Source organism: Anopheles aquasalis, chromosome 3, assembly GCF_943734665.1.
Source record: "Anopheles aquasalis chromosome 3, idAnoAquaMG_Q_19, whole genome shotgun sequence".
NCBI lineage: Eukaryota > Metazoa > Arthropoda > Insecta > Diptera > Culicidae > Anopheles > Anopheles aquasalis.
In genome coordinates this window covers 32235453-32379631 of record NC_064878.1, presented here as the reverse complement: position 1 = coordinate 32379631, position 144179 = coordinate 32235453, and the positions used below count along the sequence as shown (strand labels likewise).

The 144179-nt window shown below is 47.7% G+C and overlaps 3 protein-coding genes across 3 annotated transcripts; all 3 read right to left on the bottom strand.

The window, feature by feature from the left end:
- Positions 1-78674: 78674 nt before the first annotated feature.
- LOC126576581 (uncharacterized) lies at positions 78675-93289 on the bottom strand. Its single transcript, XM_050237889.1, has 7 exons — positions 92551-93289; positions 90981-92466; positions 89932-90853; positions 89267-89833; positions 83946-84236; positions 79884-80404; positions 78675-78678 (listed from the first exon to the last, which is right to left on the bottom strand). Exons 1-7 carry the CDS (start codon positions 93287-93289, stop codon positions 78675-78677), a joined length of 4530 nt encoding a protein of 1509 aa, XP_050093846.1.
- Positions 93290-105147: 11858 nt separating this feature from the next.
- Positions 105148-106149, bottom strand: LOC126576981 (uncharacterized). Its single transcript, XM_050238324.1, has one exon. The coding sequence runs from the start codon at positions 105599-105601 to the stop codon at positions 105266-105268; it is 336 nt and encodes a 111-aa protein (XP_050094281.1). The 5' UTR covers positions 105602-106149; the 3' UTR covers positions 105148-105265.
- Positions 106150-110641: 4492 nt separating this feature from the next.
- On the bottom strand, positions 110642-112573 carry LOC126576580 (uncharacterized). The gene is made up of 3 exons (XM_050237888.1): positions 112027-112573; positions 111778-111959; positions 110642-110716 (listed from the first exon to the last, which is right to left on the bottom strand). Exons 1-3 carry the CDS (start codon positions 112571-112573, stop codon positions 110642-110644), a joined length of 804 nt encoding a protein of 267 aa, XP_050093845.1.
- Positions 112574-144179: the final 31606 nt, after the last annotated feature.

The window sequence follows — 144179 nt, the reverse complement described above, 5'->3', positions numbered from 1 at the left end:
CATGCATTACGCAGATAAAACGGTACGGTTTGCTGAAAGAAATTTTCTCTCTCCACTCTGTTTTGGCTTCCGGATGGAGCGTAAATATTGCAGATAGTGGTTGCGTCTTCGATTCGCTCGCACATTACGCGAGAATCTAGACTGCGTTCTACGTGATCGAATTTAATGTTTTCTCTTAGTGCAATGGCCGTTCCTTTCTTCGCTTCATTGATATTATAGATGATATTGTAACCAGGAAGCGTTAAGTTGTTGTCACTGACTTCTTGCAGACATACTATGTCTGCATTGATTTTTCGTGTGAAAGTGTACAGTGCAGCTAATTTGGTAGGGCTGTGCACAGTATTGATGTTTATTGTGGTTAAAGTGCAAAGTGTTCTATCCATGATGTTAATTAGATTATTCTTTGATTATACAGGGTGTTCCATTTTTAAATTCCGAAAGTAAATTGAAATTAAACACACTTAGAATTCGAATTTCGATGGAACTGTTTTATCAAATTTAAGATTGGTTTATGCCATTTTTGTGAAATACAACTTCATTCAAATGCCCATGTAGGGCTTCCACGCACACCTTGTTCCGGAACAGGTGATTTTCGATGACTTTTTGGCACATATGGGGCGGTATCTCGACCATAACTTCACAAAAGTTATCTTTCAAATGTTCAAAAGTTTGCGGAGAGTCGGCATAGACACGGTCTTTCACATAACCCCACAAAAAAAGACTAACGGGTTCAAATCGCAAGATCTGGACGGCCAATTGGCATCACCAAAACGCGAAATTATGCGTCTCTTAAATTTCGTTCACAATATGGCCATGTTCGGCCGTGTTGGGTGGCATGTGGCGCCGTCCTGCTTAAACCATATCCTCAATCCTCCTTAATCTCAGGCAAAAAAATCTGTTAACATGCGGCCATAGTGCTCATCATTCACAATTACCGTCTCGCCGTCGTCATTTTCAAATAAATACGGCCCGATGAGTACGACGCACGTTACGATGATGTACAGGTCTCAAAATACCCGCTACGGATCAAGATTGTTCGAATTTACGCACTACATTATCAATTGTGTGTCCATGACGACCAAAATCCGTCCGTAATGCTCAAAAAATATTTGCCGATTTTTCATCATTTTTATAGTATAATTTAACAAAATTAACACGTTGTGCGATGCTAACACGATCCATATTGTAAAATGGCAGACATTCAACTAACGATATGACGTTTTGGTTAACAGCTATGGCAAACGGTTGTCAGCGCAGGGCTCAATACTTTCGGAAGCCCGAAATGGAACATCCTGTACCCCTGTATCCTGTATCCTGTGAAAAGGGGTTTTATGTAAACAATTCTCTAACCTCATGATTACAGAGAAGGCTCTTCGGCACATCTTTGGAGCCCTTAGATACCCAAAGAGCATATCCTTGGACTTTAATGTGGATGGTATGGCACTCTTCAATCGGACCACTTACGAAACTTGGACTATACAAGGAAAGGTATTCGAAGAGCGCAAGCTGAATCCTTTTGTAATCGGGGTTTATTACGGGAAGACGAAGCCGAAAAGTATCGAAGATTTTCTTCGCCCTTTCTCGAATGAGCTCCAGCGTGTGATCACCGAAAACATCATTATAAATGGAGTAAAGTTGACCGTCAACTTTCGATCATTTATTTGCGATACAACTGCTAGAGCGTTCAGAAGAGGTATATTCAAAAAATGAAATGATTTGGAAATATTCTAACATTTAAAATTTACATTTTCTTATCGGTAGCCAACTTGGGCCATGGAGGCAAGCATTCCTGCATCAAATGCAAGGTCAAGGGCTAAGATTGTGGATGTGGGATTAGCTATGCGTTAGGAAAAACAGATCCCCGTACTGATGCAGAATATCGCTCCTTTGCGTGCATAGAACATCATCAGCATCAGTTCATTAACAATGGTGGGAAGAGACGCAAGGTCGTAGTGCGAAGTCCGTTACTCGATGTTGATATAGATTTAGTACAAGATTTCATCGTAGGCGATTCTCTCCATTTGCTGCATCTTGGGCTAATGAAGACGTTTCTGAAAGATAGAGTAACAGGCGGCCACAACATACAGAAATGGGTCAGCAGCACCCTCCAAACCATCAATGAGATGATCTCAAAAATCAGACTGCCATGCGAATTTAACCGACGAACCTTATTTTCATTGAATGACTTATCTCAATGGAATGGGGCACAGTTCGGTTCTTTTTTTAAACTATGTGGGGGTTGCTGTCCTCAAGGAAGTATTGTCACCAGCAGAATACGAACACTTTTTTAACTTGTTTTCTGCAGTAACCATTTGCGAAGCCAAACTTTACGAATGTTTCATAGATGAAGCTGAGCAATTGTTTGACCAATTCATTGAAACGGAATACGCGATGACCGGTAAAATTGCTAGCAATTTGCACAATGTAGGACATATTTCGCATGAAGTGCGAAGATTCGGCCAGCTACACCTTAATTCAACTTACCCGTTTGAAAATAATTTGTACGCAATCAAAGGAACTGTTCGTAGTGGTACAAGACCGTTGCAGCAACTTGCTAATCGTATAGAAGAAAGTAGCCAAGTGTGGGAAGAAGAAACGCAAGACGAAACGGAATATCCAGTCCTTCGCAAACATGATAACGAATCAAAACGTCGTAAAGTTTGCTTCACAACAATCACTTTGCGTGAGGAGTTTACGCTAAAGTCGAAGGATTTTTCTGATTGTTGGCTTATGAGCTCATCCCACAAAATTGTAAAAATGGTGGCCGCTACCAGCGACAGCATATACGGTGTTGAATTGATCAATCAGCACCTGCAACTCGATAGCCATGCGCACTCATCCATTTGACATATATATTGCACAGATGACTGCGAAAATGTAACTCAGGAGAAGGAATATGCATATGATGACATATTTTGTAAACTGGTTCCCATTTTATTACGCTCAACAGTCGTGTTCGTTCCGCTTCATCATACTTTACCACAAAATTGAAGCAAATAAAATCCCATGACATTGCAACAAAAAACATATTCTAACTTTACTTCATTATCACAACAAACTTGGTTTTTATTTCGAACTTGCTTATATACCCGATTTCATACGGGTTCACGGGGTGGTTTCTTTTCATTGGTGCATTTTTCTTATCATATTTCCAGCACGATATCATTTGTACAATCTAACGCGTCTATCAGCTTGAGTTTTATCTTGAGAGCGTGCACGTTGTAGAAGATACAGACCAAAATAAGAAGAGTAAAAATAATTAATTGAAATTGATGATTTATGATCATAAACAGCAGCCAGTCCACGGTTAACTCATAACAAATATCCCATTTTGGCAATGTGCAGGTAATGAATGTTATCTTGGTTAAAACAATAATTTAATGGTCACGCTGGATCCGATATCATGTGTTAAAAATCGGTGCCAATTGAATTCTTGTTGCTAACTGTAAAGCTATGCTCTCCATTTCCAAACTAATTTTTCCCGAGACACTTGGTACTTTCTGCTTTCATCTGGCGGTTTCATCTGGAGTTGAAACATTCTCACGATCGTTCTTTTTTTATTTGAAATAGTGCAAATGGGTGTGACAGAAGAACAGAAAAGAATAACAATAACAAGAAACAAAAAAAGCTAAATATTTAAATAAATTAGGGTTTACGTTTCCGCATGCTGGGTTTCAAAATTGGAATATGACCTCTTGCTTTTGCATTTTTGAGAATGGATTTTAAAAAACAATCTCAATCACACTCAGTAAAGCTGGGATCCGAATGATTGATTAGTTTCAAAAATAATTCCTTAGTTTTCACAAACCTTGCGAACTCTATTTTGTTCTCGCCCAATGTTCTGCATCGTCTACTCCAAGAACATTGGCGAAGGAAACTCCTATGAAACAACTTATCTATCGTTCGAAGGCAAACTGTTCTGCCTTTGCCAATTTTGCAGGCCCTGCCAGATTTGTCGCAAAGGGCATTGAATGCGGCAGTCATAAATGGCAGACTGCCGCAATTCCTCTCCAGTTCCTCCAATTGTTCGAGGCACGTAACCGGTTGGATTTCCACCGATATTTCAGATGGCTCCTGTGGTTCTAGATTGTTGATCTGCTCTGCTAAGCAATCGATTTTATCTTCTAAATTTCTCAAGCGGAAAAACACCGCCTTCACGATTCTTCCTTGATCCATAGTATCTACAAAATGAAATATGAAATGCAAATAAATGCTTCTAAATATTATAATGCCAACATAACGGCAATCATTCATACCCGAGATGTAGTCCAGCTGGTTCGAGGCCTAGCAAAGTAACGGCGATGCGCTGAGTAACAGAACAATTTCCAAAGTTTCAAGATTCATACACATACTTAATACTTACAGAAATCCGATCCGGGGACGCACGAACACAGGCTCACGAAAATTAACAATGGACGCAGAAACACAGACAGAAACCGGTCGGTTGTGATGAAGAAAGCAGCAGGTGCCAAGGCAGGTGGAAAACCGGTGTGCGGCAAGGGCCAAAAGCCCCTGCAGCAGCACCGGCTGTTATATATTATTTTTTTTGTGTTATACCGGCTGTTATACAGCTGTTATATTATAGCTTTTTTGTGCGATGAAATGAAGTGACATTTTGCAAGATGTAATGCCCGTACCCGCGAGACCGTACTTACCCCTGGGGATGACCAATTTCGGAATTTTAGGAGATGTCTTACTCCGGTCGGTGTGATGCTAAGACTAAAGATTTTTATTTTTCACAACTTTCTGGTGACCGACGCGACTTGACGCAGCAAGCCGCGTCAGCGTTTCTCGCGTGGTCGGTGGTCGCACGGGACTCGGATTCCATCCGAGTCCGCTGCGAGCGCATTCTTTCGAGTCGCGTAAACAACAACAACATTCGCGACCAACAGCGCTCGACTCTACAATGTTGCGCGTAACCAATGTTTGCGCTTGAACCGAGCGCTGTAAACAAATCGTCGTTGCGATTCCACCACAAAGAAAATAAAAACACCCAATTCTGTTTCAAGTAGGGGAAGGCTTTAACTCTAACAAATCAAGGCTTTAAGTCTCGCGCACTAAGCTGTATCTTGAACAACTTTCTTGAGTTAAAGCTTAGAAGAAAAAAGCAAAAAAAACTCAAAAAAAGAGGGGAAGTGCCAGCTGGGTTGTGGGGTTGTCGGGTATTTATTGCCAAGCGTATTGGTATGCGTGTTCGTATGTTAGATTCCCCACTGTTTTATAATTTGCGACCGGTAAGGCAAAGGCGACACTTGAGGAAGTTTGAGAGCGATACTTTATTTAGTCTCGACGACCAACGTCTGGCCTCGTCAAAAGTTTGCGTAGAAAGGGCACGGTCGAGCGCGCGCGAGGTGACAGCTGGCTGACGTCCAGCTCCTCTAACGCCGCTCGACGCGTCAGTTGTGTTACTGCTGTAATATTTTGAATGTTTAAAAAAGACGTTGAACATAAAGCCGGTGTCGGGGTCGCCACATGCTGATTTAAGCGCATTTGTGCTCAGTGTCACTCACTTCTTGGAACTACCCTTGTTCCCATTTCACTTAGCGATTTGCAGTTCCTAACACTCGTAACGGTTTGCGCGTACGCCTGTGGCTGCCCTAGCTTGGCGTCCCTCACTTTTTGAAAACTTACTTTTTCACGCACGCTAGTGACCGCCATAGCTTGGCGTCGCTTAGTTCTTGGAGCTCACTTTTTCGCGCACGCTTGTGGTCGCCCTCGCTTGGTGTCCTTTAGTTCTGGGAAAGTCATTTTTTCACGAACGCTCGTGACCCCTCTGGGCGCATAATCCAACTCAGACTCCTGCTTTGGTAGTCATTTTATTTGCTACTTCGAGCGGTATGTTGTCGTTAATGTATGTCTTTTCTAAATCGAGAGTGAGTTTCTCTATGGCATCCGTGAATTTGACTATTTCGCCAGTTTGCCTTGTTGCGTTTAGTTTAGCCAATATAGTGTCCGGGGACACCGGGACTTTGCACTTTGCACTTTGTGACGAGTAGCTCGAATGCTCTCAAAGCAGCGATTACCCCATCTGTTTTTTTTAACTATACCCATCGTAAGAGGCGATAAGTTCCGGTAATGCCTTCACTATTTCGATTGTGGTAGCCATCCTAGCTCTTCTGTGTAACGCGACACATTTGAGCACTACAGTTGCGATTGTTTTAAATGAGATTGATTTTGGCAAACCTAACTTTGCCATTGGGACGTGTTGGTATTTTTTAAGTGAGAGTGCGAACTGCTCGGTGAGAAGGTAGAAAAGGACGGAAGAGGCGGGAAATCATTTGGTTTAAAGGCTACTTCTCTAGTGGCTATTGGTTTCTGTTTTTGGCTGTTTACTAGTGCTTCCAGCCGCTTAGGACAACGCGAGTAGTTCGCTGGGTGAGTGTCAGAACAGTTGGCACATTTTAGCTTATGAGGCGGCAACACACCATCTTCGCAGGTAGCGGCCACCGGACACTGTGTTGATGTGTGTGAACCAGCGCATTTTACACATTTTGGCAGCCGTTTACAGTTCGTTCCACCGTGGCCGAACAAGAGACAGTGTTTGCACTGCATGGGGCCAGCGGAAGCGGAAAAATATCGCCAGTTAACCACATGCTGGTTTACTGCTGTGATCCTCTTCATGGTCGGCATCGTGACTGACCCTTTTTTAAAATGCACGAGATAGGACGTCTGTTGACGGTCTGATTTCTTGTTGCTCTAAAACTTTTTAAACTCAATCGGCTCAAGGTGTTCATCTTTGAGCGCCGCCTTAACGTCTTCGACGTTCATGTCTATCAACCCTTTAAGTACTATTTTTGTCGTTTTTTCCTCCTCCAATTGGTAAGGGTGGAATGGGACGTTTAACTTTTTCAAGTAGCCAAACACTTTTTTATAGTCGGTCACGTTTATGCATCGAATCACTACACATTTCCGCGTAGCTGTGGTGGTATATTTGACCAAGCCGGCTGCAATAATCTTTTTATGAATATCAAAAACATCGTGACTATCGACAGTGATTGGTGGTGGTGGCCTTGAGTTGGTTGCGTTTTCGTTTGTTTTACTTCTACCTCTCTACAGTCTCGCTGTCGCTGGATCACCGTTGGAGGCTGGATGACGACTGACACGCACTCGACTCCTTTCTCCCTTCCACATCGAAAGTACGCCAATGCCGAATAGGACAGTTCACTGGCATCCACAAATATGTGTAGCTGCAGTCCCTCGTAATCCGATTTGGCCGCCGCCGTGACGTAGCATGGGGGGATTCTTACTCTTTTCGCTGCATCGAGCATTTTTCCCCATCGGATCCATTCTATTACTTCCTTGTCCTTGACCGGTTCGTCCCAATTCACTCCAGATCTCCAAACATTCTGGAGAAGGATTTTCCAATATACCATGTACATGCTCCACAGGCCGAGCGGATCGAAGAACATCATAAGACATTTCAAGATCTGTCGCTTTGTCGGACGGGCATAGCTGTGGACTTCTTCCATGTCGACAGCTAGCGCAATTTCATTAGTACTGGGGAACCACTTCATTCCCAGAACACTCTCTGACGGTCTAACTACCGCTTCCTGTTGACTCTGAGTGATCTTCCCTGTGAGTGCTTTGTTGTTGGAGACCCAATTCCTCAGTTCAAACCCTGCCTGCAAATGTATCTCTCGCATTTGAGAAGAAATGGTCAGCGCCTCTTTTATCGTTTCATAGCTTTCGATAGAATCGTCCACGTAGTGGTTTCTACGGATCCCATCAACTGCTCGGGGATATTCGTTACTGAACTCGGACGCATTTTTCGTCATCACATATCATATGTCCATCACATATGTCGTGACTGCTCCCTGAGGGTCTTCTCTCCACAAAAAAACGTTGTGCCTGCCGATCTTCCTCGCGAACGAGTACCTGGTGGAACATTTCTTTGATGTCCGCGGTAACACCTATTGCGTACTGTCGGAATCGCATCAACACTGCTGGTAAAGACGCCAGCTGATCAGGCCCTTTCAAAAGGCACGTATTTAGCGAAACTCCAGTGACACTCGCAGCTGCATCCCAGATTAACCGCACTTTCTCTGGTTTTTTCGGGTTCGTTACCATCCCAAGTGGCAGGTACCACACTCGTCCTGGTTAGGCCTCACGCATCTCTTTGTCAGTGATCTTATGCGCATATCCTTTTTCCAGATACTGGTCGATTTGCCCTTGAATCTTCAATCGCAGTGAAGGGTCTTTTCGCATCCTTCTCTCTAGGCAATCCATTCGGCGCATCGCAGCCTCGTAGTTGTTGGGCATTTCAATCTTATCCCATTTCCACAGCAATCCCGTCTCAAAGTGTTGCCCTTCTCTTCTTGTGGTTGCTTCCATCAGACTCGGCACGGGATGGCACGGGTATCTTCTGGCGACATAGGTATTTCCGTAGCTCTCAACTCTTCGAGTTCTTAGTGTTGACTCACCATATCGTGTATCTCATCCCAGTTGCACGCGCATTCGTGCTAATTGCTGGACGCGACCGTTCCCATATCGTTACCGCCGTACAAACAACACCCTAGTTGACAACGAGCTGCTGCAGGTTCCCCTCTCTGTCTTAGTTTGTGTTAACGGGGTTGCATCACTTCTAGGTTTCCCACTCCTATCAGGATCGTGGGTACTGCTTTCAGGTACGATTGCAGCGGAATACCTGCTAGATGTACGTACTTCTTGCTCAGTTCATTCGCGGGCTGGTGTGGTTCCCCTAATCTCGTGCAGCAAATGGTGGTGCCGGTATCCGCAATCCTCGATTCCCCACCTACCCTGCAGTTTCTGGGGTCATGCTTACCCAAACAATTCCAGCACAGTCGCTCGGCCCTCACTGACTTGCACCGGTCGTCGATGTTCATCTTCTTAAATTCGTCGTATTCCGTTACCTTGGGTCCTTGTTTTCGGCACACAAAACAGTCACCGCCCCGTGGCGTGTTCACTCCGGTGTGCGTTGCCACCGTTTTCACCTGCCTCTTCTCGTTGGAACACTTTACCGTTGGGTTGCTGTGTCCTGCGTACAGCGTCCCTTTGCTTACTGATCGCGCAACGTCAAACATGAATTCACTGAAGCTTGCCAGGTTTGCTGCCGTTTTCGATCCCGTTAGGTGGTTGCCCCATGACAACCGTACGTGGGCTGGCAGCTTCTCTAGCAATTCCATCAATAAGACCGGGTTTTCGAGATGGCCCTTTTTTCCGGCTGCAATCAAATGATCACTGAAACTGTGCACCGCAAGCGCAAAGTCGCACAGCGTCCCTGGGGTTACCATAGCGACCGAGCTATTGTGTGAAGTGATAATATTGTTGGATAGCTCAGCTATCATCTGATCGATTTGGTCTTTTGAGAATATTGATTCTTGGTTAATGTTACATAATGAAATGTTGTCGTTAATGCCACCCAGTTAGCTTCGGTGTAGTCATAGATTTTCCTTGTCGGTATTTCAGTGTATTTGGTGTTCGTAATAGAGAAAATAACCGGGATGTGGTCCGATGCTAGTTCGGTTGGTCGTCGGGGAAAGGTTACAGACCGTTCGTCAATACGAGATCTATCGTAGGCGGCGAAAAATTTTCGCAGGATGGCCAGTACGGGGACGTATCTGGATAGTGTATTGAAAAGATCCCTCTTTGATTTAATCCAAAGAACCTTTTCCTGTCCAATTGGCGGTTCGGCAGTCCCACATTCTGTGGCTTGCGAATTCGCCGCAAATGAAATAACTGTTATTGGAAGTTGCGACCCTTTTAATATCATTTACAATGTTGTTTCGATCTTTACTTGCTCCAGGATGGTACGCCGATATTACATCTATTGTACCTTTATGAGTGTGTACCTTGATCCCAATCGCCTCTATCGAATGCAGGGGTTGATGTTTCATGATGGAATGACTTATTCCTTTGCGCACCAAAATCGCGACTCCGCCTTTCACACTAAAAGTACGGTCTTTTCTATGTGCTATGTATGTAAGAAAAGGATTCTTTCTCCAATAATCGAACACTTCTCTTTGATGGTTTTCCGGCGACTGACTTTTTATTTCTCACACTTCGACTTCCACCGTTCGTTCCGGGAGTGTTCTCTTCCCGGCCGTCTCTCGCATCTCCGCGCGATCGGATATGCGTGCCCCTTGGTACATTTTTTCTTGGTTCTTACATTCGGTCCTGCTGACCTAATTTCGTCCCGAAATACCTACATTTTGCAATTGCGTGCCTTGTACCATTGACCGAAACATGACCCTCCTCATGTGCATCACGGATGATCTCTCTCTCTCAATGTCGCTTGGAACAACTAGGAGGTTATTTCCACTCAAACCAATTTACAAACCAATCCTCCTTTGATGATGTTACCATACTGTTTTTTTATATCCCTGCTGAGCCCTTATTATGGCTTTCTTAGCTTCTTTCCTTAAGTCGGCCCTATCGCTATCAAATTTTGCCGACGTCTCCATCATATCTGTCACTACAAACGTCACCTTTCGCAAGGAGTTCACTGTCACTGGACCACGAACTGCAACACTTCCCGCCCCAGAATCACGCCGTACTTCATGGTCTCGTGCGGTACGACAAACATCGCCACGTCATGATAAGATACTGTTGCCACGCAAACTTCTGTCACTATTTTTCCTTCTGCCCTTGTGCGTTTGGCGCCGAATCCCGTGAACCACATATTGGAATGCTTTGTTGGTGGTGCCCCATTTGGCGATACCCATTTTTCGATATTAACCCTCGGTTGGGCACCCGGGTACCCGGGTACCCATTTCAAGTTTCAACGAAAAAATGAATGCCTTCCCGTCAATATTTTTTTACGAAACTCCGGATCCCCAGAGAACAACTCATTTCAAGCCGAATTGGCGTTTAAATTGTTTTGATAACTCATATTTAAAGATAATTATGGCCCAATGAAATTAACACCCGCCAGGTGGCACCCGGGTACCCGGGTACCCCATACGTTGGCTATGCACATGGGCTATGTTTATAAACACAAAACAACACTTTTTGTAAAAAAAAACATTTCCACCGGCCCTCTAATTGTTAATTAATTAAAATGTAACATTTGTGTCTTTTGAATTGTTTATTATTGTTGTTTTATTACATAAAGAATTTAAAAAAACATAGAATATAAAGGGAATCAACCAATGGGAATGGTCTGAACTTGTTTATTTACACTGATCGCAAAACGTTCGATCAACACAATGCTCATTGCAAATTGGAAAATTACAAATTGAGCAAGACTTTCTTGTCTTGCGGCGGTGTTTCGATTCCCCACCAAGGCACATATAACAATCACCGGTTACTTTTTTTCGCCCGGTTGAATCAAGCACTTTTGCCGCTGGCTGACACTGAGATAATTCCGAATCAGGTGTTGGAACAGCATTCGTATGTATTGATTTGCCTAACATACTTTCAATCGCCAGCTTTGTTGAAAAGTTCCTCATTATTTGAGGATTTTTCGATCGTGTCTCAATAATAGAACTACACAGTTCTCTGCCCAATTGGCGATAAATTAGGCGTCGTTCGTGCGTTTTGACCACAGCTTTCTTATTGTTTTCGCAATATACTATGTAGGAGGCAAGAGAAACGATGTCTAAGATATTGAAAAAGAACGCTAACGGCCATCTTTGAGTACATCGCTGTGTAGAATACCTGCCGAGCATTTTATCCATTGTGTCTACACCACCTTTCGACCAATTATAAAATTCTATTATTTCAGGTTTTTTGTTAGTGCCATCACTGATCTTTGCTTCCTGGTGCATTGTGGAAAGCATAACAACAGATTTTCCCTTTTTAGGCACGTAACTGCACATTGTAATTTTGTTCTTGAAGGCAAACACGCTAGAAAATGGCTCTCGATTTTTTTGTGCTATCATGGCTGGTGGAATGTATGGCTTGTTTTTTCGCAATGTGCCGACAATGGTTAGGTTCCAGGACACCAAGAACTCTGCTAACGGCATTGACATAAAAAAATTATCGGCGGTAATGTTTCTACCGGATCCCTTGTAAGCTGCTGCCAAGTCCTTAACCACTCTTTCTCCAACGCCTTTCTCTCGGCCTGCTCTTGATTTTCCAGTGTAAATTTGGCCATTTAGAGGATAAGAGTTTAATGCATCACAAATCCACCAAACTTTTATTCCGTACTTTGCCGGCTTTGATGGAATATATTGTGTCATTTTAGTTCTTCCTCGATATGGAAAGAGCTGCTCGTCGATAGTTAAGTATTCGGAAGGCTTGTAATATTTTGCCAAATTGTTATTTACCATTGTCCAAATATCTCGTATCGGAGCAACTTTATCTTCTTTTATTCGCTCGTCCCGAGTATTGGCATCATCAAATCTAATAAACCGTATTATGTTTCGAAAGCGTTTGCTTCCCATTGCTGCACGGTACAGTGGGTATGAGTATGACTGCCACATGTCGTGGACATTGTCGTTGCTTGAATTGTTTGCACCAGATGTTATTAACACTCCTAGGAAGGCATACAATTCATCTATATCAATATTTGTCCACGTAACTGCTTCTTTGTCTTTATTCTGCGAATTATACGCATCATAAGTACGTGCAGCCTTCTTGTTGGTGTGACGAATTATTATATCTGCTATTTCTGGAGTGAAAAATAATTTGAATGTTTCCAAAATAGATAGCAGCTCTGTTTTTTTTGTAGGTCCACTCTTTTGCCGCACAATATTGCGCATTGCCACTTGATGTCCTATTATTGGTGTTTTGTTCCACTTAGTGCCATCCTTGGCAGTCATTTCATTTTCACTTTCATCAATTACATCATCATTTACCTCGTCAAATTCATCTTCATCTTCACTGCCAGAGCCACTGCCGTTTTCATGTTCTAGAAATCGTTTTGAATTGGTTTGAATATGGAAACATTAGACATTATGTATATAAATTAGGATTGAAGATGTTCACGAAAACTATGAAACGAAATTTACCAGAAATGTCACAATCCGATGGTATTTCATTTTGCGGGAAATAGTCATCGTCATCTTCGTTATCCTCAGGCTCAAAATCTTCTGGTTCGATCGAATTTTCAAACTCAACTCTTTGCGAGCGGGTGATTCTAGTAAAACAAATTTCATTTTACATCAGTATCGATCAAAATATATAAGAATGTAAGAACACCACACCTTTTATAGATCGGTAGATCCATATTTTTATCACAACGGAACGGAACAGAATGTGACCACTGTATCAGACGGATTTGCACGACTGACTTTTACTTGACTCTGTGCCAGCCCGAGTCAAGGCCCGAGTGTGAGAATCAAGTAACATGCCATAATTGATTAATTTGTTTAGACTAAAACGATTTTGTTGATGTTTTGACTTAAAGCAGTTTTATTATACGATGTAATTAATCCAAAATAAGCATTTCCTTCTCTATCCGATGTCTACGACCTGCTTGGCAAGACCTAGCGATTGGCTAATTATTGCTTTATTATTGTTTTGACTGGCTGTTATTACCATTAAAAGATGCTAATGCCTTTAAAAAGGTTGTGGCGAATCATTTTTGGCCATAAAATCGACAAATGCCGCGATACAATCACTTAGCTATGCTGTGCACATGAGTGGGGTACCCGGGTACCCGGGTGCCCAACGAAGGGGTAAACGCCGGGTGCCCAACCGAGGGTTAAGTTGAACTCGCTTCCGCTGTCGAAAATGGTGCACGGAGCAACACCATTAATCGCCACTTCTACAGTTGGTTCGCGGTAAGAAGCAATGACACATGCCCGTCCTCCTGGCAATCACGGCAGCGCACATTCTTCGAGCCTCCCGTCACCGTCGTTTTTGGCTCTCTCGTCCGCTCCTGCCTCCTATAGGCTCCTTTGTTTATCTGCTGTGCGAATGGCGGGTTTGCTTTTGCAGTGGTACGAGTTGGTCTCAGGCTGGCGTTTTGATCCAGACACCTTTTATTCACTAATTCTCGCCACAGCGGCGGTGAGTCAGCCGCGGAGTGGAGCGAAGGTGGCCTGGAATGTTGAGGCAGTGATCGTCGGGGACTCCGGTATCGTTGGTCGTCTGTCGTCTTTCTTCTTGGCCACGGGTTGCTGTGGTAACCTTCCTTCTTGGCAGCGGATGCTGTGGTGGCCAGCGGAGGGTCTTCCTTCGGGCAGCGGGAGCTGCGGAGGTCAGCGGAGGGTCTTCCTTCCTTCAGGTCGAGGTTGGAGTCTGGCTGCTATCCGTCCCGGGTGGGAGTCTTCCTTCCTTCAGGGCGAGGTTGTTCCTTGCTGAGCTCCAGTGGCAGACTTCCTTCTGGCAGCGGGTGCTGCGGTGGCCCGCGGTTAGTCCTTGCTGAGCTCCAGTTACAGACTGACTTTCTTCCGCGTTTGATGCTTCTTTTATACTAAAATCTGTCCCATTTGCCCTAAGGCCAGAATGAGACAGATTTGCTGGATGTCCAGGCGTATGGTACTGACTCCCTTCCTCCTGTGTGCCATTTTGCTGGTATAGTGTCGTGTGCAAAATTCAGAAAATTTTGGTGTAGTGCCGTGTGCAAAATTCAGCTCATCCTGATCCTTTGGATGCTGCGCGCCTGGTGATCCTCTATCGGGCTTGTTCTAACGCATTAGGGCCAATAGGTTGTGGTGTAGCTTGTGCGCCTGGTATCTACGCATTACTTCTCGTTGTGTTGGTGTGTGCGAAATGCTTAACGTGCAGTGCCTGATTGAAGGCGTTTTCTATGATTTTCGCCAAGCGTTTTACTTTTACACTGCGGCCTCTTTTGGTGGTCGCTGCACTTTATTCCTTCCTGGTAAGCGTGTTGAGTAAAACACCAAAAAAGCGTTGAAAATTCGTTCGCGCGTCTGATCCGTTTTTCCGTTGCTTGACTTCTCTTTTATTTTCCGCTTCTTCTCTCCATTCGTCCAGTCATCCTCTCTTCCCGTATAAAATCCCCGCTTTAGTACTTAAGTATAATTTCGAAAACATTAAACCCAGAAACCCACCAACACGCGTAAACCTAACAAAGCGCGTTACTGAAATTGCGGCTTCAGTAATTTCTTCCATAAATTCTGCGAATGTCTGGAGGCTACCGGACGCTTTTCCCATGACTCGCCTTGCCCATTGCATGCGGTACTCGGTGGGCAATCGTTCCACTAATTCGCCAATTAGCATCGGGTTCGTCATATGCTTCACCATGCCCGCCGACCGTATGTGCTCACACAGCGACTGGGTCACTTCCCCGAATTGTATGAGACTCTCCAGGTCGTCGGCTCGGGGGGTTGGAGTTTTTCGAACGCGTTCGATCATGACTTCTAGCAGCAACTCGGGCCTTCCGAACCGTCTCTTGAGTGCATTGATGACGCTCGGGACCGATGCCGGGAGAAGAAAATGGTCACGCACAGCTTTCTTCGCTGCGCCCTTTAGACATCGATGCAACCGGATCATATTTTCGCCATGTTGAAAACCGCACGCCTCGGTTGAGAAGTTAAAACTGCTGATAAACGTTGGCCAATCTCCGGGATCACCACTAAACTCCGGTAGACCCTATGGCAGCGCCTGTCGAGCAGCTTTTTGTTCCCTGGTGAGTGTCCACGATGCTGCCACGCCTACGTTCGCGGTTGGCGCATTTTCTCTCGGTTCGTCGACAAGCGGCACTTGGTTTTCTAGATCGGCTCGCATGCGCCGAATCTCTTGCGTGACGTCCCCTTCTTTGTCACCGTTGTCCGTCGCCGATGCGTTACTCTGTGTCACCCAACTGGCCACTCGTCCTATTGCATAGTCTTTTACGGATGCACTTTCACCGTGTTCGGAACACTGTGCTTCCATGAGCCTAAACTTTTCCCGTATAAACTGTTCCTCGAGTTTCAGCCTTTCTAGCTGGATGGCTCTTTCTTCCTCGAGCTTTTGTAACTGCAACGCTGCCCGCCTTTCACGAGCAGACGCTGATGTAGTGGCAGAGCTCGGTCTACCTTGTTCTGGTTGCACTCCGCTTGCTGTGATTTCCGCTACAGCATCCTGCGACGCCACTGCACACGCTCTGTTATCAGCGGAGCTTGCTGAACACTCCGTAGAGTGCGATTTCTTTCCGGAGAATGTTTTAAGAAGCGTATCGTTATAATAGCAATTTATTCTAACTTCTACGCGCTGCTAAAACATTTGTCCTCTTGCCCTCTTGAAATCGCACTGACTCAATTTCCGTTGGCAACGTAATTTTACGAAACGTTTACGCGCCAACCTCTACGCCGGTCGTTAACCTCCTGTGGTGTTTACACTCGACTTCTCCACTCAACCGATTCCAAACCAGCTTAGATCCTATCTAATCTAGATCCTATCAATCTGCGCGATCGATCGAGGATCTGCTCGATCGCTCTGCAGCTGCAGTTGGCAGCGATGGAGGGTACCCTCTTTTTATAAACAACACGCTCTCTGTGCCTCTGTTGGCTCCATCATCCCCAATCACTCACTCACAGATCAAAAACCCGTTGATCACACTTCCTGATGATCCGCACTGTAATGTTCGACCCAATAATACACGTCTTTCTCTGCTGAAGGTCACAAGCGGAATCATTTATGTGAAAGGAATTAATGATTCTTTTCACTTTTAAACCTTTTATTCGCTTCTCGGTTTTTCTTCACTCTGATTACAACGTTCCTCTTCAGCGGTACGTGCGCGACTCTCCCAGATCGCTCGCTCTTCGTTCTCGAGCCGCTCGCGATCGCCGTACTTCGCTCACTCCTCGCTCACTCTTCGCTCTCGCGACCTTCCTCTTTACATACGGCCTTTCCTGACTCGAGATCTGGTCCCCAGATCTCATTCCTTCACTTTCACTCCTGACCTTGTATCGTCCACTGCGATATACTTTCGATACTTCATATGGCCCTAAATATTCACTAGCTAACTTTCTTCCCGCTAGGAATTGTGTTCGACGTATGACCACTAAATCGTCTACCGCGTAAACGTGTGCTGCAACTCGTCTTTTGTCATATTGGTTCTTGTATCTAGCCTGTGCCTTCTCAATAGCCCCTACCGCTAGCTGACGCATGTCGTTCCTCTCCCTATCGAACCCTTGATACAACTCCTCTTCTAACATTTGTTTGAGCTGATCTTCGCTTGTGTTATGCTGTGCGTTAATTGCTCTTTGAACTCTCTCTACTTCCCTGAACCACTTCGTCGGTTCCTCGGCCGGAAGCTTGCTCAACACTGCTAACACAGTTCGATTGATTCTTTCCGCTTGGCCGTTTCCCCTAGGTACGCCCGTAGTACACATCACATGTTCAATACTCCAATGACGCAGATACTCGGCAAATGCGTGGGCGGTAAACGCAGATCCTCGGTCGGAGACGATCCTGGATTTCCGAATATAGCTGTCCATCACTACAGTTTCCGCAGTACTTCCTCCGAGTTCGTTGTTCTTGCAGGGTACAACCATACGAACTTTGAAAAAGCTTCTACCACGGTTAAGATGTAACGATAGTTTTTCGGGGTAGCGTCCATGGGACCCTTTTGGTCAATATGTAACGTCTGCAGCGGCGCGTCTCCCTTGTCCATTGCAGAAAACCTTCGGGACGTCCCAACTTCTTCTTAAACATGGTGCATCTCACGCAATTGTTTATAATTTGCACCACTTTTTGCTCCAAATGCGGTATCCAAAACTTTTGTTGAATGGCATGCATTGTTCCCTCTAACGCAAAATGACCTTCGTTATGTGCACCTTGAATGATTTCCTTTTCCATGCTTCTAGGGATCACAAGCAGTTCATTCCCGTCTTTCAGCTTATAAACTCCGTATTTCGTCTTCATAGTTCACTCCTTTCGATAGAATTTCGATTATTGCTTTCACTGCTTCATCTTTTCGTTGTGCACGCTTTACACACGCGCTGACATTGTCACTGATAAGATACACCGGGCTGGGATATCTACTCAGACAGTCCACGTGTGGCAATCTATTTCCTGGCCTATGTTCCGTTACAAACGAGAAATCCTGCAAGAACATAACCCAAGGCGCCACCTCTCGAGGAACCTCTTTCTTTTGCAGGGTTTGTTTGAACGTCACACAATCTGTTACCAGTTTAAAATGAATGCCCATCAAGTATGGTCAAGTAGTTTTTGCAACAACACTGCTCCAAACCCGTCTTTTGAAGCGTCAGTATGCACTTCTGTTTCAGCTTCGCTGTCGTAGAGTTTCAACACCGGCTCTTGGATTAACGCATTTTTTAGGGCATGGAAAGCGTTAATCTCGCCGTCTTCCATTTTACATTCCACGTCCTTTCGCAATAGATTTGTCAGCGGTTTTGCAATCAACGAATATTGATTGATGAACTTCCTAAAGAATCCCGTCAATCCTAAAAATGCTTGCACCGCCCTGATATTCTTGGGTATGCTAAACTTTTTCATAGCTATTGTCTTTTCATATCCGGGCGAGATGACTCCGTCTCTCACTACATGTCCTAGAAACTATATCGACTTCTGCATGAATTCACATTTCTTCCATTTAATCCATTTCTGTTTTCACCAGCTTCCACAGTTTATTCGTGCTTTTCTCATCTTGGTTTATTGTTTCAAGGGTTTTGTTCCATGCGTCGTTTCTAACTGTTGATAGTTTTTCCTGTATTAGGACAACTAGTCCGTCGAACATGAATTTAGAAAATTTATCTAATCTATTCCTTTGCCATTTTCGTCTGAAACTGTTTTTTTTATTCTGATGAGATTAGTTATGTCGTCCGGCGTTTTGTTGTTGTAGTGGCCAGGAATTATTTTAGGAACTGCTAGCTCTTGGGCTGCTTTGATTGTGTGGCAGATTGTTCTGCCGACGCTTCGGTTTTTGGTGTTAAACTGGTACCGTTTATTCTCGGTATTCTCGGACAAGTAGCGCGATCGAAAAGAGGGCCTGTTCCTCTCACCGCGCCCGTTATAAATGGTTTTTTCGGTGAGTGCCGGCCGCGTGCCGACACCCGTACTACGCATACTATTCGCGGCGCTCAGCCCTGCCCAGGTAGCCGTACATGGGCAGGGTTGAGCCCGGTCGCTACAATTGTTTCTGTTAGGGAGTTTATTAACTCATCGATTTGCTTTGGGTTTTTGATTGATGAGTGGTGCAAAGAGCTCAAGTCAATTTGGTTGTTAACAGATTTTCTAAAAAGCGGCCAGTTTGCCTTCGAGTAATCAAAGATTTTTTGTTGTGGCGCTATGGTCTGGTTCGTGTTTGGTATTACAGTTAGCACTGGCAGGTGAACGGATGATAATTGTGTTGTTGCTATTGGTGTTGATAGAGTATGTAGTGTGTTCGTTAGAATTATATCTATTGTTGATGGTTGTGGTCGGATGGATAGTAAGTGGGAGTTTTAGGGCGACACACGGAAAAGGTACCTCTTGTCATCAAGTCGTAGAGGGTCTTTCCGGCCCAGTTATTGCTTTGACAGTTACATGCTTTGTGCCAAGCATTGAGATCACCACATATAATGAATTTTTGCTTAATCTTTACGAGCTTTTGTATATCGTGAGCAAAACAAGGTTGGTTTTTGTTGCCTCCTGGGTGGTAGATTGATATGACTGTGAGCGGACCATTCAATGTTCGCACTGTAACACCAATTGCTTCTATGGTTTTCAAACCATGCCAGCTAAGTAATTGTATATTTAAGTTCCTTTTGACAATAATGGCCACACCACCTTTAGCGCCGCTTGTCCTATCTAGGCGATGTACACTGTACCCTGGGATGCTAAATTTCATCTCGGGTTTCAGGAACGCTTCAGATATTGAGCAAATATCTACGTTTTCTCTTGACAAAAAATTTGTCAGTTTAAATTTGTGCCGTGAAATTTCATCAGGGCCAAATAAGCCCTCATTGGCGTTTGTGTTTGTGGCTTGTTGGATAGGCCACTGGGCTGCGCCTTGGAACGATCGATGTGCAGTCGTTAGAGTGCTCGGGAATGTATTTTCGTTGAACTGTGGAGGTAGTTGTGCGCGTATCATTTTAGGTTTTGGAATTGGTCGTGGCGGGCATTTGCTGTAATTAGCAGTGTGATTCCCGTTACTATTAGCACACTTTAGTAGCTGCACTGCTATTGGGTTGTGTTCGTTCGGTGCTGGCTGGAGCTGGCTGGATTGGTTGGCTGTTAGTGGGCATTGTGCCGATAGATGATCTTGAGCGCACTTTATACATTTAGCAGCTCGATTGCAGTTATTGGCCCCATGGCCATACAATTGGCATCGTTTGCACTGCATGATGCCGCTCCTATTCACGTATGGGTGCCAGTAAACCCTTTCGTGGTCCAGGCCCGTTATTTGTCTTAGGAAACTGATGTTAGGTTCCCCTTTTGCGAAGTGCAGCAGGTAGAGCGCTTGCTCTTCGTATTTTTTCGTTCTGATGTTCAGTTTAGCTATTTTGCACGGATTTACGTTCTGTGCGTGTAAAATGTCTGCTACTTGTTCTATCGGACGTTCAGATAGTCCACTAAGAACGTATTTGGTTGTTTTTTCTTCTTCCAGTTGGAAGGTATGATATTGGGTGTTGGTTGCGTGTAGCTGCTTCAATATTTGCTTGTGACCTTGAACGTCCGCCGCTCTGATGACGATTCCCGCTTTGGCGTGGTTTAAGGTGTAGTTCACTACACCAGCGTTGATGACTGTTTTGTGCACTAACGCCATCGAATTGCACTGTACCGTTATTGGCGGTGTTATACCTTTTGCCTTTTTCGCTTGGGAAAAGCCCTAGCTGTGACTTGGAACTTTGTCATCGCCGTCGTTAGCTGGAGAGTCGGCTAGTAGTGCGTATTTGTTGGGCGACGCAATGGTATTCGTGAAACTACTTGAAACAGGTTTGTTTATTACCTGCATCGTGGTGGCTCTTTTCCTCTTAGGTTCCATTCTGCCCAGAGTATCTTTTTTCCTTTTTGGTGCCTTTTCTTCCAGGCACCGGGCTAGCTCCTTGCTTGACTCACTCGTATTATTCTGCAGAAACGCTCTCTGATCCTCAATAGGTGTTTATCGCTTGCTGGTTCACAGTCCACTGGCTCGTCTTTTACTGCTTCCATCCATTTGCCCCTCTGTGAATTTCATTTAATATCATCATAGCATTTTGGCACCTCGGCTTTGTTTTCTACAATTGCATCGGGATTGATTGTATTACTATAATTAAGTAATATTTCGTTTGGTGTTAACATTGTCGCATAATGAATAGAGTTGTTATAAAGAGCTACCGATAATTTTATGATAGATTTCGTACCTAAGTTTTTAAATTTGTGTTTGTTGCAATTGAAAATCTCTATTATTGTGGAATGCGCTCTTTCAATTTGTCCATTTGATTCAGATGAAGCAGCATAGGAAATAGATGATCCAAGCTGCTCAAGAAATTTTTGGAATTGAATAGATTTGAATGTTGTTTCATGATCTGTAACAATTAGTTTTGGTATGCCAAATAACAGGGAATATTTAGATAGTGCTCTTTGAACATCGATGAGATTTTTTGTTTTCATGCAAATTAGTTGTAAGTGTTTTGAGAAAGAATCGATTATTGATAGAAAATTGCATTTATCCATTATGAAAATGTCCATATGCACACGTTCCATCGGTTTATCGGTAATAGGCCGAGGAGTGAGTTTAATTTTACAAGGTTTTCGTTCATATTTGTGGGTGTTGCAAATTTCACAGGAATTTATGAGGATAGTGATAATTTCTTGCATTTTGGGGAAATAATATAATTTCTTTAATTGAGCCAGTACTTCTGAAACGCCTCTGTTGGCTCTTTCGTGTTCATTTAGTATCAACTGTTTTTGATGTTCCTCGTTTTGTACATCTTCAACTAATTTAGATGTGAAAACGAAATGGTCATTTTTACTTCTTATTTCATTACAAATATTCTGTATTTTTTTTAATTAATGAATCAGGTGCCAATATTGCTGTTTGTTTGTTATTATGATATGATTCTAAAGCATTTATTATTTCTTGGTTTGTGAATGTTGGTTGTGCTATGATGATTCTACTTTGGTTTCTAAAGTAATTTTCTCTTTTGCTGTCGTGGTGAGAGCGATTTCTCTGAGAACTATCACTTCTCTGATTTGCCGGTTCTTTCCTTTGTAACGATAGCGGCGAGGCCTCTACTTGAAACGAACATTCAGTACGATTTGAATGGTTACCCGGACCTTCTATGACACAATTTTCTACTTGTCCTTGTGTCTGCACTGTTCACGAAACAAAGCCGGACGGCTGCGCCAATTATAGGTCTGATCGTCGAGAGTGGTTGATCTAGACTGATTTATTTAATTCTCTTTTACATCTAATTAACAAATAGATAATCTTAAGAATGATAATCTTAAGTTTACACCTATACTACCCTATCTCCTATAGCTCATAGTATTAAAACAATATATATATATATATATATATATATATATATATATATATATATATATATATATATATATATATATATATATATATATATATATATATATATATATATATATATATATATATATATATATATATATATATATATATATATATATATATATATATATATATAATCTTGTTTCGGACTGAAATCGCCTGAATAAAATTGGTCGTCCGGTTCTATACTTGACACAATTATTTTATTCTAGCCCGATGTTCCACAACGAACGAGGGTTGGGAAAACAACCCCGACGCGATCGGTCGCCGCGTATTTATCAGGTCGCGTTGCACCGACCGACCCGACCGGTCGTGCACCGACCCCGCTGCGACTTGCTGATGCGACCACGGCGCGGTGCTGACGCAGCGAGGGATTGTTGTTCGACTGTTGCATAATTCCTCGGGGGGGTGTGAAAAAGTGTCGTCCTCGGCACTTGCTTGGTTTCGTTAAACTTCCGGGGGGGAGTCGTCGACCTTAGGGTTATTTAACTGCTTTCGTTTGTTTCTTCTTGCCGATTTTTCTCGAATAGTTTTTACGTGGAGGAAGATCAAGAACATTATGATTATTAGCAGTGTTGTGGTTAAAGATGTCCCTCCTACTAGGGTCCATTTCCATGTTTGGTCGGTTTCCTGTTGTAGGGCGACTTTGTTTAAGGTTTCCCGATTTTGGAGGTTTTCCCGATTTGGATTTTTCGATTTTTTCCGACGCGGAGTCATGATTTTGTATGAATTGTTGATGGATTATAAGGTCGTGCAGGGCTCCTTGGAATATTTCTGTTTCGCTTATTTTTACTTTGGATGTGTAGTTATGGCCCATGCATGTTAGGGTGCAGTCTAAAAAAGATATTACGAAGCTACCTCTCAAAGGTCTATTGACGGGGCCGCAATCAGAACGCAATTCCTGGTTTTTCGCGTTGCTGATGCCATGTGAAAATTTAGATCGAAATCTTCGTCGGACTCTGTATCGGTTCTTTCATCGTCTTTATGCTCGTTTTCGGAGTCGTTTTTTGTAGTTGTTTCATGATTGTTTAGCATAGGGCGTTTGTTGATTGTTAGGCGGCTACGTGTAGTGGATGTATCCATTGGTTCAGATTCATCTTTTGGGCTTTCTTTTCTTTGGTATTTATTTGAATTGTAGAATTTCTTCTCAGATTCTCTGGTTTGTGGCAACTGTTTCTTTGCTTTGTTGTTGGGAGTCATTCCATTTGCCATTATTTCTCTTGACTTAAATTTGCAAAGGAAGGCGTAGGCAGTCTCAACATCCTTTGATCCCGCTGCTTGAACATAACCGAAGTAATGTTCATTTAGTCCGGATATGAAGGCAGCCAAGGCGTCCTCCTCGATAAAATCATTGATTGCGTCCCAGTTTTTCCTATACTTTTCGTTCTGTTTTGCCAGTGACTTAATGTTTTGAACTATTTCCTTTGATTTTTCGTAGTATTTGTGTATGCTCATTTTTTCGTGCATTTTAAATTGCCATAATTGGCATTTGTAAGTAGATAGTTCCTGGCGGTCGCCGAGAGAGTTCAAAAGAATTTCTTTCACTACATCAAAATTGTCTGGGTTTCCTGCAACGCAAATTGAGTCGCGGGCTTTGCCCTGGATATAGTTTATCACTGCCGTGACATACATTTTAAATTGCAACGCAGAAACATGAGCCTTGAATGCGTTTAATGTGTCTTCGGCTGTTGCTAACCAGGCGTTGAGTTGTTTTGCGTTTCCGTCAAATGTGGGGATCATTTTGATTGGGTCAGGGATTTTGAATAGGAGTTCGAAATTTACGGTATTTGGGGTAGTTTCTGGGTGAGGTGTAGGGTTGAATTGTGAACTGGGTTCTCCATTGAGGTGTCGATGGATATCCAAAAACATGTCGTCGTGTTTTATTTGTTTTTTAGCAAATTCTTCCATCTGCTCAGTAATTTTTGCGAGGGCTTTCGCTATTTCCTCCATGTCGTCTTTTTCTTCTAGGCAGAGGTTTTCCAATGAAGGCGTGCTTTCTATTGGAATTTGTGCAAAATCGCCTGAATCGGACGACTGAACGCTCTCTTCTGAATCTGATGAGTCACAACTATTGTGTTGTAACACACTGTTCAGCAATTGGCGAGTTTTCTTTAACGCGTTCGGTACTTTTGGTCCTGGCATTAGCCAGTGGGTTTAAGCACACACGTTCTCTTAGAACTCGCGTGGCTTTCGAAAATGTGTCTCTCTCCGAACTACACAATTTCGGCTGGAGTCGAATTTCTCTTAGAACACTTCGTACTCCGAGTGTTTAGTATTACTTCTATTTCGTACGCAAGTCTCTCTCTAAGAACGGACTTAGCTGCGTGCAAAGAGACGGATACTAATCCGAGGTTGTTCTTATTTCACTTTGGGATAGAGCAAAAAAAAACCTCCCCTTGCAATCGTGTTTGTGCGGGGTTCTTGGGTGTTTGGTTCTTCAGTGGCAGTGGTGGGTACACGGTGGAGCCTCAACTTCGGGTTTCTCTACGAGAAGCGTCGGATGCTATCACTTTCCACGGGTATGTGTCTGTGCTTCGCGGACTCACTTCAGCCTAATTTATCAATCCGGCTTTTACACTGGTTTTTGTACGCATAAATTTTCCACTTTTCACTGAACCGCACGGCTGCGCCAATCTTGTTTCGGACTGAAATCGCCTGAATAAAATTGGTCGTCCGGTTCTATACTTGACACAATTATTTTATTCTAGCCCGATGTTCCACAACGAACGAGGGTTGGGAAAACAACCCCGACGCGATCGGTCGCCGCGTATTTATCAGGTCGCGTTGCACCGACCGACCCGACCGGTCGTGCACCGACCCCGCTGCGACTTGCTGATGCGACCACGGCGCGGTGCTGACGCAGCGAGGGATTGTTGTTCGACTGTTGCATAATTCCTCGGGGGGGTGTGAAAAAGTGTCGTCCTCGGCACTTGCTTGGTTTCGTTAAACTTCCGGGGGGGAGTCGTCGACCTTAGGGTTATTTAACTGCTTTCGTTTGTTTCTTCTTGCCGATTTTTCTCGAATAGTTTTTACGTGGAGGAAGATCAAGAACATTATGATTATTAGCAGTGTTGTGGTTAAAGATGTCCCTCCTACTAGGGTCCATTTCCATGTTTGGTCGGTTTCCTGTTGTAGGGCGACTTTGTTTAAGGTTTCCCGATTTTGGAGGTTTTCCCGATTTGGATTTTTCGATTTTTTCCGACGCGGAGTCATGATTTTGTATGAATTGTTGATGGATTATAAGGTCGTGCAGGGCTCCTTGGAATATTTCTGTTTCGCTTATTTTTACTTTGGATGTGTAGTTATGGCCCATGCATGTTAGGGTGCAGTCTAAAAAAGATATTACGAAGCTACCTCTCAAAGGTCTATTGACGGGGCCGCAATCAGAACGCAATTCCTGGTTTTTCGCGTTGCTGATGCCATGTGAAAATTTAGATCGAAATCTTCGTCGGACTCTGTATCGGTTCTTTCATCGTCTTTATGCTCGTTTTCGGAGTCGTTTTTTGTAGTTGTTTCATGATTGTTTAGCATAGGGCGTTTGTTGATTGTTAGGCGGCTACGTGTAGTGGATGTATCCATTGGTTCAGATTCATCTTTTGGGCTTTCTTTTCTTTGGTATTTATTTGAATTGTAGAATTTCTTCTCAGATTCTCTGGTTTGTGGCAACTGTTTCTTTGCTTTGTTGTTGGGAGTCATTCCATTTGCCATTATTTCTCTTGACTTAAATTTGCAAAGGAAGGCGTAGGCAGTCTCAACATCCTTTGATCCCGCTGCTTGAACATAACCGAAGTAATGTTCATTTAGTCCGGATATGAAGGCAGCCAAGGCGTCCTCCTCGATAAAATCATTGATTGCGTCCCAGTTTTTCCTATACTTTTCGTTCTGTTTTGCCAGTGACTTAATGTTTTGAACTATTTCCTTTGATTTTTCGTAGTATTTGTGTATGCTCATTTTTTCGTGCATTTTAAATTGCCATAATTGGCATTTGTAAGTAGATAGTTCCTGGCGGTCGCCGAGAGAGTTCAAAAGAATTTCTTTCACTACATCAAAATTGTCTGGGTTTCCTGCAACGCAAATTGAGTCGCGGGCTTTGCCCTGGATATAGTTTATCACTGCCGTGACATACATTTTAAATTGCAACGCAGAAACATGAGCCTTGAATGCGTTTAATGTGTCTTCGGCTGTTGCTAACCAGGCGTTGAGTTGTTTTGCGTTTCCGTCAAATGTGGGGATCATTTTGATTGGGTCAGGGATTTTGAATAGGAGTTCGAAATTTACGGTATTTGGGGTAGTTTCTGGGTGAGGTGTAGGGTTGAATTGTGAACTGGGTTCTCCATTGAGGTGTCGATGGATATCCAAAAACATGTCGTCGTGTTTTATTTGTTTTTTAGCAAATTCTTCCATCTGCTCAGTAATTTTTGCGAGGGCTTTCGCTATTTCCTCCATGTCGTCTTTTTCTTCTAGGCAGAGGTTTTCCAATGAAGGCGTGCTTTCTATTGGAATTTGTGCAAAATCGCCTGAATCGGACGACTGAACGCTCTCTTCTGAATCTGATGAGTCACAACTATTGTGTTGTAACACACTGTTCAGCAATTGGCGAGTTTTCTTTAACGCGTTCGGTACTTTTGGTCCTGGCATTAGCCAGTGGGTTTAAGCACACACGTTCTCTTAGAACTCGCGTGGCTTTCGAAAATGTGTCTCTCTCCGAACTACACAATTTCGGCTGGAGTCGAATTTCTCTTAGAACACTTCGTACTCCGAGTGTTTAGTATTACTTCTATTTCGTACGCAAGTCTCTCTCTAAGAACGGACTTAGCTGCGTGCAAAGAGACGGATACTAATCCGAGGTTGTTCTTATTTCACTTTGGGATAGAGCAAAAAAAAACCTCCCCTTGCAATCGTGTTTGTGCGGGGTTCTTGGGTGTTTGGTTCTTCAGTGGCAGTGGTGGGTACACGGTGGAGCCTCAACTTCGGGTTTCTCTACGAGAAGCGTCGGATGCTATCACTTTCCACGGGTATGTGTCTGTGCTTCGCGGACTCACTTCAGCCTAATTTATCAATCCGGCTTTTACACTGGTTTTTGTACGCATAAATTTTCCACTTTTCACTGAACCGCACGGCTGCGCCAATCTTGTTTCGGACTGAAATCGCCTGAATAAAATTGGTCGTCCGGTTCTATACTTGACACAATTATTTTATTCTAGCCCGATGTTCCACAACGAACGAGGGTTGGGAAAAGAACCCCGACGCGATCGGTCGCCGCGTATTTATCAGGTCGCGTTGCACCGACCGACCCGACCGGTCGTGCACCGACCCTGCTGCGACTTGCTGATGCGACCACGGCGCGGTGCTGACGCAGCGAGGGATTGTTGTTCGACTGTTGCATAATTATATATATATATATATATATATATATATATATATATATATATATATATATATATATATATATATATATATATATATATATATATATATATATATTTTAAGTAAGGTGTCAAAAAAATCTTCAGAGACGTAGTGTGGGATTCGCTCCCGCGCCTACCCACTAAAAAAATATTCCTTACTATCCATCTTAGCCTTTATCTCCCCCGGGACCACTGGTAAGCGACTACTTCGGGGGAGGGCAGTCCACTGATGCTGCACCTATGATGGCCTAGGTACTCCTAATCTCGCGCCTGATCTGCTCTCCACTTCCTCTGTAGCCTAGCCGTTATCAATGACACGGCGTTGTTGACTGCTCCCCACGTTTCCTCCGACTTACACATCTCCTCAACGATGTTGTCGGCCGTTAAGGTCCCGATCAGGGCCCTTTCCTCCGAGAACCGAGGACACTCCAGTATGGCATGCTCCGCTGTTTGTTCTACCCCCTCTACGCATTCATCGCACCTTGGAGAGGACGCGTGACCGAAACGGTGCAGGTAGTACCTGAAGCAGCCGTGTCCCGAAAGGAATTGCGTTAATGCGAAGTTAACCTCGCCGTGCCGCCTGTTTAGCCATACCGAAAGATTCGGGATGAGCCTGAACGTCCACCGTCCTTTGCTAGCCTCCTCCCACTCACGTTGCCACCTAGCTAAGGACGCCTCTCTCGCCTCCCTCCGGAAACCTCTGGTACCTCTCCGATTGTAACACTCTGCGTCCTCTGCCAGAGTGATGGTGATCGGGATCATCCCAGCGATGGCACAGGCTGCCTCCGTCGATATCGTCCGGTAAGCCGACGTAACCCTTATCGCCATAAGGCGAAAAGTACTGTTGAGCTGGGTGCAGTTGTGCTGCGTTTCGAGGGCCCCGATCCAGGCAGGCGCTCCGTAACGCAGTGTAGAGGTCGCTACGCAGGATAAGATCCGCCGCTTGCTGCTCCTAATCACGCTGTTATTGGACATGAGTCTAGCTAGAGCGCTGATGGTCTTCGCCGCCTTCTCGCACGCATAATCGACGTGTTCGTTGAAGCTGAGGCGAACGTCAATCATCACACCCAGGTACTTCAGGGCCCGCTTGGAGTGGATGGTATGCTTCCCTAGTTTGATGCTCGCCCACTGTACTGGCTTGTGGTTGCTCACCAGTAATAGCTCTGTTTTGTGGTGGGCAACCTCTAGCTTGGCTGCTTTCATCCACCGTTCTATTCGCATAACGGCATTCGTCGCCAGCATTTTTACCTCGTCCACGTCCTCGCCCTTTACCGTGAGCACAATGTCATCCGCGAAACCCACGATTTCGACATCACCGAGGAAGTCGAGCCCGCGGTTGGATTCATATAGGAGGACCCTGTTGCTGAAGTAGCTGCCTATCATTCGGAATAGATAGCCCGGAACTCTCAGTCTGTGTAGAGAATGAGCTATGGCATCCCAGCTCGCGCTGTTAAATGCGTTTTTCACGTCCACCGTGACTACCGCGCAGACTCTTTCGCCCGTTCTACGCTGGGTCGCTGCTTCCTCCGCTCTGCCGATGACTTCACGGATTGCATCCACCGTTGACCTGCCTCTCCGGAATCCGTACTGCTTGCTCGATAGGCCAGGTTCACCCTCTGTGGTTCTGCTAAGCCGGTTCAGGATCACCATTTCCAACAGCTTCCCGGTGACATCCAGCAGGCATATCGGTCGGTAGGCTGATGGGTCTCCGAGCGATTTTCCGGGCTTGGGGAGCAACACTAGCTTCTGAAATGACACAAACGTAGCGAGCGGTCTAAAATGGCGATCTGTCTCGACCAGCAATGCAGAACCTGTGGAGTAAAGGAACTGACACAAAGAAACAACACGCGTCTCTATGGTTCACAAAATACTGGCCTCGATTTATTCAAAAGATCGAGCTTATATACTAAATCCTAGTCCTACTTTGTAGCTTTCACTAATTCTAAACATTCCCCCAACTCCCACTCTCTGTTTCTCCCAATCAGCCGATGCGGTAGAGCTTCCATCTGTTAATTCAACCTTAGAACCTATTGTTTGTCAGGTTCCGGGAAACTTGACAATTCCACCCGACCGTGGAGATATTACCATAAACTCGCGTTCTTCTCTTAACGACGCATGCTTTGATCAGACTCTTAACGACGCATTCTTTCATCGGCGACACATGTGAAATTTCGAACCTAAACTCACTTTCACTGTTTATTCTAATGGAAAGGGTTCTTTTCGGCTGTGGCCGAACTCGTGTGCAGCAGTACTCGCTCGTTGTCACTTTGATATTTCGTAGGCATCGAAATGTCGCGTTCGGATGTTACTTTCTTGTTGAAACCGATATGTCACGATTTATGTTTACAATGTGGTGGACACACCTTGACAAGTCCGATTGAGATGACGGTTTTGGTTCTTGGGCTTCTTGTCGCTTCGGTTGAAGAAAGGGCTGCTCGGGGTCGCTGGTTTGTGATCATTGCGGCTTTCTCTTGATGCTTTTACATGCGATTATTCTAGGATGTACGTTTACGTTTGGCCTGTAAACATCACCGAGAATTGTGTGTAGATAGCGTGTCATAAACTTGGACTGCATTTGAACGATTTCCGTGGAGCGACCGAATATTGGGCTGAGCTGGGGAAGACGGAGAGTGAGGTCGCTTCACTTCTGCCGTTTCCACCTATCCGGGAAGCGGCCATTCGTAAGACAGTCCTGGAACACTTTCGTGAAGGTGAGCGGAAACGACATCACCGCCGCTTTAAGCGCCGCAGCGGGCACTCCATCTGGCCCTGGTGCTTTCTTTCCTTTCAGCTTTTTTGCATTCACTATCAGTTCTTCCGTGGTGACCACCGTATCCTCGTTCGACCCGTTTTCTAAACGCAGAGTGCTAGGCCATGTTGTTGCCCCACTGCTGGGAAATAATTCCTGTACAATTGCTGTGAGTTTTTCCGGTCGCATCGCACTTGTGACCAGCGGCCCTGCCGTCTTCGCCATGATTTTGCGAGTCGCACCTCCCCACAGGTCGGCGTCGGCTTCTCGACATAGTGCCTGGTAGCATTCACGTTTGCTCCGTTTGATTTCCTTCTTGAAAGCCAGTCTTGCCACTCTATAGATATTCCTGCGATCCTCCCTAGCTTGCGCGTTCTTGGCTCTCTGTAGCTGTCTCCAGGCTTTAAGGCAGCTCTTGCGGAGAGTGGCGAGGGTATCGTTCCACCAGTAGGCTTTCTTTCTACAGTTTTTTGGCTCTACCTTCCTTGGCATGGTCGCGTCGCACGCTGCTACCAGAGCCTTCATGAGGTCCGGAGCGTCGCTCGCTTGGGCCATTTCCGTTTTGATGAGTGCATCGACGAAGCGATCTTTGTCGAAAGCGCCAATTTTCCATCTTCTGCCTGTTCGATTCCCGTGAGGCAGGGAATCGCGAATCCTTGGGCCCAGCCTGAACCGAATCGCCTGATGATCACTGTTTGTATAGCCCTCCCAGACTCTCCAGTTCATGCTGGCTACAAGCGACGGGGTGGCAAATGTGACATCAATTATCGACTCTCTTTGTTCCTTCCGAAAGGTACTGACAGAGCCTTCGTTCGCCCGAAGCACGTCCAGCTTGGCAACTGCTTCCAACAGACTGAAGCCTCTTTGGTTGGTCGTTCTGCTACCCCACTCCACGGCCCATGCGTTGAAGTCTCCTCCGATAACGACCGGTTTCCGGCCAAGGAGCTCGTTTGTCATGGCGTCCAGCATCCTGTTGAACTGCTCTAGGGTCCATCGCGGGGGTGCATAGCAGCTTCACATGGAGATTCCGTTTACTTGTGCGATTACATAGCCTTCTTGGGAGCTTAGCACCGACTCAATGGGAAAGTTCCCCATTACCACTATAGCCGCTCCGTTCTCCTTGTCCGTGACCCATTTGCCGTTGGGAGCGGGTGACCCGTACGGCTCTGCAACAAGGGCAACATCGCACCGCTCCTCCGCAGCAGTCTGCCACAGCAGTTGCTGCGCTGCGTAGCAGTGATTGAGGTTTAGTTGAATGATCTCCATCGTTTTCCATGTAGTACGCTCGCCTTTGCCCTCTGAAACGCCTTGCAGTTAGGCCCCCCTGTGCGATGCTCATTGTCGACATCGCAGAGCGAGCACTTGGCGCTTTTCTTGCACTCCCTTTCGAAATGACCATCACCGCCGCATTTCCAACACTCTTTGGACCTGTCCGGGCCCGTACACTCCCTTGCACGGTGGCCCAGGCTTCGGCATTTGTAGCAGCGTTCCAGCTCCTTCGGGGTGTGCTGCTTATATTCCACTGCGCACACTGACCAGCCGATCTTTACCTTGCCGAGCCGCACTAGTTTCTCGGCCGCGGCATCCGGGAGGCGGATTGTTGCCGCCTGCGTTCCGCTGGATGCTTTCCACAGCTCTATCTTCATTCTCACATCCCCTAACGCGCCCTGGGTTTGGACCGCCATTCTCACTTCATCGTCCGTGACGGTCGTTTCAAACCCCCAACAGACCACGGGCCTCTCCTTCGTTAGTGCTCTAACCGTCGTCTCGTTCCGTAGGGACGCTTCCACCTGGGATCTGTATGCAGCTGTGTCGACGGCAGGGTCGTTCCTCAACTCGATCAAGACGTCCCCATCGCGAGTCTGCCTGACTTTAACGGCGGCCTCGCCAAGGGCTCCAAGCTGTGGATCTGCCTTAACCTTCCTTACGAGCTCGTCGTAGGGCAGGTTCTTGGTCACCTTTGCCAGTAGGGCGTCACCTCTGCCATCGAGCTTTCGCACCTTTCTTACTTCCTCCGTTTTTTTGGGTCGCACGTTACCCACGGACTTCCTCTTTGAATACTGATACTCCCACTCGCCTTCGTCGTCGTTGCCAGCGATCGACGGTTGGCCACTTTGCTCCACCTCCAGCGTTTCGGGGCTCCTAGCGAGGCTCGCACGGCCCTCCTTGGCCCTCTCGTTTGCCGCCGCGAACGTTTGATCGCCTGGCGACAATCTCCCTCCTTTACTAGTCACCTTTGGCGTTTCCTCAACCGCTGGGCGCGACAGCTGCTCCTCTCTTTCACTGCACTCTGCATCCAGGCAGGATTGTATTCTCACCACCATCTCTTTGATTTTTTTATGTACATTCTTCCTGCCCTTCAGGAAGGTGGTTTCGCTCTGTTGTCCGTAGAGGCGCCCAATTTCACCGGAAAAAACCAAGCACCATAGTGCCCTTCAGGAAGGTGGTTTCGCTCTGTTGTCCGTAGAGGCGCCCAATTTCACCGGAAAAAACCAAGCACCATAGTGCCCTTCAGGAAGGTGGTTTCGCTCTGTTGTCCGTAGAGGCGCCCAATTTCACCGGAAAAAACCAAGCACCATAGTGCTTGGCCTGGCTCATCGGGTCCCTCGATAGCGAGCGCTTTCCTGGGCAAGCGCTGCACGCAGGACGATTCGAAACTCTTGAAAATACACAACTTTGCGACGGAGCGCATGAGAACACTTCCGCACTGTACGGCATCCGACCTCTCACCTCATATATATATATATATATATATATATATATATATATATATATATATATATATATATATATATATATATATATATATATATATATATATATATATATATATATATATATATATATATATATATATATATATATATATATATATATATATATATATATATATATATATTAAGTTATGGAGACGAGTAGCGTCTTGATATAAAAAAAATATTTTGATTTTTTGCATGTTTTCAAAATTCATCTTGTGTAGTTCTTGCATTGTTGGGGCACGCTCTATAAATTTTAGCTCCTGATTAAAAATCGGGGTCAGATACTCAAATTGCTGTATCATTGGTGTATCGGATTGGAATGTGTATTGCCCGATTGAGACGGTGCAATTTTCCATCTCCACTATTGTTGGTGTGGACACTATTCTGTTCCCTCCGCAGGAATCATTTATGCGGGTTGGTTCCTGTGTATCTACCAAGACAATTCCTTTACTGATTTCTTTGACGATACGGTGCTCGGATGGTTCTGTTGTAGGGCATCTGGCTTTTTGGTTCGTTAGTAGCTTGGACACGCATTCATCCGCGACTGGGGACGTGTTGTCGCATATGTAACACTGGCTGCGTTGTTCGTAGAAGGTGTGACGGAATTTTGTGACGTAGCGTGTGTTAGTTTTGATTCTGCTACCGTTGACGGTGATTGGCTCTATTTGTATCAGAGTATAATCGTTTACTTCTATAATTGGAATCTTGATTATTACTACCAAATGGTTGTTTTGAATTGAAACTATTGCCCTGATAATTTCGTAGATTTCCTCTTCGAATTTGATATCAACGTTTTGTTTTTTCACAGCATTCCAAATGTAGTCTACTTCCTGTTTGCTTAGAATGTTCTTATTTACGACGTTTGACTTCGAGAAGGTAACCTGTTCCTCTAGGTCTTGTGATATTTGTAACAGTACGTCTAAGTTAAATATTAAGTTCACTATTTCTAAATTTTTGTTGATCTTTTCATTATTGGAATCGATTTGTTTCCCTATTAGTTGTACGTTTGAGGCCACTTTGCTGATGCTATTTTTAAAAATATCGTTAATTTTGATTTGTTTATCCTCATTGTTAATTATTCGATTATTATAAGTTCCTAAAGTTTCTAAATTCTTATTAATTAGGTCTAGGTCTTCTTGGTCAGGGTTTCCTGCTATTAACTTGATTACTGTTCCTAAAGCATTTATAAGCCCTCTTTTCTGTCTCCTAGGGTACAATCTATTCATTTTTTCGTGTGCTTTCTTAATTTTGAATTGGAGCATTTGGCCCAAATGACTTGTTGTATTTAGCTCTAGTGCTAGATTGCTTATGTAATTGATGTTGTCTGCTATGTCGTCTAGGTCGATTCTGTGTAGTAGTCTGTCGTATCCTATCGTCATTTTTGCCGTGCCTAGTTTCATGGCACCAAAAGTCCGTTTGTCGTTCCTACATTGTGGTAAGTTGTTGTAGCCGCTATGGCAAAGGTTCTGTAACGAGTCGTTAGTTGAGGAGAAAATTAATGTTTGATTCTATTTTTATGGATTTTGATATTATTGGTATCCTGAAATGTGAGGTCTCCATCTTCTTTAACCTTGACGATTCTAAATGGATCCTTGTCCTTTGTTATTCGCTGGTTTACTCTGACGTAAACCTTATCTCCTTCTGTCACTTGTTCCGGTGCCTTCTTTTCCTTGTTTCGTTTTCCTTCTTGCTTTTTGTGTTTATCCATTAAAACCTTGATTGCCGATTGGGTCTTATTGTAATTTTGAAATATTTCTTCCGCGTTAGTCTCGTTCCTGTGATTGAAGATCACCTGTCTCGGTTTATATCCCGTTGCTGAGTGGATCGTATTGTTGTAGATGTCTACTAATATATTAATTCGGTCCATCAATTCTAATTCTTTGTATGGCTTGCTAAGAGTTCTGTATAATTCTATAAGAGTAGAGTGAAATCTTTCAACAATTCCATTCGACTTGCTAGAGCTTGCGTAGTGTATTTCTATTCCTAGATCCTGTAAGAATCCCTCAAAGCTGATGGATTTGAATGATGGTTCTTGATCGCAAATGATTTGTTCGGGTCTTCCGAAGATTTTTATGTGTTCTGTGATAGCTCTTTTTAAATCTACGATGGTTCTTGTTTCAAGGGCTACTACGTTTGCAAATTTAGAGAATGCGTCTACTACCGTAAGCATCTTCATTGCTGTGTGTCTTACTGCGACTGGACGTGTTTTCCTAGTAACTCCGTCTGATTCTCTTACTGTTTGTCCGTCTTGACTAAGTGTATCGTGATTCCTTCGTGACTCACAGCGCCGTCTCTTCGTCGTGCAGTTCTGTCGCATCACCGAGTGTCCGGCCACCGTTTTGTGTTTTGGCTTCCCTGTGGATATCTGGGCTTGATTGCGGAGCGCTTCAGTTTATCGTCGCCATCACCATAGCAACGGCCTTGCGTCGTCACCCACACGCACGGCCTCATATAGTAACGGACACTGTTGTTCAGTACTGTTCAACTATGGCCGATCAACGATCAACGATCTGCGGTGCCTGTGTTCACCCGATCGTCGGAGACGTCATGTATCAGTGTGACGGGTCGTGTGCGAAAGTGTTCCACTATGGCTGTCTTGGTCTCTCCAATACCACCGCCAGAGAGCTGAAAAATCCTGAAACACACCTGCGCTGGTTCTGCGATGGTTGCATCCTGCATCATAATAATGTCGCTGAAGTCGGTCCGGCACTAGCGTCGCTCAAGGACGAGATGCTCTTTGAGATCGATCGACGCTTCAGTGAGGTTGCAGAGCTGAAAGCTTCACTAATGGATGTTTTCGAACAGCGCCTTGCCTCGGCCCTGGAGCTCCACAGAGGCATCGTTCTCGATGCAATCCGCGACCGGCACGGCACTAACACTAACAACGCACCGCAAGGAAGAACCGTCCCAATGAACACATGTGGGCCAGGGTTGGATAGTCAACGTGTCGCATCGCAGGTAGGCGTGACACCTGAAGTCTCGTATGCCGATGTCACCAAGGATCGTGTGTTGCAGATGACCAATCCGGTGCCACGGAACCCTCCGTTTGCAGTCGGGACCGCGCCCAAAGTCTTTTTGAAAACGGTTCCGGAACAGCAGGCGAGATTGTGGCTGTTCTTCTCGCGTCTAACTACTGACACCACGGAGGAGCAGGTTGCAGACATGGTGTCACAATGTCTTGGTATCAACGATGTAGTTGTTAGGAGGATGCTCGCGCGGGACCGAGATGTGTCTCGTCGGTGTCTTTCTTATCCTTCAAGGTCGGCATACCATCGACCTTGAGGATGAAAGCACTCGATCCAGCAACTTGGCCGAACGGCATCAGTTTTCGCGAATTTGTGGGCAGGCCGTTCACTAAGCCCCCGATGCGATTGTCATCACTAGCTACCGAGCTTGCGTTGTCTCCCAACGTTCTGGCTGAAATTCCGACACCTTCCCCGCCCCACTGCTCACTCGCGGCGACACATCACGATAACAACTTGTTTGGTACTCCGAGCCAGCTTCGAAAGAGGCCACGTTCCGACAATGTTTCGCCCCCCAAGGACGACTGACTCGGAGATCGATCGATCGTTACGCTTCACTTCTACTACCAGAACGTTCGCGGTTTGCGTACGAAGATTACCGATCTCCGATTGCAGTTGAGCGCAGCTTGCTACGACGCGATTGTCATCACGGAAACTTGGCTCAACGAGGACATACCCACATCTCTATTCGCGGATAACTCCTGGTCGGTTTACCGATGCGATAGGAGTGCGATCAACAGTACCTGCTCCCGTGGCGGGGGTGTGTTGGTGGCCATCCGCTCCGGTCTGTCCTCGCGCCGAATCAAAACTGGAGTCAACTGCATTGAATGTGTTTGGACCGCGATGGCGATCGGTATCTCTCGAATATTTTTGGGTGCCGTATACATTCCCCCGTATCTGAGTTCCGACACCGACACGCTTAGCGCTCTGAATGAGAACATCTGCATAGTTACTCGCCAAATGAAACGAAACGATAAGCTACTATTAGCCGGGGACCTAAACCAGTCGACCTGCAACTGGCAGACCAACGAAGCGGGGCACTATGAGCCGATCCCCTGCTCATCTGGCCACAACTATTTTATCGACATTCTGCAACAGCACAACCTTCGTCAACTCAACGGATCGAGGAACGCTTCATGCAAATTGCTCGATCTCGTTCTGGCTACCACGGATACGGCGTGCGTTGTTGCCTCTGATGACGACCCTTTTCTTCCTGTTGATCCGCACCACCCACCTCTCAGGATGTCATTAGAAGTTTTTCAGTCAAGTTCTCTGGCCTCTATTGTGCAGGATCCTCCTGACGACGCGCGAATTTTAAACTATAGACGTGCAGATATCACGAGCCTCTGCGAGAACATTAACTTATTTAATGACAACTTTATGACCACCAATGACAAGAACCACGACATTGACAATGCAGTTAAAGAATTCTCTGATTTTATGAATGCCGCATTAATATCGAATGTACCAGAAGCTAAACCCAAAGAGCACCCACCATGGTCAAACGCAAACTTGAAACGTCTTAAAGCATCAAAAAACAAAGCATTTCGATACGTTATGAGATGGCAGGATCGCCGCTCAAAAATTCACTACACGATCATTAACTGCAGATACCGCACTGCCAATAAGCGATTGCATACAGCATACATATACCGACGGCAACGACAACTCTACAGCGATCCTAAGAAATTCTGGTTATTCATAAACGAAAGGCTCAACACTAAGGCCGCAGGAACCGGAGTCCCGAAACTAGTATCGTTTAAAGGTATAACGGCCGGATCACAGCAGGAGTCATGTGACTTATTCGCTCAAAGGTTCCGAGAGAGCTTCGCACCAAAAATGTCCGATTACCGTTCTATTGCAAGTGCAATCTCAAACACTCCCATCGACGTCTGTGACATACGATTCCCAGTTATTAGTGTAGCATCGGTGATAAAAGCGATTCGGCGACTTAAACCATCACTAAACCCGGGCCCAGACGGTATTCCGGCGTACATACTGGTCAAATGCTGTGAAGCCAACGCTCCTATCCTGGTCAAAATATTCAACCTATCTTTCAAATCCAGCACTTATCCGTCAGCTTGGAAGGTTTCCTGGATGATGCCAATTCATAAAAAAGATTCTAAAGCTGATGCCGCCAATTATCGCGGTGTGACATCGCTCTGTGCATGCGCCAAGGTGATCGAGCTTTTCGCATATGATGCACTCGCCCCGGTATTCACAGTCTATCTATCTCAGAATCAACACGGGTTCGTCCCCAAACGATCAACGTCGACCATATTAACAGAGTTGGTCAGCTATTGCTCGCGTAGGCTGGATGCAAGAAGTCAGGTTGACGTAATCTATACCGACTTCAAATCGGCCTTTGACCAAGTACAGCACGATATTTTGTTAGCGAAACTCGCGAGACTGGGCTTCAGCCCCGACTGTTGCCGTTGGTTTCGGAGTTACCTTGTGGATAGGAGCTACCGGGTAAAATTGGGTAATCTCTTATCGACCGCGTTCCCGGGCTCTTCAGGTGTGCACCAGGGAAGCAATCTCGGTCCGTTGCTGTTTGTAATTTACATTAATGACGTAACAACAATCTTGGGTGCATCGCACATCTTACTATATGCGGATGACACCAGGTTATTCACCGAAATCAAAAGCAACGACGACTGTCATTTACTTCAACGTGAGCTACATAACTTTCATGCCTGGTGTTGCAGAAATTGCTTATCTCTCTGCATTGAGAAGTGCAGAGTGATGACGCTAACAAATAGAACAGATCCGATCCAGTTTGCCTACTGCCTTGATAACGAGCCACTGGTAAGAGCCGATTCCGTAAAGGATCTTGGAGTTTGGGTCGATTCAACCCTCACCTTTAAAGCTCATGGCGAATACATTATATCAAATGCCAATAAAACGCTAGGCCTCGTCATTAGAGCGACCAAAGATTTCAACGACCCGATGTGTATCAAGACGGTTTACTGCTCGGTCGTTCGCTCTATTCTTGAAACCTGCAGTGTCGCATGGTCACCTAGCACTCGCCGTCAAACGGACCGAATTGAAGCGCTCCAGCGGAAAATCACAAGGTATGCGGTCCGCCGGCTTCCCTGGGGAGAAGGAGTCCCGCTTCCGCCGTACCATGTGAGATGCCAGCTGCTCGGCTTGGAGTCCTTAGCTACCCGCAGAGTAAATGCCCAGGTGTTGTTCGTTGCTGGCCTCCTGGAAGGTAGAATAGACGCACCTGCCCTACTAGAACAACTGAACGTTATCGCCCCTTCTCGGCCACTGCGCCCTCGCGGTTTTCTGTGCCCAAATATCGTGAAATCTGGAATCGGCATTAGAGACCCGATACGGCTTATGTGTTGCTCATTTAATGTAAATTATCACTGTTACGACTTTTCTCTGTCCGTCGCGACGTTAAAGGAGGCTCTTCGAGTTCGTCCTCGCGTGTAATGTTTATAATTGTAAATTATTATTATGTGCAAGATCTCTTCTCATGTCAAATTGTGCGCTCACAAAGGCCAACGGCCCAGTGGACGCGAGAGGTTACCAATAAACAATAAACAATAAACAATAAACAATCTTTTTCCCTTTTATGAAGAAAATGTCTATGTGGACTTTGCTGAAAGGTCTTTCTGCTGGAGATGTTTTCTGAATTAACTTGGGTGGTTTTCTGTCGTATTTGCTCATCTTACAGGTGTGACAATTATTTATAAAAATTTTGAGCTTTTTATCTATTTCCGGGAAGAAGTAATCCAAAAGGATTTGGGCTTTGTTTTCCTTGATGCCTCTGTGCGCGTACTCGTGGGTTTTGCGTACGATTTCATCTTGTTCCTGGGGTAATCTAATGTCTTCCAGTATAACCTGTGAAATGAATATCATGAAAAGTTTGCTATTAGAAAAATGTTTCTTGTATGTTTCTTGAATCAGTTGTGTGAGTGGTAAGGGACAATATATTGCGTTAATCCCTCTCAGGTTCATTTTCTCTTTAGAGATTCTTACGATGTCCATTTCGGTGTAATTGGGTTTCGAGATTGTGAATCGGTGGTATTTCGGGAAAATTTCCTCGTGCGCTTCCACGTCGATCGGTGACACCTTGAACACCAGTTGTGTTCGGAAACTGTTTATGGGTTTTTCCGTCACCCAGATGTAGTGATCGTCACTCGTGTCCGCCGAGTGTATGGTTGATGCATTACTCTCTTCGTCGTCTGGGATGTTCGAAGGGATTTCCTCTTCTTCCGTTGAATTTTCGGTGAGGTTTATTTCGTCCCTTTGTATCCGCGACAAGGCGTCTGCAACGACGTTCTCCTTTCCGGGTTTGTAGATCGTCTCAAAATCAAACTCGCTCAGGTCTAGTTTCCACCTGATTATTTTTTGGTTTGCGCTGGTCATCGAATAGATCAGGGGTTTGTGATCTGTGACGAGCTTAAATCGTCTTCCATAGAGGTATGGGCGGAAGTGTTTTACTGCCCATACAATTGCGAGAAGCTCTTTCTCGGTCGTGCACAAATTTTCTTCTGATTTATTCAGCGTCCTCGATGCGTAGGCGATTGGACGATCTTTCCCTACTTGGCCTTGAGAGAGTACTGCTCCAATCGCGAAATTGCTTGCGTCTGTGGTGAGGATAAAGTCCTTCGTGAAATCCGTATATGCTAAAATTGGATCCATTGTTAATAGTGCTTTACATTTTTCAAAACATTGAATTATGTTGTCACTGAGTGCGAATTCCGTGTCTTTCCTTAAAAGTTGCGTTAGTGGTTTGATCATTTTTGCAAAGTCTTTTATGAAACGTCTGTAATATCCTATTGTGCCAAGGAATTGTTTTAATTCTTTTTCATTTTTGGGTGGTGGCCAATTTCGTATGACATCTATTTTGTCACTGTTTGGCTTTACTTCTTCTCTTGTTACAGTGTGTCCTAAAAATTGTACTTCATGCCTGAAGAAAAAACATTTGTCCAGTTGAATTTTTAAGTGTGCTAATTTTAGTTTTCCTAAAACTTTTCGTATGTCTTTAACATGTTCGTTCAAAGAGCTTGAAAAAATTATTATGTCGTCCATGTATACTAAGCAACACACTCCTACCAGGTCTCTAAGTACGGCATCCATAACCCTTTGGAAGGTTGCGGGGGCGTTCTTGAGGCTGAAGGGCATTCTCGTAAACTCATATTTGCCTGAGCTTACCGAGAAGGCTGTTTTCTCGATATCCTCTTTGTGCAGTTGGATTTGGTGAAATCCGGATACCAAGTCTATTGTGGAGAAATAAGTTGCTTTACCCAGTTTGTCTAAGATATCTGTGATATCTGGAATTGGGTATCTATCGGATATTGTTTTCTCATTTAATTTTCTGTAGTCGATAACGAGTCGAAATTTTTTCTTGCCTGAAGAGTCCGTTTTCTTTGGCACCACCCAGATGGGTGATGTGTATGGAGAGATTGATTCTTGTATAATTCCATCGTTCAGCATTTTTTTTACTTGTTTTTGTACTTCTTCTTCGAACACTTGTGGGTATTTATAAGATTTAGTGTGGATTGGTATGTTGTCTACTGTCCTAATCTTGTGTTTAATCTGATGGCTGAAAGTCAATTTTTGGTTTTCGAAGTGCAGTATTTCCCTAAATTCCTTGATAATTTTAGTCAGTGCTTGTTTCTCCTCGCTATTGAGTGAGTCGTCTGTGGTTATTGTAATGTCTTTCGTATTTTTAACGGGTTTTTCCGGAGCTGGCTCTTCTATTAAAAAATTGTCATCAATATTTAATTCGGTGAAATTTATCTCCAGTGGGGCTTTACTATGATTTTTAACTGCCACGTATGCTTCGTTATTAGTGCTGTGGTAAAGTCCTGGAAGAATTGAAAAGTTTTCGAAAGGTTTTTCGTCTGCGATTATGAAGTCGCCGTTGTCTGCAGTTTTAATTTTCGCGAATTGAAACTCTTGTTCTGTCAAATTTATTTTGCTACCTCCGGGGAACATTTTTTTAAATTTGATTGTTTTCCTGCCTATTTTGAGGGTGTTTTCCGATATGTTTAGTTTGGCTTTCAGGTTACGAAGGGATTCGTATCCTATGAGCCCGTCGAAAAATTTGTGAAATTTGAAGACGTAAAATGTGATTGGTTTCTTGATTTCGAAAACATCGAAGGTTGCTGATTTGGATACCTCATGTTTGCCGTTGATATTTGATACTTTTGTTTTCTCAATTTCCTTGCAGTTTTCTATGTTGACGTGGTCTGGCGAAATATAATTTTTATTCGCGCCTGTGTCGATTAAAAATTTTAGTTCTCCTTTTGTAGTGTTTATGGTTAAATAGGGTATAAAGTTATTCATTTGATTCTTTTTATTTCGGGAGCCGTATGAAAATTTAGCTCATCCTCATATTCCTCGTCTTCTGAGTCGGGTTGTGAGTCATTTGTTTCTGAGTCGTTTTCCTCGAATTCGGGTTGTTCGGTTTCTTGGTTATTAATTTGCATCTTGCTGACGTGTGTCCGCATTGACGCGTCTTCGTCTAGCTGATTGCCTTTGTGCGGTTTAGTGTTAAATTTCCCTGAGCCTTGTTTGAAGTGTCCCGAGGGTTTAGAGTGTCCCGAGGGTTTAAAATTTCCTTGGGGTGAGTTTGGGTTTTTGCTCGTACTTGTCTGGTTATATTTGTTTGTTGGGGCGTTATTGTTTAATTTCGTTCTGTAGGCTGCGTTGGAGAATTGCATTGTAATATTGTACGCATCTTCCAACGTTTCAGGCCGGCAACTCCTGACATGCATTGAGAGCTTGTCATCTAAACCATCCATGAACCTTGTCAGCGTGATTAGGCTTACCAAACTATTTATCTGCCTGGTTGCACCTTTGTAATCATCGTGGTTGGACGCGGTGGTTTTAATCTGCGTGTCTATTGCTTTTATCTTGTGATAGAATTCCGTCAGGGTTTTCTTTCCTTGTCTAACGTAAAAGAGTGATTGGATGTGCGATGGCAAATCTCTGCGATCGCCATACGACTTATGCAACGCTTCTTTTATATCTTCCCAATCATCTGGGTTCCCTGATGCTATCAGTATTTCTTTGGCCTCGCCTACTATTTTGGCCTTCACTGCTCTAACTATCTGTTTATACGCGGGTTGCCCTCGATATTCATCGAATAGGGCTAGCGTGTTGTCCACATCTTGGATCCACGCTTGCGTTTCTTTTCTGTTGCCTCCGAACGTAGAGAGGTTTTTGATGGGGTCTGGGGTTTTAAATTGAAGAAAGGGGTCGTCCGCTTTCTTTTTTAGATCCCTAATCGTTTCTACCAGTGAGTTCTGGTTTTCCGTTAGCACCTTAATGTGCTCAATTAGCTGTTGTTGCGTCATTTCGTTGGTCATTTCACACAGCGTATTCGTAACTAAGAGTTCGTTTAAACAACTAAACTACGGTGTCACTATCGTGCAAAGTCACTGCAGTGAGGTCAGTACCGCACTTAGGATCACTGTTTTCGTTTTCGGTTAACGTTTCTTCTTTCACGTGGGGTTTATTACTCACGGTTGTTTGTTACTTACGTGAACAGGGTGATGATTGTCTTCCCTGGAGTCATTAGCCTGCTATCGTAGGTTACGCGTCGTGGTTCGTAGTTTTTCCTCGTTCACAGGTGCCGCAAATCGAATGATATTCGCTCGTCGATGGCTGGTGCCGGGTACCTGGGTGTTTAACAGGAACTTAACTCAGTTAAACTCACTTTTCACGCCGCAATCGACTACGCCAGTTATGGAGACGAGTAGCGTCTTGATATGAAAAAAAATTTATTTATTCGACTTTTCGTCTTTTTTTTTTTTTTTTTTTTTAGTTTTACAAACAGAGGGAATACTAAGTCGTACGAACCGACGGAAAGCCCGCGGAACAGTGTGGGGCTACCCACTAAACCTATCTGTTTGGTTCTCCGTTACTACCCGGTTGCGGTATGCCTGTTTCCAGATGACTCGCAATCGGATAGCAGTGCCAAAGCACTCTCACCAGAAAACAAATGATCTTTAACGATCTTCTTTTAAAGGATGCCTATAACCACCCGACATCACCTTGCTCCTAACCTCCCTGCCCTCCCAAACTAGAGTCCATGCCTAGGCACGTGAAAACAGAAGTGTCGGAGAATAACCCTTGCTTCCTTCTTTTCCCGCGGGCCCAAGAGTGGCGTGGGACGCCGATATTGCCCTGGCTTCAGCCCTAGGTGCATCCGCTCCCTTAAGTCCCTCCATTGGTATGCGCGTTGTTGGTCTGAGCCACAACTTGTGTACGTTGGAACTCCCACCATTCCATGCGCAGCTTCGCCATGATTTGGCTAACACAGGCCTTCACTCCTTCGAATGCCACCCTACTGTCGCACATCTTTCCTACTATTGTTTCGGCGGTTATACTCTCTCCTATGGCCGCTATCATATTTTGCCTGGCATCGTCGAACCTGGGGCAGCCAAACAGGACATGCTCTGGCGACTCGTCGACGGACACGCAGGCTACGCACTTGGGTGATGGAGCTCGTCCGAACCTGTGGAGATACTCCCTAAAATAACCGTGCCCCGTGAGGAATTCGGTTAAATAGGCGTTGGTCTCCCCATGGCCACGCGATGTCCAGCGTGCGAGTTTAGGGATCAGACGGAACGTCCAGCGTCCGTTCACGCCGTTCTCCCATTCCCGCTGCCAGCGCTCTATCTCCTTGCGTTTCACCTCCCTGGAAATGCCCACCGTACCGCGGCCCTTGAAGCGCTCGCTGTCCCCCTCAATGAGGATCCTTATAGGGATCATCCCTGCAACCACACACACGGCCGACAAGGGCACGGTGCGCAAGGCTCCCACTACCCTAATCGCTGTAAGCCGGTAGACCGAATTGAGTTTTCGCAGGTTTGCCCCTTTTGGTTTCGACACTGCCGATACTCAGGCAGGGTCCGCGTAGCGCAATACGGAGGTTATCACTCCTGCGAGAAGTCGACGCCTGCTGGTACTGAGGCCGCCAGACCTTCGCATCATGCCCGTCAAGGCGTTTAGCGCCTTCTCCGCTTTACTGGTAGCAACGTCCACGTGGTCCGAGAAGCTAAGCCTTCGGTCGATCATCACTCCGAGGTATTTGATGGCTTCTTGCGACCGAATCACTAGTTCGCCGATCTCGACCGACAACTCTTGAGCGGGGCTCGATCCATCAACCAAGACGACCTCAGTTTTGTGGTGAGCAACTTTCAGGCAAACCCCCCGCAACCACGCTTCCACTTCCTCGATCGCGAGCTCCGCCTTTACTTTCACTTCTTTCAGGCTATGGCCACAGACTGTGAGGACCATATCGTCGACCAAGGTCCCCGTTGGCAACCACTGCCGCAGAGCCCCATCGAACATCGTGTTCCACAGCACTGGGCCGAGAACAGATCCCTGGGGAACGCCAGCCGTCAGTTGCACTGCCTGTGGGCCTGCTTCAGTGTCGTAGAGCAGCACTCTGCTCTCAAAGTAGCTGCCCAGCATCCGGCACAAATAGTCTGGGACTCTCATGCCATGCAGTGCCCGGGCAATTGCTAGCCAGTTAGCATTGTTGAAAGCTTTTTTTACGTCTATGGTGACAACAGCGCAGATATTAGCCCCCCCACGTCCCTGCTTGCGCGATCTTCTCGCAGTTTCAACAACCAACTGTATTGCATCTACTGTGGACTTCCCCCTCCTGAAGCCGAACTGCCTGTCGCACAGGCCATGCGGTCCCTCCGTGAACGGGATCAGCCTGTTCAGGATCAAGCGCTCCAAGAGTTTCCCCATGGAGTAAAGCAGACAGATCGGTCTAAAGGATGAAGCGTCCTTTGGGTTTTTACCAGGTTTTGGCAGCAGCAGAAGCTTCTGCCGTTTCCACCGGTCTGGGAAAACGCAATCGTCTAAGCACTTTTGGAGTGCTTTCCGGAACATTCCAGGATTGGATTGCAGGGCGGCCCTCAACGCGACGTTCGGGATGCCGTCTGGCCCCGGAGCTTTATTCCGAGACAGACGCTGTGCTGCGAGCTGCAGCTCCTCATCCGTTACCGTCTCAACCACCTCGCCCTCGAGCGCACCGTATGGTGTTGCTGGCCACTTAGAGTGTTCGTGAGACGGAAACAGTTCGAACACGATCGACTGCATTCGATACGGGCACGTTTCGTGTGGTGTGTTCCCTCTAAGCCCCCCCATTGCAAGCCTGTACGCACCGCCCCAGGGGTTCGATTCCGCATCCCTGACAAGCTGGTGGAAGTATTCCTTCTGGCTGGCGGTGATTTGGCTCGCTAGTAATGTTTTAGCCTTTTTGTATTCCGCCTCCTGTATCTTTCTTACTTCTCCCCTACTACGCGCGAATCGTCGCCGCCTCTGGCGGCAAGTCCATTTAAGCGCGTCCAACTGTGGAGACCACCAGGGTTCCTGTCGCCTACCTGTCGACTCACCTTTGCGCCTTGGCATGGTTGCGTCGCACGCTTTGATCATGGCGGTCGTCAGCCCATCCACGCTGAGGCACTCTCCATTGTCTTCTCTGCGCAGGGCATCCTCGAACAGGTCCTTGTTAAACCAATCGGTTTTCCACCCCGCCGGCTGCGTTTTGTTGGAGGCTGCAGCTCTTTGGGGCCCTGTTTTCTGCATCCTGTAAGTAAGCGCAAAATGGTCGCTGAAGGTAAATTCATCACTTACCTCCCAGTTCATAGCACTGGCCAGGTCCGAGCTACTGAAGGTGACGTCGATGATGGATTCCCTGTCGTTTTTGCTGAAGGTTCTGGTTTTGCCATGGTTGACTACCACCAGATTTAGCCTCGCGACGGATTCCAACAACGATTGCCCCCGTTTGTTGGTGCTCTTGCTGCCCCATGCAGTAGACCAGGCGTTAAAGTCCCCGGCAACAACCAGTGGACGTTTTGAGCCGACCACCTCCTCCATCTGGTCCAGCATGGTGTCGAACCGGCCTTTGTCCCACCGTGGAGGCGCATAGCAGGAACACACAAACACTCCACCAATTTTGGCTACGACAAACCCCTCATGCTCAGTGTCCGTCACCTCCTGGATGGGGTACTTCCCTCTCACTAGGATCGCAGACAGGTTTCCTGCGTCCCTGATCCAGCACGAGTCGTTCTCCGGAACGCGATGTGGCTCCGACAGTATGGCTACATCATACGGCGATTGTAGCATTGACTGCTGAAGCAGATCCTGCGCCGCTTTGCAGTGATTTAGGTTCAGCTGTATCACTTTCGGGCCATCCTTCTCGCGATACACCGAGAATTTCCGGTAGCATGTCCGTCCTTCCCTGTTGGGCACAGTAAGCAGTGCGGCTGGTTCGTGCACTCCTGCACTCTGTGCCCTTCCTCCCCGCATCTCCTGCAGTTTTTTGAGCGGTCCACTCCTCCGCACCGACTGGAGACATGCCCAAATCCCCAGCAGCGGTAGCACTGGGTTATATTGTCTCGGACTCTCACTGGACAAGTGCTCCAGCCAACACGGATCGATCCCGCCTCCATGATCTTAGCTGCGTCGGTCTCTGCCAGCTGGATCTCCGCCATCACAGACCGGAAGAACCGACGAATCGTAATCACCGGTTTCTCCGACAGCTGGAAATGTGCACTTAAAGCCTCATGTATATCCTCCTCGTTGGTTGTATCGATCAGCCCTCTGCACTCCAGAGTGCAGCGCTGCGTCAGAGCTCTCACTTTGGCACTAGATTGTAGTACCTCTTCTACCGCTTCCTGGAACGAGGAACTCTTGCTCCCTTCCTTGAGCCGGAGAATCATTGCTCCGTTGCTGGTTCGTCCTACGCTTTCTACCTGCTCCCCGAGCGTGGCCAGCCTTGCATCGGCTCGGATGGTTTTGTAGATCTCAGGGTAGCATTTGGCGTCACTTGCCGTTAGGAGCAGTGCGTCTTCCCTGTGCTGGTTGACTTTCAGCAGTGGCTCCTTTCGTTCCTTCTCCTTTGGCGCCACCGGTGTTGGCACTGGGGGCTTTGGCCGTCGCTTGCGCGTCACGACCGTATAGCCTTCATTGTCGGCATCTTCTCCTTCATCTTCCCCTTCATTTGCATTCCTGGGTCCTTCCCTTTTTTCACGCTTGTTGGCCTCGGTCATCTCTTCTGGGGAGCTCCTAGGCCGTTTCTCTGATGGTGTCGGACGAGCTGGGGTCTTCGCGGAGGAAGGCTGTTTCCCCTTGGAGGTCCCTGCCCCTAGCGCCGTTGGCACTGTCTGCGTACCTACGTTCTTTGTCCCGTCCACTTTCTGGACCTCGGGTACCTTGGCCTGCTCGCTCACCTGTGCCAGCGCTGCAGCTAGCGATTCCTTTAGCAACCGCCGCTCTTTTTCGGAGGTCCTGATGTCCTCGAGCAGTTGCACTGCAATTTCACGGACCTCAAGGCTAGGCCCGCTTTTCTTCCCGCTCGCGATTTCGATTATCCGGTCCACTCTTCGCATGGCTTCTTTCAAAATGCCTGCCCCCTCCTGCAGAGCATTCGCCGGAGCTACCGCGTTGGCGGTTCCTGCCTCCACTTGTTCCTCCTTCTCGCTTTCCACACTTTGCGCCTTCGTTGGTGGCGAATGCCCGACGATTTTGCTTCTCGCAAAGATCGCTGCCGCCGCTGGTCTCTCAGCACTCTTCTCGTCACTCATGATTGGAGCACTCACGTTTGTTCACTGGGTAGCCTGTTTGTTTATGCGCCGATAGCACCCACACGCGTGTCGCCGTTATCAACCGACGCTGATAAGGTTGCACACACACCCCGCGAACCGCTGATTGGTCGCGTCCCTCAGAGTTGCACCACACTTTTCCGTAACTTTGGGTAATTTACACTGCACTGCACCGTCTCCGGACGCTACACCAGCTCGGGCGTCTGGCCAGTGCCGCCGGGAGACGATTCGCTATGAGAAACACCAGTTATTCCACACTTTGCTCGAAGCCACCGTAGGGACGATCTGTCACTCGAGCTCACTCACACTCCGAATCCAAAGCTACGTACTGCGCTTTGATCGCGCGAGACGTGCTCTGTAGAGCTACCTTTTCTGTGGGAAGTTGTCCCACGGAGCCTCCGACCATCGTCGAGATGGAGTGAAGCGTCATTTTCGACGACTGCAGCTTCATATGAACCGCGTTCATCAGGTCGTAGAGGATCGGTATCTCTGGAGAGCTGAACTCAAATCCCTCGGTCGTAACTCCAGCGCCAGAGAGAAAACTCCGGTGCTCATTTGAGAGACGGACTGAAGGACTGTAACCCAGACAGTTGACGTTAATGGGTTTGTTCTCGGCTCGCAAACCCTCGGGAAGATCCCACTCTTTGGGATTCGATGTGCTTTGAGGGTGCACTAGGTCCTGTAGTAACCGTTGTGCATATACACCCGGGCAAGGATAAGAGCTGTACGCCCCTAAGTTTTCTTCTATGGGTCCAAAATACCCCGGTATCGTGTACAATACCGCTCCCCCTTGGGGTACAGTGCCGGTACGACTGCTTGGCTTAGCCATTGCAAAGTAAATTTCGCGACCGGCGGGGATCTTCGTGTTTCCTAAGCCGGAGAGAAAGAGGGCGAAGGACTTCGGGACTTTGAAGTCGAATTCCGAGACTTGCGTTATGAAGGTACCTTCTTCAGGAGTGATGTAACCACCTGTCATAGCGTGCAACTTCAGGAAACGTGCGTAGGAGAGTGTGCCGAAGTAGTAGTCATGAGCGCACTTAGGCACTGTCTTCATGTACGAAGAGTTCAGGGCACAAATCTGGTTGTACGTTTCCGTCTGAAGAGCCGGCAGTATCGTCGCTCCGGAGTAGATTTTTTCCTTCGTGGGGGAAGCCTGGAAGTAACTCGAAGGCCCTGGAAAGTAAGCTTTCTCGGCGAGTGGATCGTTCGAAAGCTCAGTTGACGTTTTGGACAAATACTGTCCCTGTGGTACTTTTCCTGGGGGATTCGGGTTCTTTACTGGGTATCTAACGTTAGTTTTGGGGATACCAGGTTTCTTGCCGCCTTTCTTGTCCGACCGGGACCACGAAGCGGTGCTTCGCTTTGGACCTGACGTTTCTCCTTTATCCTCACGTTCAGTCTGCCACTTCTTGAAAAGCTCATACTGACTGTCCATCGTAACGGGTGCGCGCTTGCTGGCGACTTTTGTCTTAGGAAATTCACTTGCGAATGCAAATGAAAACAAATTAGAAATTTGGGATGGGTATGGAGTAGTGTGAGCGTGTTATGGGATGGGATTAAGTAATTGGATTGGGATTAGTAAGAGCACTCATGAGAGACGATCGCTCACGTGGTTCTTTGTGTTGAAGAGAGAATAAAGGTGTATTCGATTAGATAGCAAAGAAATCAGAAGTCTCGTCTGTTAATTTGGAATACAGTCCACAACAGAGCTAACACCGGCCTTCTTGTTTGTTAGCAACGCTTTCGCTGTTCATCATCCTGACTGCTAATCTCTGCGATTTAGTCGATTTTAAAAAAAATCATAAAAAAATGACTGAGCTAGGGCTATAAAAATTTGAGAAAATTCGTTTTTTTGTATGAAAAATCCATAAAAAATGTCCCTGTACAGCTTACAAATAATTTACGAAAAATAATTTTCTTATTTTTTGAATAACTTAAGTAAAGTGAATGAAATATAGTTTACATCCGATTCTCATACCAACAGAAGACACACACAAAGTTTAATGAGAATCGGTTCAGCCGTTTCGGAGGAGTTTCGGTACTAACATTGTGAAAAGTGGTTTTTGAATATTTAAAAAAAGATGACTTTAGTGAAGTGAATGTAGGATAGTTTATATCAATTGCCATTACCAAAAGAAGATACACACCAAGTTTGGTTACAAACGGTACAGCCGTTTCGGAGCAATTGGGACGCAAAGTTTGTGACACGAGATTTTTATATATATAGAAGAAGAAGAAGAAGAAGAAGATATATGGCACTTTTAGCCGTTATGCCCGCTATGGGGCCTTAATTCTTAATTCCTTGTTTCTTCAAAATATACTCCAGCAAATGATCGAATGATTAATTGTTGCTAATGCTAATTGCTGTGTTTCATTTCTCTTTGGAAAGTCGGAGACATAGTTAATTATCTACCATCTGCGAGGCAGACATCGCTCTCTTCCTCCTGGAGCTAGCAAAATCTGCTACAGTCTATTTCGCCTGTATGTTACTGTTTTGCCGCGGCCTCGGATCGGGCTGTTCAAAGGCGTTTATTTTAAGGTAACAGCACAAGAATGAGCAGCAAGACGAAAAACTGAATACAAATATTAACGCCTCCTTGGATCCGCACATCTCTGAAGCTTTCCGACCTAGGATTTATAGCTTCAGGGTTTGGAAACAACTTGAGTTTGGAACAGTTCGGGTCCTCACAAGCACCTCACACTTTTTCGTGTGCTTTCCGTTCGCTGGTTCTACGCTGAATGGTGCTTTGGGTGTGCAGGACCGTCCGTCCTCTAGGCCGCCGGAGAAGTAAAAAAGGTCGATCCCCCTTCGTCTTTTAACCTCTTGTGTTTTGACAGCCCGACTGAGCGCGCCGCTTGCGCTCAGTCAGGGTTGTATCTCGGTCGAGCGGCAGGGTTGTATCTCTCTTGTGGGGTTCGGCGTGAACCACACACTGTCATATCTTATCCTCTCGTTCTAGTTGGTTGGACGCTTATCCTCCTTGTTGATGCTTCTTGGTCGGAATGATTACCCTTCTCCCTCTCTTTCTCTCTTGCCTTGTTAAATAAGGAACACAAAAAACGGACCCTTGTGATGTTAGAACATAACGCGCACGGACGTTCTAAAACCCATGCTCGCTACCATCTGGGCAGTAGTGGCCGAATTTCCATGTCTCTGTGATTTCGGCTTACGGCTTTAAGCGCTTTATTTCCGTTCCGTTAATTCCGTTCGTAGCCGGTTTCGTACCTCTGGCCAAGTAGCCGCACGAATGCGCTTGAAATAACTCGCGGCCGGTCCCTTTAATTTCGATAACACCACTTGAATCAGCTCCTGATTGGATTCGCCTTTCGAGATCTGACCGGCCAGTAAATCCAGCTGATACAGGAACCCTTCGAGCTCCTGGTGCCGACCGGTAAAATCCGGTACCAACCGCATCGCCTTCTCCACGGAGAACGTGTATGCCATGATCGCCGACGGGAATCCCTTCACCTCTGCTTGGAGCTCCTCCAGCAATTCGGGCGGACACGGCTCGTTTGCTATCAGAACCTCGGATAGCGGCAAAAATCTCGTTAATTCCGCCAAAGGAACTCGCGCGGCGGGGCTGGTAGGCTGCGGCGCCGACGGTACGAGACTGGTGCTCGCGGTGTTACTAGATTCTGGGAGGCTTTCGGCTTGACTGCAGCCTGATTTTGACTGCGAGCGTGTGCGAGCTGATTTCCCTTGAATTCGCTATCGATGATCGCCTTATGCGAGGTTTATTCGTTCGTCGTTCGTTCCGTCCCAAAAACTTGTATTGGCTGATGCAACGAACCATTTCTTGCTAACGCATAATGGTTGTGTCGAGGGAGAGTTTGAAGACTTTTGAATCGCACGGTACACGATTCTTGGGTCTTTGGTCGTTGTTCTCTTCCTCGGGCAGCTCATGATGATTTCTCCGCCCTTCGCTCCGTCAGCCCAGCATCATGCCGCGACATCGATCGCGGACCGTCTCAAGAGGCGCCATGGAAGCGACCGGGGCAAAGCCGAGCGGGTGCCACAGGCAGGCCGGGTCGCTTCACTTGCCCGTCGTGATCCGTCTCTACTTCCTCCAACCTTCCTCTCAGCCATGTCCCCGGTGGGGCACTATCTTCCGCTAAGATGAGGATGTCATCCTTCTTCATAGGCTCTATTTTGTTTGTCCACTTGTTCCGTTTGTATTTGGGTAGGGAGGTATTCTTTCTTCCAGCGGTCCCAAAATACTTTGGTGTGGTGCTGCACTAGCTCATACTGTGCCTTGTCCAGTGCCGACGCGAATACCGTTTGTGGCGGTATGTATTTTCCGCTTCTTCCGATTAGGAAGTGGAATGGGGTGAGCGCCTCATCCTCTTCGTTGCCCAGTGGTATGTGTGTGAGCGGTCTGGAGTTAATTAATGCCTCTATCTGTACGAGAGCTGCGCGAAGTGTGCTGGGATAGGGTTTGCGATCTTGCCACTGCTTGCTCATTTGCCTGAGCCCATTCTTCACACTTCGGATTAGTCGTTCCCATGCTCCGCCAAAATGTGGTGCTGACGGTGGGTTGAAGTGCCATTGCAGATCATATTTCCGCGCCGCAGCTTGGCCCATATGTTGATCTATGTCGTTCACCAAACGTTTTAGTTCTTTTTCTGCACCTACGAAGTTAGATCTATTGTCGCTGTATAGATGCGCAATTTTTCCTCGGCGGCATTGCATATTCTTCAGGCACACTTAAAAACTGTGTCCAACTTTTCAGCGAGGTCGATATACACAGCTCGGGTGGACATGCAGGTGAATATCGCACCCCATCGCTTTTCCGTTGATCGCCTGACGATGACTTCGAGCGGCCCAAAGTAGTCTACGCCAGTATGCGTGAACGGTGGCGTGTATGGCATGACCCTGAAGTTTGGTAATGGCGCCATCAGCGGAGCCACGGGTTTGGCGTTGCGCAATATGCATCGCTGGCAGCAATTCTTTACATCTCTTAACACTGCTCGCAAGTTCAGCACCCGAAAGTGTTGGCAGATTTTTCCAATTCCTACGTTGTCGACCTGATGAAATCTTTCGTGATAGTACCGGACTAGTAGTTTGGTTAGCCGATGCTTTTGAGGCAAAATTATCGGTGTTCGTGTTAATGCGCTCGGTGGTAATGCGGCAATGTTTTCTAGCCTCCCTTGCGATCGCATTACCCCATTTTCGTCAAGGAAGGGCGACAATTTCTTTATCGTGCTGGATTGTTGCACGTTCTTTTTAGAGATGAGTAGTTTCATCTCTTCCGGAAAGTCTTCCCACTGTGCCTTCCGATAGAGGTAGTTTTTCGCTTGTTGCACGTCTCGACTGATATTTTCTTCGAGAATGTGCTCTTCTTGGTCACGAACTGTACAAACTTGTTTAGGTACACCAAGTGATCGACTACCTTTCCCCAATCGGAATAGTCGTGTTCGTTCAGAATCGTTCTATTCTCCTGGTGTATCATCACTCTTGCTTCTTTACTGGTCAACTGTGGTACCTTACTCACTGGCCAGCGTGGCTCATCCTCTTTTAAAAACCCTGGTCCGTTGAACCACGGAGAGTCGTCTTCCATTTTCTTGGTGGCGATGTCGGCCGGATTCTTCTTGGTTGGTACCCATCTCCACTGGCTCAAGGTTAAGGTGTCAAGGATTTCGCTAACTCTTAGCGCCACGAACTGATGGTATTTGCGTTCCGCACTGTTTATCCAGGATAACACTGTCTGCGAGTCGCTCCAGTACAATCGTTTTTCTGCACTGATTCTTAATTCCTTTGCTACCGCCTCGTCCAACCGTGCTCCGATCACTGCCGCTTGTAGCTCCAGGCGAGGTATCGATAAAACCGGCGTTGGCGCTACCTTTGCCTTTCCGGACAAAAGTCTCACTGTGTATGTACCTTTGCGGCAGATTCTCAAATACACGCAAGCTGCAAATGCCTCCTCTGAGGGGTCTACGAATGTTATATCACTATCACTTGATTGATTTTCTATGTCTGAACATTCTATGGTTTTTTTACACTTGTAGGGCGCGAAACCTTCATAGGCACCTTGGGGAATGTGAGAGTTCCCTTCGGTAGTGCCAATACCTTAAACCCCCTTCGGTAGTACCTTGCGGCATCCTTCAAAGGAGAGGCTGTGCGTTAAACGTCCCAATCCAAATCTGTCGATGCTCTCACAAATGGGTATCACACTGGTGTTACCCTTAGCTACCCGACTGGTGCATCCGACCCTTGTTTTCTAACACTTTGCCACTCTGCGAATAGCTTCAATTTGCTTGACGCATTTACCCAGCTCAACCAGCTCGGCTGAACTCTGCATGGAGGCGACAAACTCCTTGTAACTCTCCTCCGACTTAGCCTTAACCAGCAGCGCATCAGGCCTGCGCCTCTGCGGCCTCGGCTCGACTGCTTTCGTAGGTATCCGCTCTACGGGTTTCTGGCGTCTTTTTTTCTCTTTACCACCTCAAAACCGTCCTCATCTACCTCAGCTAAGGAACGACTCTCTTCCCCCTTGCGTTCCCGTTTGCTGGGAGCCGCCTCCCCTGGCGAACTCCTCTGCCTTTTCTCGCTCGCTGGTGTTGATTCTGTGGCCTTCGCGTTCCTGTTGTTTTGCACAACAGACGCAAACGACGAGCGTACCACAGCCGATAGAGCGCTGTCAGTTTGGCAGCCCACACTGGTGAAGTTTGAGGCGAGCACAGTTTGGCACTCGACACTCTTTACCTCCCTCTGTTGCTGCCTTTCCACGGCTCGAAGATCCTGGATCAGCTGGATCGCCAACTTGTAAACCTCCAGCTGAACTCCACTCTTCTTATCCCGAACCAGCGCCAGGATGCTGTCGGCTCACTTCATAGCCAACCCTAGCGGGCCAGTGGCAGCCGTAACTACCTCAAGCAGGTTTCGTGTCAGCCCTTCCGGTTTCTGCCCATCCGTCTTCACGCACCGAGCAAATGGGGGAGCTAACGGTGCTTCGTCCTCATTCGTGTCCCGAACGGCGGTGCTAGTAACAACAAGCCTTGCCACCGCTGATTTGCTCGGCGAACCTGCACTCCTGCTGGTTTTTCCACCGACTACAGCTCTAGGAGGAACACCTTTGTCCGCTCCCACCGCTGGTTTCTTCGGGGCCTCCCGCGTTTCAATCGGAGAACGCCCCGTCTTCACGTTCTTCTTAAACGGTTGAGTCTCCGGAGAGGCCCCAGCGTTAATGGCACTCATGACGATTGTTCGCTGGGTAGTATAGCTCACCTTTTGTTTACTGGGTAACTCACCAGCCTGCGACGTGATAAGTGATAGCGGCGATCCCTATTGACGCCCATTATCACTCACACCACTACACCGGTGGCCCGCTTAGCGTCAGTAGCTTAAGCGAACAAATTTACCATCTTGCCGCACTTTTAACTGAATAAAGGCACTGGCACTACACTGTCGATGCATGAAGCAGGCATTTACCAGGGTGATGGCCTGTTTTCCATGCTAGCGGCGTATCCTTTGTTGAGTTTTCGCATAATCAAAGCGGAGCACAAATTTTGCGCGTCCTTTCGCGATGGACCTCACACTCACCTTCTCCACATTCTACGGGTATGTTGGTGGATTTCGCTAAATATGTGGAAAGTTTGGTTCTTTTCCACATTTTCAGAGGCTCTAAATCTTTGCAAAAGAAAAAGTTCACGTGTCGATGAAAACTAGATACATGTTTGAACTTAGTTATATCCGGGGAACGATCAGGCCATCGAGCAAATCAATTTTATGATCCTTCATCCACTGTCTAGTTTCCCTGCTGATGTGGATGGCTGCATTATCCTGTTGAAACAATTTTTTTTCACTGGTTGTTGATCAAGAATGGCACCAAACAGTCTTCCAGAACCTTAGCTACTTAGCGACAAATCTAAGAGGATCTTTCCGGCCCAGTTGGTGGTTAGGCAGTTCCAGGCAGAGTGCTTAGCGTTTAGATCGCCACATATGATAAATTTATGCTTTATCCTTATGAGCATTTGCATATCGTTGGAAAAGCATTGTTGACTCATGTTTCCGCCTGGATGGTACACCGATATGATGGAGAGCGGTCCATTTGGTGTTTGGATTATGATACCTATTGCTTCAATTGTTTTTAGTTTCCAAGAGTTTAATAACTGTACGCTAATGGGTCTTTTGACTAGAATCGCTACCCCTCCTTTAGCGCCGTCTGTTCTGTCCAGTCGGTATATGACGTAACCGGGGATGATGAATTTCATTCCTGGTTTAAGGTAGGCTTCGGAAATTATGCAGATGTCAATGTGCCTGCTTGTTAAGAAATTAGTCAGCTCATATTTGTGCCGAGAAATGCTATTTGCGTTCCATTGCAGGACTTAGACGCAGGTGCGCCTGACCGTAGCCACCAGCTCCTTCAGCTTCTGGTTTTCGCAAAGGGACGCGTACATCGACTTGTACTTGTCCTCATCCTTTGCCTTGACGATCAGCGCATCCGGTTTGGCCCCTGTCGTCATGGTCATCGGCGGAGAAGACTTTGCTTGGCTCCGGACAACTGCTGCCTTGGTTGACTTTGGCACAGCTGCCGCCTTCTTCTTACCGCGTTGTACCAGGATGAAGTCTCCACCCTCTGCTTCCGCGGGCGTTGCACAATCATCCGCCTCCTCCTTTTTCCCGCGCTTGGGGTCTTTCTGCTCTTCCGGTGAGCTGCGCTGGCGTTTTTCCGACCGCGCGCCACGCGCCGGGGTGTTTCCCGTGGGCTCAGTTACGGCTTCCAGTCGCACTGCGGGGGCTGCGGGGGGGACTTCGGTACAGGAGGCTTACCCACTATTGTAGCTCCGGCTACCACCTTCGCGAAGAACCGTTTACCCAGTTCCGCTTGCACCGCCGTCTCCTTGCTCACGACCTTCTCTGTCTGGCAAGCTTCATGTACAGCCTTTACGTTCGCAACGTGCCGACTGTCGAATTCCACTTGCACACACGCCTCCTTGCTCGCCACCTCCTCTGTCTGGCACGCTGCATGTACAGCGTTTCCCAATTTGCTGCCTAACACCGGCCTTCTATCGCCGTTGGCCATTCTTCGGATGGCGACCTGCACAGCCCGAAGCTTCTGCATCATCTCTGACATCCTGTCTCTGACCTCCACACCGACTCCGGATTTCCTGTCCTTCACTAGGTCGATGACCTTATCAGCGAACTAGAAAACGTCCTTCAGCATGTCATCAACGAGCCTCTGCTTCACCGGCGATCTCTCGATCAGCGTGCTTCGTCTAAACACCGGGGCCATCGATGGCGATTTTTCCCCCTCTTCGTTCATTGCCGATCCGATTAATCGTCCTGGCTTATTGGGGAACTCGCCAGGGCACCACACACAATCTCGCAACGTCGAGTTGACACAGGTGTCACTGATAACACTCGCGTAACTCACGCGCGCGCACCACTACGCCGATAGCGATTCGTAAACAAAGCCGTTGGCGTCCTGCCGCGACTTTTTACAAACTTTCACCGTCTTTTTTCCGCCACTTAAGCGCCGCGAAACACAGCCACGGTGACGCGAGCTTCCTCCCACAGTACTTATCCACTCGCCAGCCAATTTTGGCAACAAACCGCACTTTCTACCTAATCACGTTCCGTTTCGCGTCGGGAGCTCGAAGAAGCGCGTCCTTTCGCAAAAAAGGTCTCTCCACCCTTTTACACCGTGTCCATTATATTCTCATACACTTTTTTTTTTAACGATTTCTGTTTGTTCACTGCACCAAGCTCATTTCACTTTTTACGCAGGCTTCCGCTTCCAGATCAGCTAGTCCGGAGATTAGCTGGATGATGTTATCTGATTTTATCCGTTGTTGCGTCGCAAGCAGTTTATTCACCAGCGCGATTTTTCTCTTCGAGGCAGTGCACAAAAGCTCCGCGTGTTCGTTTATAAAGTTGACACGCTCATGCAGCACCTCGCGAAGCTGCGTGTTTCTTTTGTGTTTCAACGAAAAAAATGCACGGCATATCAGTGCGTTCTGGCTTATGCTGTTCACATTTTGTGGACTCCTTTCCGAATCGCGCATGGTACCAACAAATAAAGTTTCTCGATGGCGTTCCTTCGCGTTTGGTTGCGCGAGAGAATCGGCCCGGTGTCCTTGATCGTCCTCGGGTATCTCTCTCTATTCTGGGTGATTTGGAAATGAGTGCCTCCAAGCGGTTTGTGAGCGCTTCCACCTGCCGTTGGAGTTCGCTTATTCTATTCTGCACCGTTCTATTTCCTCCTTCTCGCACTTCACTAATACTGCTAGACGGTGTTTCGAGAATCTTATCCGCTACTTTCGCTTGGTCATCCAAGGTTGCCGACGCCATTGCCGCGATTATTGAACGTGCCGTGCTTGGCAATGCGCGTAGCCAAATATTACTGATAATCGTATCAGAACATTTTTCTCCGCCTACGCGTCTCATCTCTGATAACAGAGTAGACGGTTTATGATCTCCTAGAGCCATGCCCGAAAGCAGGCTCGTCAATCTTTGGTTCTCTGACGGCTGAAATTGATCCAGGACCGCCTTCTTTATGGTGTCGTACTTTTCTTTTACCTCCGTTGAGTTGCACTTGGCGATCGCGCTATAAACGTATTTAGCCTTGCTTCCTAGGCCAACGACCACTGAACTGAATTTGTGTCGGTCGATCGTGGCCGCACTTAACTTTTTGCTACTGTAGTTCATACAAAAAGTAGCTTCTAGACAGATGAACCACGTTTCCACATCATCTGGATCGAAATTGGGCAGCGAGAACTTGCCAATCACTACGTTTTCTTCTTCCATGGTTGGGGTAAAAATTCTCTCCGGCTCCATACTTCCTTTTACGTCGGATGCCGCCGGCTTAACGCTTTCCGTACTCATTTGCTCGCTTTTTCAAAGTCTGTGGCTGCAGAATTCTTCCGTTCTATCTGTTTTTTCTTCCTTCAAGCGGGTTCACTCTTGTTCGGGGTCACCAATTGTGGATCGCAAAGAGGCTGTAGTACGTTTCGTTTGGTGGTCAGAACTCAACTGATTCTTTATTCGGTGATTAGATGTGGTGTTAGTAATGGTAGCAGTGGTATCGTGTTTATTCGGTGATTAGGTGTGGTGTTAGTAATGGTAGTAGGGGTATGGTAATCCGCCACACTTTCTTCGCGGTTCATGGCTACACTATGGACTATGCATTACACCATGAAAAAAAAAAAATGTGCTTTTCCACTATTGCACAATTCGTGCCACTGTCGCAACACTTCCACTCGTTGCGACTGTCACGGTCGCCATGTAACGAACAAAATATATTCATATGCCGACAAACCATATGCCTTGTTTTTCTTTCAGAGTTTGGTTGGTGTCTGGGTGTGGCGAGTCCAAAAGGAGTGTCGCCAGCCAGAGCAACCGCAATCAGGAAGAGACAAGTTCGGTTCTAGTTCCAAAGTCAGAATCTCTCTTTATTGAAAAATCCACCGTTTATATATGGTTTTTGGTTAGTTCTTATTCTTACGGTACAATTGGAGGAAATGAGATAGCTGGAGGGCATTTGGTTAAAAGTACAGTTCTGCATGGTCAGCGCACTTGTTCCTGTTGCATTGCTTCGATGCGCGGTTACCCAAGTCCCGGCATTGCTGCGCTGGGCCATTTTTAATTTGAGACATGTGCTTGTCTCTTGCGCTGCGCGGGTGTGAAGCCGTGGTTTATGGGTCGCGCCAAGGGCTGGCGTGGCTAGGTTCAAGTGGCTGACCATGTTTTGGTTTTCGGTCGTTCCTCTTTATTGGGTGCCAACTGACGTAGGTAAGAATTGTAGGGCAGTTAAGCAACAATGTTTCTCCGTGTCTGGTTCGTGATGAACCTTTTTGGAGGGGAAGAATGAACGATCGGGGAGTGAATATTTGTGGGCGATGAATGTTCGCCACAGTTGGCAGCGTTTGCCATTCGTTTTACGAGCCAACCCCTGCGCCGGTCGTCAACCTCCTGTGGTGTTTACAGTTGTAACTTAACTCAATCGATTCTGCTTGGATCCCTAAATCGGACCCCGTCTAACTGCTTGACAGCGGTGGAAGGTACCCACTGTCTATTGAAACGTCCCTACCTGGGTTTCGGCTGGAATCGTTCATGTGCGAACCGGGAAAGTCCGCCAGCTGCGATGGCTGAGTGGTGGCTGGCGTTTTTACTTACTCTAACAGGCTGTCACCAGGAGAAGATTTTGCCCTGATTATAGAACCGTCCCCGATGGTGGGGAGGCTAATCAGTCGCCCGGAAAATGCCAATTGGTGTCCGGAAGAGCGGTGCCACGAATCGTGCACTCTTCGGATCAAAAGGCTGAGCGGTGGCCAAAGGGAAAAGTGAACTAAAAACGAGGAAGAGCGAAAAGCTGAGCGAAGAAAGGCTGAAACGCTAGCGGACTCAAAAAAAACGAACTCCTGTTTGTTCCACTTCCAAAATACAACTCCAAATCGTTTATTCTAAATTAGCACTACTTATAACCTCCGTCCGCGATCGGGAGGTAATGTAACGACACATCAAGAACAAACCCTTTCCCACGCCTTGGCTATGTACCTACAAGGTACAACGCATTCCGAATTCTTTCCCACACTTTCGTCATTAACCGATCGGCCTAGACTGATGCAATTTTAGCGACACCCCAGAAGACCCTGGTGCACCCCTCCCCCACCCATGAAGTGCACATTGACTGAATCGTCATTGGTTTCTGCCGTCGTTGATTTCTGACGCGGGGCCCCCCAACGATCCGCTCGATCCCACGGGTCGCATATTCGGTGTCCGGTTGCTCCTCCGCGTAATGCTGGCGGCGGGTCGCTGCGTGGTAGATCGAGGTGTGAGCAATGATGTTCCCCGGCATTTATTGCATATGTGCGGCCCCTTAGCCAACTCCATGCCGTCGCGTGTCTTCCTTCTTCTTTCTTCCTTGTGGCAAAAGGGAGTTTACACCGTCCTCTTTCGGTCCGCCATCGGACACCTTTCCGTCATCGTCGGTGTGTCGTTGGGCCCCAAGCAAGCTTCGCACGTGGCCTGGTATTTTGCCGCGGAGTTAGTCATCTCCTCGTCGGTCGTTTGCGGGCAGAGAGAGGGGGGGGGGGGGGGGGTGTCATGTGCATCTTCCTGGTGTAAATAGAAAAGACCAAAAAAACAACGAAAACAAACACAATCGACATCGGCCGCCCAATGTAGCGCGCGAATTTGGGTTAGCGAGGTGGGAGAAGGTGGGTCGTGTCGCTACACTATAAACGACAGTCCTTGCCGTACTCTCTTTTAGCGTCTCACTGGTTCCCGCGCGCACATCTAACACCGCAAGCAGTGCAACTGGCCTATTGTATACTCGGTTGCCTATTCTGACCGCGACACTCCGCGTCTTCCCGTCCCCACTCTGGTGAGTTTTTACCACCCTTCCCATTGACCTGTGGTCCCTTGGCATATAGGGGACCGTTATCACAACCACATCGTCCACCTTCACCTCCCGTTCCTGCCGGCACCACTTAGTTCGCCTGGTAATTTCGGGCAGATAGTCCGTTAACCAGCGTTTCCAGAACATGTTGGCCAGTATTTGTGACGTTATCCAGTTTTGCTGCAAGGCTTCTCCAGTACCGTCCTTCGTGGTTATTGGCTTCGCACCACTCGACGAACCTAGTAAGAAATGATTGGGAGTTAGCGCTGGACCAGAATCATCATCAGTTGGCACATTTGTTAATGGGCGTGAGTTCACTGTGTTCTCCACCTCGATGCATAAGTTACGGAGAACCTCGTCTGATAGCCTTTTCTTTGAAGCCACTACCATGAGGTTCTGTTTCACTGTACGGATGAGCCGCTCCCAACTGCCGCCCATATGTGGTGCCAACGGCGGCTAGAAACGTCATTCGATTGCACCTTCTCCTATCTCCATTATTATAGCGTCTCGATTAACTTCGCCTTCCGCCTGTTGCAGCTCCTGGTGAAATTTGTACCTCGGTCGCTATACATGATCGCGGGTCTACCACGACGGGCAAACATGTTCCGCAACGCCATGACGCAAGAGTTGCTCGACAAGGACGACACAATTTTAAGATGCACGGCTCGGCTGGTTAAACAAGTAGTCACTAACTACTTCGATTGGCCCAAAATAGTCTACGCCAACGTTCGGTAATGGTCGCGAAAACGCCGCTAATTGTGCCTCGGGAAGGTCTGCCGTGATTGGTACTTTGGCCACTGCGCTACTGTTTTTACACTGCTGACAATTTCGACGTACTTTCGCCAGTAGTACGCGAAGACGCGGGATACGGTAGTTCTGCCTTAATTCATTGATAACTGTTTCGTGATTTTGGTGATGATACCGCCGATGGTACTCATCTACCAAGAGGTGGTTCGGCTGCGCTGGTAACATCTCGCGTCCTCGCTGACTAGTCGACAGATTGGGATGGTGTTGGCTGTTGCGACAGCCAACTTGTACCCAACTGTACGGAACGCGAAAGCAGTCCTTTGCGTGCAGTTCTTCTGCGCACGCTACAGTACACGGCGCGCCTCGCGACTGGTGTCCATCGCTTCGTGCCAGATGGGGGCTGCATATCTTAGCGATGACTCCACCACCGAAGACACGAGACGCATCTATGAGCTCTTGGGACCGCTGTGGTTGGGCATAAGGCGTATTATCGCATTACCCACCCGGGTGGCTTTCGCGGCAACTTCCTTCAGGTATGGCAACCAAGACAGGTTATTATTCAAGAGTACTCCCAGGTATTTCATGGTCGCCTTGCTGTGAACTGACCATGGCTCGCGTTTGCCGGTGATCCTCAGCGACCCCTTCGTCCTCTCTGTACGGGCTGACCGGAGTCAAGCTGCGTCTGGCAATCGGCGAGATCGGCGAGATGAGTACTACCGGGTCCTTTGATATTATTGTCTCATCTCGCGAGTCGTCGTTGTCGTCGTTGTCGCTGCCCTCGATTACTTTTGGCGACGATGTCGCCGAAACAGGGACCGAGCCAGTCCGCACTCGCTTTGAACGACGCAACCCATCCATTTGCGATTTTTCCGGTGGAAATTGGCAAAAATCGCGAAATATGGCCCTATTCCCAACCGACAATTAACGATCGTTTTTAATTTGCGATTTTTCCGGTGGAAATTGGCAAAATTCGCGAAATATGGTCCAACCGACAATTAACGGTCATTTTGAATTCAAATTTGAATTGGAATCTGGGTCATTTTTAAACGGGTGTAATGTTGGACTTTTTCACTGGGGCGCTGTCAAACTGTGCGGCGCCCAAGCACGAATGTTTTCCACTTATTTCTCCACTTTTTCGCAACGAATCGGCATAAATTACACATCTACGGAATCGCTGGCGGCAGGAGAACGTGTTGATATGCGTTCCGCCAGGATCCGGACACTTTTAGTTGCCGTTTTTACGCTTTGCCCTTCCCATACATGGCAAAGGTGCAGAACTTCATTCACTGTTTTTGAGCACTTTTTTCCAAGTAAGCAGCACAAATCACATATCTCCGGAATCGCTGGCGGCAGGAGAACGCGTTGATATGCGCTCCGCCAGGATCCGGACACTTCTAGTTGCCGTTTTTACGCTTAGCCCTTCCCATACATGGCAAGGTGCAGAACTTCATTCACTGTTTTTGAGCACTTTTTTCCAAGTAAGCAGCACAAATCACATATCTCCGGAATCGCCGGCGGCAGGAGAACGCGTTGATATGCGCTCCGCCAGGATCCGGACACTTTTAGTTGCCGTTTTTACGCTTTGCCCTTCCCATACATGGCAATGGTGCAGGACTTCATTCACTGTTTTTGAGCACTTTTTTTTAAGTAAGCAGCACAAATCACATATCTCCGGAATCGCTGGCGGCAGGAGAACGCGATGATATGCGCTCCGACAGGATCCGGACACTTTTTGATGTCACTTTTTTGTTTTGCCTTTCCCTGGGGCTACGCCGCCGATGGAGACGCGTGGTGGCCCATGGGCAGATGTAAACAAAACACACCAAAAACTCCGACACACTTTTTCACGTTATTTTGGTTGTCTCCAACTGCACTCCACTATTTTCGGACACTGCATCAGCTCAGGCGCCTGCCGGGCCTATTGGCTTGCAGCCGCTTGACGAGCCCAGCAGGAAGTGGTTAGGGGTTAACGCCGGGGCAGAGTCGTTATCAATAGGTACGTATGTCAGTATCCGACAGTTAACGATGTTTTCTGTTTCTTCGAACGATGTTTTCGTCTTCGATATTCCATCGTGGATTCACCTGTCCGTTTCGGTGGTGTTGGCCAGTTCTCCTCAGGTCCTTGCAGGAAGGGCGTTCTGCCCTTAGTTGCGGAGGCTCGGCCTATTTCGTGGTGTCATCCGCGGGATTCAGCTGGCTGGGAACCCAGCGCTACTCTGCCAAGTGAGTTGTCGCGAGGATTTTACCAATTCGAAACGCAACATATTGGCTGTAGCGTCGACTGTTGGAGTTCAGCCAACGCAATCCGCCGTTGGAGTCGGTCCAGGAGACTCTGTCAGTTACGTCCAGCAACGGTGATTGCTTGATCGGGCGGTCCAGCTTTGCTCCTGACATTGCTGAATTCAGTTCCATCCGAGGTATGGACGTAAACGTCAGAGGTTCGACCTTGGTTTTGCTGGCTAGCATACACCACCATGTCATACCATTCTGTCTCACTAGAATAAAGCACGCGGTCGTTATGCCATCTTCGTTGGCGTCGACGAACGTGTGTAGTGGTTTGGTGGATGATTGTCAATCTATTGCTTTGCTGTACCTGCGAGGCACTTGTAGTTTCTCAACCGTTGGGAGTACGTGCAACCATAAGCTCCATTTGCGGAAGGCATCGTAATAGATTTCATCGTCCCACCCTATTTTCGGGTACGAAAATAATACAGAGGGGGCCTGTTTCGTAGCGCTCGCCCCGGGATTTGGTTAAGCTTTTCAACATGTTAAGGCTTGTTTCGTCGTCCGTAGATAGAAGCTGCGTTGTCGGTTCATCCGATCCAAAACTATCGACTAGGAGATGCTTTTCGAGAAGGCTCTTGAGTTCCCGGTTTCCGGGGATGGGCGTTTACGCCTCTCCTTGTGTTGGAATCCTCTGCTCCTTCCTCCACCTAGACTGGTCATTATTCTGCGGACGGCGCGACTTACTGCCTTCATCGTTTCATCCTTATTACACATTTATGCCACGATGTTGTCGGCGCCAAGACTCGTGAACTTCGCCCTTTCTACTGCAGCCTTCCGGTACGCGGTACAGTATCAACGCCACGTCGCAATTTGCTTCTGCTGTCGTTTACCTCAGCCGCCGCTTCGCAGTGGTTGAGGTTCCCCTCGATGAACTCCATTACTGCTTGGTGTCTGCCCCCTTACAGTTGGCCACTTTGCACCCTGGCCATCACAAGGAAAGCTTATTGTCTCTATTGGCGGCGTAGAGCATGCACGCCGCGCTCGCCGTACAGTCCTTGGCGATATGGCACAGTTATAACAGAGCTTCGATCTGTCCAAGCACTTGCATTCCCGCTATAATGTTTCTGCACTCGAACAAGAAATAACTTCCGTTCGGTCCGTTCGGGTGTAAGTTCTGGTGGCGAATGCGTTTATTTCAATTTCTCGTTCCTTTATGCTATTGAAACGTTCCTACTTGGTGCTTCGGCAGGAACTGTTCATGTGCGGACCGTCACACTGACTTGTCCGCCGGCTGCGATGGCTGAGTGGTGGCGGATTACTTTATTACTTACTTTACTTGCTTGTTTGCTGTCACCAGGAGATGTATCCTGCCCTGATTATGAAAACCTTCCCCGATGATAGGGAGGCTAATCAGTCGCCCTGAGTATGCCAATTGGTGTCCGGAAGAGTAGTGCCACGAGTCGTGTACTCTTCGGATCAAAAGGCGGAGCGGTGGCCGAGGAGCGTTTACCTGAAATGGATAAGGCGAAGTAAAACACGAACTTCACAGGTTAACGTTCAAAATACAACTCAACTCGTTTATTAAAATCTATCCGTATTTATACTCTTAATCCTAGTTCTAAGGGCTGTGGGAACGACACATTCCAACCTTTTTCCCACACTCTCGTTCTGTAAATTTCGGAATTTGACCTGTCTGGGCTGATGCAATTCTTCTGAGACTTTCCGTGGAAAAGCTGATGCAATTCACGGAAAATCTTGGGCAAGCGCGGAATTTTGTTGGCGGTTCTACCGTACTTTATCCGCGGATTCTTAGCGTGGGAGCCTTCCGTTTGGATCGATCCCAAGGGTCGTATGTCATCTCCTAAGGACCAATTCCTTCGTGGCACGTCTGGCTCGATCCGCGAAAAGCGATCCGCGATCCGCGATCGACGCCATTCCTCATAAGATTCCTCATAAGCAATTCCTCGAAGATTCGGTTCTTAGCGTGGGAGCCCAACATTCTGGTCGATCCCACGGGTCGGATGTCACCTTAGCTGTCGCGAAGGCAACGCCATGTTTTTCCATTACATTGTCCGCATGATGCTGGAGGCGGGTCTCTTGGTGTTTACCATCGCGGCGTCATATTTCCATGATGGCGCAGTGTTGGTTGGGCTTCACTCGGGGCAGAACGATCGGCGGCCGCCATCGTTTTCGACTGCTGCTAGCGAGTGCTCCTCTCTTTTCTTCCTTCGTCGGGGAGCCTGCGCTGTCCTCTACTGGCGCTGTGCTAACTTTGCATATGGCCCAGGGGTTTTGCCGATCGCGTGTGGCTGTCATGCAGTCAGTGTTCTCGTCCGCACAGTGGGTTGGTGCCTGCTGCCTTTTTGCCCGGGTTCTTGCAGGCGTTTACCGCGTCTACTTGCAGGGCTCCGGGGATACATCCTCCTAGGTCAATAAATTTAACGAAAAGAAGCGCTCCCTCTTGTAGCGACTACAAGCTTTGGCTCGAGAGGTGGGAGAAGGTGGGTCTGGTCGCTACATTCCCCCCCACTTACAGGTCCTTGTGGATCGTCTTGAAGAGACGATCCTCAAGCTGGTAAGCACTTAAGGCTATTAGGTGGGATTTTCTAAACTATGCATTATAGACACCTTTCTGTGTCTAATCTAAGCTATTCCTAAACTATGGATAAACGCCGCCTTCTGTTAGGGCGTTCTAGCACTATATTTACTGAAGGCTTTTGGCCTAAGTGCCTGATTTGCTATTCCTGGGGCAGGGACTCTGTCCCTTGGATAGGCCTCGGATGGTTTCCTCTTCGTTACAGCGCCTCCAGACGGAGTGTCCAGTGTCTCAAGATTTTGCTCTATTCTCCGTTTTCTACATGAGCAAAGGAATTTTCGATTCATCGTCTGGACGCGCTGTTAGGATCACTTTTCCCTGACTGTTCTCAAGGATAAATCGCACTCGAGGCTCCGCTGGCGCGCAGCTTTTTCGATCTCAGTGGCTTATGTAAGTTTCCTCTTTTCGACCTCCCCTTTCTATGAGCCGGACTAGGCTCATTTGGCTTTAAACTACACTGTACTTGGCAACCTGATCCTACCGAGTGGAGGGCTCCGTGGGAACTGGGGACTAACCTCGCTTGCCTTGATACGAAAATTCACTCTTTCCTCCTTTTCCCGGTGACCCCCCCCTTGATCTCAAGTCTTCCTTCCCCTCCATCGGAATCCGCTCCGACTCTTGTTTCCTTTCAAAAAAATCCCTCCCACTTGGTCTCTCTCTTTCTACCGTTTTCTTTCCTCTAGAGAGATTCCGAAGTTTTTTTTCTTTCTTTCCTGGGGTGGAACCTATTTCTTTCGTTTGATCAATAACGGGACTCTCCGAGGTATATGTGTTTTAATACGGGAAATTTTATTCGGTCATTACTGCCAGTTTACCCAGTTTCCTTCCATTTCCTCTTCAAACTGCCGAGCCTGGTTTTCCAGCCAATTAGCCACGTCCTGCTTATACTGCTCCTCTTCCAGCCATGCATCGAGCTCCCTTTCTTCTTGGAGCCGTGCCCGGCGGATGGTCCACTCGCTGATTGGTTCAGATCGGTCGTCCGGGAGATCCGCGAAGATGGACGCCCAAGTGTTGGGCGTCATCCTCCCGGCCTCCCAGAAAAGAGTGTCCCAGGAGGCCTCGCCCGGGACGTTAAATCGGCGGGCCTGCCGTTCGTCGATCCATGTGATCGCCTGCGAGCTTACTCTGCCGGCGAGAACTGCAACCCGGCGTACCGCTTGCTGGGCGAGGATAATCGCCTTTTCGAAGAGGCTGCGAAGATCCATGTCGTCGGAGGCACTGGTTCGATGGCTGACGCTGGATCGATGGCACTTGCTCTGGCTGGCACTGGTTCGATGGCTGACGCTGGATCGATGGCACTTGCTCTGGCTGGCACTGGTTCGATGGCTGACGCTGGATCGATGGCACTTGCTCTGGCTGGCACTGGTTCGATGGCTGACGCTGGATCGATGGCACTTGCTCTGGCTGGCACTGGTTCGATGGCTGACGTTGGATCGATGGCACTTGTTCTGGCTGGCACTGGTTCGATGGCTGACGTTGGATCGATGGCACTTGCTCTGGCTGACAGTTGATGCTTCGAAGACGTCTCTTCACGGAGTGGGATTTGTTGGACTGATTTGGTTCGGTTTTGTAATAATTTCTCCACCGCCATTAAGAGGCTAATGGAGGTGCACCCGGTAGGGGTGATGGGAGCGGGACCTGGGTGAGGGGAGGTGAGCAAGACTCGCTTGCGTTGTCACTTTGTTTGGGTCGTGGGACCAATCTCCCGATTTCCTTCCCGCGGTGGTCAGATTGCTCCCATCTTGGATCTGTCGGTCACATGCGGACCTGGCTGCAGCACTGGAGCATTCCTTGGTCGGTGCTTCGCATTTTTCGGGGTCGGGTGACGGTCGGCCGGTCCTTGCTGCGGCCGCTTGGGCGGAGGAGTCGTGTTCGCACCACGTTGATCGTCGCGGCTGTACTGCCCGCGCCATGATTGTGGGGTCAGGTTCACCCATAGTCGCTGGTAGCCGGGGTCTCGCCTGTGTTGTGACTGGCGAGTCATTTTCGCCCACTGTTGGGCGTCGCTTTGTTTTTGCAATGTTGCAATTTACATTAGCTCGGCAACGCACCAGCAAAATTAGAATCGCTATACCGGCTACCACTGGGGCGGTGAACCAGGGGTGCTCCAGTGGGGCGTAAATGACATTCCGGAGCAGGGGTCGGGCTTGCTTTAGATCCGCTACATCCACGGCGTGCTGCACTAATATTTCCTGGGTGAGAAAGGGGTCCAGAGTAGTGTTAAGTCGTGGCACCGTTTCCCACGCTATCGCCTTTTCGGCCGCTAATCCGGACACATTCCATTTGGCATATGGTTCGAGCGTCGTCTCGTTCTCGGTGTCTGTTACGAAATATGTCACTGATGTGTGCGGAGTCGTGAGAACTTCGCCTGGATGCAAGGTGTGCATGCCCACTCCATGCAATGTGAGCGATGTCTCGCTACTTTCGTTGGTGACCATTGCATGAGTGCGTTCCGGTGCTACGTAAATCCAAACATTTTTTGTTGGTGCCTTGATCCAGATTGTGCGGCTGGTCCGCACAATTTTTAATGCGCATGACGAGGTGCGATTATGGTAAAACATTTCGGTCAGACACTGGGGTTCATTAGGCAGGTCGATTGGTGGATTGGACATTTCGCAAAGGTGGGCGTTCTTTATGAGCTGGCAAGTTGACAGGTAATTTTCCGGGACCAAGTATCCCATCTCTGTTTTGGGGTCTTTGATGATCAAACTATTGGTCATCACTATCAGGGTGATTGTGTTATTTGATACGGAAGGACTGACGATTGCTTGGTAGGCATACAACGGGTCCCGCTTGACGATTGGCACTCGCAGTGTAATTTGTACCACCAACCCGGGAACTATTTTCCGAGTGGTGGTTATGGCCTGTATTATTTCCGGTGCTATTTCTCCGGTGTTTCGGCTAGGGAATGCTTGGCGCGGGGGCAGGTTCTTTTCATATTCTTCCAGTTGCTTGAGCAATTTATTGGGATTGATGATTTCCAGTATCTCTGTCCCACTTAAATGCTCCTGTAGAAGTACTTTGGTGAACAACTGTTGCTGGTGGTGGATATACCGTATCATCTGAGTCATCCACAGCCCTGCTCCACTCAGATCTTGATCTAACGCGAACATCGTGCGATATTGGTTAGTGAGATTCAATCCGGCTTCTATTTTGGTGCGGATGGTCAAATCTTCTTCTTGCATACGCCGGAGGTTATTGTCCACATGTTCCGTAGCCTTCTTGATTTCCTTATATAATGTCTCTACCACGTTAGTTTGATGTGTGATCACCGTGCTCAATCTTTCTTCGTTGCCCCTTAGATTGTCCATGTTGGTGTCCACCCGATCTCGATCGTCCGAGTCCATGACTCCCAAATAGGCCCATAACCCCCTGGGTTGCCGAGTTGAAAAGAACTGCCGTATGTAGTTTTTATACGTTTCGATTTCCGTTAATTCTATTTGTAAAGTTTGATTCAGCTGTTGGCATCGGTTTGTCTGTGTGTAATGTGCCAGTTTCACACACTGCGTATGGTAGAATTCCGTTGCCGTTTTGAGGTACTGTATCTGTTGTTCCAAGGGTTTGTAGTCCATTGTGGCCGTTAAGGAAACGGTCCCTTGCTGAACCATTACCTGTCCTTGGTCTTGTAGGAACAAGGTTGCAGGTAAGTTTTGGGTCCCTTGTCCTTGGCCCCCATGGATCAAAGCCCTAGGATAATTGAGATGAGGATGAAACATTAGTTGGTAATTAAAAAACAAACGAAATATATGCGGGGGGGGGGTGTACCCCGCCCTATTCATTCCCGCATTATTTATGTTCTAACTCCGTGTGGAAATCTATGTCCGGATCGTATTACCGACGCCTTCGCGCCGCCGTTTGGCGACACCAAAAAGGGGAGGGTGTGGCTTGCATTCACTTGGAGTGACACCGAATATGACCAGGCAGAACCTGCCTTCGGTCAGCAAGGCCCTCTCCCTGTCTCACTCTATCTTGCGGTATCCGTAAGTTGCATGCTAACGTAAACAGACCTTCCCCAACCACAGCCAACTCCCATACGTGGGTGTTATTGAAACCCTCGCTCCTTTCTCGCCATTCCGTAGTGAACTCAGTCACTCCATCGGTTTCTTTCGCCTTCTCTCCTCCGGGGCTGTTGGGGGCTCGTGCTACGGTCCCTTACTCATGGAACCGTTTGGTTCTGTTTACATGTACCTTCTCATGTCGGTTCCCATTCTTAATAACTATCGTCTGCTCACTTGGTACATCTATTACGGTGTACGGGCCTTTCCACATGCTTTGCAGTTTCTGCCCTACCCCCATGGGGTTGGCTTGCACTAAAACCTTGTCTCCCCACATGGGTGCCCATTCCTCGGTTCCGGGGTCGTATTTCTCTTTACACTTTTCTTTCGATCGCCACAAATTGTTCCGGGCGATTTCATGAATGCGCTTGAATATATTCTTCACTTCAATGGCGTACGTATGATAGTTGGCTTCGAGTATCCCCGTTTTATAAACAGAAGAGGGAAGTCTTGGACTGTAACCATATAATAGTTCGTATGGAGTGAATTTCGTAGATGAATTCACTGTGGTATTATATTCATAACAGAAAAATGGGAAAAATTGGTCCCATACATGTGGGTCCCCTAGTACGTAATTTCTTAAGTAGATTTTTAACTCTCTGTTGGCTCTCTCCACCAGATTTGCCTGGGGATGGTAAGCACTAGTGTTAATTTTTTTTATCTTCAAAATCTTACAAATACTTTTCATGAGTTGGCCCATGAAATTGGTGCCTTGGTCCGTAACCAATTCTTCGGGGGCACCGTGCTTGCATATTACATGCTCCACGAACGTTTGTGCAACCGTTGCTGCCTCTTGGTTTGGCATTGCCACTGCTATTACGTACCGGGTGAGGTCGTCTTGGATCATCAACCCGCACCGGTTACCCCTATCGGTTTCTGGGAGCACGACGATATCCATGTAGATCTTCTCGAACGGTTCAGTGGCCGTGCTAGTGATTTTCATAGGAATGCGGTGGTACTTGCCGATTTTATTCTTCTGGCATGATTCGCATTTTCGCACGTAATCCTCAATATCGCGCCTCATATTCTTCCAGTGATAAATCGCAGCGAGTTTCTTTCGCATTCGGTTAACCCCGACATGCCCCCCTAGCGGGGCGTCATGGAATTCCCGTAGCAAGGTGGGTACTTCATGAGGTTGTGCCTCTATTCGTCCGGCCGTTGCATTATAGAGGGCGAACTTGAGGTCGTGTTGCTGCCCCAGGTATTGTATCATTTCGAACATTTCGAATTGCTTTACCCGTCTAAATGACAGAATGGGTATCTCCTGCGTGACGTCCGCTACGTCTACTAATTTGTTCACGCACCGTTGAAATCGTATCAGAAATGTTGCGCTGTTTACGAGGGAGTTGCTTTTACCCTCCATCACAATTCCCATGATTTTGGCTTCGGGAATGTGAAACACATGCTGCGATGTGTAATCCTTCAAACCGTGAGGCGGTACCCAAAGCTTGGAAATTTCTTGTGTGGCCGATTTACTGTTCAGAAACAGGATTCGGTAGCGGGAGGGGTCATCCTCCATCTTTTGGATGAACCTGATTTTTCTAACATCTACTTCCCCATTGGTTCGAGCTAAGCGAAATTGCTCGTGTAGTTCCTTTTCGGAGCTATCATTACCGGGGTCGGACATTAAACCGTGCGGCAAATCCATTATGTCCCTCAGATGTTGATGGGCGTCTGGTGTTTGATCCGGGATGCGAGCAATCGGAGCGGTATCACTCCCAGCCGTATCGGTGGGTGCTTGTAATTTTCGGGTTTGTAACCGGGTGGTTATTCCGACCAGGGGTGCTTCCGAGACCTCCTCGCTACAATCTCCCCATCGATCCGAGTCGGGTATGCGTGATAAAAAATCGGCTACGATGTTTTCGCAGCCTTGCTTATACCGAATGTCGCAATCGACCCCCTGTAATTTCAGCCTCAGGCGGGTTAAGGTGGGGGATGTTTCTTTTAATTTCCAGATGGAAATCAGGGGGCGGTGGTCTGTATACACAATGAACCTTTGCCCAAAAATGTAGTGGCGGAAATGCTTGGCAGCCCAAACAATAGCCAGCAGCTCTTTCTCGATCGTGTGATATCGAGTTTCGGCATCGATTAGGGCCCGACTTGCAAAGGCCACGGGGCGCTTCATGGTGGCCTCGTTTGACAATACGGCTCCGATCGCGTAATTGCTGGCGTCCGTAGTTAATACGAACGTGTCATTGTAATTGGGCCGAACCAACAATGGTTCGCTCACCAGTGCCTCCTTCAGCGCTTCGAACGCTTTTTGGCACTCCGCTGTCCATTGGAATTTCACCCCTTTCTTTAGTAAATCGTTTAAGGGCTTCCTCATATCTGCCACCCCCGGGATGAATTTAGCATAGAAATTCACCGTGCCTAAGACCGATCGCACCTGTCTGACCGTGGTCGGTGGTTTTAAACTCGATATTTTGCACAGGTTTTCCTTAAGGGGCCTAATGCCGTGCTTATCGATGCGGTGGCCTAGATAGTGAATTTCTTCCCTCAACACTTGACACTTCTTCGGTTCGAGGCGCAAGTGGTGCTTTCTCAACCCCTCCAATACCAATCTCAGGTGCGTATTGTGTTCCTCGATGGTTCTTCCGTATACGACAATATCGTCTAAGTAGACTACTGCTCTCACGTTCGGAATTTCATAGAGCACTGTGTTCATGAGTTTTTGAAATGTCGAGGGGCTATTCCTGAGTCCCATCGGCATCCGAGTATATTCGTAGTGACCATAGGGTGTTGAAAATGCGGTTTTAGCCGCATCTTTGGGGTCTATGGGCACCTGCCAAAAACCAGATTTTAAATCTAGGGTGGAGAAATATTTACTGTCTCCTAATGTGTCCAAAATTTCGTCGATATAGGGTATGGGATATACGAATGGTTTGGTGATAGTGTTTAACTCCCGAAAGTCAACCACCATTCGATAGCGTTGGTTTCCCTCAGCGTCTAATTTCTTCGGAATGCATAGTACGGGTGCATTCCACGGGCTCTTGCTGTGTCGGATTACACCCTGCGCGAGCATTTCGTCAATCTGTTCTTTTACTTCCCGTTTCGTTTTCTCGGCAAGCCGATATTGTCTTTTGACGATAGGTGTGTTACTGGTTGTCTCTATCTCGTGCATTGCAGCCTCGGTGTAGGTGAATTCGTCACCTTCGATGAAGAACACATCGTCATATTGAAATAGGATGGTTTGGATTGTCCCCGGCTTCCCCGTGAGTTTCAGCACCTCTACTAATCTTTCCTGACGCTGATCGGGTTCCAACTTCTTTAAGTCCCGATATTCCACCAAGTCTACATCTAAATTGGCATCTAAATCCATTTCGCGGTAATTTTCTTCATCATCTTCTCTTTCATAATATTCTACCGCTTGCTGGTCTTCCTCTCCCCCTGATCCGCTTGATTTGACATGAAACAACACCTTGGGATCGGTGGTCGTAGGTATTAAACCATAATGCAGTGCCAGTCCCTGATATGCCTTATCGGCTTCGTCTCCTTTCTCGTTTTCTCCGGGGCTTGTCTGGGGGGTGGTTTGTTCACTATCTTCCTGCGGGTTGAGCATCATATATCCCTCTTTGTAGCTTATATCCACCGCGTACTGATGGAAAAAATCGGCCCCTAATAATCCTGGCAAGGCGAGTTCCTGCACTAGGTGGAAAATTGTTGGGAAACAAACTCCTCCGATATCTAGTTCGATTCGGCAGGTCCCAAGGGTCTCGATTATTTTTCCGCTGATTCCAGCTAGTCGCGTAATGGCGTTGGCATTGATACCCTTCATACCCATGCTTATAGCTTCTTTCCATCGTAATAGATTTACTGAAGCACCGGTATCAAGCATAAAGATTATGGATCCGGGTTCACCTCGAAGGGTTTTTAATTTTATCCCAACGAGACCCGTTCCGATGCATTCCAATTCCCTTTTAACCGTGCCCCCTGTTTTAACCGTCTCGTTCTCTTCAATGGCACTGCTTATGTTTACGTTCGCTGCGTCCCTGGTTTCGGTTTTCTCTGTTTCCATGGGGCGGCTCAAATCGGCGGGACCGTTGGTTCTCGCTGTGACGCATACTCTCTGTTTACAAACACCGTTTATGTTTATGTCAATAAGATTCAGTGGCTCGGGTTGGCCCTCCTTTGGGGCCAAGACGCCGTTCAGTGGGAGACTTGGTTTATCTTGTTCTTTCTTTTCTTCGGCCTGGGAACCTTGTTCGTCACTACGCTTACAATGGCTCCCTACTTGGTGTTTTTTGGATTCGGATGGTCGTTCGTCTGCCCGGGGCGGGGGGCCTGAGGTGGGTTGTTACCAGACGAGTTGTTCTGGTGACTCTGTTTCCATTGACCGTTTCCCTTATTTTGCGGTTTCTGGTCAACAGGCCCTTCCCCCTGATTCTCCTTTGGTTTGTTAAAGTGCTTCTTGGGTGCATTGTGTTGAGGATTATGATGATTTTTCCCGTAATATTGGTTATTATAACCAGTATTGCCGGATGACTGCTCATATCCCCAGGGTGGGGGGCCAGACCCGTACTGGCTGTAATGTGGCTCGGGTTGCGGTGTGGGTTCCCTATATGCGTAACGCGGATCATGTCCACCCAGCGGTGAAGCATAGCGTGGGTCGAATCCGCCTAGCGGAGCCGGATAACGCGGATCGTACCCGCCTCCCAACATCGGATATCGTGTATCATATCCACCAAAGGGGGCTTGGTATCGGGGATCGTACCCAGGGAACGGTGCCTGGTACCGCACATCCCCTCCGTTGGGAGGGGCATTGTAACCTTGGCCCCATCCTCCCAGCCAGTGATCATGGGTTCTCTCCATTCCTTGACTCCAGTAAATGCCGCCCATTTCCTTGGCGGCGGCGGCCGAACCCCCCTCCGTGATTCGTAAACGCCGAGACACATCTGTAACTCGATCGGCATTGTCGTGGAAGTCTTCGAGTTCTTCCATCAGCGACTCGAGATCCATCGACTTGTGGATGAGTGCCATAGTCTTTAGACCCTCATCCCTCAACCCGGCGACAAAATGGTGCTTCAAATGCCTGAGAGCGTAGGCGTGTTCACCTTCGGGGGCATTCGATGCTATCCACTCGAGCATGGTTCGAGTCCTCTCCTTATATTTTTTTAGAGTCTCGTTAGCTCTTTGAGCCAGGGTCTCGATTCGGTGGAACAAGAATTCCAAGCTATAATGATCGCCGAATTCTTTGGCAAGGAGCGTCTTCATTTCCTCCCAAGTGTTTGCTTTTATGCGGTGGAAATGACTTACCGCATCACCCTTGAGTTTCGCGAGGACGATGTCTAAAAGATCATCCTCATCTACCAGATTGCGCTCTTGCACGCGGTCTACTTGCCGTATGAAAAGCTCCAGCTCCTCCGCCTTGCCTCGGAATTCCGGGATGAGCCCCATGGCTCGTTCTATTGAAAATTCCACCGGTTTGCTCATCTTGAGTCCTCGGAAGGTTCTGTTTAGAGCCAAGCTATCCCTCACGATAATTTTCTTAAATTCACGAAAATACTGTGGGTAATCGGATCCCTCTACCGCTGCGATACAGTTGGTACTTGGCCAAGGTGCGAGTGATAACCGTTGATTAAAGGCTTCCTGCACCTCCTCAATTGATACGGGTTGAATCGATTTTCGCTTCTCGTGTTCTGTGAACGGCGTGCTATGAGTTACTACGATTGCGGGCGCTACGTCGGTATCAATTTGTTCCGCCGCTTCCTCGTTTACGTCGCTTTCTATCGGTTCCGGAACCGGGCTTGTCACCGGGGATATACGGTGAATTGCCGGTGGAAGACCGGATCCCTTATCCCCTCCACTTATGGGTGCTTTCACTGATTCAGCACCTGTGCTTGCCACTGGAGATTTACCGCGGGTTGCCGGTGGATCACCTGATCCTTTCGCCCCCCCACTTACGGGTGCTTTCACTAATTCCGCACTTGGCCCGGCCGCCGGAGATTTACTACGAGTAGAAAGGGAATCCGTCGCTCCCTTATTGGCCACTGTTTTGCTTGCTTTTTGACTCGCACTTGCGGTGGTGGCTTTGGGGGTCGCGGGGAGGATCGCTGGTGAACCGTCGGTGAGTCGGATGTTTTCTAAACTAGCAGTAGCCTCTGGAGGCTTTCCTACGACCTTCTGACTTCGTAGCTCCCGGTCCGACATCTATTTCTCGGTCTCGACAGGCGGACACGATTTGCCTGCCGTTTTCATTGCACGCGAGCACTGTTACCTGACCGTAATGTTGATCACCAATTGGTGTCACACCGTACTTACCAACCGCCGACGACTTACCAAAAGGTTACCACGGCGGCCAGTTTTAACATCCTCAGGGGTGCTTTTAGTCGAAATGAGATTAGTCCGATGATCACGCAGGACACCTGGCTGCGAGGCTCGCTTCGTGCGCTGCACAGTTGAGATGATCCTTGTCTGGTGATGACCCTGAAAGCCTGGTCGCACGACGATCACTCACTCACTTTGCCGTCAGTACGGCTCAGTCACTTCACGATCCTACTTAACTTTACTGCCCTACTTTAACTATATCGCGTTCTATTACCCACCGGGTAATTACTAACGATATGGGATTCTCAATCCCACCGCTGTCACCAGATGAAACGTTCCTACTTGGTGCTTCGGCAGGAACTGTTCATGTGCGGACCGTCACACTGACTTGTCCGCCGGCTGCGATGGCTGAGTGGTGGCGGATTACTTTATTACTTACTTTACTTGCTTGTTTGCTGTCACCAGGAGATGTATCCTGCCCTGATTATGAAAACCTTCCCCGATGATAGGGAGGCTAATCAGTCGCCCTGAGTATGCCAATTGGTGTCCGGAAGAGTAGTGCCACGAGTCGTGTACTCTTCGGATCAAAAGGCGGAGCGGTGGCCGAGGAGCGTTTACCTGAAATGGATAAGGCGAAGTAAAACACGAACTTCACAGGTTAACGTTCAAAATACAACTCAACTCGTTTATTAAAATCTATCCGTATTTATACTCTTAATCCTAGTTCTAAGGGCTGTGGGAACGACACATTCCAACCTTTTTCCCACACTCTCGTTCTGTAAATTTCGGAATTTGACCTGTCTGGGCTGATGCAATTCTTCTGAGACTTTCCGTGGAAAAGCTGATGCAATTCACGGAAAATCTTGGGCAAGCGCGGAATTTTGTTGGCGGTTCTACCGTACTTTATCCGCGGATTCTTAGCGTGGGAGCCTTCCGTTTGGATCGATCCCAAGGGTCGTATGTCATCTCCTAAGGACCAATTCCTTCGTGGCACGTCTGGCTCGATCCGCGAAAAGCGATCCGCGATCCGCGATCGACGCCATTCCTCATAAGATTCCTCATAAGCAATTCCTCGAAGATTCGGTTCTTAGCGTGGGAGCCCAACATTCTGGTCGATCCCACGGGTCGGATGTCACCTTAGCTGTCGCGAAGGCAACGCCATGTTTTTCCATTACATTGTCCGCATGATGCTGGAGGCGGGTCTCTTGGTGTTTACCATCGCGGCGTCATATTTCCATGATGGCGCAGTGTTGGTTGGGCTTCACTCGGGGCAGAACGATCGGCGGCCGCCATCGTTTTCGACTGCTGCTAGCGAGTGCTCCTCTCTTTTCTTCCTTCGTCGGGGAGCCTGCGCTGTCCTCTACTGGCGCTGTGCTAACTTTGCATATGGCCCAGGGGTTTTGCCGATCGCGTGTGGCTGTCATGCAGTCAGTGTTCTCGTCCGCACAGTGGGTTGGTGCCTGCTGCCTTTTTGCCCGGGTTCTTGCAGGCGTTTACCGCGTCTACTTGCAGGGCTCCGGGGATACATCCTCCTAGGTCAATAAATTTAACGAAAAGAAGCGCTCCCTCTTGTAGCGACTACAAGCTTTGGCTCGAGAGGTGGGAGAAGGTGGGTCTGGTCGCTACACTATATCGACGTTCATCATTTTATAAACAACTAATTATCGCGTGTAACCCAGTACGCGCTGACCCGCCGTGCATGCTCGTGCATGCTTGCGCGTTAGCGGGGTCAGTTGCCTTGCTGCTCGCTCGCTAGCCCTAATTAATTCTAATTGCTTCTTGGAATTCGTGAGCGCTTATATTTTGCTCGGGGAATGGTGTACCTGTGCGGAATACGCACGAGCATAACACACAACGTTACGTCTTCTTTCTCTTCGACTCGTAGTAATAGTCGCGTTCGCACCTCCGCCTCTTTTTCGGCTCGCAAACCGCACACATATATCAAGCATTTAATTTGCTCTTCAGACATCCGGCCATGCTGAAACTCCACACATGCCTTGTTTACGCGGCATTCATAGGTTATATAATCTTCACTGGGATTTTTCTCTAGCTGTATCTTGTATCTCTTGCTTAGGAGCGTCTCTTTGTTACTAAATAGGCTCTTTAGGGTCTCTACCGTCTCGTTGAACCTGAGATCTCTAGCATGCTTTGGCATTATGAACGAAACGTAGCGTTCATGCTCCTGTTGACCCAGTTTTCTTAGTAATAGCCTTTCTTTTGCTCCGTCATCCAGCCGCTCTGCGTCTTTGAGGAACAGATCTTCGTAGCGGCTGAACCACGACGCGAACGTTATGTCACTGTCCGCATCGTATCGAAATTCTATCATAGCAGACGTTTCCAGCACCTGTTCCGGATTTATCGGCACATAAAGGGTCTTAGGGATTCATCGTGCCGATTATGCATTAGCAGTGCGAGCAATTGCTGCTGTTGTGCTTGCTGTTGCTGGAGCAATTGAAGCATTTGCAGCATCGTGCTGTCTGTGGAAGATGGCGGGGCTAGCGGCGCGTGGTTCGGCTCTTGACGAAACTGCACACGGGGCGTTCCGATCGGCGTGAGCGTCCTATCCGGCGATCCCGTCGCGGCCTCCGTGAAATTACCTAGGTTCGGTAGCGGATCCATCTTATATCCTCGTCGCCAGTTCTGTAGTTGGGGTTTTAGTTTATTTTACTTTCACAGAGTTCCACAGAGAGTTAGCCCTTTTCATAACCGTTTCGACCCCAGTAGAGAGTGAGACAGAGAGATTGTCAGAACGCCTCTGACATCCGTCAAGTCCCCTGACACCTCCCAGGGTTGTAGTCATTAACGGTCCTCATTAACCTATGGCAATTTGGGAACCGAAGGTTTGGGCAACCTCGTTCTCTGCTCATCTAATAAGTTCACCACTATTGCGATCACTATTTCCGACAATATTTTATTTCCGTTCACCAAGTTCCGGGGTATAAGCGAGACGTTAGCAAGAACCGTAGAAGCGAGGCGTTAGCGCGAAGCCGAGACGTAGGAGAGAGAGCTACCGTGCTCTGCGCGGGCCTTTTTACCGCCGTCCAGGGGGTTGCCTACTCCAGGCGCGCTGCTGCAGGGGCTCCGCTAATTGGCCCGGGGGTCTTTCCATGTATCGCTGTGGAGCCTTGTACAGTGGCTCCCCACAAACCCTTCATAACAGTGGCATTGTTTGTTTTACTACAAACTAAGTCGCCAAGTCACTCGTCCATGTACAGCTTGACTCGTAGTACTCCGCCCGTGATTTCACGCCCCCTCGGCAAGAATCTCTCGGTCCCACCAATCAATCGTTAATGATCGTGTTTAGATGCCGTATTGTGACCCCACGCGTTGGGATATATGTGGGGTGCGAGGGATGATTGATTGTATAACTTCTTCTTTGCGCTTCATCAAAAAGGGCTATACCCATTCGCGGGGGGCGGGGGACCCTTCTATGGTCTTTGAATAGATTGGCAAAGTCCGGTTGTCTCGGCCTTTGCGTTTGTTCCGGCTGCTGGTGTTGGTGCAGCGCAGTGAAACGTTCGCTATCGTAGATGAACGGTCTCGGACGCAGTTGTGCCGGTACCATTGGTGTTGGTCGAGCCTTGCAGCCGGTGTAATTAGCCTTGTGGTGCCCTCCGCAGCTGACGCATTTCAGCTTGTTTGGAGCGAGCTTCTTCTCCGGATTAAGTGATGCCTGTGTTAGTGGGCATTCCTGAGATCTGTGCGTGCCAGCGCACTTCACGCACACCGATGGTAGATAACAGTTGGCGCTGCCGTGTCCGTACTTTTAATTTAATTTGATAAGGTGGTTCCCCACAGTACTCCCCTCTTAGTCGGGACCGCGGATGTGGTCCAGACGATATCGGAGTGAGGGCGTAACGGCGATAACGATCGGGTTCCCGTTGATCCCGATGCTGCTAAACGTTGCAGCGCTGGGTTCTGGAGGCGCCGGCGTGTGTCGGCGTGACCGCTCCAGAAGCGCCGGCTCGATGCGTTATGCTCTAATGCTCTAATTTATTATTGCTACCAGCAGTGTGGTCTATGTTGCCGAATAACTACATAATCTCCTATTCCCTTAATTCATCTACACACGGGCCACGTTGCTCTACACCAGTGGTCTCAAACTCGCGGCCCGCGGGCCGCATGTGGCCCGCCAAACTATTTTGTGCGGCCCGCGGCCACATCCGCGGAATAAATTTTAGATGTTTATGGTCGTTAATTGTATGTCATTGTATGTCAAATTTGTCATTTTTTTTATGCGCATGTTGGAATTAAAGATTTGTCTTACATCTACAATGACAATAACGTTCGAAAAATTGAATAAAGAAAAAATTCTCAACATTTTAACATTCACCACATAAAGGTGCGGCCCGCGGACTCTCGGATTCCTTAAACTGCGGCCCGCTGCTTTGCTGATACTGTGCTCTGCGGCCCGCGTGCCTATATGAGTTTGAGACCCCTGCTCTACACCATATAGTAGGACAGAAGGAAGAAAATCAGTCGTGGCATGAACAGTATTATTTAAGGCATATTCGGCGGAACATAAATGACGATACCAATCGGCCTAATATACAGCGTAAAACACGGTTAACCCGTTCAACTTGTCCATTGGCTTGTGGAGAAGCAGTCGCATTAAGAACATGAATGATGCCGTTATTTTCCAAAAATTCTTTAAAAGCATTAGACGTAAAGCAAGTACCGTGGTCACTAAAAAATCTTCGAGGACGACTATAATATGACATATATACATTCAGCGAATCACAAACGTCGATAGCACCTGTCGAGGTGTCGGGATATAATTTTGTAAATTTCGTGAAACTATCTATGACCACCAGTACATATTTGTTACGCGATCTAATGGATGGTAGAGGTCCTAAATGGTCAATATGCAAGGTGTCAAATGGTACGGATGGTTTTGGGATGCTAAACATGCTTCTGTTGACTTTACGAGCGGGTGCTGAATGCACAAGACACTTCAAACAGTTCCTGATAAAGGTTTCGATGGTATCTCTCATATGGGGAAACCAATAGTGTCGTCGTATTGATTCGTAGGTTCTATCGACTGCTAAATGACCTATTTTCTCATGTATATGCCTGATAATATTGTCCACCATTTCGTGTGGAACGTACAACTGTGGTTGACCAGAAGAAAGACTACGGTACACTAAGCCGTCTTGAAAGATGAAGTTACTAACTTCTTCTTTTTCCAGTCGACACTTCAATTCTTCAATATTGGGATCACGTATCTGCGCCACAGACAATTGGAAATCAAGGTCAGCCTCGCACAAAGCACCAACAGCTTCCGTACGACTTAGAGCATCAACATGTGCCATAACTGGACGATATTGCATTTCATAGTTGTTGAATATAATAAGAGACGTCGCGTCCGATATCAGAATATATTTTATTCGCTTTTAATAGTGAGCAAATAATCGAATACTCGAGCGAATAAAATATATTCTGATATCGGACGCGACGTCTCTTATTATATTAAACAATAAAAATTCGACTACTTTATTCGGCGCGGTAGTTTCGTCTCTCTTCCCGCCGAATCCTCTTTTTTTCGCTCTCTATTCTTCTTCCGTGTCCTACTACTCGACTATCAAAGTTTGTTTGTTTAGTTTGGAGCCGATGGAGGGGTACCCCAATTCGCAACAGTCCCCCCGTACTTCTTCTCGGCTCCAAACTAAACTACGTTTTCTGTCATACTGTTATTCTATCGCTTTCCGCGTGCTGGGCCGAAATTTTCACTACCTGGTGCACGTGTCTTACATCGGTCGCTAGTTGCATGGCTTGCTCTTCAGTATCGACGCTAACATAACGTCGTCTACATAACGTGATTCGGTGATAGCCTTACACGCTTCTGGCAAGGTGTCTTGGAATCTGGCTGCGTTTTTATTCTTAACTGCCTGAGTCAGGTCCTCACCTGGGTCGCCGCTGTCCTCGCAACATGCGTGCACCCCGTATGCCTTCTCTTCTATAGTTGGACCACCGCACACCGTCCACCCTAGCCGCGTTTTCATCGCTACTGGCTCTCCTAGGCGGCCCTCCTTGCACTTCAACGTTAGGCCGAGCTGGATGTGCTTCACGCCGATCAGGATGCGAGGGCTCACGTTCGAGTACGATGCAGCTGGTACTCCTTGCAGGTGTCCGTAGCGAGCTTGTAGTTGTGACAGACTTAATGATTGCTGCGGTAGCTGCAGTGAGTTCACCGTACGGACACCTTTAATATAGTATTCTTTACTCTCGCCGCAACTGCCACTAATATAGATGATGAAAAGCGAATAAAATATATTCTGATATCGGACGCGACGTCTCTTATTATATTCAACAATAGTCATAATTTTCCAAAAACAACGACCATCGCGCTATCTTAGCGGATGAATTACTATTCTTAAGAGTCAAAACTAAAGAATTACAATCGGTGACTATCTTAATGTGAAGACCATGCACATATACAGGGTGTACCATAAAAAAATGAGAAAATCTTTTATTGAAGTTTAAAGCCATTTTTTTATATTTTCTACTGTTTCAAAGTATTTCATTCGCTCTATATTTCTTTGTTTAGCAATTACAAACATAATTACTCAATGTGTCCGCCTGCATTCTCAATTACTTTCTCCAAACGGCAGCGAAATCGAGAACACACCTTGGTAACATAGGTCTCTGACATAGAAGCCCAGGCTTTGATGATAGACGCTTTCAGCGAGTCAACCGATTGATGTGATGATTTACTGGCCTTAGCCTGAACAAATGCCCATATTGAATAGTCCAACGGATTTAAATCAGGACTGCTTGCAGGCCAAATATCTTTCGGCCAAAAATTCATGTTTTCCTTCAACCATGTTTGAGTCCGGTTAGATGTATGGCAGGGGGCGCCATCTTGCTGAAACACAACATTTTGTGGTTCTTCAAAGTTTGCTTTAACCCATGGTAAAACGCGTTTCTTCAAAAGATCAACGTACACATCAGTATTCATTTTAACGCCGGATTTTATGAACACTGGTGGCATTTTCAAACCATTAGAGGTAACTGCCCTAAACATCATTATTCCGGCTGGATGCTTGGAAGTCATCTTGAATTTTATGTTTTCAGGAACATCCTTTGTTTTTAGAGGCGATATGTACCTGTCCGTGCGGGAATTTGCTACTGGATCGATCGTGAAAAGTTTCTCATCAGAGAACACGATCACCGGTTTCTTCTTCTTCAGAATTGACAACAAACGCTTCGATCGCTCATGTCGAAGTTGTTTAATTCTTCCAACTATTAAATGGCGCTTCATTCTAGCTCGAGAACTAGCTTTTAGGTCATATTTGACCAATCGTTGCATAGACGATGCAGATATTTTTGCCTCTTTAGCAAGCTTTCGGATGGATCGCACTGGATTGCGTTTAACTTTAGCTCTCACCGATTTTACTACTTTTTCGGTGCGCGCAGATCGTGGCCGACCACTTCCGGGTTTCCTGAACCTTGGCCCATCAAGTATAGAACGTTTAATCCTAAAAACAGTAGCAAGACCACATCCCAGAACCGCTGCAATTTCTTTGGGAGTTTTTTGGGCGCGAAGCAAACTCGACACTGTCGCCTTTGAGTACATTTTTCCGAACTGACTTCTTTTGCACGACTGTTTTGTTTACACCATTTGACAGATAAGACTCTTACGAACACAACGATACCCCATAATGCCATATTGGTGTTGAAAAAATACTCAAAACAGAGCAATGAAAGCATTCTCATTTTTTTATGGTACACCCTGTAAATGAAAGCGCTTCAGGGCATAAATGACTGCCAATGTTTCAAGCTCATAACTATGCAGTTTTGATTCATCTTTGGAGGCGGTTTTGGAAAAATAAGCGATGGGATGTAGTTTTCCATCATCTTGCCTATGAAGCAAGACAGCACCAAACCCAAAGGAGCTTGCTTCACATTGTAGAACTGTTTCACGCTGTGGGTCGAAAAGCGCCAAAATGGGAGATTCGGTTAACTGATCTCGCAAGGTTGTAAAAGCGGTTAGACAAGAGGTGTCAAAAATGAATGGTTTATCCTTAGCTAGCAGATCTGTGAGAGGCTTAGTGGTACGCGAAAATGAAGGGACAAACCTACGGAAATATGAAAATAGACCTAAACATCGTCGTACCTGTTTCGTATTGGCTGGTATGGGATACTCTCTTATAGCCTTAATGTGTTTGTCGCTAGGCCTCCCTAACGAGTTTGCCTTGTATCCTAGATCTAATCTAAGATCTAAGATAATCTAGCTCTTTATGCGCGATCAAACATTTCCCCATACGAAGTTCTAGCCCATTTTGTCGTATTTTTAGTAATACCGCACGGATGGTAGCTTTATGAGATTCTAGATCCGTAGAAGCGATGATGATATCGTCTAGATATACCACGAGTTTTTCCTCTTCGATAAATTCCCGGAGGATGTTATTGATGAATCTTTGGAATTCCGAAGGGGCGTTTTTAAGTCCAAACGGCATCTTGATGTATTCGTATTGACCATCTGGGGTTACAAAAGAGGTATATTTTACCGAGTCCTCATGCATTTTAACCTGATGAAACCGACTTTTCAGATCAAGGATAGTGAAGATTGATTTGTTACTAAAATGCTCAAGACAGGTTTCAATGAGAGGCATGGGATAATTATCACGTACGGTGATTTTGTTGAGTGGTCTGTAATCAACGCACATTCTTATCCCTCCATTTTTTTCCTTACTAGTACAATAGGGGACGCATAAGGGGAGCTGCTCGGCTGTATCACCCTACTTTCTAGTAACTCCTTATCAATGTCTTTGACTTTGTTCCTCTCGCCATACGATAATTTGCGTGGTTTGCAATAGATAGGAGATTCGTGGGAGACGACTATCTTCATCCGATGTTCAGAAGGAACAATTCGATCGACGGGAAAGTCAAGGTAATTTTCCTTGATAATGGCCAGAATGTTTGATTTTTCCGCGTCGGACAACTCGTTACCTACCGAGAAAAACTCTTCTTTGGTGTCAATATCATTGATAGCACATATTTCTTCAAACGCATTATACTGCGATTCCGGTGGGTTCCGTTCATAGACAAATTGTAATTGTAGTTGAAATTTTCGTAGAAGATCTCGACCAATAACGATTGGTCGGGACATGACAGATTGAGACAATATAAAGAAGCAATGGTCCTGCGTGCGACCACATAATTCGAGTTCACAATTAATTCGCCCTCGGGAGCTTAACAGCGCTCCACCGAGTCCTCGGTAATTAATCCTTTCGGCATCCTTCAGGGCTTCCTTAGGCACGCTAATATAATTAGGTCGCTAATAAAGCTTGTGGGGCGCAGCGCGTGGCCACTACTTTCGGATGCCACTATTCCCACATTTTTTCACTTTGAGATCGGTAAGGCAAAGGCGACAATGCTGTGAGTTGTTGCGTTGTAGGACCTTGCCAGCGGTGCTGAGGACGTTGAAGGTACAGCAGGTGTTGTTGCTGTCTGCAGGAGCAGCTGTTGTTCCTCCGGCGCTGCTTTACCCCGTCGTTGGGTGTCCTGCTGCTCTCGTCGCTGCGGCACGCTACTCAGTAGCACGGTAACTCGGGTCGGTTGAGTCGTCCGTGACCTTCCCCGTCAACTACCGGGCAGCAGTGCTTCGGCATCGCTTCGGTGGACGCTTCTCGATGCCTTCCTTCGGTTGATGATGTTGTTTCTTCGCACCAGCTTCGCGGCGCGGCGATCGATGACTAGATCCGGTGTCCATGGATGATGCCAACTGCGCCGAAGCTCGAGGAATGCGCGGAGTGGCGCCGAATGCCGACTCCGCGAGGAAGACTCGTCCATTATGATTTTGTGCGTCCCTAGGAGGATTGGAACAGCACAGCGTTCGTCGTCGAGGGGCGACCGAGTTTGCCCCATGCGGATGACAGGGCACTCATCCAGCCCAGTATCCGACAACCATTCGCAGGTTGCCGATCGTAGCTGCCAATGGCATCCTGTTCCGATGCACGGATAGTGGCGTCTCGTGGCCGTTGCCTTCGGCTCTCTCCATCCCAGGCGTGGTGATTCGTTGATGGCGGAAAAATGTCGAAACCGATTTGGCAGAGGCCTGGAAGCCTCGCAGGCCGTGATGTGTATCCTGATGCACGAAGGCATGGAAGCCTCGTGATGGTTGTCGGCATGATGATAGTTTTGTCGACGTGGTAACACGAATCTACAACGATTGATGTTCACTCCCGCACGCGTACTTTGGTCACAAGCTGATATTATAATGTCCGGTGAATCGTGGGCACATAACGGGTTGAAAATCAACGCACAAAAAACATTATTTGTTGTACGCACTTGTGTCCAATGCCGGTGAATTTCCGCCCAGTGTGCAGGCTGGAATCGGATGTAAATTTTCGCGCGGGAATGAGTCGTCGCACGCACGTGGGATAATCGCTCCTTAGCGCGGGAAACAGGGTTCTGGATAGCGTGACTTGCTCTCTCATTCAGTCGTTCGGGAAAGCGGCTCGGTACGCGCGCGGAATAAAACTCACACTACTGCGCGGGAATTTTCCGCTCTCGCGGGAGCGCACACTTGAGCCGGGCGGTGACCGCGAATTTGACGGACGCGAGAGCGGTTTCTATGTCCGTAGCCACGCTCTCCGCTAACGGTCGCGCACGGTCACTAACACCACACTGACACTTCCACAAGAGCCGTTTCGCGTCGAATTCCGGGAACCGGAAAAAACGCATGCCGCGTCGGCGTGGATGGAGTTTTTCGAAACGCGAATTCGTCCGCGTTTTCGATCGCCGGCGACAAGCTCTTATCACTGTTTCACTTCTCACTCTGATGCACTGCTCGCTGCCCGACCGATCACGTCGGGGTCACCAATTTTGTGGGGCGCAGCGCGTGGCCACTACTTTCGGATGCCACTATTTCCCAACACTTTTTAACTTTGCGACCGGCTAGACAAAAGGCGATACGGTGTAACTTCCGAGAGCATGTAATTTTATTCAGCTCGACGGCCAACGTCTGGCCGCGTCGAGAGTCACGAAGAAAAGAGAACGGTCAAGCGCGCGCGAGGTGACAGCTGGCTGGCGTCCAGCTCCTCTAGCGCCGCTTGACACGTCGGCTGTGGTAACATTTGAATTTGAAAAGAACGTTAAACAAGACCGGTGTCGGGTCGCCACACTACTCCCCCTTTAGCCGCATCGCCAGAAAGCGGGCGGGAAAGCGGACGCGACGACCGGATCTGGTGTGCGGCGATACCAGCAACCCAGAGGTGGGCACCGACGCCGGTGGCACAGGTGGTGAAAGATCCGGCAGCGATGGTGGTGCTGATTCCGACTGGCTAGTAGTTCGTGACCGGCCTCCAGATGTTGTGACGGGCCTGGTCAATGTCGTTGATGTCGTCTCAGCATTCGCGGGTGGTACTTTACGAGGCCGACCCCTGGATGGTTTGCAGGGCCTTGCCTGCGGTGCTGAAGACGATGGTGGTGCAGCGGGTGTTAATGCTGACTGCAGTGGCAGCTGCTGGTCCAACGCTGCGTCGTGCTCTCCGTTCCGTGGAGGCTCACTGCTGCTCTCGTCGTTGGTGGACTCGGCTAGGTAACACGGCTTCAAACGGTCGATGGAGATGTTCGTGACCTTGCCGTTGATTACAACCGAGTAGAACTTGAGATGACGTTGCTTGACGAGGTATGGGCCATCGTAGGGTGGTGTTAGCGATGGCCGCACGGTGTCATTCCTCACGAAAACATGTGAGGCCTCGTTCAAGTCCTTGTGTACGAAGACTCGCTGCTTTCCGTGCCACGCGGTACTGTTCCCTCGCACAAACTGCATGGAGTTGCGAAGGGTGACTAGAAATTCCGGGTCCGTGGGTCCGGCGGTTCGCTGACAAAGTCAGCTGGTATACGAAGAGTGGTGCCGTATACCATTTCCGCGGGCGCGGCGGCGAGGTCATCCTTAATTGCTGTACGCATCCCCAGAAGGATGAGGGGTAGGTTGTCAGCCCAGTGAGTGGGGTTCCGACAAAGGATCGCGGCCTTTAGCGTACGGTGTAGCCGCTCGATGATTCCATTGGCTTGAGGATGATAGGCTGTTGTTCTAAGGTGTTTAACCCCCAGGATCCTCATTAGCTCGACGAATAAGTGCGATTCGAATTGTCGACCGCGGTCAGTGGTGATGCGGTGCGGGACGCCGAATCGCGCGATCCACTGCGCCACCAGGGCCTGCGCTACTACCGGTGCTGTCATATCCGGGAGCGGGACCACTTCAGGCCACCTGGTTACGCGATCGATGATGGTGAGAAGGTAGCGCTGCCCGTTGCTCGGTGGAAGTGGGCCTACGAGGTCGATGTTGATGTGTGAAAATCGTCCCTCAGCAGTCGGGTAGCGTTGTAACGGCGATTTGACGTGCCGTCCTACCTTGGCTCTTTGGCAAGATATGCAGCAGCGGGCGAACCGGACGCTATCTCGATTGATGCCCGGCCAAACGAATCTGCTTGTCATCGCTTTGGCTGTGGCACGTGTTCCGGGGTGCTGCAAGTTGTGGATAGCCTTCAGGAAGCGTTCCCGAAAGGCCTTTGTCACGAAGGGCCGCAGGACCTGCTGCTGATCATCGCAGTAGATCGGTTGTTGTGCGCCGGGAAGGGTAATTCTCTTGAGCACGAGGCTGTTGGGCGTCTTCCCTTGCAGGATACTCTGCAGTTCTTCGTCGGTGGACTGGTCCTTTGCTAGCGCCTGGTAGTCGATCCGCCACCATATTGTCCGAACCAGGTACATGTCGGATGTCGGTAGTGAACTGGCTGATGAAATCGAGTTGCCGCACTTGACGCGGCGAAGCCTTGGCGGGATTCTGGTGAAAAGCAAAGGTTAGGGGTTTGTGGTCGGTGTAAATGTGATGTGACCGCCCCTCTAACCAATGTTGAAAGTGTTTCACCGCCAAGAAGATCGCGGTGAGTTCGCGATCGTAGGTGCTGTACCTCGTTTGCGCCGGGTTGAACTTCTTGGAGAAAAAACTCAAGGGCTCGAGGTGACCGTCTACAACTTGATGGAGGGCTGCGCCGGCGGCGAGGTCTGATGCGTCTACCCATAACGACAGGTCGGCATTCTGCCGTGGGTGCGCTAGCAATGCAGCATTGGCGAGCTGTTGCTTACACTCCTCAAATGCGGCGCGCGATTTCTCCGACCAAGCTATCGGCGTCTTGTCGTTCCGCTTATTACCGGGGATAAGCTCCAGTAAGGGTGCCTGGGCGACAATGGCACGCGGTAAAAATCGCCGGTAAAAGTTTAACGACGCCAAAAAACTTTTCAGCTGCTTGACTGTGGCTGGTTCGGGGCATTGGCGGATGGTCTCGACTCGGTCAGGCAATGGTCGAATGCCTTTCTCGCTAACCAGGTGACCGAGGAACTGGATTTCCGCCTTGCCGAACTCCGTCTTTCCTGCGTTGACTTGCAGCCGATGATTTTGAAGACGCTCAAAGACGGTGCGCAGATGTTGTTTATGCACCTGATGATCGGGTGAGGCCACGATGATGTCGTCGATATATACAAACACGTACTCCAGGCCTTGTAGGACTTCGTCGATGAGGCGCTGGAACGTCTGCGCGGCATTACACAACCCAAACGTCATGTGGGTGAACTCAAACAGCCCAAATGGCGTAGTGATGGCAGTTTTGGGTATGTCCGGAGGATTTATCGGAACTTGGTGAAAGGCTTTCCGTAGGTCAATTTTTGAAAAGACCCTCATACCGCTCAATCGGGACGTAAAGTCCTGCAGGTATGGTACGGGATAGCGGTCCGGCACTGTTTGTGCATTCAATCCTCGGTAATCGCCGCATGGCCGCCAGCTGCCATCTGCTTTCTGCACCATGTGAAGAGGGCTGGCCCAGTTGGAACGTGAAGGGCGACAAATTCCGAGGCGTTGTAGCATCTCGAATTCAGCCTTGGCAGCAGCGAGCTTTGCAGGGGGCAGGCGTCTTGGACGGGCGTTAACTGGCTGGCCGGTAGTCGTGATGTAGTGCATTGTTGCCGTGTTGTAAACCGCCTCGGGCGGAGCGGTCGTCGTTAATCCGGGAAACGCAGTCAGAATATCGGCATAGGGTTCCTCTCGCGAGAAAGCCATCACACTACTGATCTCAGCGTTCCGGATCGTCCCGATGATGTGAAGCGACGTCTTCCGATCCACTAGTCGTTGTCCTTTTAAATCTACTAACAGGTCGTAATGTGCGATGAAGTCCGCCCCGATGATGGCCGTAGCGACGTCGGCTACTATAAAGCGCCACACGAAGGATCTGCGTAGGCCGAGGCTAATCTCGATGATGGTTTCGCCGTATGCAGGTATCCTTGTACCGTTGGCTGCAATAAGTATTGCATCGGTGGGCGTGACGTTCCTGACTTTCCGGCTCCTCGGGTACAGTGAGAGCTCGGCGCCGCTGTCTATCAGGAACTCGACTCCTGTAGACGGTTCTAGGATGCACAGTCGAGGTGCGGCGTCGGAACGAGACTGGATGGTTGGCTCTCTAGTTCCTCGCCCCGACTGGCAAACCTAACGCTGTGACGGATGCACTGTGGTAGATCGGGTGCACGGTGAACGGCAGCGGGTAGCGGCGTCGCCATAGGTGGCGTGGTACCAGCAGATCGATGGTGCTGATGGGGTACTCCTGCCACTCCTTGGCTCCGACTTAACCCTCGCTGGCGGCGAAACGCGCCTCGACTGGGACTTGGAGCGCGATCGACTTCGGCCACGTGGTTGATGTGCTACCGTTTGCTTTAGCTCCTTCACTTCGGCCATTAACTTCCGCAAGTCGGCGGCGAACTGCTTCATCAGCTCTTCCTGGCGGAAATCTGCGCTGGCATCCACCGACTTGCATACCGGAACATCTTGAGGAGTGGCGCGTTGCTGTTCTGGCCTTACTTCGCTGACTTCTGAGGCCGGACGCCATCGTTGCGCCTCGACAATGGCATCCGCAACGGCAAGCTTCTCTGATAACGGCCCCTGGTTGGCGATGACCATTGACTGGACGCTGGCCGGTAGACGGCTGGCCCACAGGTCAATTAATAGTTGCTCGTTCATTGAGCCTTGCGATGTTCTGCTCATCTCGCCATACAATTGTAAAGGTCGCTGGTCACCCAGGACAAGACCAGACAACACCCGGTTCATTCTGCAACGTTGACTTTCACTAAAGTGACGTAGTAGCGTCGACTTAGCGTACTCATATTGTCCCTGGGGTGGTACATTTTGGAACTGGTCACGTAGCTCGATCAGGGTGCGCTGTGGCACTTGAGCCATTACGAAATTGTACCGCATCTCATCGCTAGCTGCAGGGATTCCGTTTGCCGCAAACCAGTATTCGATGGCCAGAAAGAACCCATCCAGGTTATCCGTATCCGTATCCGTATCGGTACGCGCGCGAAAATTAAAAACCGTTGACGGCGGCGATGCACACACAGGGAGCGCGAAAAAACCGTTGGCGATCTTGACACTCACACTACTGCGCGGGAATTTTCCGCTCTCGCGGGAGCGCACACTTGAGCCGGGCGGTGACCGCGAATTTGACGGACGCGAGAGCGGTTTCTATGTCCGTAGCCACGCTCTCCGCTAACGGTCGCGCACGGTCACTAACACCACACTGACACTTCCACAAGAGCCGTTTCGCGTCGAATTCCGGGAACCGGAAAAAACGCATGCCGCGTCGGCGTGGATGGAGTTTTTCGAAACGCGAATTTGTCCGCGTTTTCGATCGCCGGCGACAAGCTCTTATCACTGTTTCACTTCTCACTCTGATGCACTGCTCGCTGCCCGACCGATCACGTCGGGGTCACCAATTTTGTGGGGCGCAGCGCGTGGCCACTACTTTCGGATGCCACTATTTCCCAACACTTTTTAACTTTGCGACCGGCTAGACAAAAGGCGATACGGTGTAACTTCCGAGAGCATGTAATTTTATTCAGCTCGACGGCCAACGTCTGGCCGCGTCGAGAGTCACGAAGAAAAGAGAACGGTCAAGCGCGCGCGAGGTGACAGCTGGCTGGCGTCCAGCTCCTCTAGCGCCGCTTGACACGTCGGCTGTGGTAACATTTGAATTTGAAAAGAACGTTAAACAAGACCGGTGTCGGGTCGCCACAGGTTTATACGTGGTGGGTTATGAAGTCGAGCATAACTAGGTTTACATTGAGCCGTGCTGCGAAGAGGTCTACACATTTATTTATTAACTTTATTATACTGCGGCTACACGCGATACATAAAGTATATGGGGCTTGTGCCCTCACGATTTAACTCTAACAAGAATGGGAACACGCGGCGTAGATTTGTTGGTTTTCGATTTGAGAGCGTTTAAATCAGCACTTTAACACGAACACGTCTGCTCGTGTCAGGAGTCACAAGAAAAGAGAGTGAGCCAGCGCGCGCTGTCAGCTAGGGTGACAGGCTATGTTCAGTTTAAAGCGCGCGGCTTGACTACTCGAATCTTCAATGTTTACATGCTCGCGAGTAGAGGTCGCTAGAAGTATTCGCGAATAGAAAAAGCCCATGCAAAAACATAGCTAGGAGCACAACTAGTTTGTTCCTAGCTGTTTTTTTTTTGTATGCACTTTTCTATGCGCGTATCCCATATAGCCGCAACACTATACAATTACAATAATTCGCACGCACTACACACTTTCACTGTTCTTGGCACGGTAGCACGGCGGAGCACCGTTTGCCCAGAACGGAGGGATGCACCATGTAGGCTGCCACCAGGTACGCTGCGCTGCTTCGGCGCAATTAATCACCACCTGCCGGAAGAAAAAAAGAAAACTACACTTGGTCCACCTGCTGCTGCGCTTACTACTTATCTGTATGCACCGGGAGAGGTCCTGCACCATTTTTTCACCAATTTTCACTGATTTAAATGGTTTTTCACGCACGACGATCGGATGTTTAACGCAGCGCGATCACATGTCAAACTGTCATGCGTTAATTTAAGGATTTGAAATAATAATGTGAACCGTGCTGCTCATAAGCAACAGCAGTATCGGAAAAACTCATTTACGGCAATAACATTAAAAAGGTCGGGTATGCAATTGCCTATCAATCGGACGTCGCATTGTCTCAGAAGCAGATTAAATACGAAACAGTTAGCCTGTTGCGGATGCGCCCACTCTTGGTGGTGACGTACAACAACAGGTAAAGTCTCTGACCGCGGTTTAACCCTCCCTGCTACCATCACTTCGGACAACGATGAACGCGACGCGTTGTCCTTTGCCGCGGCGGTTGCGTTGCATTGTCAGCGAGGGAATGCACGTTGTGAGTGTTCCCCCTGGATCACGTTTCGTTAAAAGTACGGTCATTTCTATGTGTTATGTTTGTAAGCAAAGGTTTCTTTCTCCAATAATCGAACACTTCTCTTTGATGGTTTTCCGGCGACTGCCCTTTATTTCTCTTACTTCAGTTTCCACGGTTCTCTCCGGCCGAGCTCTCTCTCGCCGCCGTCTCTTGTCGCGGCAGGTATCCTCGACGCTCAGGGTTCACCCATTCTCCCGATGACCAGCCATATGGCACCGGAAGCAGCGTGGCGGCGTTCGGTCGCTCAGAAGCCTGTGGGTGTTGATGGTGTACGTCATCATCACCCTTTCGTCATCCACCTGGCGAACGTAACGCGACGGCATTCTGACCACCGCATTCTTATGACCGCTCTCCATTGTGTAGATGTTGACTGCCATCCGTACTTCCTCTTCCGCCTTCACGTTGAGGTGCTGCCGAATGCTCCGTTCGTCATCTGCTGCAGTTTCCTCCGGATCCAGGTACATAACCGCGACTGTCGAGTAATCCTTATTTTGGCCAGTCCCTACTTCTGCCATTGAATTCTGGCGGGCTCAACATCGGGTGCGTTGCTTCCCTAATCGCGGACGTCATGCGGACAAGGATCTGACCCACAGAATCTGCCGAGGTAGCTGCGCCTGAACCTCAGCTCTACCCTCTTCAGCCATTCGTCTCTCTTCGGCTAACTGTCTTTTGAGCTCCAGCGTCTCTTGGTGTGAGCTGGCAATTTAAGTTTTTAGCTCGTTCACAACCTCCCACAGATCAGCCTTCATGTGGACGGCGTTCATCAGTTCGTACATGACTGGAACGACTTCGGACCCGAAATCAAAACGGTCCAACGACACACCTGCGCCGAGCAAGAAATTCCGATGCTCAGCGGACAAACGAACGGAGGGGCTGTAACCGATACAGCTGTAATTGATCGGCTTGTTCTCAGCTCGCAAACCCACAGGTAAATCCCACTCTATGTTAGCGGGTGTAGTCTGAGGGTGCAAGAGGTCCTGTAGTATCAACTGTGCGTAGACGCCTAGACAGGGATAGGAGCTGTACGTCCCTAAGTTTTCCATTATCGCTCCGAAGTACCCCGGAATCTCGTAAGTTTCCGCTTCCCCATGAGTTACCTGGCCGGTACAAGGCTTAGCCATAGCGAAATGTACGTCACGTCCAGATGGAATCTTCGTGTTACCAAATCCGGAGAGGAAGAGCACAAACGACTTCGGCACCTTGAAATCAAATTCGTTTACTTGTGTAACGAACATGTTTTCCTCGGGGTTGATTTTACCTCCACTTAGTGCGTGCAGCTTCAGAAGACGAGCATAGCTGAGAGTACCCATGTAATAATCATGAGCACATTTTGGCACAGATTTCATGTACGAAGGGTTCGTCGCACAGATCTGATTGTATGTCTCGTCCTGGATAGCTGGCAGTAGGGTGGCCCCAGAGTAGATTTTTTCTCGGGTTGCCGAGGCCTGAACGGGTCGTTAGACAGTTCGGTCGATGTCTTGGAAAGGTACTGGCCTTGCGGCACTTTTCCAGGGGGGTTTGGATTTCTGAGGGGATATCCTACGTTCGTCTTTGGAATCCCAGGCTTTCTGAAACCCTTCTTTCCTTCCGGTTTTGCCCACGAAGAGGTGTTGCGCTTCGGAGCCGACGTTACTTCTTTCTCTGCTTGCTCTTGTTCCCACTTCTTGAACATTTCGAGCATCTTTGGATCCATCCTAGGCGTGCGCTTGCTGGCGACTTTTATCTTAGGTAGGTCCCAAACGATTGATGTACGAGTGGTGTGAAATAATTTCCGAAGGGGGTTAAAGGTATTGGAAGAGGGTTTTAGTGGGTAAAAATCCCAAACTACCGAAGGGAACTCTCACATTCCCCGACGTGCCTATGAAGGTAGCGCTGGTACTCTTGTCCTTCTTGGTACACTGTTTCTTCTTTTGGCGACGCTGAAGCTGGCTCAACTGTTCCTCTATTTCGTCCTTCTTGCGCACTCGCATCCTCGCTTCTGCGCGCGTTTGTTTACCATTCTTCCATCCTTAGCAACCGCTTGCTGTGGATCAAGCGCCCGTGCGCTTGGCTCGCGAGAGTGTGTGCGCGTGTTATCGAGCGACAGCGTCCGTACGCTGCGCTCGAGATAAATAAGTCCAGTTATTTCGGTGGTTTGCTTTGGAGCAAACGCTGTGCGCTTTGGCTTTGGCGCTCGCTCGCGTTGAGCCTGTGGCGTTGCTTGCTGGTTTCGGTGACTCTGGTGGCGACAGCGATGAAGGAGCAAATGCTGGATTCCACGTGGATGTAACCTTGACTCTCAGGTGCCGGATAGTCCCATCCTTGTTCGGCCGAGTACCATTTTGCCGCGGGTTGATGTCATGGTTGAGCATTAGGCCACTGGTTTCCGTTGTAGCACCCCTGGGTTATGGATGGTAGCTCCTGCCTTTGATGTTGTGGCCATTGCTGGTGTCCACCGTTTCGGTTACCCCTTCTCTGGTGTACAAGTGGTGCATCAGTGCCAGCACCTTCAGATTTTTGTCAATTAGCCCGGTGACGAAGTGGTGTTTGATGTTTTGGCACGCATACTCCTGAAGGGCCTCATTTTCAGGGGCGTATGCCTTGACGCACTCCACTCCATTTTTCGGGCACGGTCCTTATAGTGGCGGAACGATTCCCCTGATCGTTGCCCGAGCGTCTCCGTTTGGTGAAAGATGGCCTCAACCCTTAGCTTCACACCAAACTCTTCGCGGAGGAGATCCCTCATCTATTTCCATGTTGCGGCCTTGATGCGGTGATAGTACGATACTGCTCGTCCTCGTAGTTTCGCTAGCACGATGTCGACGGTTTCTTCTGGGTCGAGCTCGTAGCGCTACTAGGCTCTGTCCACTTGGTGGATGAAGAGCTCCAGCTCGTCGGAGGTTCCGCTGAATTCCGGGATGAGCGTCATCACCTTCTCGATAGGTGACATGTTGAGTTCTGCCTTTCCGTGGAGTGTGTGAACCGGCCTTGGTTCTGCCGCCTTTGTTGGTCTTGGCAGCTGCTGGAGTTCTGTTGCTTTGGTCGTATGGGCTGGTACCGGTGGATGTGTCGGTTCGGCTGGTGCGGGTTTTGTCTGGCTAGGAGTGGGTTTCTGCTGGCTCCGTAATTCCATGGAGTCCTCTTTTCTTATTGCCTATGGTTTGGAACAGTTATTTTGATTTTTTTCTTCTTTCCCTTAATATTATTTTAATAGAGGAGAGTAATTTTTTTTCCTCTTTATCTCTTTTTTTCCTCTTATTTTTATTTGTTGTATCATTCTACGTGTATCTGCTACGTGCAGGCATTGGCTTCTTTATGGGATGTGAGGCCTTCAGTTTCGTCGCCAACTCCTGTACTTGGTCGATTTCTACTTTTGATCCCCCCCCCCCCCCCCTTGTCGCACACTTCTTTTCATTGCTTCTCCCAGGCTCTCATCCTGCCTGATTATCGGAATTACCTATGAAGGGGCCACGGGAGCTTGAATTGTCGGGTTGGCAGTGTTTGGAGTGCTGGGAGGGCTTGGTGCCTTCGTCCTTTTTTGGTGGGTGGCCGCCTGGAGGTTTCGGGCGAAGGCCGCTCGAATCTCCTCTCGGCGGGTCTCCAGCTGCCGAAGTCTGTGTTCGTAGGTTGGTGTTATGCGGCTCTGTCGCTCGAGAGCCTCATTCCCTCTTAAGGTGTCTGGGGTCTTTGGTGTTACCTGACCGAAACCGAGCTCAGATCCCGCCGCTGTCACCAGAAAATGCAGTGCCTCGGATCGAGCAGTCCGCGGGTATTGGCGTCCAGACACCTTTATTCACTAATTTTGTTCCACAGCGATGGTGAGTTAGGCCGAGGGGTGGAGAAGAAGGGGGAGGGGAGTCTTCGTTCAGGCAGATTCATGGCGATTCTAAAATTTTATCTGCCGCCTTCGCTTGGTCGTTTAACGCTGCCGACGCCATCGCTGCGCTAATTGATTTCAGCGCCTAGGTGCCGCTTTTCTGCTAGAAGCGTCGATGGCTTGTGGTCGCCTGGGGCCATGCCTGAAAGCAGACTAGTTAATCTTTGATTTTCCGACAGCTAGAACCGCTTTCTTTATGGTTTCGTTTTTGTCATTCGCTTCTGAAGAATTGCACTTTGCGATCGCACTGTACACAAACTTGGCCTTGCTACCCAGGCCCACGACTACTGAGTCAAATTGGTGCCTGTCCATCGCGGCCGCACTTAGCTTTCTTCCACTGTAATGCATACAGAACGTTGCCTCTAGGCAAATGGACCACGTATCGACGTCTTCCAGGTCGAAGTTCGGTTGTGAAAACTTCCCGATCATCACACTATCCTCTTCCATGCTGGAGGCAACGATTTGCTCGTGCTGCCTGCATTCCTCGACCTCGTGCGCCGCTGGCTTGACACTTTCCTTGCTCATTTCTGTAAGAACTTCCGTAATTTCTATTCCGTAACTTCTTTATTCGATTCCACCTTCACAACCGCTTTACTTCACGGTTCGCTTTCGGCTCCCCGATCGCTCCCGCCGCTGGCGATCACTCAGCCTCCCTCCGCGCTCACCGTGATTCGCGCTCCGTCGCTCTCTCCCGCATTCTCCGTCGGACACCACTTCTCTTACATTTCCTAGGCACCACCACTCCACACGGTCTTTCCTTACTCACAGACGACCCGGCTGTGCCCAGGGCTTCAACATATCCGCCGATGTGGTGGTGCTCCGCGGGCCCTCCGTATCGTCCCCTATCTTCTGCACCTCGTATACTGGCTGTTTATTCACGAAGCTTCGAGTATCGTAAACTCGTCCGTAATCGTAATAGTTTCGCGCAGATATCGGATAATGTCGTCGTCGAATTATTGCTCGTCTCGCGCACAGAGATATTTTTCCGTTGAGCGATAAGAGAGATAAGAGAGAGATCCCGTCTCGTGTGCGGGTTTTTATCCGTTTTTCTAGGTTGAGTGCCGGCCACTCAACTGGAGTGACAGCCCAGGAGACCATCGTGACTACAAGTCGTCAGCACAGAGCGGCATCCTAATCCTGCAGCACACGTCCGTGCTGCACCACTGGCTACCATCCCATCGCCATAGGCATCATTGACTATGCTGATCCGTGTCGCGTACCTGGTGAAACATTTCGGTGATATCAGCAGCTATCGCGATCCTATACTCACGGAACCTCTGGAGGACTACTGCGAGTGGCGCCAGGAGGTCCGGCCCGGCCAGCAGGTTTGCATTTAGAACAGGTTCCGTTAGCTTCGGCCGCGGCATCCCAGACCACCTGGTTATTCACGAAACGTCGAAATTCCGTAAAATCGTCCGTCTGATTTATTTCGGTAATGATTTCGCACAAAACGTCGAATTACGTCGTCGTCGAATTACTTGATCGTCGCGCACGCGGATAGAAAATATTAACAGCTGAGCGGTATCACTGATAAGAGAGCGATCCCCTCCCACGTGCGGGTTTTCCCTTTTCCCTTTTCTCTCAGTTCAGTGCCGGCCACTCAACTGGAGTGACGGCCCAGGAGACCACCGTGACTACAAGCGTCATCCTAATCCTGCAGCACGCGTCCGTGCTGCACCACCACCGTAGCCTTTCCCGGCTTGTTCGGATTCCAGACTGGGAAGAGAGGGAGATATCATTTTCGAGGATGTGCTTCGGTCTTTTCCGCCGCCGTTAGCTTCCGAATGTAGCCTTTGGAAACATAATCATTCATGACCCGATTCATGGCTTCCCGTAACGAAAAATCACGTCGCATTCGTCTTTCCAGCCAATCGAGGCGTCTCAGGGCCATAGAGCGGTTGGAGGGTAGCTTCATGTCGCTACGGCACCATAGCAATCCAGTCTCGTACCTGCCATCCACGAGGTGGGTGTTAACAGCCAATTGTGCTATGGCCTTTTCGTCGTCCTTAGACCGCAGCTCTCGTGACGGCGTGGTGGCGTCCAGAATGAAACAGCCCCTCATCGCCACGTCGATACGTCGTTCTACGTCATGACATGGACACAGTAGTGCGTGGTGTCCTATGATGTTAAATCTGGCTCCGTTGTCGCATTGTGGTCCGTATACCACGGATACCACCCAGCCAACTCGTGTCTTGGTGGCGATGGTCCGCATCGACGAGAGGTGGTGGTGCTCCTCCTTGCCCATTCCTGATATCGTCAGGTCCATCTCCACCGAATGAGGTTCCTCTCTAGTCTGGCCACCGGTCCACGACAAACAGAGGGATTTGGTAGATCCGATAAGGCCCAGCTCGTCCACCAGCCTGTGATCCATTAGGGTGACCGATTATCCTTCACACACCGATTATCTAACACAAGAAGGTTCAGACCTCCTCTATTGCGTGGCTGCGCAAGTTGCTGGAGTGGGACACGGATTCCTCCAGTCCCGTTCCAAAGTACCGCTCCAATGATGCTAGTGACCTTTGCTATGTCCTTTGCTCGGGCGCTGCATGCCGACGCAACATACCATAACTTCGGCAACAGGAACGTGTTGAGTAGAAGTACTTTCTGGTGAAGGTTTAGGTCCCTTAATCGGTGGAGCCAAACCAGCTGTCGGAACTTTTGAATGACCACATCCCAATTGCTGGTCATAGCCTCGCGCACGTTGTTGCTGAACAATATGCCAAGGAGTCGAAGGCGCTCTTCCGTGCGAAGCCATGGGACACGTATCTTCGTTGCTTCTGTCACAGGTCCAATGTCGATGGCAACCGTCTTATTAACATTCAGTAGACGGAGCAGTCCAATTAGCTGTTGGCTGAATCCCATCGTGGACATCGTGCTCGACAGGAAATCTCTATTGACCCGATCGAAAGCCTGTGAAAGGTCGAAAGACATCAGCTTGCCACTATGTCTCTTCATTTTCAAGACGATGATCTTCTCCTTTACTGAGAGAACAGCACGAAAGATATTTTCTGGTTTGTTGCTGCATTTCTGGGTTGGCGATATGACATGCCACTTGTCTACGATACCCTGTAGTCTATGTTTCAGCACTCTGGAAAGTAATTTGTATTTAGGAGGGAGATTGGGCGGTAGGACGACAAGGTGCTTCTCATCCCTTTTTTTACCCACTAGAACTACTACTCCGTCAACAACGCTCTCGGGGATCGTTCCGCTTCTGGCCTCACTGAGTATGAGTATGAGTTCCCGCCAGATAACGTGCAGTGTCTTGCGGTAGAATTCGATTGGTACACCATCCGGCCATGGCGACTTGCGGGGTGATGATTTTTGAATCGCCTGTAGCACCTCTTCATACGTAATTTCCTGCATGCTGCTGTTGTTCGCTTCACAGTCCAGAGGGAGATTACCCGGTCATAGGTAAAAGACTCATCTGGGACACTTGCTTCGGCGGAGTACAGTTTCTTGTTGTTTGCGTGTATGTGATCTATCACTACCTTCGGTTCATGTATCTTCTCACCGTTATCACACTTTAGATTATGGATCACATTGCTTCTGTCTTTCTGCTTTTTTCTCCATGGACTCTGGTTTCGTTAATTCGGCAGAATTCTTCGGAGAACCGTCGTTGCAGACGGAGCATTTCTGCTTTTATTCGGTTGATGTTGGCCAACTCGTTAGCATCAACCAGGTAGTGCTCGTATTTGTTCTTCAGCTGCGTGTATAGAATGTTGTGGAGCGTTTGAAACAGACGGTATTTTTGATTATCTTCCAACGGAAGAATGATTTGATTCGTGGTTTGGTAAAATGAATCCACCAATCCATCCATGATTTTTGATATTTTTTCTGCCGTGTCCGTGTGCTATCGCCGTGCCTCTTTTTGTATGGTCCACGTTCGTTTCTATGTTGTAACCAGGCAGCTGCATCTTGTCATCATATACCTCTTGCATAAAAACTATATCGCCATCTACTCTCCTCAAGAAAGACCGCAGAGCTTCTATCTTGTTAGCATTTGAAATAGTATTAATGTTGACCGATACGATCGTTATGGATTTGAGCGAGCTATCCATCACGACGACGTTAACACCTCTTCTCTACGCTTCGCGTCGGATCGCTGTCGGTAGGAGTATCATCCGTTTTTCTCTTACCTGTGTACGCATTCGTGGGAGGAGAGCAGAGGGGTTGGCTGGTCGCAAGGCGCATCACGTCTAGCGGCATCTCATCTTCGGAGTCTGAGTGAGATGCAGTCGAGCAGTTTTGCACCTCAGCTGTTTTCGTCGTATCTCTCGGCGCATGTATGGATGCGACCGGTGCAACGCTTGGTTTTGGTGTAGCCGTTGTCTGCGTCGCCGCTCTCGAAGGTGTTGTTGATGCAGCTGGCTCTACTCTTAACGATGATGCAGTCGTGTCTCGCAGTGCTGGTGTTGACACGATCGGTGCCGCTTCTTCGTTTCCTGCTTTTGCTGGCACGACCGAAACTTGCGCAGGATTTCCCCGCGTTCGATTTTCGGAAAATCCACCTTTACGGTGCTCCTGACACCGGCACTTGCTTTGAATTTTCTTTTTTTCTTTTGCGCTCTCTGCTATTTCACTGATACACGTCCGATAGCGATGAGTCTCGGAGGGGAACTACTAACCGTATCGACTCCATCCCATCTTTGTTTCCTTTTCACTTTCACTTCATTTGCTGTGGGCCCATAACCTGTTAGAAACGCAGGTGGAAGAAAGGAAAAAACAAGGGAACACACTTTTGGGCTTTACGTAACACGTTTTAGCAACTGTGGGTGTACCACTCGGTTGCCTTTTTTTTATGAAGAACAAGACTGTTGTTTCTGCCATCCGCTGCAGCAGTAGATCCTGCATTACAGTTGGCCCTTTCGTGGCCTACCTCCCAGCACTTGAAACATTGCTTAGGCTTCTCGTCAACCTTTAGGGTGCAATCATTCCAACCGATCCTTACTGTGCCCGCGTCTAGTAGCCTTTGCGCTTCCCAAGCGTTCAGTACAATTTCCCCCATCACCGTGTTCTGGTGGAAACGCCTCAGAACGCCTGGAAACCGTAAAGGGTTGGTTTTTCTTTTAGCTGAAATTCACTACTCAAAGCATCTCCCAGATACTCCTGGACCATCTCTTTGTAATCAGAGCTTTTAGCGTCCGCACGTAGCTGTAGCAGCATGAGTTCCAGCGCGTTACACTTGTGCCACAGCTGCCTTGGAACTTCATTCGGGTTAGGCCTTGAGGCGACAGGTTTTCGCCTGCGCCCGTGCCCAGTCACCAAAGTGAAGCCTTCCTCGTGCACTGTGGCCGCTTCCACGTTTGGCGCCTACTCCCTTGCGCTCTCGCTTGGTTGGCGCATCACTAGCCTCATCAGGGAAGGAGCCTTTAGAGCTGTTCGCGCGCGGATGGCGTTGGTTTTTTCCGCGTGTCTCACTTTTCACTTTGTCCCCATCACGTCGGGATCACCAATTTAGCAACTGTGGGTGTACCACTCTCGCCCCAATAGTGGTGCTGCTGGTACGGCTACTACGTATAGGTTGAGCCGATGTGAGGTCACATGCTGGCATTTACGGGTAGCCGTCCCAAGCACGGAAGGCTATGGCCCGTGTAGCTTGAGAATTTTCTGTCCACCGGGAGCAAATGGAATTGCCGTTTGGTGTTTCTGAGCTCTGGTGCTCGCCAATTATGCTGCAGGGGACCCCGGTGTCCAATTCCATGCTTATGGCTTGGCCGTCGATCAGAACAATCAGTTTCTTTGCGCTGCTTGAGGGAATGTTGCGCACAATTTGGACGAAGTCGATTTCGTCGCTCGGTTTGTCCAGTGTGCGTGGTTTAGCATTAGTTTTGTCACGGGATCGACAAACTTTGGCGATGTGACCCTTCTTACCACATCGGTTGCACGTCGTATCACGAAAGCGGCAATCACTCCGATAATGTTTTCGTTCGCTTTTCGTATGTGACTGTGCGCGCTCCGCGGATTTTCGTGTTTTCTTTGTGCTCGGATTTTCGTAGCCGAGTTTGTTCGTACCTTCCACTGTTGGTGTATCGCCGTAGATTTTCTTTTTTTGTAGTTCGGGCTGCTTCCAACGTATTTGCAATATCCTATGCCTGTTGAAACGTGTTCGGCTTCTTCTGTATGATCGCGTCGCACATGTCTCGCGCTTCTAATCCATGCAACAATTGTTCGATAAGCATGCGGTCTAGGAATTCACCGTACTCACAATATGCGGCGCCTCGTTTTAGGCGCAGTGCAAATTGGGCGATGGTTTCCCCCTTCTGTTGGGTAATTAAGGTCCGGAATTTGACGCTTTCTACGTATTTGTTAGTGGCCCGATCGAAATGTGCTACGAGACTGTTCTTGATTTCGTGGAACTGCAGCTCTTCCGGATCGCGTGGAGTAATGAGGAATTTCAGAGCGGTGTTGAGCTCGACTCCCATATACACTCTCGCGTACTGACCGTGTTGTTCCTTGGGAATTCAACTCAAGTCGAGAGCCCATTCCATCGTCTCGAAAAAATCTGCCACAGCTTCTTCTTTCTTGCTGTCGAACTATGGCATTGAAAATTTAGGTACTGGTGGCTCGCGATTCTCCGGCTTTGTTCGCACTCGTGATGAAGCCGAAGTAATTGCCTTTGCGAGCATCGCTCCGATCGTCTCCAAAAGTTCTTTGTTTTCAGCCATCGTTATGATTCTCACTGTAGGGTCGTACTTTTGTTGAATTACACTGCTGGATCGCACTTTTTGTTGGATCCTCACTTCTTACACCAAAATGTAGTGTATTTTACTTACTGCTAACAAAATAGCGTATTTATTCGTTGATGATTGGAATTGAATTGACTTCAACTGATTCGCTCGCACATACTAAGGCGCACACCCGTTCCGCGTTCACACATACATAACAGTAAAGATAACTTGAAAGTAAAGGCAACGTGAACTTCAACAACGACTTCACTGAGTACGAGATAAAATTCAGAAGAATCGTACAAATCGCCCTTGCATCAACAGCCTTGTGGGGGAGCATGACGCAACACCACACGCCTTCAGAGAACGCTTCTTCGCACCCATGAAACATCTAACGGAATGTCAGCTACAAACGAGAAGATGCCGTGCACGATTAATCTAAATTCAAGGTATGTATATTGTTGATTTCACAGCTGAGACCATTTTAAATGTACATTTGTTTATAATATTTCAAGAAATTTACATTTGTATTTTTATTTTTGTTTTCACAGAATTAATCAAAACGAAACGGAGCCCAAATTCTTCGTCGCCTTCACGAAACCCCTAAAGGATGGCAGAGTGTTTTCGACCAGCTTCTTCAATGGGAATCTGCTGTACGCAGGAATTGTATATACTGTTCGAAGGAATTCATAGCATGTTGTATATTCTATGAATAATATTAGGAAATATGATGAATTAGGATAATTCATAGGATAATAGTGCAGGGAATTGAATGAAGAGCATTGGTAAGCTTATATCCTTAAACCATTTCTCAGCTTGATCACTTCAATGATCCACCACAACCTTTGCGATAAGAAAACCATGCTGTGCTGCCATAACTTGCCACAAAATGTTACGAAAGACTACAATTGAATTTGGAAAAACCAGAACACAACGTTCTACAGAAACATCATCATCAAGAGTTATCCGACAACGTTCTACAGAAATATTATCATCTCCGACAATGTTATTCAGCATCGGACAACCTCGGATCTGACGCTTGGACAGCTCTGACGCACAGATTGAGAGCACAAAAGAGCTGTAAAGTACAATGGATCTTTGCAACGAAAAGAGAAGAACGCACTATTGCAACCGATCATCCAGCGAACTGAACTCCAATCACTCACCGAGCAACCGTACTATGAAGCTGAAGAAAACACAACATCACAGCGAAACCACATAAAAGCAGAAACAAAGGAAACATTAATAACCTGCACATGTTCCTGTAACCGCCACTTACCAGTTTAGTAGATTAAGAATTTAGCTAAGCAGTGTGCAACAGTGTGCGGATAGCGCTAATAGTAAAATTCGATCAGATACTAATTGAAATCACTGATCGAAAGAATTCGGATCGAAATGAAAGCTACTGTGGAGAAATGGAAGAAAAAGTATCAGTTCGATTGCAGTCTTACCGTCATAGTGTCAGAAGTCAAGCCGCTTAACGATAATACAACAATTCTACCACAGTTGAGCAACGAGGAATGATGAATTATCGCTTAGTCACTTTTGAGTAACAACAAAAAACCATCTCGAATTAGAGCATTTGCGCAACGCTATACAGCAAATGAAATTGGTTGAAAGCTTCAACAACAGAAAGGGATACATCAACTTCAATGTGGAATATCTAGATTCGTGCCGGCGCTTCTCTGGTTTTCGTGGCAATGGTTGGTGGTGATAACATTGATGGTGATTAACGCTGACAATGCGGTTTAGTATGGATATAGAGCAACCAAAAGCTATGAAAAGTATGTACGGATGAGGGAATAGGCATGAAATGTACAAGTTTTAGTTAAGCAGAAACAATAGGAGCCAGGATGTCTTCCAAAACGAAATAGAATGGTTGAAGTGAAGCTGCAGAATGAAAAAATGCAATACCAGATATCAAATGATCAGGTAAAATATGCGAATAGGTTAGATAGCTAGAACGCGATGGACAGGGCCCGATACAAGAACGTTGAGATTTAGTGGAAAGAAATGCTTCGAAGTAGAATGAAAGGAACTGATTGAATAGGAGATGACGAATGAATTAGAAATTTATTCTGGTATCCTAGTTGTAAGTGAATGAATTATGTTTTATGTATTGAATATGGTAGCATCTTGACAAACCTTTGAATAATGCAAAACTGAATGGTGGGCTCCAGCTTTAAAAAAAAATCTTGCGTTTATGCTCTGTGTGAACATCGATATTATTATAACGGGGTTTGGATACGTTTAGGTACTATCAGGGTATGTAGTTCTCTCGTCGTTCTGCTGAAATTTCCATGATCATACAATGAGTCATGTTCGTTTAGGATTATTTCGAGCACGAATGGATAGTATATTTCGATTATTGTATTTTTTTTGTAATTTTGATTGTTTGAAACCAATGATGTACCATGAAAAACAAAACTGTTAAATAATTATTGTTGAAAATATCACTTCATGGTGTCGAATGATTGGTCTTACTCCTCCGAAACTGTTGAATGGATTTTGATGAAAAGTGAGTATAGATTTGAAGGAGCGGTTGGATACATTTGAATAGAATCGGGGTAAGTATGCCATGGTGATAGAATATTCTCAGCACCAAGCAAATTTCTATTAATTGACAACTCGCATTTCTAGTTTATTGGTTCAACTTGATCGTCAAACAGCATTTAGGATGGCCAGCTTTAATCATAGTTTTTCGAATGGTTGAGATAGCTTACCCATGGTTACGATATGGGTATGGGTGAAGGAAGTGACCGATTTTTCCGAAATTAACTAGACTGTTTGCGCGTAGGTTTCCGTTACCGTTCCAAACTAACAAAACCCTTTTTATTTCCGCTTCTTCTGTCCATTCGTCCAGTCATCCTTTCAGCCGGTTTAAAACACACATCCCAGAACATAAGTATGATTTCGAAAACCCCCTACCATGACAATTAATCCCATCACCATAATAATAGAACTCACCACCTATTTAAATTTCCAACAATCATGTAACTCCTCTAAGTCACTGATATCGATGAATATCGAGTAAATTGAAAATACCGCAGATAGATAATTTACTTCTAGATCATTCCTTGGACCAAAAGAGTAAATTGTACTCAGTTTGGTAGCCTTAGGTGTCGTCCTACCAAGTTTTGAACGCAAGACCGAATTGCAGTATGCTCGTTGAATGTTTCTCGTTGAATTTCTTTACTGGGGATCACCTGTTCGTAAACGCTACATCAATTCGTGTAACAGTAACCGGTCGTTGTGACAAAAATAACAATAATGGATACTAATTAGAAATGTAAACGTTGTGTTGTAATTATAACTAATTATAAATTCAAATTTTGCAAACGTGCAACTGTTTATTCGTTTTCCGAAGTTCTGTACTCGTTTCTCAAAGGCTTTCTACACGTATCACCCAAGTTTTCCTAACGTTCCACCAAGATTTAACATGGTGCGCCTTCGCACGCTTCTCTAAGACCCCTCAGCCGGCAGCACCGGCAGGACATTGGCCTCCAGTGGACGCTCGATCCAGGTGTGCTTATTGCACTCATACACAGCCGGGATCGAGCGTCATCATCGGCTGCCGGCAGCGCTCCCAGCTGACGATGGATGAATCACTTTTTTGTGACAATCATGGTGATCGAAAATTGCTTATCTACACAGCGTTTAATGATGCGCACAAAACATCGGCAACTTCATGCACGATCATCATGTAGATAAAATGCAGAATACAGAATAATACCTTTCACTAAATTGTAGATTGTAAGCTTGCAATTTGTCTTATTTTTGAATTAATTATTCCTTTAATTCGACAATAAATGCCGCCATTAGTTTAGCGATTAAAATTTTTGCAAAGATTCATCACGAATTCATCAAGATTCTAACGGAGTACAGTGCTATTTAATCGTTGGTTTTTGTAGCAAGCTGGCCCATGAATGTACGTAATATATAAGTTTTAAGCGCATAACACAGCCGTTAGTGAGTACATTTTATTTTACTGTCAAAATGAGCGAGTAAACGACCCTTCGCAATCCTCTTATGACATGGCATGACTTCTTCTGGCTCTGGCTAGCAGCAACGACCGCCGCAATGTTCGGTAGTTACCTTCAACGTGCACTTAACATACAAATGCTGGCTGGGCAACCAATTCCGACCCACCATCGATATTCGAACATCCTGCGCAGAATAATGCATTGGTATTGATACCGCCGAATGCTGATGCCGATTTTGTGCTGCTATATAGGGGTTCCTTTCTGATTGCTTTATGCGTAAGCAAGGAAAAGCAATAAATGACCAATGCCATTATCATGTGCCATTATCACTTTAACACTTTCATTCCTTGTGATCTCGAGATGACTGATACCCCGATGTTTTGTGACGATGGTTGCGATAACTTTGGTATATGATAACATTTTAAGTTAAAAAGAGAGACTTATTCGTCCCTTCCTCAGCTGTCGACAAGGCATGGGACTCATGCGTCCTTCCTTGCGGGCATACTCGAAGATCGTACTGTGTTTTTCTTGCAGTTTCGTTCGTTTTTTCATCTGTAGCCATTATATTCTTCGCTGTTTAAATGCATTAACCCTCGTACAGAAAGATAGGTCTGGCCAAATCTCTTTGCATTTAACTGTATTTAAATGGGCGTATGTGGTGTATTCCAAGAACTTTTTTTAGCTGCCAGTCACACATAATTAATTTCCCTCTTTTCCATAAGTACTACGCAAAAGTGTTGAACTATATAGCCGGGGATACTCTAGTATAAACTCAGAGTATATTGCCAAAAAGATTATGCTTATGTCAAAAAGATTAAAGGCCCGCGGAGTAAAAGCGAGCGTAAGGCCGGGGATACATGTAGCGTAGCGTTATGAAGAGTTGAATGTTCTACAATCGATAATATACAGCAAGAACATCTTAAAATATATAAAAAGATGTTCAGAAATCAACTTATTATCAACTTATCGTCGATTTATGTTTTATGTGGTTAAAAACACATGTAATTTAATGTAATTGCATGATGTAAACTTTTATGCGATTATGCCTGCAACACGAAGCGTAAACTTTTTGGCATTACATTCGGAGATTACGCTAGAGTTTACGCTTCGTCTATCCCTGGCTTATGAATAGGCAAAAAATAAACTGAAAACGTTCGAATCGTAAAAAAAACATGCAAATTATTTTGATTGATAAAACGTAAACAGTATTTGAAAGCTGATCAGTATGACGCATGAGTACTTCTGATTTATGCGCGATAACCTCTCTTACATTTATATACATCCGCGACAAGAGCAGATAAATCTACATTATCCACCCGAACTAATTTATCTTCACGATATTGTGGTAATCGAACGTTCTTCTGTATATTATCATTTACCTATTTTTAAAGGAAGCTTTCAGGACCGGTATCATCTCGAAGGGATTTAATATGCCTAACCGCCTTTTTTTTTTTTTTTAATTTTACAAGCTTAGTGGAATACTGGAATACGAACCTGGGCAAAGACACCAGGAACAGTGTGGGACTCCCACCCACTAAACCACTCGCTTGGTTCCTGTTACCTCACCTCCGCGGCTTTCCTCTTTCGAGATTACACACAGAGGAGAGGCAGTGCCAAAGCACTTACACCAAGAAACAACCGTCTAAAACGACTTCCTTGGAATGATGATCCAAACCACCTACTTCATCATTCGTAATCCCCGTTTTCCCTCCTAAATTAAGACGTTGTACCAAGGTACTCTAAAGAGAAGCTTCAGCCTAAGCCTATCCCCTCTCCCCATAGGGCCTCAAGGTCAGCGCGGGTTGCTGAGAATCCCTGATGGTCGTCCTAGGAACAATCATCATCCTGCCCTCATGGAACCAAGTTTTGGTCGTTGACAGCCTGGTGTCTTTGGAATTCCCGCCATTCCAAGCACAGTCGCGTCATGACGTGTCCCACAAACGAACTTACCCCATCAAATGCCTCCCGGTTTCCGCACATCAGAGACACGATGTTCTCCGGGCGGATCTCCTCTCCTATTATGGCTCGTGTCCTGCTCCTGGCTTCATCGAATCTGGGGCAGCGGAACACGACGTGCTCAGGGGACTCCACGACCCCCGCGCAAGCGGGGCACATTTCCGAGGAGGCTCGCCCTATACGGTGGAGATATTCCCGGAAATAACCATGTCCCGTAAGGAACTGGGTCAGGTCGTAGCTTACCTCTCACACTGCCAGCGCTCCATCGTCCTGCGCCTCGCGTCCGCGCCCTTCCACGGCCGGCGTAGCATTCCATGTCTTCCTCGACGCGGATCCCGACTGGGATCATGCCGGTTATCACGCACACGGCCGCCAGAGACACTGTACTGAAGGAGCCTGCCACCCGAACCGCAGTGAGTCGATGGACTTGATTTAGCGAGTCCAGATTTCGCTGTACCGTCAGCGCCTCAGCCCATGCTGGTCCCGCGTAGCGCAGCACGGATGATACCACACCTGCAAGCAGTCTCCTCTTACTGCTACTCAGCCCCTTAGTCCTGCCCATCATGCCCGAGAGAGCGTGAAGGGCCTTCTTTGCCTTGCTGGAGGCGTATTCTACATGGTTTTTGAAGCTAAGCTTGGAGTCAATCATCACTCCGAGATACTTGATCGCTTCCTGAGCCCGAACCACGTGACTCCCGATCTTGATCGACGCCACTTGGACTGGCTGCAGGTTGCTAACAAGGATCATCTCGGATTTGTGGAGAGCGATCTCCAGCCCCACCCCGGACATCCACGCTTCCACTGCTTCGATAGATCGCGCCGCGTTCACGGACACCTCTCATGCCTAACCGCCTGCAATGAAGCAGATGTATTTTTTAATTTTTGAACAATAATTATCATTATTACTATTATTAGAGAGACTTTTAGTCTATCGTCTACCTTTCGGTTCTTTGCGATTGTTGCGAGCGCGACCACTTGGGCTGGCGGGACAGCGCGGTGACTAGGTCACCGGCGACGCACCAACCAATCAGCTGACTCGTCAGCACCGGCGCGGCTAGCAACGAGCGCGATGCGCGGTCGTTGGCCGGCCGGAAATCTGGATTTGGGCTGGTGCGCCGGCCGGTGACAATAACAACCGATCGAACGGTCGCCGCCGCGCTGCACTGTCAGCACTTGGGGCGCGCGCGGCGCGCACAAGTAAGCAAGTAGCAATTAATTAGGTAAAAAAACGGCTAGCCGGTTCTGCCGATCCGGCAGAAAAAATTGTATAAAAGATGACAAACCCCGAAAATAAAGGCTCTCGATTTTTGGACTTCAAAGACGACTCACGATTTTTGGCTGGAAGTTCCCCCCAATCCGAAAGGTTCTTGCCGCTCGGAGTAACCGATCCGTCACGCGATCCATCGTCAGGCTCTGGGTTTCCCTCCTGACGATCTGAAAGCGTACGAATCGGTTAACCGAGATAAGGAAGAGCGCTCCCTACCGCAACCTCCACGATCAGGCTCTGGGTCTCCCTCCTGATCGTCCGAGAGAGCGCCGGGAAGCTCGCCCAAGGCAAGCTCGGTTCGCCAACGGGACGGGAGTCAGACGGAACGGTGACACGCGAGGTCACCGGCGACTTGCCGAATTCGCGCGGCAAGCCGCACCAACGCTGGTGCCGGTACAACGTACCTCGCCAGCCAGTTACAGCGATATTGAGCTAAAGCAGCGGTATCATTATCGCGATATTCATACAAACCCACACCCAGCATTGTTTGATTTCCTTTCGATGAACATCGCTGTTATTTGGTGATCAACTTCCCTAAAATCACAATCACCTAAAATTAAATTGAAACCAAAAACGTGGAAAATCCCTTCGTAAATGCTTCGTTTGTACTATTATTTCTAAAATATAAACAATTAAGAACTGTATGTCAATATTGATTCCGTGTACTTGCAATCAAATCAATGTTGCAGTTGCTTACCGCATTATTTTGGATTGAAAGATATTCAATTATGCTAGGGGTAAACAATTACGCTAAGTGTTTGCTGATCATAACTTAAAAATAAAATCCGAGAATATCCCATCGAAATAGGTTCATTGTGGCGTTCCAAAAGAACGGCAATTCCGGATCGAACATGATCGTTCGCGTTTTGGTTCTTAAAGACAACAATTTTCACTTAAACAACGATTGGTCACTATGGCAATGGTATGAAGAAGTGTAGAATCTGAAATCGCAGTATGAAATATTAAACAATAGAATCTAGTATCAGACGGAGATAGTTCTGGCAACGAACATCGAAACGGAACATCATAACACAACATGAAAAACCTCCTTCCTTCACGAATTCAATTTATGAACTTGCATCATTATTCAGCGAGAAACTGAAAATAGGATCATTCTGGAATTTTATTTTAACCAAATTGTCTTATCCAACAGTTCATTCGCTTTAGTGGCATTGTCCTGTAATTCTAGATAAAACACGCATAAGCAAGTTTTCTGGTCAAAGTCCTTTGCCGTTGTTTGTTCAAAACAACGAAATTCGCTCTGCATAAGATTCCAAGGTCAATCTGCACCACGGGTGCATTTGCGATCGCCGATTCCAGCGAAAAGGCTTTCTGTCTCGGGCTTTTGGGAATCCTCGTCTCGATGCTATCCCACAGCAGCGGTTGAACTCAAGAAATAAAACGTAAGAGTTTTTAAAGCGGAAGCAAATTGTGCCGCAAATATGTTACAGTTCTGTAATAGAAGTTGAATTCGTAAAGAAAATGCATAATTGAGGTTTTATAGCCGCGGCATTAAAATAAGCGCCAATTTTGGCGGTACGCGTTTCGTTGGGTTTCTCTCTCTCTCTCGGTCTCCGTATTTCGCTTGAAAGATATTTCGCTCACGTCAATTTCTTGCTCTGCAGACGCCGGAAAAGGACAGCAACACCGTCAAACGCGCTGAACCGTGCCTTTCGCTCGGCGAGCTCGTTTTTCGTGAAGCGATCGTCCAGGAGGCTGGTTGTGCTGTGCGTCGATTGCCGAGGACAAGCGTTGTTTTTTCCGCAAACATAATTTAGTGCAGCAAGGTGCAGTGATTTTTTTAATTGTTAAAGATTTCGCGAATCACTGCACCTCAATTTTCCTCGATTATATCTCCCAGAAATGAAAGATATTTACCGACCGGAGTGCGCAGTGTTTTCATAAGCTCCAGCCACGAGGTGGTTCTGTGAACGCGTGTATGTGACATTCCATTTCGGTGTGATGAAAAAGTGTTGGCGAAGAGGACGGGCAAAATGGACGAGAAAGAGTTCGCTGGCCTTGGGCTTTGTTCTGGAGAATATTGTGTGTGCCTAATTAGTTCGCAAATAACGGCGCAGTTATAAAATGGTGGTGTAGAAGAAAAAGTTTGTGAAGTGTGCGTGTTTGTTATCCGGTAAAACCACCGGTTGATAGTTCGCGGAATGTTTCTTTGTGGTGTGGAATTTTGTGCCGTTGGTTTTGTGAAATTCGAGAAAATATGTATGGTTCAGTGAAAAATATTGCTGGAGACATAGTTCGATCGAACATGCAGGTCAGTTTCTCGGAATTTGCTGGCGTCGCCGGAATACAGAAAAAATAGGCATTTTAACAACGTGCCAAACATGTTTTCATTTTTTAACCAGCCTGTTCCACAAACAGCCGGCAAAGTGCTGCCAGAGAATCACATCCGGGGGTTCTCTCTATCTCTCGAAGGGACCAATATTTTCGGCAATAAATGGTATAAATTGTTAGGCCAATTCGTCATGATGATGTGGTATGTTGTACGGATTTGTAATGGTTTGTAAAGTACACTTCAATAAATATTCTTTTATTTCAGTGTTGGCCGATAACGGATGAAATATTTACAACCCGATCTACATCTGCTGGAGGTACTGTGATTGATGAAATATTTCATCCACAATATGAATGTGAAGTTACAACATTTCTTCACAGTAAGACCTAAAGCGACATTTTTTTTTAAGTGGCAAATGTGTCGTCTGACGATTGGAGTAGTGTTTTGTCCTTCTTCTTGTTTCCCGGGATCATGCGGAGGAAAGGTATCTGCGCTTCCAGTGCGTGTGGAAGAAATTGTCGACAGAAGTTAATCAATGCGAGAAACATTTCAGTGTTGGGTTGCGGAAATTGCCGTATCGCAACAACACGATTGGGCATGGGACGTGCCCTTTTTGAATCTACGAAATTCCCGAGGAATGCTATTTCATGCTTCTCAAACTCTCATTTGGAAAGATTTATGGCTAATTGATGATGCTATAGGATTGGGACTGCCGGGTTGGTATCGAGGGCTCCAGGAACCCTTAATGATGTCGGTGCATCCACCAACCAACGTGGAAATCCGTTAGAAAATCGGCTCCGATGATAGCTGTGCCTACGTGCGCTTAGGCCGCGCTCTGTCGGTTGAGGCGCATGATAACGGGTACCTGCTTGGACGAGTCTTCGGCTGGGCGATGCATGGCTATGTAACTATATGTCTTTGAAATGCAGCTAATCGTGATGGAGGGTGGCTTGCCATGGGTGCATTTTGAGGCATAGCTTGATCTATCTTGCAGCGCTGACAGTTACGTCGGATTTAGATTTACAACCTACTCGAAGTCTGGGAATGTAGTTCTTTTGACGTAATTCATTCATTACTATCTGTTATCAGCGGAGCTTAACGACCACTCCGTGGAGTGCGATTTCTTTCTTGGTGAATGTTTTCAGAAACGTATCGTTAAATAGATTTTATTCTATCAACTTACGCGCTTCTAAAACAGTTGTGTTATAGCCCTATTGAAATCACACTGGCGCATCGATGGTTGGCCGCATTCGCAACTCATTTTACGCGCCAACCTTCGCGCCGGTGGCAAACCTATTTACAGTTCTCACTCACTGAATCGATCCTGCTTGGATCCCTCAACCGAACCCTTTCTAACTGCAGTTGATAGCGGTGGAAGGTTCCCACTGTCTATAAACAACACTAACTGATGATTCTGGTGACAATACGTTTCATGAGAGAGCGCAATAATTGGGCTTGTTACATGTTGCTTGTGCGGAATCAGAATCGGGCGCTTGGTTGATTCACCAACCCATTTGCAGGAACCGATTCCATCTTGTAGTCATAGCACTCCGTTGCCGTCGATGCTAGATTTAAGCTTGTATAAAGTGCTACTCTTTGGCAATGAGAAAGTGGTCTCTCGTGCGGATGCGGAACTTTGGAAATTTATTCACAGCGATTTTTTACGTCTTGGTAATTTGGTAAACTTCCCCCCTCGACGTAATACCGGAAATGACGGACCGCCAAGTATATTGCGGTAAGTTCACGTTCATAAGTCGAATATTTCTGCTGAGCCTTTTCGAACTTTTTGGAAAAATATCCCAAGGGCTGCTGCTGACCGTTTACTTTCTGGTGTAGGACGGTTCCTGCGGCGACATCGGATGCATCCGTTCACAGAGATAATTCTGCATTCGCATCAGGATGAGCCAACAGGATGGTGTCCATCAGTTGTTTCTTGCATTTTCCGAAAGCAGTCGAAAGAACTGGGTTATTGCTGCCATTTTTCTGGCAGCGGGCGTATACCTTCCGAGCTCACCTGATGACCCAGAAAAGACAGTTCGGGCTTGTCGAATTCACATTTCGCCGGATTGATTTTGAGATGATGCTCGTGCAACCTTTGAAACAGCACTCGTTGATGTTCACGATGTTCCTCCAGGGATCTGGACGCGATGATTATATCGTCGATATAGGGGAAAACAAACTCCAGGGCCCTTACTGCGTCATGTATCAACCGCTGAAAAGTTTTAGCCGCATTTCTTAACCCAAAAAGCCTGGTGGTGAATTCCCAGAGGCCAAAAGGTTACTTTATGGCCGTCTTCTCGATGTCGTCCGGATGTACCGCTACCTGATGATATGTTTTATGCAGGTCGACTTTGGAAAAGATAGACTTTCCCTGCAGCAGCACAGTAAAATCATGCAGATAAGGCAGTGTATATCTATCCGGCACTGTTACCGCATTTATTGCACGATAATTGCCGCACGGTCTCCAGTGGCCGTCGACCTTCTTCACCAAATGCAGTGGACTGGTCCAACTGGAAAATCCCGGACTGGACTGGAGTCGTGGGAGGCGTTAACGATGTTAACCCCGGAAACTTCTCGATTAATCTAGTGAAGGCGGGATGGATTGGTCGAATGTAGTCATGATCATCTGTAACGAAAGGTCTGGTGAGCCGGACGCTTGGCTACCCGTCTACCAGACAGAAATGCTCGTCGTAATCCCAAATCGATGTGGTAGAGTTCTTTACCGTAAACTGTAATTCTGGATATATTTGCAGCAAATAGTTGTTTGGTCGTGGTATCAGCGGGTAACGACTCTGGGCATTATGGAAACATCCGCGCTGGTGTCGACTAGGAAGCGGATACCACTTTTCCTATCGACGATTATGAGTCGGCTGCTGGAAGGTCTGGACGTCGGACGTTTGTTTCTTTGATTTATTGACGTCAAACATGTAGATCGACTTATAGACTATTGCTCATTAATTAAAAAGAAAGTAACAATTTTTTACCTATCAGCTATAGTACATAAAGCCCGAAAATGAATAGTAAGTATTACATCGAGATTAACTAGAGGGGGAAAAAATCATTTTTTAGGATGCCCTTGCTCATGGTTCCGTCTAAACTATGGGAATATTTATTGAAGCATTTCAATATTTTGTTGATTGGACCATTTTGTGCACAACATGTTTTATAGTTGTCGATGTGAAATAACGGTCTTATTCCTTAAGGTGCGAGAGGGGCGTAAAAATTTATCAGTTCTAAAGTATGTGAGTCGTTAATCCGGTGGGATATAACATCGATAATGAAAGCTACCATAGCAAAGTGACGACTTTTTTGAAGATTTTCTAGTCTGATTAGAAGGCACCGAGATGCATAAGAGGGCAAATGAAGGGAATTCCATCCTAATTTCCTAAGAGCGTACAACGAAAATTGCTTCTGGATTGATTCAAGTCGATCACTTTGATTAGATTGATAAGGGGCCCAGACCACACAACAAAATTCTAGAGTAGGTCTAACGAAAGTTGTATAAAGCGTTTTGGTGGTGATGAAAGTGGTAGATAAATCTTTTTAAGAAACCAAGCGTGTTGCTAACCTTATATTTAATTATGTTACCAGTCCATTTCAAGCATATTGGACGAGGCGTATCTACTAGCCCCAGCTCCTCAAACAGGTCGTGGTCGGCAAATGACGATATCGACCCTTCATCCAGAAGTGCAACAGTCTGAACGGGTTTGTTTTTCCCGTACAAGGTGATCGGTGCGTACCTCAGTGGCACGTCGCCGACCGTGAGTGTAAAGTGTAAGTGACTACTCTTGGTTTGCATAGTCCGACAGTTTCCTCGGTGCAGCCGGAGGCAATTTCGGCAAAGCTTGCCGTCCCTTACGACTTGATATCGCTTCACTCTATTCATTTCGCCGAAGCGCCGGCTTTCATTCAGCAATGTACATCCTTCATCACATCCTACAACGAATCCAGCTTTTCCCCCTTTTTTTTGCATCACCAACACCTTGTCTCCTATACACAAATCTATAGGTTTTGTTCCTCTTTTCCTGCATAAACATACGTGCTTCACTATCCGATATAAGCAAGAATTTGGAATTCTGATAAACGGAAAACGTGTCGTCAACGAATAATGAGGTCGGAATATCACTGTCAAGCCACGTCTCAGTTAGAACACAAACATCGCAATCAGACGAGAGTAAGCCCAACCGGAGCTCCGTCAGTTTAGTGCGCAACCCACGCGTGTTTTGGTAATAAATGTTTAGTTCATTACCAATAGGCTTTGATCCTCGTCGACTAGAGTTGGCGTTAGGCTGGGGCGTGTCGGTGAGCTCGTCGCGGTCTGTGAAGCTGTTTCCAACGGTACATTGTCTGTGGTGTTCATAGGTGGAGGAGCAGGTGCAGACGCGGGGCGCCAAAAATTCTGGTGCTTCCTGTCATCTCACGGGACGAACTCGCGGAACATAAGGCCTCGAGGCCATGTGCTCGGCGATAGTGCCACTTCGCGGAGTTCTGAGGACACTCCAACTTTGAAGGAGATAAACGTAAGAGAGGTCCGGTCACGGTCACACGGTGTAAGGTTGTGGACAAGCACATCAGACGAATTCAGTGGAGACGTCCGGGGCAATCCGCGTAAGGTACAACCAGAGCCTCGGCACGCTTGATGGTACTGTGCGCACCGTGCGGTCGGGGGAGCAGGTGGCGGCTGTCCCAGTAGGCGGAGCGGGTTGGGGGCGAGCGATCCAGAAGCCTACGTTTAGACGCGTTAGTTAGAGCCTCGCTGTACAGCTTCGGTGCCGGTGAGTGCTCGAGCAGTGGTGTGACTGTGGAGTTTGTTGTTCCTCTGTATCCTGGTGCAAGTGCTGGGAGTGTGGAGTTATGTGTGTCACTGTGTCCAGCCACTGTTGCTGACCTGTTGGATAGCGTCAAGCTGCTTGCGGCCGCTGCGCTCATGCGTGTGCTGTGGGCCAGAATCGCGGCGGAGACACGCTGCTCGAACTCGTCCAGCATGGAGGCTTTCAATTCGGTGGCCTCGCAGATGCGCCTGTCGACCACAAGCAAGAGTTCCTCCTCGAGAGCGGCAATGACACTGTCCCGGTCCACATCCTTGCTTAGCTTTCTGGCTAAGCTGTTAGCTAGCTAACATTTCTGGGACAGCCACCGAAGTTGGATGCCCTTGTTTTTCAGCCCCTTACTTGCGCTACTAAGCAGACCCAGGCAGTCGAAGTGAAACACCTTCTTGCAATGCCCATCGCAAAAGAAAATGTTTGCATCCGTGACCGAGTGGGCGCAACTATTGCAGGTGACAGCCATCATTAAAGCAAACGGATCGAATCGGGCTTGTCCCATCAGCAATTAATCGATCCCGCTTCAGCCATAATTATATATTCCTCTTTGTTTTCATGTGCAGTGAGCGATCGAGCTGTCGGGTGGCGTTATTTCGTCCAGAAACCATTTTATTGCGTATCTTGAAGGCCGCCCGGTAGTAACAACAAGTGGTTCATGGCGTCGCAACGCATCCGCCAGCCAGATTAGATTTTCCTCATCCGAATATCCGCAGAGGGTCGCAGAGGCTTCAAACCTCGCGATAAACATAGGCTGTTGTTGCGCGTCGCCGTTGAATCTAGGGATGCTCTCCTTCTGCATTAGCTGTCTGTGATTGTTGCAAATATTTTTATTTAACAAAATATACGGCCCCGCTTCCCGCGCTCTCAGCCCCTGGGAGCTTTACAAGTGTTTTGCTTCCCAGGGGGCGGACCTCGGTCAAGATTGATTGCAGGGCTTTGTCGGTTGGCAGTTGTGGGAGCGGCATCTCTAACAGCGTTGGTTTCACGTCCTTAATACGGCGACCGCGTGGAAAGACTGGCATTTCCGTTCCGCTGTCGACCAGGAAGCTCCGCGCCGCTGGTTGGGTCGATGATGTACAACCGGGGTGCGGCATGGAAGTTGATGAGCGCGTGCGCATCTCCCATGACCCGGTTGCTGTCCTAATGCTTCTTCGGAGTGCGGTGTTCAAATTTGCTGGTCGCCTTCTCGACGTGCTTCTCATTGTACCAGCCTTGCGTGGCGTGGGCTGCCTTGTCGGGATGGTCGCGGGGTGGTGTCGAAGGGGCTAGAGCTTCGCGTGCCCCGATGCCCCTGTTGCTTCAGGATGTTCCGCACATCCACGAGCGTCAGCCGCAGACGGATCATCTCATGACGAAGGCCGCGGACCTCTTCCGGCCTATCGTCACCTAACGATCGGTAACGTAGTTGGTTCACATGTGAACGTCATTTTTCACCATCCTCGTTCCCTAACAGATACATAACACTGCCTATTCTTTTAATGGTTACTCCTGGTATCCATTTCCAAGAATTGTATCTGTACTTTTTAGCATACACGGGATCTCCCATTCTAATCATTCTAAAGTACGTGTACGAACCATTATATGGTGATTTAGGAGGTGTCTTGAGGATCTCAAGGTATGTTCGTATTTTACGTCCTATCATAACTTCAGCCGGTGTCCTACCATCTTTTAAACCTTGCTGGGCGTGGACTGGTATGTCATCAAAAATATGTCTAGCGCTTCTTGCACCGCCATTCTCTCCCCTTTTTTTCTATTTAAAGCCCTTTTAATTGTATCCACAAATCTTTCTGCTTGCCCATTAGATTGCGGATGGAATGGTGTTGTACGTATGTGCTGAATGCCGCTTGATGTGCAAAAATTTGAAAAACTCGGCGCTTATGAATGAAAATGTGATGGCGTCTTGGATACTTCCATACAGTCGTGGTCTAATCCTGGCCAGTAAATGCAGCTCCGGGTCAAAGCTTTCATGCGCTCTATTCAAGGATATCCAATATGAAGGATATCCAATATGGAGACACCTGTCGCGCTGGCTCTTCGGGATCACTATTCGCTCACCAAAAAGGAGGCATCCATTAAAAATGGAAAGAGATTCACTCTTGGCATGCAACTGTTTAAACTCGCCCTCTGTAATCTTTTCAGGTCAAGGGTTGTGCATGAAATTCATTGCTCATGCTCTGCGATTAATTGTTATAAGATGTCGGTATTACCAAATTTGTCCGTCGGCACATATTCAATTAGGAAATCGTACAATAATAACCCCACTACCTGCATATTGTTGATGTCTACGCCGTTGGTAATAATTTCTATTAGCTCGTTTACAATATCTCTAAGATGTTCTTCGACGTTTTGTGGCTTGCTTTCTCCGTAGTAAATGGCTACGGCCATCTGTTTTATGAGAATAGGCCAAAATTGGAGGCGGCTGCTTTTGAATACTGGAATGTCATCAACGTTCACATTTAACGGTACCCGAATCGGTCGAGAAACATATCTGGAAAAACAAACATTTCATAAATCAAAATTTCAAATAGAAAAGAAACAATCAAGTTTAACTACTTACTTAAGAGTTTCACTCAAACATGTTTTGATGCCTTTATACCAAAATTGCGCATTTTCTGTTGTGGTGATCTGTGATGTTATTGTAACCGACGTTTTCAAAAACTTTTTTGCAGTTTTTGGAAGATCGCGTATCTTAAATTTGGTTCGCATAATCTCCAACATCATATCTATGGATTTGTGGGTTTGGTTCGACTTAAACGCCCAGTATTTTAAACAATCTGCCACACTTATGCCTTCGAAATAACTTTCACGTTGATCCGGTTTGAATAGTACTTCTTCCTCCTCCCCTTCTTCGCTGAGAAAGTCCCAGACATATTCGTCCCTCGGGCACTCCTCTATTCCTTGCTATTGCGGTGTCAACTCTTGAGGTGAACTACATGGCTGGCTCACAACTGCTCCCCCCCCCCCGTCAATGACTGTGGCAGGAGTTCGATGGCCTCTTGGCTTTCCGCGATGGCGACCGGTGGCGTCGGTTTCGATCGTCCGGATGGTGGCGATGATTTCACAGCTCGTGCGTGCGATGGTTGGTGGGTGGCGATGGTTTCACTTACAGCGGCGGTCGGTTCACGGCGCGGTCGTGGTCGGTGGTCGATGGCGTTCAATTATGCGACAGCATATACGGTGTTGAATTGATCAATCAGCACCTGCAACTCGATAGCCATGCGCACTCATCCATTTGACATATATATTGCACGGATGACTGCAAAAATGTAACTGAGGAGAAGGAATATGCATCTGACGACATATTTTGTAAACTGGTTCCCATTTTAGTACGCTCAACAGTCGTGTTCGTTCCGCTTCATCATACTTTACCACAAAATTGAAGCAAATAAAATCCCATGACATTGCAACAAAAAACATCTTCTAACTTTACTTCATTATCACAACAAAGTTGGTTTTTATTTCGAACTTGCTGATATACCCGATTTCATACGGGTTCACGGGGTGGTTTCTTTTCATTGGTGCATTTTTCTTATCATATTTCCAGCACGATATCATTTGTACAATCTAACGCGTCTATCAGGTTGAGTTTTATCTTGAGAGCGTGCACGTTGTAGAAGATACAGACCAAAATAAGAAGAGTAAAAATAATTAATTGAAATTGATGATTTATGATCATAAACAGCAGCCAGTCCACGGTTAACTCATAACAAATATCCCATTTTGGCAATGTGCAGGTAATGAATGTTATCTTGGTTAAAACAATAATTTAATGGTCACGCTGGATCCGATATCATGTGTTAAAAATCGGTGCCAATTGAATTCTTGTTGCTAACTGTAAAGCTATGCTCTCCATTTCCAAACTAATCTTTCCCGAGACCGCACTTGGTACTTTCTGCTTTCATCTGGCGGTTTCATCTGGAGTTGAAACATTCTCACGATCGTTCTTTTTTTTTTTCAAATAGTGCAAATGGGTGTGACAGAAGAACAGAAAAGAATAACAATAACAAGAAACAAAAAAAACTAAATATTTAAATAAATTAGGGTTTACGTTTCCGCATGCTGGGTTTCAAAATTGGCATATGATCTCTTGCTTTTGCATTTTTGAGAATGGATTTTAAAAAACAAGCTGCAAGCTGGGATCCGAATGATTGATTAGTTTCAAAAATAATTCCTTAGTTTTCACAAACCTTGCGAACTCTATTTTGTTCTCGCCCAATGTTCTGCATCGTCCACTCCAAGAACATTGGCGAAGGAAACTTCTAGCAAACAGCCTATTTATCGTTCGAAGGCCAACTGTTCTACCCCTGCCAGTTTTATCACAAAGATTTGAATGCGGCAGTCATGTATGGCACACTGCCGCAATTCCTCTCCAGCTGCTACAGTTCTTCGATGCACGGTACGGGTTGGATTTCCACTGATATTTCAGGTGCCTCTTGTGGCTGTAGGCTTCAGGTGCCTCTTGTGGCTGTACCCCTCTGGCTTCCTCTTTGCGACTTGTAACATCGCGCATAAGTTCGACGAGCCCATCGAACCTTTTGCGTCGAGATCAAGACGCGCGTAAGGAGTGTCAAATATTTTCCTCTTGCCGCGAAAACCGAACTTCTTTCAAGAACACTGTACTCGCCAGACTATTTTAAACGAAACTTTATCCGACAGTTTGGTTTTACATCCATCTCTGCCACAAGGGTGCGCGTTATCGCACATGCCGTGGCGGCCCTTTAGGCACGACTTGCACAGGAATTGGAGCCTGACGTAGCTCCATCGTTGCCGCACACTCATTTGCCAATACATCCAACACTCGGTCGGCCTATCGCATCCCTCCGCGCAAGGTGCACATGATGATGGAATGGGGCCGCTCCTCAGTGCTTCCAGAAACGGGTGATAGCTTACGGCTGACAGCGTCTACCGAACTTCGCGATGTCCGCGCTTCCATTTCTTCCCTTGCTGCCATGAGTCCACACATTCCCTCCTCCTCGATGTTCCCCGCGATGCTTTGGATGTTGTCGGGATTGCCGTCCATTTATCATATACCTGCCCAGCTAATATACCTCACAGGTTCTGAAAAGGATTGCAATCGGGACTACAAGCCATTCGAGAAGCATGCTTAGGACTTATTGGACACATTGATCGACGTGTTGTCCTGTTGAAAAATTAGCCCTTCATTCCCGTCGATCTCCAGCTGGGGTATCTAAACGTCTTTCAATAGCTCCGTATATATCGCTGAATTCATTCGAGTGGATATGAAACAAGTAGTAAACTTTCCATGGACTGATAAGGCTCCCCATACCATCAAGCTTCCTCCTCCAAAATTTCGTTTGGATCTCGCTTGGTCTTTCTGGTGCAGTGGATCGAGTCTGGTCTTAGGATCGGGTTGGCGTCCAGACACCTTTTATTACTAATCCTCGCCACAGCGGCGGTGAGTCAGCCGCGGGTATTCCTTCGGGCAGCGGGAGCTGCGGAGGCCAGCGGCGGGTCTTCCTTCGGGCAGCGGGTGTTGCGGAGGCCAGCGGCGGGTCTTCCTTCGGGCAGCGGATGCTGCGGAGGCCAGCGGCGGGTCTTCCTTCGGGCAGCGGGAGCTGCGGAGGCCAGCGGCGGGTCTTCCTACGGGCAGCGGATGCTGCGGAGGCCAGCGAAGTGTCTTCCTTCGGGCAGCGGGAGGTCCTGGCTGCTATCCGTCCCGGTTGGGAGTCTTCCTTCCTTCAGGGTTGGTCCTTGCTGATCTCCAGTGGCAGACTTCCTTCTAGCAGCGGTTGCTGCGGTGGCCCGTAGTGAGTCCTGGCTGAGATCCAGTTGCAGACTGACTTTCTTCGGCGTTTGGTGCTCCTTTTATACCGAAATCTGTCCCATTTGCCCTAAGGCCAGAATGAGACAGATTGAATGTTGTGTTGACTCCCTTTCTCCTATGTGTGATTTTCGCGCCCTTTTTTATGGTGTAGTGCCGTGTGCAAAATTCAGCTCATCCTGTTCCTTTGGATGCTGCGCGCCTGGTGATCCTCTACCAGGCTCGTTCTAATAGGTGGTGGTGAAGCCTTGTGCGCCTGGTATTTACACATTCCTCCTGGTTGTGTTCTCTATGTATTGGTATGCGCGGAATGCTTAACGTGCAGTGCCTAACTTCAGGCGTTTCCTATGGTCTATGCCAAGCGTTTTACTTTTAGGCGTTTTACGCTGCGGCCTCTTTTGGGGGTCGCTGCATCTCCCTCCCCTTATGGGAGCGGGGGCGCAGGGTTCGTAGATCCCGAGGTCCAGCGTGATAGTTTACTATATGGTAGCAGCATCGGGCTGGGGCTTGCACCCAGGCTTCATTTGCGTTCTCTCCCGCCAGGCCACTTGTTTGGAGTTTTTACTCGGTGCATTATTGCGTATCTGCTCGTTCCTTAGCGATATATCAGTAGATCATGAAGTCCTAGTACTGGCTTCGGTCGTTCTGGGATAGCCTTATCGATACTTGTCGATTTCGTCGGGTGGCCTCCCGTTTGGTGGCACAAAGCCTTGACTTCTCTTTCTGTCCGTTAATGGGTCGTGATGTGGCTTTGTGGTTACCGGCCATTGCTGTTTGTAGACAGGAACGTTTGATGTTCTCCGGATCGTAGCGGCAGTTATAACATAACGTTCTTCTTTGATATCGAACATATTGTCCTTCTTTTTCTTGACATCTCTTGACTTGACTCTTGAGGATCTTGACATGTTTCTGACCCTCTTCCGGACTGCTTGGCTTGTCTTTTTAGTCGAATTCGTCCTCTGGAAAGTCATCCTCGATGGTGATGGGGGTGTTGAGTCGCACTGTTTTCAACTGGACCGCTTCGCATGCCATGCCCGTGGCGGACGGTGGGTTGTTAGTTATTATTTCACTGGAGGCCGTTGTTTCCGTGTCGGCGGGCTGATGATAACTGGCCGTCCGGTTCTGGAGATCCAAGGCGGCTAGATGTTTCTTCGTGAAATTCATTCCCAGTAGTCCCGGAGGGTTCGTCATCTCACTTAACACGTGGAATTTGGTTGGGAAGATGCTGCCACCGATAATCAGGTCTATACTACATGTTCCTATTATGGACAATTTTGTTCCTGTTATTCCCACTAGGTTGGTGGATTCACTTATGTCGAGGCTAATTACGCCCATCCTTCTTGCCTCCTGGTAGTCCACCAGACTCACTACTGCTCCGGTATCTAGGAGGAAGTCGGTGGTCTTCTCTGGGTTGGTTGAAGAGGATGCCGTGAGGTACAGTCCGTTGGGCATTACTCCCAGTGGATGAGTAATGCGGTCACTGGTGGTTTCCGGCTGGACAGCTAGGTTCGTCGGGGTACGATCGGGTGATCTTGTGGTGGTGGTGATGGTAATTTCTGATTCACCACTCTAGCATAGCTTTGATTGGGGATCCTTAAGTAATGTGGAGGTTCCCCTGGAATCCGTTTTTTGGCTCCGAACTGTTTCTATCGTACCGCTCATTCTGCCCGGCTCCCTTTTTAGATAGTGTGCCGTTGTTTTCCTGCCAAGACGGGGGAGCTGCTTGCACCTGATGGTATTGCGATGAAGGAGCAGATGTTGGATTCCACGTGGATGAACCCTGTGCTGCGTAACCTTGACTCTCAGGTGCCGGATAGTACCAACCTGGTTCGGCCGAGTACCACTGTGCTGCGGGTTGATGTTGAGGCCATGGTTGAGCATTAGGCCACTGGTTTGCGTTGTACCACCCTTGGGTTGTGGAGGGTAGCTCTTGTTTCTGATCTTGTGACCATTGCTGGTGTCCACTGTTTCGATTACCCCTTCTCTGGTGTGGCCTTTCGCCAGCATGTAGCCTCCTCGCGGCATCGGCAACTCGGTCGGTGTTTTCGTTGACTTCTTCGAGGTATTCCATTAGCCGGTCGAGGTCGTACGAGTGATGCATTAGTGCCAGCACCTTCAGGTTTTCGTCCATTAGTCCGATGACGAAGTGGTGTTTGATGTGTTGGCACGCATACTCCTGAAGGGCCTCATTTTCGGGGGCGTATGCCTTGACGCACTCCACGATTTTGCGGGCACGGTCCTTGTAGTGGCGGAACGATTCCCCTGATCGCTGCCCGAGCGTCTCCGTTTGGTGAAAGATGGCCTCAACCCTTAGCTTCACACCAAACTCTTCGCGGAGGAGATCCCTCATCTATTTCCATATTTCCATGTTTCCTTGATGCGGTGATAGTATGATACTGCTCGTCCTCGTAGTTTCGCTAGCACGATGTCGACGGTTTCTTCTGGGTCGAGCTCGTAGCGCTACTAGGCTCTGTCCACTTGGTGGATGAAGAGCTCCAGCTCGTCGGGGGTTCCGTTGAATTCCGGGATGAGTGTCATCACCTTCGCGATAGGTGACATGTTGATTTCTGCCTTTCCGTGGAGTTTGTGAACCGGCCTTGGTTCTGCCGCCTTTGTTGGTTTAGCCGTAGGGGCTGGCACTGGTGGGTGTGTTGGTTCGGCTGGTGTGGTTTTTGCCTGGCCGGGTTCGGGTTTTGTCTGAGTGGGTTTCGGCTGGCTCCGTAATTCCATGGAGTCCCTTTTTTCTGGGTTTTTCTCTTTTCTTATTGCCTATGTTTTGGAAGGGATATTTGATTTATTTTCCCCTTTTTCCTTATTCTTTTTCTTAGGCTTGTTGAAGGATAGAGTTTTTCTTTTTTTTTCTCTTCCTTATCTTTTCTTAGGCCTATGAGAGGATAGATTTTTTTTCATCTTGTCTTATTTTTTTTTCTTAACTTAAGGTGTCTGGGGTTTTTGGTGTTACCTGACCGTAACCGAGCTCAGATCCCACCGCTGTCACCAGATGCAGTGGATCGAGTCTGGTCTTAGGATCGGGTTGGCGTCCATACACCTTTTATTACTAATCCTCGCCACAGCGGCGGTGAGTCAGCCGCGGGTATTCCTTCGGGCAGCGGGAGCTGCGGAGGCCAGCAGCGGGTCTTCCTTCGGGCAGCGTGTGCTGCGGAGGCCAGCGGCGAGTCTTCCTTCGGGCAGCACTTAACTTTGGCTTTCCTTTTATTTTTTTCCATTTTATATTGTCCGTAGTGCTCAAAATATGTGCAATTTGTGTTGGTGTTACAGAAACATCTAATTTATCTTTAAGTTGGTCCGAAGATAGCCTATTTTGGGTTGCTTCATACCTTATTTGATCTTTTAGTCGCAAGGAAATTTTAGAATTACCTTTCGTAGCACGTTTTATACCATATTTAGATCCGTTTTTTTTTAGATCGAAGGCATTTTTTTTCTAAAAAATCGGCTAATAATCAAAATAACAGGAAAAGGCATCCCAATATAGCTTAAAATATTCTTACTAAACTAAGACTAACTGTAAACTCAACTAAGAAGTATTTTACTGCTAACACAAAACTTACCTCGAGACACATTCATGGGTTTCATGTTTCATGGCTCCTCGTGAGTGGATAAGCTATTCATGATGTTGACCTGCGGCTCCCCACTGCTCTGGGCGGACCTAGATCTTGTCTGACTCCATTTGTACGGTTTTTTCATTTTAAAATTTTTAATGTTAGATTTTCACGCTTTTTAATTTTTTTTTCCAAAACTTTTTCGTTTATTATTAACTTATTTCATAGAACATCGTGGTTGTGTTATTTCAATGGGAACAGCACACGCTCACGATTTTTTAACCTGCCTTTTTGTTTTGACCTCTTTTTTTTTCTATCTCTATAAGCTTATATCCTACCCTTAGCCCGTTTAAGTTCAAAGAAGTAAAAAACTAATCTACCTAAATCTAGCTCCATTCAGCCTTCCCTACTATCTAAACTATTTACAGTGTCACGTGTGTCGTTTTTTGAGTTCGGCATTTCTTGTGCAGTTATACCAGTAATTCTTATTAATTTTTGTCGTGTGTTTAGAGAGTGTTTCTATTTCTGCTAGATTATGAACTTTTTCTGTACTGTGCCAGGGCGGCAGGTTTAGGATTATTTTTAAGTATTTGTTTTGGATTCGTTGCAGTTTTATTTTGTGTGTTTTTGCACTGCTACTCCATATGGCAGAGGCATATGACCCACCATCAGGTCTTATGATTGTTGTGTAAAGTAGTATCTTGTTTTTGCTATTTAGTTTAGATCTCCTGTTTAATAAGCTATAGAGTGTTTTTAGATGTTTTTCGCACTTTTGTATTGTGTCTTCTATGTGTGTTTTAAAGGATAGTTTCTTGTCAAGATGGAGACCTAAGTATTTAACAGACTCTTTCCAAGGAATTTCTGTGTTGTTAATTTTTGTGCAAATTTGTGGCTGGTGACTTTCACAGGTTCTGCGTGTGAGGAAAATTGCCTCGGATTTGTCTGCGTTTATTTGTATTTTCCAGGTTTTGCAATATTTTCCATATTTTATAAGGCTATTGTTTAGGTTGGTTGTTATGGCATTAGGGAGTGTGCTGGAGGAGCTTATTGCAATATCATCTGCATAGAGATATTGTTTGCATTTTTTGTGTGCGGGGATGTCAGATATGTAGATATTGAACAGTATTGAGGAGAGAACACTTCCCTGGGGTACTCCAGCAACTGGTGTGTAGATGTTGGAGCTTGTGTTTCCTATGAATAACTGGTTTTGTCTATTTTTGAGGAATGACTCTATTAGTTTGACAATGTGCTGTGGGTATTTTAGATTAGATAGTTTGTATAATAAACCGTCGTGCCAGATTGTGTCGAAGGCCTTTTCGCTGTCTACTAGGACGAGTCCGGTGGATTTTTTATTTTTAAAGCTTGCTCGTATATTGCTGGTTAGTCTGTGTAGTTGGTGGGTGGTTGATAATGATTTTTGAAAGCCAAATTGTGTCGGTTGGATTATGTGGTTATTGTTTGAGTGTTTGTTTATCCTGTTGGTTATTGCTTTTTCGAAAATTTTTACCAGGCAGCTGAGCAAGCTGATGGGTCTGTAGTTTTGGGGGAGGCTATGGTCTTTACCCGGTTTTGGTATTGGGACTATTTTTGCGTGTTTCCAAGCATTGGGGAAGTAACCTAAGTTTAGGCAGGCATTGCAGATGTGTGTTATTTGGATTATTGCTTTGTTGGGTAGATTTTTGATGCTTTTGTTGTTAATGTTATCTAAGCCGGTGGATTTTTTGGTTTTCAGTTTTTTTATGATGTTTGTGATTTCTATTGGTTTGATAAGAAGGGTTGAGGGCAGTGTTTCTAGGCTTGAATTTTTTAGGCTTTTGTTCGATTCTTCCACTGTATTGTCCATGATGCTTTTTAAGTTAGCTGTAAGTTTGTGGGAGTGTTTGAAGTGGGAGCTTATAGCCTCACATTTTTCTTCTACACTCATTAGGAGCTTTCCGTTTGTTTTTAATGGAGGAATGATTTGTTTTTGATTTTTTAGGTTTTTAACTAATCTCCACAGGGTTTTGTTGTTGTTGTGTTTGGTGTTTATGTTTGAGAGTGTTTTGGCCCAGTTTTCGTTTCGTAGTGTGTTAGCTTCTTCGCTGATCGTTTTTTCTAGATAATTGTAGTATGACTTCGCTTGTTTGTTCTTTCGGTTTCGTTGCCATATTCGTCTGTACATATTTTTCACTTTGATCATTGTTCTAATGTTTTCTGGGAGTTTGATATTGTACTGTCCTGGTGTGATGAGTGGTATTGAGTCATTATGTGCGTGTTGTATTGTTTTTGTGAGCTCGTTTATCTGCAGGTCGATTTTCAGAGTGGTGTCTAGGGTGTAGTGGTTCATGTTTTGGACATTCACCTCACGGTTTATGTGTTTTCTGAACTGTTGCCAGTTTGCTAGGCTATAGTCGAAGATTTTTGTAGTGGGCTGAGTTCAAAACGGGTCTTGCCTGCACCGTTAGCTGTCTTGCAATTCCACATTCGATGCCGGGCGTTTAGGTCGCCACAGATGAAGTAGCTTTGGTTTGTGTTGGTAATTTTTTCTATGTCACTTTTGAATTTTTTGAGGTCTCTGTTTCCACCCGGGTGATATGCTGCTATGATGTTAATGTGGCCTTGTGTCGTTGTTACTGAGATGCCGATGGATTCGATTGTTTCTAATCTGGGGTCGTGTAAGATTGTGTGTTTAATGTCGCGGCGTACCAGGATACCCACTCCTCCTTTGCATCCGTCCATTCTATCTTTTCTATGAACAATGTACCCAGGAATTGTGAATTTATGTTCATGTTTTGGGAAGGTTTCTTCGATTGCCATGATGTCTATGTTGTTGCTTTTTAAGAAGTTCGGATTAAGTTCGGAAGAAGGATTAGTTCGAGCGTTTTGTTGGAGCTGCTATTTGCATTCCAGTGGCAGATTTTTAGGTTTAGGTTTTGATTATCCATTGAAACAGTATTTTTGGATAACTGCAATAATTACTTGGATTTGCTGTTGTTTACTGTTGCAATTTTTCATTAAGGAAAAAGTATCAGTAATTATGTGACTTATTTCCTCGGGGGAAAATAAGTTTGCCCCTTGATTTGCCCACTGTGCGGTTGGCTTGTTTGTGTAAGTCTCTGTCGCTGGTGCGTTTGGCGCTGGTGGTTTTGTACGCAAGGTTGGGAAGTTCTTCTCATCTAGGCGTGGTGCCGGTCGATAGATTGCTGGTGGCTGTGTGCGTTGCGGGCGCGCTGGGCACTTATAATAGTTTGCGGTGTGACTACCGTTGCAGTTTGCGCACTTTATTAGGTGCTCAGGGATTCTTCCCTTTTCATCCGACGTCTTGTCGGTGTGCGGACATTCAGCGGCTTTGTGTGAGCCGGCACATTTTAGGCACTTTGGCCGGTGAAAACAGTTCTTGGCACCGTGGCCTTAGTTTAGGCAGTTCTTGCACATCATAGGAGCCCCGTTGTTGTGGTAGTTACTCCACTTAACCTTACAGTGCCGTACCGCTCGGACCAGCTTCAGGTTTTGAAGCGTTACTTTTCCCACGGGGAAGTGGAGAAGAAAAGTGGCATGGTCCTCATACCTTTTTCCCCTGATGTGTAGTTTTTTAATGTCGATTGGAAAAATTTCTTTTTCGTTTAGGGCCATTTTTAGTTCATTTGTTTCGCAGTCCGCAACACCGCTCAACACAATTTTCGTTGTCCTGTTTTCTGGTAGTTGGTAGGTATAGAATTGGATATGGCTATCACGGAGCTTCTGTGCGATTTTTTTAAAATCGCACGTTTCTGAGGATACCATCTGCATCCCCTTTCGGGTTACACTTGTGGTGTACCTTACTACCCCGGCGGACACTATTTTGTGGTGCACATCACCAACCGATGTGCCCTTTATGTAGATTGGTGGTGGTTTGCTTTGATGAGGTGATGGTGTCTTGTTTGCTTTCTGCATCGGTTTAGAGACTATCACCCTCGGTGGCTGCGTATCGCCCGTGTCGTCCACCGGGAGCGTCTCGAAAATGTTTTCACTTGCCACCGACTCACTGTCGCTATTGGCGTCCTCTGTTTTAGCATCCAAGTGGCGTTTCATCTTTATCGGAGGTGCCATTTCCTCCGGTTAGCTGGCTCCCAGCTAGCACTATCACTGTATGTCTCTTTTCGGACTCGGTGTGTTCACTTTGACGGTTGGGTCAAGACTGACAATTTTTAATTACCACACATTTTTAATCTCTTTTCTATCGTCATTATTTCCACACTAATTTCTGCTTCAATGTACGTTAGTCCTGTGATTAGTTTTATTACACAATCGGATTTCAAACGTCGCTGGCTTGATTTTCCGATGACTGCTGAACTGAACTTATTACTAGTTAGCTATCGCTTCTAGCTATTTACGTAAATCGCCCCACCGTGGGACCTCCATCATATCGACCCGACGGACCAAACGCGCCGTGGTTGATTCGTCTAGTTTGCTCATGGCGATATTACTGCGTAATCACTGGCTGGCACTTCTGCTATCTGGCGCGCTGAGCAGATGGCCGTATCGGCGGCGTTGAACTCTCCTCGAGACGCCGCCAGGCCTGAGAGAATGGCAATCTGGCATTCTCGAAGGATTCGGCGTACTCTCTGGCCGGCTGGAATCTCTCGAAACAATAGGAAAGGAACGCGTCGGTACGCAGCGGATCGGTATCGGTGCTAAAATATGCTGCACTCGCCTCTCGAAGCGCATCTTGAACGCTCCTGCTTGGCCAGAGCAGCGAAGCGTTCAGCATTGTCATCGACGCCCTCGGTTGAGACGCGTCCTGACTGACGATGATTCTTTCCAGCGTGGCTCACACTTCAACATAAGCAACCGTGAACGCGTCCCTGCGCGAATGATGGCCGGTCTCGCCTTCAATTTGCGTCAGGATGGTGTTGCCATCGCGGAACTTTAGCTCAATCACCTCCTCGTGGATGCACGCCACTGTAGCATCTCCGGTCCATCACTGTTGGTTTGGCATGCACGAGGACCTAATCTCCTCACATGGGCAACACCTTCTTACCATGCAGGAACATGGTGAAGTCCTGCTGGTAAGGCAGAAGATATAGGTCGGGAACTGTCTGCGCGTTGAGGGGTCTGTAATCCGCATATGGTCTCTTGGATGGGCGACATATTCCGAGTCGCATCAGGTTCTCGAACTCTGTACGCGCTGCTTCGATTTTCTCCGGGCTCAAGCGCCGCGGGCGCGCGAAGGATGGCTGGCCGGTTGTTTCTATTCGCTGTGTCACCGTGCTAGAAGTTGTGGCGTCGAGCGGCGTTAGCGACGTGAGCCCCGGAAAGTCGGCGATCAAGCTGGCATGCGCCGAAGCAGCATCGAAAGCTTTGATCGAGGGCGTGGACGTCTCATCTGGGGTTCCTTCGACTCGCAGACTGGTCGAGTTGTCGACCAGGCACTTGTTCCCCATATCGACTAAGAGGTGAAAGTGGGCGAGGGAGTCTGCGCCGATGATGGGCGCTTTCACGTCTGCTACCACGAATTTCCACAGAAACTCCCGCCGCAGCCCAAAGTTGAGGCTCGTGAGTGTTTCGCCGTATGTCCTGATCGATGTGTTGTTGGCCGCGTATAAAACGATGTCCGTGGGTTGAATCCGGGCCTCGTGTAGGCGGCGCGGAAGAATGGAGACGTCGGCGCCGGTGTCCACCAGAAATCGTTAGTTAGATCGACGGTTCCATACCAGAAGTCGATTTCCGTGGCTGGTTATGGCGTCGATCGCGGCGTCGTCGTCCCCGGGGGTGGCTGCATGGAGGGGAGCAGTTCCTGGCTTCGTTACCGTAACGCCGGTGATAACGGCACACCCTCGGGCCATCGTGGCGGGGCTCATCGCGTACACCGGAGTTGGCGCGACGACGGGAACGCGAACGTTGACGGGAAACGGTGGTCGTCAATTTTGCAACAGAACGTGTCAAATCCGAGACCATCTGGCGCAGTTCGGCAATTTCAGTGCTGGGCGGTGCCGCTACCGCGCTCACACTTACTTGTCCTGCTACGTTCATTCCCCTGAGACTTAGGGAATCGATGATGGCGTCGGCAACAGCCATCTTTTCGGTGATGATTCCACGGTACGCGATCACGACCGACTGTGCGTGAGCTGGTAGGCGAGACGCCCAGAGGTCTACCAGCACGGTTTCGCCCACTGTGCCGTTTGCCCTCCGCTTCATGTCTGCGAACAACTCTGACGGACGTCTATCGCGCTGGTCCATATCTGCCAGCAAACTGTGCAACCTACGCTGCTGACTCTCCTCGAAATGATTGAGGATCGTCTGCTTCGCGAAGGCGTATTTGCCTTTGTCGGGAGCGGAATCTAGCAAAGGGCGGAGAGCTAACGTGGTTCGGACCGGTATCTGTGCAAAGACAATATGAAAACGGCGAGCGTCTGCACGCTCGGTTATCCCGACCGCGGCGAACCAGTGCTCGAGAGCCCAGAAGAAACCGTCCACGTCGTCCGTGTCCATCTCCGGGGGACGGATCTGGAACCCTCGGGCCGCATACACATTGCCGGCCTCTTCGTCGAACTCAGGGCGAGGCGGAGGGGGCGGATTGCGTGAGCCCGGCATGGTGGGAACGGCTGTTGGTTTTGGGTGGACCGTTTCCGGTTTACCAGGGCCATTGGCCTGTTTCGATACTAGGGTATGTTCCAACGACATTATGTTCTTGAAAACACGCTAGCACAAACGACGCAAACAAAAACGCGTGGAGGTGAAACCTGTCCGAACACGTTGAGTCGTGTTTTTTACGCCGTCACTGCTTTCAGTATGCACAGAGGTCACCGCACTCGGAAAATCGCGCGCGACGATCGACGTTGGTTCACGTTCGGTCCTGTTTCTCGTTTCTCCCGACAGTTGACCCAGCGTCTCTGTCTGGTGGAAGATTGCCTCGACGCTTAGTTACGCACCCAAATTCTTCCCGAAGGGGGCTTCGCATTTCTTCCCATGATGCTGCTTTCATGCGGTGGTAGTACGCTACCGCTCGCTCTCGGAGTTTGGCTAAGACGATATCTGCGGTGTCCTCGGGGTCGAGCCCGTATCGCTGCTGGGCTCTGTCCACCTGGTGGATGAATAGCTCCAGCTCGTCGGAGGCTCCCCTAAAACTCGGGGATTAGGGCCAATACTTTCTCCATGGGTGGCATTTTGGGTTCTACCCTCTTGGTGAATTCTAGAGTCTTTGTTGGTTTCAGTTTCTGCTGGGGTCCTGCTGCTGTAGGGCGGAGTTCTGATTTGGCCTGGCTCTGCAGTTCCATGGGGTCCTCTCTTCTATTATTTTTGTAGAGAAAAGTATTTTTTTTTTCTTTTTCTCTCCTTTCTTTGTTGTTTTTTTTGTTTTATTGTTTTCTTATCTTTTCTTACATTCTTTACTGACGTTATAGCCGATGTTCCGTTTTGGTTTTTTTTTGGGGGGAGCAATTTCTGTAGTTTAGCGACGAGCTCCTGGATTTTGTTGATATCAATCTTGGTCCGCATGCCCCATTGTCTTGCGTTACTGCGCATGGACACTACCAAGCTGCCATCTTCGGTGGGGTCAAGGTGTCGTCGGTGATGCAGCCGCTGGGAATGGAGAATTCGCTGACAGCAGCGGTCGCTCTTCCTTCTGGCCGCGGGAGCTGCGGTGCCCGGGGTCGGAGTCTTCCTTCTAGCTTGTTCCAGTTTTGGCACCAGATGCTGACTGAGTTTCTTCAGATTTTGGGCCTCTTGTTACACTAAAATCTGTCCCATTTGACCTGCGGCCATAATGAGACAGATTTGCTGGAGTCAAATGTCTGGCGCATCTTAATGCAGCAGAGCCGATCACTTCCTCCTGTGCACGATTTTCGCGCCAATTTCCCTTAGCATGCTCTCTTCGCTTTAACATTTTGGGGCCGATAGTGCCCTAACGCATCCTAATCGATCAGGTGCTACTCCTCCCTCTCCTGCACATGACTGCGTGCGCGCCAATTCTCTTACCTGGCCCGCTCTAACACATATTGTTTGTTTGTTTGTTTTCATATTTAATGCCGTTGACGGATGCTGTGCAATTTTTGAAGCCTATGACAAATGTACCACTGATATTTCTGTTACCGAATTCACAGGTGTTTTCCAAGGTTGCAGTTGTTTGAGTATTCTTTATAAGTACTCCGTGATTGTTAATGCTTTTGATTCCCATATTGTAATGAATGGTGTTACGCCGCTGCGAAATTCAGTATTTTGAAGTCTTCATTCCAAACGTTTTGCTTCGCCTGTCAGTTTGTTTGATATCGTTTATCGTTTGTAGCTGATTACCAGCAAATCCTTGTCCTTCGTCGTTCCTTTTATCCATTTCGACACCTTTCAACTTTGCTCCTATCAAGCCGCCGCTCCTTTCTGGTCGTGACGTCCTTTTCCACGCTACCCTATCTAACCTATCTTCGTTTTAGAATCGCTCCTCCTCCCCCCCCCCCCCCTCTTTGATTGGCCTCGATGGTGCCACATCGAGCACGGCGAGTTTCGTCACTGTTCTAACACCAGCTGACCGGACTTTGCCGTCCCGCTTGCTCACGTACATCCGGTCCACCTCGCCCTTCGGCCAGGAATAACGGGGTAGCACGGGGTCGACGATCACTATCACGTCCACCTTGAGTTTTTAAAAAAAGGAAATCTAATTTATTAATCGCTATCGCACCTCTGGCTAACAGCGCGAGCGATACCATTTCTTCTCTTGGCTTTCTCTGTTCGTTCAATGTGGGCATAATTTTCTGCGAATCTTTCGCTCGCTTGGGGCATTCTGCCTGCATGTGGCTTGGTTTGCCGCAATGATGGCATGCGTTGTTTTTCTTGCTGACCTTCGCCGCCTTGCTGTGGCAGGCTTTCATCGCCGAACTGCTACACGTTTGTTCATGTTTGGTGGCTTTGTCTAGAAGTTTCCTCTTCACCAATTCTAACGTGAGGTCGTCGTCCGAGCGGCTTTCTAATGCCGTTGTCAGCGTGTCGTACGAGCTGGGCAGGCTTCTGAGAATCGCGACTTTGAGATTTTCTGCCAACGTCGGCGCCGCTTTTTCTTTCAGCCTCTAGCCCAATCTGCCGTTTTCATTGGTACTACTACACCTTCTTCCAGCATGTTATCCAACGCTTGCTCCACCTTCTCTCTAAGTGCGAACGGCACTGAGTAGGCCTTGTTTTCACATCGAACAATAATGTTCCTTTAATGGGACAATAATGTTTCTTAAGCACAAAATTTGCTTCAAACCCGACTATGGTAGAGTTGACTGTTTCCACTATTTTAGGGATTTTTTTTGCGATTTCCTCTTCCTCTTTCGACTCAATTAATTATATCTCAAACATACTTCTCCACTGCGGGAAGAGAACTTCTAACCAGTTTCGTCCCAATAGGCGGGTTAGCGACCTCTCTGTATGTAGAACGATCAATTCTAAATCATGGACCTCACCACCATCGACAAAACTAACTCTCACTGATATGTCACTGCACCACCACCGACATCCCAGCCCAGTCACTGCACCACCACCGTCACTGCACCACTACCTGCACCACCTTCGATCACTGCCTGCCCTATCCGTCCAATCCGTCAGCCGACACGTGCCTCCACGCCCACGGTTTTGTACTACCAGAATGTAAGAGGATTCCGCACGAAGCTCACTAACTTCCGCACGGCGGTCCCCTCCTGCAGCTTCGATTTGTGTGTACTGACCGAGACGTGGCTAACAGACGAGATCCCGTCAGCCATGCTGTTCGATGACTCCTTCACTGTGTACCGTTGCGACCGTACTACGAGTAACAGCTCTCGGTCCCGTGGCGGAGGGGTACTCATCGCTTGCGCTGCTAACCTACGATCATCCTCGGTGCATCTCGCTGACTCGTCATTCGAGCTCTTGTGGGTGCGCATCTGGCTCGGAACTCAACCAATCATCATCGGAGTGATCTACATTCCTCCCGACCGCAGTTCATCCTGTTCGTACCTGGAACGACTAGAGGACTGCATCGGCCGTATGGTCGAGCGCCTTGCACCGAATGACCATCTCCTGCTGCTCGGTGACTTCAACATGCCGAGCATCACGTGGACATCGACTGGGCATTCGTTCACTCCATCTGGCGCCTCCACTACCACGGCTTCTTTTCTGGAAGGACTTCATTCATACGGGCTACGGCAAATTTCCTGCATCAGGAATATGTTCGGTAAACAACTGGATCTGGTTTTCGCGGATTCACCCGAATTTGCAGAGCAGATCACCATCAGTGCATCCGCGGTCCACATTGTCACCGAGGACGTGTACCACCCCGCGCTGTGGTCCACCATAGCCTTACCGCCCACATCTACGGCCCGCACTGCCCAGCCCAGCCCGCAGGTTGCCCCAAGCCTTAACTTCGCCAGGTGCAACTACGACGAGCTGCGCCGCCAGATATCACGGACTGATTGGTCTTTCATCAATAGTTCACCGTCCATCGATGATGCAACCGCCACGTTCACATCCACTCTGCAGACTATACTTCCATTTTGCTGTCCTCCGCGTTCTCCCCCCCCGGTCCCCCCCTGGTCGGATAGACACTTGCGCGCGCTCAAAACCGATCTGAAACGCGCTTGCCGCCTCTACAGCACGCACCGCACTCCTTTCTTCGGTCAGCTTTTTAAATATGCGTCATTCGCGTACCGCGACTATAATCGTGCGCGACGCCAAGGCTATGTATTGCGCCAGCAGTCCAGGCTCTCGACAAACCCGCGATCCTTCTGGCGTTACGTTGAAGCACAGCGGAACTCCCAAAGCTTTCCCACTTCCCTTTCCCTTGGCAGCGATACGGCCACTACACCGGATGGCGTTTGCGACCTGCTCGCCAGGCACTTCTCGGGACTGTTTGTCGACCCAGCCAGCTCCCCTGTAAGCCTTACCGATGGACTTGCTCACACTCCCCGTGACCTCTTCTCCATCGACGCAGTACCCATCTCGGAGGGTGGTGTCTTGGCAGCCCTCGCCGATCTGAAGCTCTCTCACTCCCCCGGTCCTGACGGCATTCCTTCCTCTGTGCTGAAGGGATGCAGGCAGTCTTTCGCTCCGATTCTGGCTCAGCTCTTCAGCAGATCGCTGCTTGAGGGGTCGTTCCCGCGGGGCTGGAAGTCGGCGTGGCTCGTTCCGATTCACAAGAAAGGTTGCCGTCAGACCGCCTCGAATTACCGAGGTATTTCCCTCCTCTGTGCCACGACAAAAGTCCTGGAATCAGTCGTTCATTCCTACCTTCTCTCTCTCGTTTCCTCCTCTATCGATGTTGATCAACATGGCTTTATGCCTAAGCGATCTACAGCGACAAACCTCATGTCCCTCATGCAGCGTATCTACCCTGCGGCGGCTTCCGGCTCTCAAGTGGATGTAGTCTACACGGACTTCAGTGCCGCGTTCGACAGCATTTCACACTGTTTGCTGGTTGCCAAGCTCCGGCAGATGGGCCTGCGTGATCCCCTTCTATCCTGGCTACAGTCATTCCTAACCGGAAGGTCTTTCTGTGTCAGAACCCCTTCCTCCACCTCTTTCTCGCTCTCTATCCCTTCCGGGGTGCCTCAGGGTAGCGTTCTGAGTCCCCTTCTATTCTCTCTTTTCTTGAACGACTGTTCCGCTGTTCTCCCTCCCGAAGGCTACCTTCTGTACGCCGACGATGTAAAGCTCTTCCTTCCAGTGTCATGTCCGGATGACGCCCGATCCCTTCAAAGAGCCGTTGATGATTTTGCCACATGGTGCTCGTCCAACGGCCTCCGTTTCCCTAGCGGTCCAATCGACTGGCCTGACGCTGAGATAAAAAGCGTCGTCCATTTCTTCTAATTTGACTTTCCGGAACAACTTTGTTTAGGTATTTTCTGGAATGGCCGTGTAGCGACCAGACCCACCTTCTCCCACCTCTCGAGCCAAAGCTTGTAGTCGCTGCAAGAGGGAGCGCTTCTTTTCGTTAAATTTATTGACCTTGGAGGATGTATCCCCGGAGCCCTGCAAGTAGACGCGGTAAACGCCTGCAAGAACCCGGGCAAAAAGGCAGCAGGCACCAACCCACTGTGCGGACGAGAACACTGACTGCATGACAGCCACACACGATCGGCAAAACCCCTGGGCCATATGCAAAGTTAGCACAGCGCCAGTAGAGGACAGCGCAGGCTCCCCGACGAAGGAAGAAAAGAGAGGAGCACTCGCTAGCAGCAGTCGAAAACGATGGCGGCCGCCGAGCGTTCTGCCCCGAGTGAAGCCCAAACAACACTGCGCCATCATGGAAATATGACGCCGCGATGGTAAACACCAAGAGACCCGCCTCCAGCATCATGCGGACAATGTAATGGAAAAACATGGCGTAGCCTTCGCGACAGCTAAGGTGACATCCGACCCGTGGGATCGACCAGAATGTTGGGCTCCCACGCTAAGAACCGAATCTTCGAGGAATTGCTTATGAGGAATGGCGTCGATCGCGGATCGCGGATCGCTTTTCGCGGATCGCTTTTCGCGGATCGCTTTTCGCGGATCGCTTTTCGCGGATCGAGCCAGACGTGCCACGAAGGAATTGGTCCTTAGGAGATGACATACGACCCTTGGGATCGATCCAAACGGAAGGCTCCCACGCTAAGAATCCGCGGATAAAGTACGTTAGAACCGCCAACAAAATTCCGCGCTTGCCCAAAACTTTCCGTGGATTGCATCAGCTTTTCCACGGAAAGTCTCAGAAGAATTGCATCAGCCCAGACAGGTCAAATTCCGAAATTTACAGAACGAGAGTGTGGGAAAAAGGTTGGAATGTGTCGTTCCCACAACCCTTAGAACTAGGATTAAGAGTATAAATACGGATAGATTTTAATAAACGAGTTGAGTTGTATTTTGAACGTTAACCTGTGAAGTTCGTGTTTTACTTCGCCTTATCCATTTCAGGTAAACGCTCCTCGGCCACCGCTCAGCCTTTTGATCCGAAGAGTACACGACTCGTGGCACTACTCTTCCGGACACCAATTGGCATACCCGGGCGACTGATTAGCCTCCCCACTATCGGGGACGGTTCTATAATCAGGGCAAGATACATCTCCTGGTGACAGCAAACAAGCAAGTAAAGTAAGTAATAAAGTAATCCGCCACCACTCAGCCATCGCAGCCGGCGGACAAGTCAGTGTGACGGTCCGCACATGAACAGTTCCTGCCGAAGCACTAAGTAGGAACGTTTCAGCCGTTAAGCACGATCCGCAATCTATTGCAAAATCAATGTGTCATGTCAATCAATCAAAATCATGTTTAAGAGATCAATTCCGGCCGATTTTTTAGGTTTTAGCTTTTTCAGGATATTCTTGATGTCCTTTGGTTTACACCATAAGATCTCATGTAAGTGAGATAATAGAAAATTATTATCAACGTTGTTGGTTAATAAATCATTTACTTTTTTATCGATTGGACTGATGGCATGTACTGTAGTGTTATGTGCCCTGTCAAACTGCATCTTTAGTGTGTTACATTTCTCTACTGGGGTAACCATAGTGTTGATGTTGGTTTTTAGTGGAGGAACGGATGGTTGTTGGTTTTTTATGATTTTTACAAATTTCCATATTAGGAGTCATCGCTTGTAAGTTCTTATTCCATGCTTCGTTCCTTATGTCGGTTATTTGTTTTTGGATCCAATAGTTTAATTCCGATTTGATTTTTTTGAGACCGACAATATGACGGTTTCTTTGCCATTTCTTCCGAAATATGTTTCTGATTGTTATCCATTCTTTCACGTTCTCGGGTATTTCTATTTGGTATTGACCAGGGGTTATTATCGGGATGGCATCATTGTGTGCCATTTTTATAGTTTCGGTGAGATGTTCGGATAACCTAACAATATCGTTTGTGTTGTTTATTTTATCTAGTGCCACCTCCGTTAGGTCAATTTTATTGCTAATTTTTTCTCTGAATAGCCTCCAGTTTATGGCAGTATGTGGGCGAATCGGGATAGCCTATAGCCTTAGCGACAAATCTGAGAGGATCTTAGCTTACCTATTGCCTATTGCTTCAATTGCTTTTAGTTTCCAAGAGTTGAGTAACTGTGCGCTAATGGGTCTTTTGACTAGAATCGCTACCCCTCCTTTAGCGCCGTCTGTTCTGTCCAGTCGGTGTATGACATAACCGGGGATGTTGAATTTCAAACCTGGTTTAAGGAAGGTTTCGGAAATTATGCAGATGTCAATGTGCCTGCTTGTTAAGAAATTAGTCAGCTCATATTTGTGCCGAGAAATGCTATTTGCGTTCCATTGCGCGACTTTAACATTCGGTTGTAGGCAGTTCATCGGTAACAGTATTTATGAACTATTTGGACGACGACCCGGATTTGGTCCTCTTTGCTTTTGCATTTTCTCAAGCCCTCGAAGGTGTCTTGAATTATTTCCATTAATTCCGCTTGGTCAAAGAGATTCTCTTTGTTCGGGTTATCTATCGGCGCTCGCGCGTGTGATGGTGCGGTATTCTGTCCCCATGCGAATAAGGTTAGAAAAGTATTGCCATTGAAGATCGGCGGTGGCGGTTTAACGTTTAGGTAACCCTGTACCTTGGTGGGATGTGTTGGTTGTGCAGGTCTGTCGTTTGCTTTTGGCCTCATCGCGCAAAGTATTGAGTATCCAGTTAAAATGTGGCGGATATTCATAAGTGCAGTGGAACGAGTTGGTCTCAGGCTGGCGTTTTGATCCAGACACCTTTTATTCACTAATTCTCGCCACAGCGGCGG

Coding starts and splice junctions, on each gene's coding strand:
- LOC126576981 (XM_050238324.1), bottom strand. CDS start 105,601: ATGGGAGTCGAGCTCAACACCGCTCTGAAATTCCTCATTACTCCACGC.
- LOC126576580 (XM_050237888.1), bottom strand. CDS start 112,573: ATGTCCGGGGTGGGGCTGGAGATCGCTCTCCACAAATCCGAGATGATC. Junction 111,960..112,026: donor GAGCGCTGGCAGTGTGAGAG/GTAAGCTACGAC, acceptor TCCACCGTATAG/GGCGAGCCTCCTCGGAAATG. Junction 110,717..111,777: donor ACCGGGAGGCATTTGATGGG/GTAAGTTCGTTT, acceptor TATCGATTGTAG/AACATTCAACTCTTCATAAC.
- LOC126576581 (XM_050237889.1), bottom strand. CDS start 93,289: ATGGCTCAAGTGCCACAGCGCACCCTGATCGAGCTACGTGACCAGTTC. Junction 84,237..89,266: donor TGCCCACCTCTGGGTTGCTG/GTATCGCCGCAC, acceptor AACTCACTGCAG/CTACCGCAGCAATCATTAAG. Junction 80,405..83,945: donor GTGAGGACCTGACTCAGGCA/GTTAAGAATAAA, acceptor AATCCGGAACAG/GTGCTGGAAACGTCTGCTAT.